The sequence below is a fragment of a genome, unplaced genomic scaffold, assembly GCF_019419815.1.
Source record: "Pyrus x bretschneideri cultivar Hongxiangsu unplaced genomic scaffold, Pyrus_bretschneideri_v1 Contig5, whole genome shotgun sequence".
Taxonomy (NCBI): Eukaryota; Viridiplantae; Streptophyta; class Magnoliopsida; order Rosales; family Rosaceae; genus Pyrus; species Pyrus x bretschneideri.
The window spans coordinates 8,579,057-8,721,009 of NW_025999787.1; the positions used below are offsets into that span (position 1 = coordinate 8,579,057).

General features: G+C 36.9%; 13 protein-coding genes, 1 long non-coding RNA gene and 2 other non-coding genes across 17 annotated transcripts; 11 read left to right on the top strand and 5 right to left on the bottom strand.

The window, feature by feature from the left end:
* Window positions 1–13,890: 13,890 nt before the first annotated feature.
* On the top strand, window positions 13,891–21,451 carry LOC103945107. Its single transcript, XM_048568832.1, has 5 exons — window positions 13,891–14,022; window positions 14,570–14,665; window positions 15,483–15,555; window positions 19,052–19,124; window positions 21,151–21,451. The coding sequence occupies exons 2-5, from the start codon at window positions 14,581–14,583 to the stop codon at window positions 21,205–21,207; spliced, it is 288 nt and encodes a 95-aa protein (XP_048424789.1). The 5' UTR covers window positions 13,891–14,022; window positions 14,570–14,580; the 3' UTR covers window positions 21,208–21,451.
* A 4,280-nt stretch (window positions 21,452–25,731) lies between these two features.
* LOC103945120 (probable protein phosphatase 2C 25) lies at window positions 25,732–27,906 on the top strand. Its single transcript, XM_009355648.3, has 4 exons — window positions 25,732–26,307; window positions 26,773–27,111; window positions 27,223–27,402; window positions 27,518–27,906. Exons 1-4 carry the CDS (start codon window positions 25,849–25,851, stop codon window positions 27,686–27,688), a joined length of 1,149 nt encoding a protein of 382 aa, XP_009353923.1. The 5' UTR covers window positions 25,732–25,848; the 3' UTR covers window positions 27,689–27,906.
* Window positions 27,907–47,531: 19,625 nt separating this feature from the next.
* Window positions 47,532–49,092, top strand: LOC103948844 (mitogen-activated protein kinase kinase kinase 18). The gene has a single exon (XM_009359922.3). The coding sequence runs from the start codon at window positions 47,547–47,549 to the stop codon at window positions 49,056–49,058; it is 1,512 nt and encodes a 503-aa protein (XP_009358197.2). The 5' UTR covers window positions 47,532–47,546; the 3' UTR covers window positions 49,059–49,092.
* A 1,965-nt stretch (window positions 49,093–51,057) lies between these two features.
* Window positions 51,058–61,068, top strand: LOC103945130 (clathrin heavy chain 2). The gene is made up of 30 exons (XM_048569302.1): window positions 51,058–51,214; window positions 51,471–51,675; window positions 51,967–52,055; window positions 52,195–52,273; window positions 52,404–52,531; window positions 52,968–53,066; window positions 53,167–53,275; window positions 53,476–53,555; window positions 53,648–53,875; window positions 53,961–54,026; window positions 54,298–54,414; window positions 54,605–54,802; window positions 54,965–55,081; window positions 55,269–55,328; window positions 55,461–55,547; window positions 55,678–55,761; window positions 55,913–56,047; window positions 56,130–56,192; window positions 56,266–56,370; window positions 56,465–56,577; window positions 56,691–56,943; window positions 57,081–57,217; window positions 57,299–57,577; window positions 57,668–58,670; window positions 58,894–59,379; window positions 59,495–59,665; window positions 59,746–59,931; window positions 60,145–60,267; window positions 60,351–60,461; window positions 60,571–61,068. Exons 1-30 carry the CDS (start codon window positions 51,170–51,172, stop codon window positions 60,712–60,714), a joined length of 5,100 nt encoding a protein of 1,699 aa, XP_048425259.1. The 5' UTR covers window positions 51,058–51,169; the 3' UTR covers window positions 60,715–61,068.
* A 1,478-nt stretch (window positions 61,069–62,546) lies between these two features.
* LOC103945140 (ran-binding protein 1 homolog b-like) lies at window positions 62,547–64,931 on the top strand. Its single transcript, XM_009355668.3, has 4 exons — window positions 62,547–62,814; window positions 62,972–63,123; window positions 63,238–63,363; window positions 64,349–64,931. The coding sequence occupies exons 1-4, from the start codon at window positions 62,660–62,662 to the stop codon at window positions 64,585–64,587; spliced, it is 672 nt and encodes a 223-aa protein (XP_009353943.2). The 5' UTR covers window positions 62,547–62,659; the 3' UTR covers window positions 64,588–64,931.
* A 1,250-nt stretch (window positions 64,932–66,181) lies between these two features.
* Window positions 66,182–69,369, top strand: LOC103948850 (pyruvate decarboxylase 1-like). Its single transcript, XM_048569463.1, has 6 exons — window positions 66,182–66,848; window positions 67,356–67,519; window positions 67,710–68,360; window positions 68,445–68,562; window positions 68,656–68,844; window positions 69,025–69,369. Exons 1-6 carry the CDS (start codon window positions 66,321–66,323, stop codon window positions 69,193–69,195), a joined length of 1,821 nt encoding a protein of 606 aa, XP_048425420.1. The 5' UTR covers window positions 66,182–66,320; the 3' UTR covers window positions 69,196–69,369.
* A 2,621-nt stretch (window positions 69,370–71,990) lies between these two features.
* Window positions 71,991–74,884, top strand: LOC103945149 (protein CHUP1, chloroplastic). Of its 2 annotated transcripts, none has more exons than XM_009355689.2 (5): window positions 71,991–72,802; window positions 72,959–73,275; window positions 73,400–73,511; window positions 74,417–74,548; window positions 74,644–74,884. In XM_009355689.2, the coding sequence occupies exons 1-5, from the start codon at window positions 72,212–72,214 to the stop codon at window positions 74,683–74,685; spliced, it is 1,194 nt and encodes a 397-aa protein (XP_009353964.2). In that variant the 5' UTR covers window positions 71,991–72,211; the 3' UTR covers window positions 74,686–74,884. The 2 variants fall into 2 exon arrangements, with proteins under 2 accessions (XP_009353964.2, XP_009353956.2); XM_009355681.3 differs by having other exon boundaries at window positions 71,999–72,802; window positions 74,637–74,884.
* Window positions 74,885–77,105: 2,221 nt separating this feature from the next.
* On the bottom strand, window positions 77,106–77,674 carry LOC103945162. Its single transcript, XR_666931.3, has 2 exons — window positions 77,487–77,674; window positions 77,106–77,336 (listed from the first exon to the last, which is right to left on the bottom strand). It is a non-coding gene; the product is annotated as an uncharacterized LOC103945162 (long non-coding RNA).
* A 4,210-nt stretch (window positions 77,675–81,884) lies between these two features.
* On the top strand, window positions 81,885–88,875 carry LOC103945169 (6-phosphofructo-2-kinase/fructose-2,6-bisphosphatase). Its single transcript, XM_009355707.3, has 23 exons — window positions 81,885–82,093; window positions 82,206–82,269; window positions 82,445–82,746; window positions 82,934–83,152; window positions 83,375–83,581; window positions 83,687–83,782; window positions 83,994–84,092; window positions 84,194–84,223; window positions 84,558–84,611; window positions 85,030–85,083; window positions 85,166–85,243; window positions 85,355–85,446; window positions 85,521–85,578; window positions 85,680–85,754; window positions 86,055–86,102; window positions 86,366–86,463; window positions 86,815–86,890; window positions 87,557–87,619; window positions 87,752–87,837; window positions 87,907–87,975; window positions 88,059–88,122; window positions 88,235–88,300; window positions 88,632–88,875. Exons 1-23 carry the CDS (start codon window positions 81,890–81,892, stop codon window positions 88,707–88,709), a joined length of 2,280 nt encoding a protein of 759 aa, XP_009353982.2. The 5' UTR covers window positions 81,885–81,889; the 3' UTR covers window positions 88,710–88,875.
* A 7,269-nt stretch (window positions 88,876–96,144) lies between these two features.
* On the top strand, window positions 96,145–97,362 carry LOC103945177 (RING-H2 finger protein ATL63). The gene has a single exon (XM_009355719.2). It carries the CDS (start codon window positions 96,349–96,351, stop codon window positions 97,165–97,167), a length of 819 nt encoding a protein of 272 aa, XP_009353994.2. The 5' UTR covers window positions 96,145–96,348; the 3' UTR covers window positions 97,168–97,362.
* Window positions 97,363–100,000: 2,638 nt separating this feature from the next.
* On the bottom strand, window positions 100,001–100,492 carry LOC103945187 (RING-H2 finger protein ATL66-like). Its single transcript, XM_009355729.2, has one exon. It carries the CDS (start codon window positions 100,490–100,492, stop codon window positions 100,001–100,003), a length of 492 nt encoding a protein of 163 aa, XP_009354004.2.
* Window positions 100,493–102,321: 1,829 nt separating this feature from the next.
* Window positions 102,322–102,395, bottom strand: TRNAI-UAU. Its single transcript has one exon. It is a non-coding gene; the product is annotated as a tRNA-Ile (tRNA).
* A 544-nt stretch (window positions 102,396–102,939) lies between these two features.
* LOC103945198 (zinc transporter 6, chloroplastic) lies at window positions 102,940–105,000 on the bottom strand. Its single transcript, XM_009355740.3, has 2 exons — window positions 104,091–105,000; window positions 102,940–103,362 (listed from the first exon to the last, which is right to left on the bottom strand). The coding sequence occupies exons 1-2, from the start codon at window positions 104,826–104,828 to the stop codon at window positions 103,048–103,050; spliced, it is 1,053 nt and encodes a 350-aa protein (XP_009354015.2). The 5' UTR covers window positions 104,829–105,000; the 3' UTR covers window positions 102,940–103,047.
* A 7,481-nt stretch (window positions 105,001–112,481) lies between these two features.
* Window positions 112,482–114,583, bottom strand: LOC103945208 (probable N-acetyltransferase HLS1). The gene is made up of 2 exons (XM_048569143.1): window positions 114,059–114,583; window positions 112,482–113,961 (listed from the first exon to the last, which is right to left on the bottom strand). The coding sequence occupies exons 1-2, from the start codon at window positions 114,230–114,232 to the stop codon at window positions 112,963–112,965; spliced, it is 1,173 nt and encodes a 390-aa protein (XP_048425100.1). The 5' UTR covers window positions 114,233–114,583; the 3' UTR covers window positions 112,482–112,962.
* A 6,484-nt stretch (window positions 114,584–121,067) lies between these two features.
* Window positions 121,068–123,433, top strand: LOC103945217 (BAG family molecular chaperone regulator 4). Its single transcript, XM_009355762.3, has 4 exons — window positions 121,068–121,425; window positions 121,974–122,230; window positions 122,311–122,457; window positions 123,007–123,433. Exons 1-4 carry the CDS (start codon window positions 121,233–121,235, stop codon window positions 123,205–123,207), a joined length of 798 nt encoding a protein of 265 aa, XP_009354037.2. The 5' UTR covers window positions 121,068–121,232; the 3' UTR covers window positions 123,208–123,433.
* A 534-nt stretch (window positions 123,434–123,967) lies between these two features.
* TRNAE-CUC lies at window positions 123,968–124,040 on the top strand. Its single transcript has one exon. It is a non-coding gene; the product is annotated as a tRNA-Glu (tRNA).
* Window positions 124,041–141,953: the final 17,913 nt, after the last annotated feature.

Consider the following 141,953-nt stretch of genomic DNA (forward strand, 5'->3'; position numbering starts at 1 on the left):
AGAATCATCCTTGCTATAGTTGCTCACTACAATCTAGAACTCCACCAAATGGACGTGAAAACTGCGTTCCTAAATGGAGTGTTAGATGAGGAGATTTACATGGTCCAGCCACCTGGTTTTGTTGAAATGGGGCAAGAACAAATGGTGTGCAAACTGAGAAAGTCGATTTATGGGCTGAAACAAGCTTCCAGGCAGTGGTTCTTAAAGTTTGATGAGAAAATAACCAGTTTTGGTTTTGTTGAAAACAAAATTGATGATTGTTTGTATCTCAAGGTATGTGGCTCGAGGTTTATCTTTCTAATTCTGTATGTTGACGACATTTTATTAGCAAGTAATGATCTTAATCTCTTGCTGGAAACAAAGAAACTGCTGTCACGAACGTTTGAAATGAAAGATATGGGTGAGGCTTCTTTCGTTTTGGGTATAGAAATTATTCGTGATAGAAGCAGATGCCTTTTGGGTCTTTCACAGAAGACCTATATTGAGAAAATGCTCAAGAGGTACAACATGCAAGATTGTTCAAAGGGTGAAGCACCAGTGAGCAAAGGAGATAAATTAAACAAATCTCAATGCCCCAGTAATGAGATTGAAATGCGAGGGATGGCTAACAGGCCATATGCGTCTATCGTAGGCAGTCTAATGTATGCTCAAGTGTGCACTAGACCGGATTTAGCCTTTGCCATAAGTATGCTTGGAAGATTTCAAGCAAATCCAGGAGAAAAGCATTGGACAGCAGCTAAAAAGGTTATGAGATACCTGAAAAGGACAAAAGATTACATGTTGGTGTATGGGAAATCTGAGAAATTAGAATTGGTTGGCTACTGTGATTCTGATTTCGCAGGTTGTGAGGATGACAGGAGGTTCACGAGTGGGTTTATTTTCCTGTTGGCTGGTGGTGCAATATCTTGGAGAAGTGCAAAACAAAAAACCTTGGCCACTTCAACAATGCAAGCTGAGTATATTTCATGTTTTGAAGCCTCACAACAAGCTAGCTTCTTGAGGAATCTCATCACTGGAATGCAGGTTGTTGAATGCATAAGAAGACCAATTGTGATTTTCTGTGACAATAAGGCAGCCGTGTTCTTCTCCAAAAACAATAAAAAATCTTATGCAGCTAGGTTGATGGACGTGAAATATCAGTCAGTGAAAGAAAAGGTGAAGGCTGGGATAGTTTCCATTGAGCACATTAATACAACGGAAATGCTGGCAGATTCTCTCACAAAACCTCTTGGAGTTGGAGTGTTTAAAGATCATGTTACGTGCATGGGTGTTGTGGAATCTTTTGATGCTTATGTGATGCGTGAATGAAGGTTAACTTCTCTCATCATTTTCTGTTTTTCATGAAAGCTTAATAAGCATGAGTTATTGTATTCATATGTTGGTTTATTTTATGACAATGAATTCAATATGATTGTTTCAACTACTGTGTATATGTACAAATATATATGTGCAGTTTTATGAAATGATGAATTACTGATCAAACCAAGATTTAATGAGTTGGTCGTTGTAAAAGGCTTATCGTTGGAGCTAAATAAAAGCTTGACAATGATGTTTGGCTTGATCAGTGGGAGTGTGAATGAATGACATGATGAATATGTCTGCTTGCTCTGTGAATATCATGCATGAGCAGTTTTGGGGGATGTGATCTCAGAGTGTTAGTACAAATTATAACGTACGAATTTTCTGGGGTTCAACTCTTTGAAACTCTTCATGGCAGATATGAATTGTTGTATGGTTGAAATGATTCAAGTGATCACTAAAGGGATTGATTTAATGCGTTTGGACAAGGAACATGATAAGTGGAAATTCAAAAGTGGGAGAATGTTGGGTTTTGAACTTCCGTATCATGATAAGGATACCTAAAAACGTGGATTAAATCAATTAGAAGTCATGACCATGTCAACAACATGTCTCCTTAATTTGAGGGATGTGGGAGACTAATCTCCTTAATTTGAGGGATGTGGGAGACCAATCTCCTTGAATTAAGGGATTGTGGGAGTATTAAATATTATCCCATTTGGATGTAAAATATAATAGGTACTAACTGATCCCATGATAGCTGGGATCATGTTAGGAATATAGCCTATAAATGTGAACGTCCCTGCTCACCAGAAGAAGTCCACTTGATCACTAGACTATCACTAGTATTGGACATAAGGGCTGTGTGAGTAGAAGACTTTCTGCTAACTTCTTCTGCAGTGTGATCGCACTATTCTTATGGCTTCTGCAGGCATGTATATATATATATATACACTGATTCATTCATTCAAATCATCTTATTGTTTATTGTAATCTTAGCTTGGGACTAAATGCTGACTAAATGCTTATTCTAACAAAAGCATGATCTTGACACAGCATATACGGGTTTATAAAATTCAGTTCACGTGAATCCCGTGATGACAAGACGTGAAAATCAAACGTCGATAGGCATAGAAATTTCTACAGGTACTTGGAATAAAAGCTATTATTCCACGTTATTTCATATGAGGTAATAAGAAGGACGATATGGTTTATATGTTTTATTTTTAGGTTATTAATAAAAAGATAAATTCCAATGTTATTTGAATAGAATAATACCACCGACCGAATTTGAGATAGAGAAAGGATCCTCGCCGGATCCTTTTTGTGAGGATCACAGGGATCCTCCAATCACATTCACTCATCGTGCATTGTGCGGTTAGTTTTCATCAAGTATTGTGTATATTCAAATTTAAATAAAAAAATTTACAATGATTTTTTACCACATGATGTACGATAAGCGAATGTGATTTGACGATTCCCAGGATCCTCACAAAGAGGATCAGGCGAGAATCCTCACTCTTTGAGATTTGCTTAGTAGACCTATATATATGCCTAAACATAAAAACAAACCTGGAAAAGGCGAGAAAATAAGAAGAGGAGAGAAGCAGATTGAAGAAAGTTGAGGTTCAACCATATATAAACCCAATTGGGATGGAGTAGCTCAAATACTTAATTATAAGCACATGCAAATGTTCTCTTTTCTCCGATGTGGAATTGATACTCTCAACACGTCCCTTCATGTGTGACAAGTTTTCAAGTCGGGTGACATGCACGTGACCGTTGAGCTTCACACGAGAGACAACATGCTCTGATACCATAAAAAAAGTTGAAATTCCATCATAAGATCAATTAGTAATATGAGGAGCAATCTAATTATTTATAAGCATATGTAAAATTCTTTTTTTTTTTATTGAACTTGAAATTTATACTCTGAACACAAATAAATGCAGACAAAGAGGATCACAATCATCTACTAGATAGAGTACATATAATAGGCCTTATCCTGTTCCTAGTGGAAGACAAAGAGGAAAAAGACATATATGGCACTTGTTAATTCGACGAACCAAATGGATAATAATGTAAATGTATGTATCTCATTGATTTCTTCCTTTGAACAAATTATTGTGTATTTGATATGTGATGTCTTGCATCGAATTTACTCAAATTATAACATGTTTGTTATCATTATTATTAATATATAAACCCCTAAATCTAGAAATGGTGTCACGGTCTCTCTCTCACTTCCTATCTCTCAACAGGCAGGCTCTTAAACTTTAAATGGAGATATCAATACTCTCGTGTTATACTAATTTGAATGAATTCGATACACATAATCAATATGTTACTTGATGATATGATACACCCGAAAATTTTCTTATTGTGAGCCATGTCATGAAGGCTGAGTAAGCTGTAAATTAATAATTTATATACCGATGGGCAAGAACCACTGGTACTTGTAGAGTTGTCCCGTTTTGTCTGGAAATGCCAGGGTGGGAAAAAATAGGCCATGTCGTAAGATCAGGACTATCCATCTGTGATCATGTGATAGAAGTTCCAATTATTCACACTTATCCTTCTGAAATCTGCAGGCAGTTGATGAGTAGATTTTATATTATATATTTTACCCTATTTTTAGTATATTTTGGTTATTATTTTGGAAGAATTTTATATTTTGAATTGTATTTTCAATATAGGACTTTCGACTTCCTCTAAAGCAAAATAGGACCAAATTGACAAATTTTGGAGTAATTCCAGTTAGAGGACGTTCGTGAGTCACTTGGCTCAAAATTTGGACTTTTTCAACTTAGCAATGATTTTCTGGAGATAAAATAACAGAGCAGTTTGCGATGCTGAAATAGTGACGTTTTGGGCTTGAATTGTGTTTTTGGAGCCCAATATGACCTCGGATGGATTCGTGGCCTTCTGGAGATATGTTCAGAACATCTTGATCTTCAAAACAAGCTATTATGGGCCGGATTTGGAGAATATATTAGGCTAAAATATGGCTGGACAAGTACTTGGCAGATTCTCCTAGTTTAATTAGGATTTTAATTTCTAAGATATTTTATTATTTTTCTTAGTTTCCTAGTTGGAATAAGAGACCTATGTTTTAGGGGTTTTGTGGGGGCATAGCAGAGATATTGCTTTGCCATTCTCACTTTTTGGCTACGCTTATTATTATTAAACTTCGGAGACAAAGAACTTTGCTAGGGTTCTTGGAGATTTTCTACTTTAAGGTGTTTTCATTCCTTTTATTCTTAATAATATTTTCTATGATTTTAATTATGAACATGCGTAACTAATTCCTTTTGCTAGGGTGAGGCCATGAGCCTTAGCAAGAATATGTAGTTTCTGTTCGATTTGCTTATGATTATATGCATGCAGGTTTTCGAGTTATTAATCACTAGTTTAAACTATCTAATTGTCTTGATGCTTGATCACCATTAGAATGTTTAGAAAAGTAATTTGATGCGATTTTGGTCGGAGGTCGGTCCCTAAAATTGACGAATGCTTCTTGTGATTGATATGTGCAAGTTCACTTAGGATGAATACCACGCCTTAAGGGTTGCACGAATTTTCAAAAGGTTTCACAAAACTTAATGAGTCATGCATGTTTAGATTTGATCTGAGTACCATAGACAGATTGCATGTTTGATATACGCTCTATGTTGGGGGTCCAAGTAGACATATATTAGGAAAACCTAACCTTCGAAATATGCATGTATAAGTCATAAGTAATTGATAGAACTATATACGGTTGTTATGGTGACGGCGGATCTCTAGTGCTTTCTTTATAATTTGATTTCTACAAAACAATTTCCTTTTTCTTCATCCTTAATATTGCATATTAGTTTCTTTTATTAACTAAATTCGTTTTATTAAATTAGGTCATAAAAATCAATCATCTCAACCTTTTGCTTTACAATAATTAATTGAAATTTGATTTGCTTCGATTTATTTAATAATCCATGTGGAGAACGACTTTACAAGAACCTTGTATACTACAATAACCTTGTCATTCTTGCAAGTAATATAAGAGTTTTTAACCCTTTTGCGTGTGTAGTAAAATCCCTATCAGCAGTTATATGTAATAAGATAAGACTTACTCCAATTATTAGAGTAAAACTCAAGTTTTAGGTTCCAAACTTATCCCAACTTGTTCTAACTCTTGAGCCAAATATAAGTTTTACCCAAAAAAAAGGCAAATTTAGGCCTGAATTCCCCATGGTTAGTGTGGTGACCCACTATATAAAGAAAAACTTGTGTATGGCTTTGCTTGCCATTGAACTTTGCTGAGTGACACTATAATTCAATTAAAACTCGTCACATGGAAAGTCTTAAATATATTGTTTTACCAAATTTTTATTTAAAAAATTTTATAAATATTTTTCCAACAATAAATATACACCATGGGATTAATCTAATGATTTTTTTTCCTCTTTTCCTCTCCCTCTATTTTTCTTCCAAATCTTCTCTATCGTCTTCTTCCCCATCTATATCCTTCTTTTCTTCATAAAAATATGCAGAAGAAACAATTAAGCCATCTTTTCCAACTATCATGAAATGAAAAAAAAAAAGAAAAATCCAACACACTTATTTTTTACAAAAATTGTTTGTTCATTCTTTTTCCAGTTATGAGCGACATTTTATTGCCCACCACATCACTTGTATACAATCTCATTTAACTAAAAATAAATAAATTTGATGTACATTTTATAGAGATTCTTTGCTGAGTGCTTGCGGCATTGAACCGTAAGAAGAAACCCTAACAGCACTGTTAAACTTTCATTTAGTTTAATATGGATTTTTTTATATTATAATTAGAGGAATTGGGGTTTTTATTTTAGAGGGGAAAATCTTATAGATATAAATTTTAATGGAGATGGCGTGCACATGAGAAAAGTCAAGCATATCTGGCAGAGAAAATCAGTTAACACCACTTGTGAAGCCACAAATTGGGACGAAGACGGTGGACAGAAATTGTCACATCCCAGTTTCGGTTTCGTCGTAGCACGATATTGTTCACTTTGGGCCCTAGCCACGCCCTCACGGTTTTATTTCTGGAAACTCACACGAGAACTTCCCAGGGGGTCACTCATCCTGGGAATGCTCTCACCCGAACTCGCTTAACTTCGGAGTTCCAATGAAATCCAAAGCCAGTAAGTCCCCAAAATGCCTCATGCTATATGGAGGTGGGCATGTACATATAAGGCACATCATCCCCTTTCCGTTGGTCGATGTGGGATGTTACAGAAATTGGAGAAAATTTTAATGGCTTTCATTTATTTTTCTCGTATTCTTATGAAGAAAGGAAAGATAGAGAGTGGGGAAGAAGACCGAAGAGAATAGTCAAGAAAAAGGAGAGAAAGGAGAAGAGAAAAAAAAAATGCACCAGTCGATTAATCTTATGTTGTATATTAATTAGTAGGAAAAATAATTAGGAGAGTTTTAAATGTAAAAATGAAAAAAAAAAAATAATATTCAAGACTTGCAATGTGGCTAGTTTTGATTGGTTTGTTGTGCCACTCAACAAAGTCTAGTGGTAAGCAACGCCCCACACAAGTTTTTCTCCACTATATAGGTGTATTTTTTTTTTAGTTTTATATTTATAAATTCAATGAATATAACAGTTAAGATCTAATATGATCAAATCCAACAGTAAGAAAAAGACCTAATTGTCCAAGTTTAAATCTAATAAATAAAATAATTAAAAAGAAAAATTATTTCTTGTGTTTCATATTCTTTCATAGTGTTCCATGTGTAACATCCCACATCGCCCCAGGGGAGTGATCCTTATATGTATATTCCCATCTTTACCTAGCACGAGGCCTTTTGGGAGCTCACTGACTTCGGGTTCCATCGGAACTCAGAAGTTAAGCGAGTAGCGCACGAGAGCACTCCCATGATGGGTGACCCACTCGGAAGTTCTTGTGTAAGTTCCCAGAAACAAAACCGTGAGAGAATGGTAAGCCCAAAGCGGACAATATCGTGCTACGGTGGTAGAGCGGGCCCGGGAAGTGGTCCTGCCCGGGTCGGGATGTGACAATTTGGTATCAGAGTCTAACCCTGCCCGCGAGTGTGCCGACGAGGAGGTCGGGCCCCTAAGGGGGTGGATTGTAACATCCCACATCGTCCAGGGAAGTGATCCTTATATGTATATTTCCATCTCTACCTAACACGAGGTCTTTTGGGAGCTCATTGGCTTCGGGTTCTATCGGAACTCCGAAGTTAAGTGAGTAGAGCGCAAGAGCACTCCCATGATGGGTGACCCACTGGGAAGTTCTCGTCTGAGTTCCCAGAAACAAAACCGTGAGGGAATGGTAAGCCCAAAGCGGACAATATCTTGCTACCATGATGGAGCGGGCCCGGAAAGTGGTCCCGCCCTAGCCGGGATGTGACACCATGAGTTTCATAATGTCGGTTTAGTGATTTTTTCAATATTTATCGGAATATAAATATGTTTAAGTTAAAATGTTCATAAAATTAAATTAAGATAGTCTACATAATTGTGTTTAAAAAAAAGTTACTTTAAGAAAAAAAAATTATCCTAAATTTATTCTTTAATAATTTCAAGCTAAAAATTTAACCCAAAAGGTTTGAAACAGAAAAATTGTTTCTAAGTTAAAACATAAAAATTTTAATTTTTTACCCAAGAATGAGAGATGATCTAAAAATCAAGTGTAACTGCGTTCAATTCCAGGTTCCTGAAGATATTGTTGTCGTAAATGCAAGTAAAGGAAGAAATGACAAGCAAGTGTAAATACATACATATATATATGTATGTACTATTTTCGAAGAAATTAAATAATCTGAGACGTCAAATTAGAGAGAAGTTTTCTTCGTGCCCATCTTAACATATGTTACAGATATATGTGTTATAACTAACATGTGTCATAATACGGTGAATTTCCTTGAAAACCATATATGTATGTATAGATCCAATCTAATCAACTTGGTTATCTTGGTAATTAGTCTACTGTCACCTGCTTGATTTTCAATGCCAAAATCTTTTACTCAAAGGCTGTTTCCAAATAAAAAAATTAAAAAAAAATAATAATCTCTACTCAAGATGTTATCGAATTTTTAAAAAGGCATGTGCTATTGCTTTGATTAGACGGGTTTTTACTTTAAACTCTTAGTTTTATGGTAGGGATCTACGGAATTTGATTTGCTCCGGATCTTAGTGTTCAGAGCCTAATGATCAATCCATTTGGATCGTTGATTGGTGTGTAAAAAAAAAATAAAAATAAAAAGAAGATATTAGTATGTGTGTGGTGGGCAAGAAAAATGAGTTATGAAAAATGTTTGATTCAATTTATGTGATCCAGAGTAGTTGATCCTTAGGCTCCGAACACTAAAGTCCGGAGCAGATCCAATCCAGGATCTACACCTATAATTGGTTCCACTCAAACGTTCAGATTCTGCTAGGTTATCTTTTGTAAGCAAAGAATAATATAATCTTAACTACTTCAATGGATTCTTTATATAATTAAGAAATCGCAGCAAAGAATGCAACAGAAAGGTTTGAATAATATGAACAAAAGGTGAGAAGAAGTGTGATCTCTCGTGTTAATCATGTCCCAAATTAGTGCAAATATTCCTAAATCTTTACCCAATTTTCATGCTCAATTATGGCAGACAAGGAAGATTTTTCTTAATTGACTCCTAACTGCAAAGAATCATGTGTTTAAACACAATGCTGATCACTTTTTATAATACAGATGCAGATTCTCTTGTTTATAGTCATGGTTCATCTTAATTATTATTAACTCAAGGAAAAAAAAAACCATGCCCTTGAGTTGAAAAAAAAAAAAAAAAGTGCCGTTATTAATTTGTTTTCATGTGATTTACGGAAAGAAAATTGAACACAGTTCTGATTCATGAGCACAAATAAATATTTAACTAGTTAAACGACAAATTTATTGGACAAAAGAGTTTAATTTCGCACCGTCTTTGTTGATCCATTAGAAACTGCTCCATTCCAAGTAAGGCCAAATACACTTATGGGACCATTATTATCAAACAACTACTTTGTTACATACCAAGCTACGGAAATTTTTTTGGTCAAATCACGTATGCATGTACTGCTTAACGCTCAATAATGTTCCTATATACTATAGCTAGTTGATAGTAAACAATGATTCGTGTACAAGATATGTAGCGTGAGGAATCCGCTGCTGTAGTTTGACAATTTAGCAATAGTAGTATAATCTCACCAAGAGACTCTCAAAAATGAGAGTTTTCATGAACTCTCTATCATCCATAGTTTAAAGTTCAAATAATATTTGGTTACTCAAATGATGAATAGGAGTTCTTACTCAAAACTCTTCATTTCTAATTCATAAACCCTTGTGTTTATTACTGGAACCATTCATATTATAAAGATCATGCAAACAATCAATTAAAACTAAGGTTGTTTAGCCATTGAATTGTATTAGAACAAATGGACATAAATGGTAAAAGCATTATGAACCGTCTATCTATTTGCTATAGTTGATCGACTTAATGACCTTAATTTTCCTTAATTTTAATTCTTTTTTTTTCTTTTCTAGAGATGATCTTTACAGAGTAATGTATAATATGAACAGTTTCGATTATAAGCATAAAGTTTTGTAAATCAGGCACAAAGAGTTTTTGGTAGGAGCTCATACTCATCTTTGAGTAGCCAAACAGTACTCTTAAAGTTAATTCTCATGCCAACATTATAAAACATTATGCAAAAAATATGAGGTAACAGTGAATCCATGGAGTCTCACTTCATTTTTCTCTCACTGGTATGTATGGGGACCAATTTGTTGAAAACGAAACCCTAATTCTCAATTATTTCAACACTTTGTGAGTGAAAACGATTGATAATGTAACCACCGGTTGCTGATCACCGTCTAGAAAGTGGAGTCTGATTTAGCTTTTGTTTAATAGCTAGGTAAGCTCGAAGAAAGTCATCACAATGCATAAAGATTAAAATATCTTATATTAATTGGAGCAATAGCTAGCTAACTTGCTAGGCTTAATTTCCAATTCCATCTATAAGATATACTCACAACTTGCCATGGCGTGCGGCAACACGATTAAGTTGCGTGTTTTACTGATGACCAGTGACATATGGCGCAGTTGGAATTATATGTGACAAGAGTTTTGTCTCATCTCGAACGAGAACTCAGACGTAATGTTAAACAATGACTGATCCTCTAAACGAGCTTAAACAGTTAAACAAGTAAGTCAATAATGTATATCACCCTAACGTAACCCCCAATCAGCTGATAACGAATGAAAGCTTTGACACAGTTTTATTTAAGAATAATGCTAGAGATACCAAATTTTAAAACCGAATTTTCAAACCAAATTATGTGTAATCAATAGGAAATAAGTACGTTAATCTATACTTAAGTAATAATACAATCATCAACCATCAAATCATTTAGTTTACTATTTTAATTTAAAAATCTAGTCTCCCTAGCATCACTCTTTATTTCATGACTGAACTGAGTGTAAACTGTTAAAGCATCTCCAAGAGACTCTATAAAACCAAAAGCTAGTTTAAAGAGCCAAATTCATAAAAATCATCTCCAAAGGACTCTATATAATAGCAAAGTGAAAAATTGTTCTTTAAGTTTATATTCACTGTTTAAATGTTAATTGTTAAAAATATAACAAAATTCCAAGACGGACCGTGAGCCGAGGAGAAAAGAAAGAGTAAGAAGATGGTTCCAAAAAATAAGTAGATTGAGTTTTTTCTTTTGAAATGATTAATAATAAAATATTTAAATTTTGTTAAAATAGAGAGTCTTTTGGAGATAAAAAATTAAAAAGACTAGCTAAAGTAATTTTTCTATACTGTTCACTCGCTAAACTAACAAAAATTTAACAAATCGTTGGAGATCGATGCTCTAAGAAATAAGTCAACAGCGTAACCCTAAACCCTAATCAAACACTGAATATGAGTTTGCAGTTTGTCTGTATGCAAGAGAGTCTGAGGGAAAAAGTAAGATTCGTAGGCATTTATTTAATTAAAAAAATCTGCCAAATTTCTATCTAATTAAGCTTTGAAAATGTCGTAAGAGATCCTTAAAATATATTGGCAATTGAATCACAGTGTATGATGAGGACTAATTGAACGATTCATCACTTGATTAAACATATTCTTATCGTATGTTTTGAGTCTTAATTATAAGAAAAAGTGTAAAAAGGGTTTCACATTTTTGTGTTTGGCTTCTATTTCCACAAGGATACAAGCGATGACTAAATTCATAAAATATAACACCTTAATTAGGATCTCTCAATTTTTTAATGTTAGCGTGGCGCACGACTTGTTTAGCAATTTGCTATCATGGAATCCCAGTCGAAAAGCAGAGGGGAATGGAAGGTGTGAAGGAGATGAGTGTTGAGTATTAATTATTAATCAAAGGAGAGAAAAATAATATAAGATACGACAAGTAGTTCATGACCAATTTAGCATCTTTTTGGTCTACTAACTTCTTCAATAGGAAAACAGAAGTGCTAAGGAGGTTCTCTAAAAGTGATATTTTTCGTTGATTTTTTATTATTTCACAGTTTAACGTCTATTCCCGTGCTAACATTATAAAATATTATGTCAAAAACATAACGTGACGGGAAGTTCATAGAAAGTCTTACTTTTAAGAGTCTCCTTAACATTTCTCACACGAAAAAGTTATGACAATAATGGTAATGATGATAATATTGACATTTTTTTTCTTGCTAATGAATAAATTATCTGTTTTGTCTTTTTTAAATGACAATTATTAGTATAATTATTTCCTCTCGGGGATGTTTTTGTTTTGATATTAGCAATGCTACTTGTATTTTACATAATCCCAATTTATATTTTACACTTTGTTTTGTCTCATTGACATGAGAAGGTGAAGAACACATCTAAGATGTCAAAATGTCATTTAGGATGTCAAATTTAAATTTTATGTTCAAATTTGACACTTCATTTGGAGATGCTCTTAGATATCCTATTTCATCGATTAGGTTGAATGATGTGTTAGTATCATTGACCTGAGGAGGTGAAGAACGCATGTGGTAGTATCATTGACATGAGGAGGTGAAGAGTGCATCTGTTCAACCTTTAGATTTTAGTTTTTTAAAGCTGAGTTTGTTTTAATCCATTTATTTAAGTTTTCTTATTGGTTTAAATCACTTTTGACTATAGTTTTAAATTATATTTCAACATGACACCATTTTATTGATTTGCTAACCCCATATGTGTGTCACGTGAATAAATTAACAAAATCTTAACGGAATGATCAAAATGATGTACGATAATCAATTTCAAGGACGACATTAATCAATTTTAAAATTGAGGGACCAAAATAAAAAGTTATGTCAATTTTAAAGACTGTTTGTGATAAAAATCCAAAAAGCAAAACGTTTGAAAGAGAAATTGCTACTATGGTTTTTTGCAAAAGGTTGATGTGCCGTTGATGTGTGGAAGAAAAGGCCCTAGGGAAATAAGAGAAGAGACTTAGAGAGACCCTTTACAACGAGGGAGAAAGAAATCGAGGATATGTTTGAGGGAATTTCAGGCCACAAGACATTGAAAATGGTTTAGTGGGATCCATCTCTTACCTTGGCAAGATTGGGCGGTTGGGAATGGGTTTTGGGGTAGATTTTGTTTCTAGTTCATTTTGGCTGCCGAAGGGGAGTGCTAGCAACGCACAACCATTTGTATTTGGACTTTATCACCACTTACACAAAAATTAAGACTCTTAACGTTTTTGGCTAGAAATCAAAGATGGAAAATATAAAATACAATTCCAAAAGCATCAAACGTCTTGGTTTTTGTGTGAACAAATGACGCATGACATCTTTTAAATTGAGAATGTCCAATTGCGAAGGTTAGTGCAAATGTTACTAGCATTTCTCTAACAAAAATGGCTTGGTGAAAGTGCTCTAATACATAATTCATTTTTTCTGTTGTTGGAAACTACGCGTACAAAGGACAGGCAAACCATCCAAAACTCAACTCGAATATCAAGAACTAAAGCCACATCTTAAATTAATACTCTACCAAAACAAGAGGCATAAAACAAAATTATAGAGAGACTCTTAAAAATGAGATTCGCTAGACTCTCTACCACCTCATATTTTTTTGCATAATGTTTTATAATGTTAGCACGAGAATTGAAGTTAAACTGTGAGGTGACAGAATGTTCATGGAGAATCACACTTTAAGAGAGTTTCCTTAACATTTGTCAAAGTATAAATTCTTCCAAACAAGCATCGAAATAGCAAACTAGACATTATACACCAATCACTTCAAAAAAATAAAAAGACATTATACACCAATAATTTGGGGCTCGGTGAAAAATCTTTCCCACAGAAAACCAAGTGGGACCTTAATTCAATTACTCATCAATCTATTTGGCACGTAATACGTGAGATTGTCGATAAACTACTCTAAACGGGCTAAAAGGCCCAAGCCCAAGGGAAAATCTAGAAGGCTTTACCCTATTTGACAAATACAACCCAAGTATGAATTAAATAATAATGGGCCTCAAAAGCCTCATTGTCTAAGGACGATGTGGGCTTTAAATTGAGCCGAAAAGTTTTTCTTTTGTTTTGGTCAGAGTCAAACCAACTCGGTCTTACTTGTTGCCGTCTAAAAAATCTCTCTCTCTCTCTTTCTCTCTCTCTCTCTCTCTCTCTCTCATCGTCTCCGGCGTGCTCCTCCGAACATTCTTTCGTTCTCTGAAAACGGTAAGTCATTCCTTTGTTTGGTTGGTGAGAAAATTTTGGAATAAGATAGAAAATTTGTAGGATTTGATACGTTTAGTTAGTGTTCTTTTAAAGAACAAATGTTGAAAATACAAATTTGAAACTTGCACTGAACTGAATCTGCCAATCCCTTCACACTGATTTTTTTTAGGGTCCTTTCTTTAGCTTAGAATAAATCTTGTGCAGAATCCCAATTTTCTTACATACCCATTTGTGGGTTTCTCAATAAAGTTCTGTAGGAATCCAATCAAATATAAACACACACACACACACACACATATACACACACACATGTATATGTATGTATGTATGTATATAGATGGGCAAGATAACAGCCAAGCTCTAAGCTTTACAGTCCAATCCCTCCTACTAGATTATTTAGTGCTGGAATTTCTGTGAATTGATATTTTTTTTCTTGTGCTTATTTACTCTTTTTTTTTTTTTTTAAATCTTTGGATGTGGTTTTGTTGACTTGTTTTTTGTCTGGGATATCTTAATCTGGCACTAATCTTGTGCTTATTGTTTGTAGATTCTGGAGTTATGAATTGGGTTCAACGAAAGATCTATCTTTACAATGTGACATTTGGGCTCTATATGTTGGATTGGTGGGAGCGTTATCTCTTCAGTATCCTGTGTTTTACCTTATCTTTGCTTCCTTATGTCGGATATTTGTCTCGTTTTAGTTTAGAGAGCACATGAGTTTGCATACTTTCATGAGTGAACTTATTTCCTCGATCGGGTACATTTAGAGTATACAATTTGGAACGTTTGGTGACTATTTTGTTTTCAGTTTCTAGTTTTCGTTTTTGTGTTAGATATAGAGGGAAATACGTGGGAGAAATGAGGGATATAGAAGAGTGTAGGGAAGATGGTGGGAGAGATGTTGTACACGGGAAGACACAAAATGAAAACGGAAAACAAAAAACCATTTCAAGTTGGGTGTACTTTCTAGATTTGGTTTTCATTGTATTCTTCTTTATATCTTCACCTCTCTCTCATCCTGCTTCTTCATCCCTTTTTTCCCTCATATCTCAAGCACCAAAAGTGAAAACTAAAATGAAACGGTAATCAAATGGGCCCTTAGCATTTTTCTAGCTTATATGAAATTCTTCTTGCTGTTATGGTCTGGGAAAGTGCCTCTTCGTTGGCAGTTTCTTAGATCACCGTATGTTAAGAATCGACTCAAACTTTTAGATTGTTTGATTGTTTCTTTCATACTGTCATATATAGGTACCATACAAATTTGTGTTTATGGTCATCAGCGTCTGGTGCAGTGTTATGAATCTTGATAATAGCAGCAAAATGCTTGTTGAGGAAGCAATCCTACGAGGATTCAATATTTTTTACCATATATCCCACCATTCTTTTTCAAATTTAATTTGGATTTCTCTGCCTTCATTTCTGCTGTTATATTGCTTTTGTCAGTTCCTTAATCTTGACAGATACTTTGGTCGTTGTGTTGCTGTGGTTCCTGTGTTACAATGGGTCACGATATTTAATGGAGTTTGGGAAGAGGTAATATTTTAACATTTGTCTCTTGTCGGATATCATTAGGTGGTAGCATCTTATCATTATTTTCTATTAGACTTTGGACTGTGTACCTTGCTATGATGTCATTGGATGTGATGGTATCATGATCCAATAGATACATGTGGGATTTGAATGCCATCTCAAACAGTTCTTGGTTCAACCTCCTTTGTGACATTGAACTTCTCGAGTTTACGTGTCTATTTTGGATAGAAGAACTCTACCCTAGGGAATAATCGGCAGCTTCAAAAATTCTTGAATTAGTTGTTCTAGTTGTGTTTTACTTTGAATAGATTTTAGACTTCTTTGTGAATTTTCACTATGAATTTTACACATGATGAGATGCTTGAAGGTTTCTTTTGCTACAAATTCAGAGCACCATAAACAAAACATCCGAACATTTTGAAGGGTTTCTATCACTCTCCATTACTGTCCAGGAATTGTCGCAATGTTATGCTAAAACAGTTCGGAGGTTTACTCGAGTATTTTTAGACTTATTCACATGCGCTTTTCTGGCAATTAAGAAACATACACACAAAACTATGGAAGGTGAAGTCGCTTATGAAATTCCTCAACGACAGACTAATTTTGCAGGGTTGTCTTTTTAGTTAGTAGAAAATACCCAAGTATTTGTCTGAGGCATCGACTGAAGGTCCAAGATTATACTCTAAACCTTTAGGACGGAGTTTAGACTTCCAAAAATACGAAAACAAATTTTCATTAACCAATTGTTTGTCTAGTTTTAGAAGTTCCCTAATGGACATCTCCATACAAGTTAATCTTCTTTCAGCTTATCAGATGTTTTACGGACTGATTTCAGTTGAACTGAAGGATTGTAAACTAGCTTTTAACTTGTCATTCTGATATAGTGTCAGGCGTCTATGGTGAGGTCTGGAGATAGCGTCGACCTGGGGTGTTCAGATTGATGACTGAGCGATGATTTGAATGCAGCTGCACCACCGTGTGTGTGTTGCACTCCGTATTTAGATTTGACTTGTGAAGTGTTGATTTTGTGAGTCATTGTGCATGTCCTACACCATTTTCTTGTGTTTTAGACTTGAATTTCTGTTAATATAGCAGATAGTTTTACAGTTGATTTACCGGTAGATGATGTGATTTGTTTTGCTTTCCACTCCTCGAAAGCTTTGTTATTTATTTGTTTTCCCCATCTCTTTGTTCTCCATATCAGTTTGGCCGAGAGCTAGCTTAATGTTTGTGTTATTGCACGTTCAAGGTTGAAACTGGCAGAAACTTTTCAACCACTGTGTGTTGTATTTTTTCATTTTGGGACACCTTTAAATGCAAGAAGGCGTCCTTAATGATAAAGAAAGTTGTCAAAGCCTTTCCAAAAATTGTAAGGTGATTCGGAGAATAAGATACTCTAAGCTTTTTAATTGTTAGATCTTGACTTTTTAGTATTTTTAAATAAAGATCTAACAATTAAAGTTTAATATTTTGGGACACCGTTGGAATTTCAGTTTGTGTTTTTATCAAAACATTCCAAACCGTCTTATTTTTTCGTTTTTCAGCATAAATCCCTACAACTAGACATAAGCAGGTTATCGAAATGCTCTTGAACAAATAATCGTGTGCAATTTTTTGTCAACTTTTGTAACCAAAATCACTTTTTGTCCTTATTAAACACACAACCATAAGTTGGTGGCCCAGTGATAAAGGGCAGAATACGAGGCTTCTTCAAAACTAGAAATTGGAGGTCTCGGTTCGAAAATCATTGTTGGTTTGGAAGCCAAACTTGTGGCCAAGGGGGTTGCAATGCCTCTATGAGTCTTCCCGGTCCTGAGACTAGGCAAAATGCTGAAAGACCAAAGTAAGAGGAACCCAAAGTTTTGTGGGGAAATATGAAATCACATACTTGCCAACCTTGGCCTAGCACGAGTAAACTAGGGCAAGGTAAAAGGGATGAAAAGAATCTGAACCGTTGATCCATAAACTCCCCCCGAGCTCTTCTCCCATGGCACCCTATATATTCAGGCAACAGAGCACCCGCTTCCTCTATTCCCAAATTTCAAACCTTCCTTCCTTGGCTCTTAACATTTTCTGTATTTTTTTCATAATTTTGATTGAAATTGTGCTTCACTATCTGGTCGTTCTGGATCAATTCAATTCCCAAATGGACTCGTTCCCTCAAAACTGCGAATTTGGGGAGATTCAGAACGCTGGAGCACCCATATTTCCAACAACCCGTTCATAAATTTTCAATCTTTTTCTTCTTCTTCGTCTTTTTAATGCAAAAAAGGCTTTGAATTTCGTATTCAACATGCACTTAACATTCGAATTGGGTGCGTGTTATGCCGCAATTTCGTATTCATAAATTTTAGTGTAGATAGTAAAAAAAAACAAAAAAAAAATCAAGAACATGCCGGGAATGTGAAGTAACATGAAATATTTCAAAGATCTATCTTCCATCTATAATGAAGAATGTGAACGGTTTGCTTAGTTTGAATTAGTTTGAAAGAAAATTGTCAACGAGTTGTAACTGAGTGTCTTAGTCCAGCGAGAAAGAGTGTATCTAGAACAATACGTGTAGCAATTTGATTGGGTTATGCTACAAATCAAGATTTTCAAACTACGCGGTGGCCCCGTGGCGAATAAAATGCAAAACCGGAACTTCAAGGTTTTACTTTACATGTTGACCGTTAGTAATCACGCCCAGTTTCCCAACGGTCGTGTCTCAATCACATCCCAGTCAGCTCCTCCCCACGTCGACGACAACATTATACGTACAATTTTTCAAGTCCGAAGATTCCCAAAAGAATAAAAAAGAATGAAAATTTTAAATTTTTTCTTACCTTGGTGTGGAACGGAGAAGAAGAAGAACGAGAGACGACTTTTTGCAAAGGCAAAAGAAGAAGAAAGCTAGGGAAGGGGGAACAAATTTCCTCTGGCTTCTCTCTTCCTTGTTAGAGTTATGATGTTCTCCAATTTTATTTAATCCTTGCTTAAGGCAAAATTAAATAGGTATTGAGGCAATTGATTTCTTTTTCCTAGAAGAAGTCTATCTCCAAATCAAGAAATAAGATCTAATTCAAATTAGAAAACAACTCTACAAGCCCATGTACACCTACTACTCTTTTCATACGAGACGGTAATCAAATGCGCCCTTCGCATTTTTCTAGCTTATACGAAATTCTTCTTGCCGTTATGGTTTGGAAAAGTGCCTCTTCGTTGGCAGTTTCTTAGATCACCATATGCTAAGAACCGACTCAAACTTTTAGATTGTTTGATTGTTTATACCATACTGTCATATATAAGTACGGTAGAAATTTGTGTTTTTGGTCATCAGCGTCTGGTGCATTGCTATGAATCTTGATAATAGCTGCAAAATGCTTGTTGTGGAAGTAATAGTATGAAGATTCAATATTTTTACCACATATCCCACCATTCTTTTCTCAAATTTAATTTGGAGTTCTCTACCTTCCTTTCTGCCGTTATATTGCATTTGTCAGTTCCTTAATCTTGACAGATACTTTGATCATTGTGTTGCTGTGGTTCCTGTGTTACAATGGGTCACGATATTTAATGGAGTTTGGGAAGAGGTAACATTCTAACCTTTGTCTTGTGTCAGATATCATTAGGTAGTAGCATCTTATCATTATGTTGTATTAGACTTCCGCCTGTGTACTTTGCTATGATATCATTGGACGTGATGGTATCACGATCCAATAGATACATGTGGGATTCGAATGCCATCTGAAAGTGAATCGGTTTATGGCTCTTGGTTCAACCTCCTTTATGACATTGAACTTCTCGAGTTTACGTGTCTATTTTTGATAGAAGAACTCTACCCTAGGGAATAATCGGCAGCTTCAAAAATTCTTGAATTAGTTGTTCTAGTTGTGTTTTACTTTGAATAGATTATTGGACTTCTTTGTGAATTTTCACTATGAATTTTACACATGATGAGATGCTTGAAGTTTTCTTTTGCTACGAATTTGGAGCACCATAAACAAAACATCCGAACATTTTGATGGGTTTCTATCACTTTCCATTACTGTCCAGGAATTGTCGCAATGTTATGCTAAAACAGTTCTGAGGTTTACTCGAGTATTTTTAGACTTATTCACATGCGCTTTTCTGGCAATTAAGAAACTGTTTGGGCCCAAAATATTATTGTTGGGCTGAGCAGCAGGATGTGCTCGGCCCAAGGTGATGACAAATACTATGGGCCGAATAATAAATCCCGGGCCAGTTGGTAGGGTTGGCCAAATCCTATCCTAAGTAGTCCGGATAAACAGAAAAGGTCAAGGAAGTCCTGGTGCGACCAGGATTCCCGACCGGCTAAGAATAAAGCCTCGAAAGGAAGGAAAATTCAGAATCCCAGTAGGAGTAGGTTTGTTCGAGTTAGAGTTGAAATGGGACAAGGACTCCCAATCCGAATCAGAATGCGAATTGGTCTCAAGGAATGAGGTGCTATAAATACAAGAAATCATGCAATAGAAAAGGCCCTTCGATCCAGCATACAATTGCCCTGCGCAAAACCTCTCAAACACCTTGAGATTTTTCCTTTTCTTTTCTGCCGACATACCTTCAGTTTGGATAAACAGCACTGTGGAGGCACCCGGCGAGCATCTTCAGTTTGGATAAACAGCACTGCCGCCGCAGAATCAGCCGACCGAGAAGCACCTTCAGTTTGGATAAACAGCACTGCCTCGAAGCCGACCGATTACCTATCTAAGTCTCAGCCGAGAAGGGTTTTTCAAACCCTTGTTGGTAGAGGTCATCTTACTAGCCTTTTCGGCATAGTTGGGTGTTACGAATTGCATTGCTCGGCGCATTGGACGCCAAGTGATTTTATGATTGGATACTCGCAAGTAAGTTTCAGGGTTCGGCATTCTGACGGCCGAACTACGTTTACCATCAAGACATATATCACATTTGAGTACCTGTGCCCATATAGTTTGGTCTCGATTCGGCATGCTTATACTCTTACGAATATAATCACAGTGACCGAATCAAGCTCCGACGATTTGTGAACTCCGTAGAATTAGTAGCCTTGTCTTCAGGCTATAGAACCCAGAGACCGAGAGCGTTCCTTCCTCGATCGCAATCGCAAGATACAGAAGTCAACAGCGCGCTCAACGCGACATCAACAAATTTTACTCCTCGGCCGAGCTCGGCCGACGAGTTGGCACGCCCCGCATTCAACCAAAGGACGTAGTTAGCTTATTAGTTACTCGGCCTGCGCGCCACGTAGGTTTTGTAATTTTTAGAGTCAACAGAAACATACACACAAAACTATGGAAGGTGAAGTCGCTTATGAAATTCCTAAACGACAGACTAATTTTGCAGGGCTGTCTTTTTAGTTAGTAGAAAATACCCAAGTATTTGTCTGAGGCATCGATTGAAGGTCCAAGATTATACTCTAAACCTTTAGGACGGAGTTTAGACTTCCAAAAATATGAAAACAAAGTTTCATTGACCAATTGTTGTCTATCTTTAGAAGTTCCCTAATGGACATCTCCATACAAGTTAATCTTCTTTCAGCTTATCAGATGTTTACGGACTGATTTCAATTGAACTGGAAGATTGTAAACTAGCTTTTAACTTGTCATTCTGATGTAGTGTCAGGCGTCTATGGTGAGGTCTGGAGATAGCGTCGACCTGGGGTGTTCGGATTGATGACTGAGCGATGATTTGAATGCAGCTGCACCACCGTGTGTGTGTTACACTCCGTATTTAGATTTGACTTGTGAAGTGTTGATTTTGTGAGAGTAATTGTGCATGTCCTACACCATTTTCTTGTGTTTTAGACTTGAATTTCTGTTAATATAGCAGATAGTTTTACAGTTGATTTACCGGTAGATGATGTGATTTGTTTTGCTTTCCACTCCTCGAAAGCTTTGTTATTTATTTGTTTTCCCCATCTCTTTGTTCTCCATATCAGTTTGGCCGAGAGCTAGCTTAATGTTTGTGTTATTGCACGTTCAAGGTTGAAACTGGCAGAAACTTTTCAACTACTTTGTGTTATATTTTTTCATTTTGGGACGCCTTTAAATGCAAGAAGGCGTCCTTAATGATAAAGAAAGTTGTCAAAGCCTTTCCAAAAATCGTAAGGTGATTCGGAGAATAAAATATTCTAAGTTTTTTAATTGTTAGATCTTGACTTTTTAGTATTTTTAAATAAAGATCTAACAATTAAAGTTTCATATTTTAGGACACCGTTGGAATTTCAGTTTGTGTTTTTATCAAAACATTCCAAACCGTCTTATTTTTTCGTTTTTCAGCATAAATCCCTACAACTAGACATAAGTAGGTTATCGAAATGCTCTTGAACAAATAATCGTGTGCAATTTTTTGTCAACTTTTGTAACCAAAATCACCTTTTGTCCTTATTAAACACACAATGAAAAGTAACCACGAGCTATGGTCTAGTGATAAAAGGCAGAGTGCAAGGCTTCCTTAAAACTAAAAATTGGATGTCTCGGGTTCGAAATTCACTGTTGGTTTGAAAGCTAGACTTGTGGCCAGGGGGCTGAAATGCCTCTATGAGTCTTCCGAGCCCTTGAAAGGAGTGGATAACCGTGATTTGCCACCAGTTGTTCCCGTTAAAAAAAAAAAAAAAATCAAGAACAACTAAGAATGTTCTCCTAGCTATCTAATGCCGCAATTTTGTATTCATAAATTTAAGTGTAGATAATAATTAATAAAAAATCAAGAACATGCCGGGAATGTGAAGTAACATGAAAAATTTCAAAGATCTAACTTCCATCTATAATGAAGAATGTGAACGGTTTGCTTAGTTTGAAAGAGAAAATTGTCAACGAGTTGTACTTGAGTGTTTTAGTCCAGCGAGAAAGGGTGTATTTAGAACAATACGTGTAGCAATTTGATTGGGTTATGCCACAAATCAAGATTTTCAAACTACGCGGTGGCCCCGTGGCGAATAAAAATCACACCCGAAACAAGTGCAAAACCGGAATTTCAAGGTTTTACCTGTTGACCGTTAGTAATCACGCCCAGTTTCCCAACGGTTGTGTCCCACTCACGTCCCGGTCAGCTCCTCCCCACGTCGACGACAACATTATACATAAGACAATTTTTCAAGTTCCAAGATTCCTAAAAGAATGAAAAAGGAATGAAAATTTTAAATTTTTTCTTACCTTGGTGTGGAACCGAGAAGAAGGACAACAATGAGAGACGATTTTTTGCAAAGACAAGAGAAGAAGAAAGCTAGGGGAGGGGAAACAAATTTCCTCTGGCTTCTCTCTTCCTTGTGTGGAGTTATGATTGTTTTCCAATTTTATTTAATCCCTGCTTAAGGTAGAATTAAATAGGTATTGGAGCAATTGGTTTCTTTTTCTTAGAAGAAATCTATTTGCAAATCAAGAAAAGAGTTCTAGTTCAAATTGGGAAACAACTCTACAAGCCCATGCAGCTTAGGATTTCTACACCTACTGCCTTTTTTCCTATGAGCAACCCAGCAAGTGTGGGCCATTTGTGGAGTCTAAAATAATCCCAAATATTCTGGAGACGACATGTAGACTTTTGCCCAAGAAAGACAAGAGTGCCCTCATTCAATGGGCATGCTTCTCAGATACTCCCATGTGCAGCTCACACGCTCACACCCCTGAAGGTCCCTGCAGATGAATACGACTACCCACAGCTCACCCGTTCTTGGCAAGAAAAAGTCAAAACATTAAAGATAAGGATTAATTACCCAAATCATATATTTAATTCATTTCCAAATAAATATTAACTCCATTCAAATAAATAATCCATATTTGAATCAATTAAAGATAATTACTCCATTATCTTAAGATATTATTTCCTATTTAATATTTTGAGAATATTTCTCCATAAAACCTTGCCCAATAGGATGCCGCAATGTGTAGGGTAAAACCCTAACTCCATGGCTGGCCACTCCCCTATATATACATCATATTCTACCAAATTTCGGTAAGGTTTTGCTACCCCAAAAAGCCCTAAACACTTTACTCTTCTCAGAGAAACTAACTTAGGCATCAAAGATCCATTGGCTTAACCCCTACCTCGTGGGCGCTTGAGGCTTAGGTCCTTGATCAAAGGTGTTGATTGTTTTACAGGTGCATTTTCGTCAAAACTAGAGACGGTGAAAATTTGCATCGACAACTGCTACACTAATTTAAGTTCAATATATTAGTATTATACTCATGAGTTGAATATATTGAACTTATGAGTTCAACCAAAATTTTTAGCCACATACAAGAGTGTGATTCCTATATAAATTCAATATATTGATATTTCATAAACTTTTTCCGTCCTACCGTGCAAAATTTTAGTGTAGATAAGAAAAAGAAAAAAAAAATCAAGACCATGCCGGGAATGTGAAGTAACATGAAAAATTTCAAAGATCTATCTTCTATAATGAAGAATGTGAACGGTGTGCTTAGTTTGAAAGAGAAAATTGTCGACGAGTTGTAATTGAGTGTTTAGTCCAGCAAGAAAGAGCGTATTTAGAACAATACGTGTAGCAATTCCATTGGGGTTACGTGGAGCAATTCAATTGGGTTACGTGGAGCAATTCCATTGGGGTTACGTGGAGCAATTCAATTGGGTTACGTGGAGCAATTCAATTGGGTTACGTGGAACAATTCAATTGGGTTATGCAACAAATTAAGATTTTCAAACAACGCGGTGGCATCGTTTCTGAATAAAATCACACCTGAAACAAGGGCAGAATCGGAATTTCGAAGTTTTACATGTTGGCCGTTTGTAATCGCGCCCAGTTTCCCAACGGTCGTGTCTCATTCACATCCCTATCAGCTCCTCCCCACTGAGGATCTTCTCCTTATTCTTTTTGGAGGGATTCTAGAAATTTTTAAATCGTGTCCATTCATCATATATCGTGCGTTAAAAAATTATTTTAAATATTTTTATTTAAAATTAAATATGAATAGTATCTGATAAAAACTGATCGCACGATATACAATAAATGTACACAATCTAAGAATTCTTAAAATCCTCACAAAAATAATTGAAATAACGACGACAGCATTGTATTTAAGAGAATGCGTTCACAACGGTAACTTCGCAGAAGCTCATAAAACCAGCAATAAGGGGAGAGAGGGAGAGCGTGGGGGCCCACAGTGACAGCATTAGCTTAGCTTAGTTAGTAAGAAGTCAAACACCGTATTGAAATTAAATAACGTGTATGACCACTTAAATATTTCCTTTTTTTATCTTTTTCACACTCGCACGCCGGTCCTCATCCGATTTGGGGCGGGGCACCCGGTTCTGATCGGACGGTTTTGCCCCTGCAGGTTTAAACTCCACTGAACGGTAAAATGCTTGTAAAATTCGACAAACATAGCCAACTATAACAATTTCTATAAACAAATTGTTTTGAATATATATTCAAATTGGTTAGGTTTGGAGATTGTTATATCCAAAAATCTAGAACCATAATTTACTTAGATAATATTAATTTAATTTGATTTTCAAAACGTATAGAGTTCGTTTGGAAGTACTTTCAAAATAATTGAAAACACTTTTGGAACCAATTCTTAGTAAAGTGCAAATAAATTTGGAAGAAGCATATAATGGATGTTTCTTGCAAAAAGCATTTCAAGTGCATTTGAAACTAAAAACCATCTTTTTTAAAACTCTTTCAGTCATTTTAATAGTACTTTCAAAAGAGCTCATAGTCTTGTTAAGATAAAATGAAATGAATTGTTTTAACATTAAAAATGAACTATTGTCACCAAAAGAACGAGATAGAAAATTAGTGGTATAACTCATAGAGTGGAGCTAACAAACTATAAACTTTAATTAAGTATCCATCGTTACTGTAAAATAATAATGAAAAAAAATGTACATAATAACTAGTTGGTTGTATTCATTTGTTTAATAAATGTAAATTCTAATACTAATAAAAATAAATTAAATTAAAATAATATGTTAACAAACCTTGAACGTAATTAATAACAAATCCGAACTTCTCACTAAATTTTAGAAGGAAATTACTTGGAGTTCGTCGACGTCCAATCTCAAGTAATGACTAAAAGTCAAAGAAAATCCGATGAAGGGTAAAACCGACATTCAAAAATAGTGCCCCAAATCACTGGTCAAAACAATGTTTAAAAATAGCCATGGAGGGCCCCACAAACACGGAAAATGACTAAGCCCCCACTCGGAGGCGCCACCTATATATTCCAGAATTCTCTCCATTTTTCTCTTCATCCAAACAAAACGCAGAAAAATCGTTAAAGGAAGAAGAAGAAAAAGAAGAACAAACGGCACAATTTTTGAACTGGAAAAACAAAGCCGAAAGGGAGAAACGATATGTCGTGCTCTGTCGCAGTGGCCAGTTCGCCGGTGTTTTCCCCGCCGTCGTCTCTGTTCTGCAACAAATCCTCCATGATCACTTCGGCCCCAGAAACCCTGACTTTAGCTCCGCCACCGTCGGTGTCATCACCGGCGGGATTGGCTTCGTGTTCGTCTCCATCTTCACCGTCTTCGCCGTTTCGGATTCGGATCCCAAAGCCGCCGAGCGGGTTGTCGTGCTCGGGTCCGGGGTCTCCGGTGACGCAGCTGAAGAGGAAGAGGCCGGCGAAGCTTTGTATTCCAGTGGTGTCCTCGGGATATGGGACTGCTCCGCCGACGCCGTCGACGGCGGGGAGGAGAGAGGTGGTGGAGTCAGATAGAGAAGGGCACTACTACGTGTGTTGCAAGAGAGGGAGGAGAGAGGCTTTGGAGGATCGCTACTCAGCTAATCTTAATCTTGAAGGTGATTCTAAACAGGTAATTCTAAAGTTGCTCTCTTGTTTTTCTTAATTTTTTTTTATTGTGATAAATTTGTTTTAGCTATTGAGCTGAATTTTGAGAAATTTGAATGCTTTGGGTAGAATTTTGAGAAATTTGAGAAATTTGAATGCTTTATGTAGGATTTTGGGAAATTTGAAAGCTTTATGTAGAACTGTGAGAAATCAAAGTGGGGTTTTTATATGAACCATAACCAATTTAGTTAATTTTTAATTTATGTTGTATGTTTTAGTTGTTCTAGGGTCTAAATTGATGGCAAATTTAAAACCCTTTTTCTGAGATGTTGGAATTTATATTCTAGGTTAGGAATTTGAGGAAAATATAGAATATTTTGATCTATTACAGCACAATCGTGCTTCAGGTTTCAGGACTTTATTGATTTTAGTTAGACGAATTAGCGGCCTGAGAATTGGAATTCGATATGCTGAAGCTTTGTTTCTGCAGGCGATTTTCGGTATATTTGATGGGCATGGAGGTGCAAAAGCTGCTGAGTTTGCAGCAGAGAACTTGTCAAAGAACATTTTAGATGAAGTTGCGAGGAGGGGTGGTGATGAAATTGAGGAAGCAGTCAAGCATGGTTATCTGAATACGGACTCTGATTTTCTCAAAGAGGATTTCCGTGGTGGATCATGCTGTGTGACTGCTTTGATCAGGAACGGTAACCTTGTTGTGTCCAATGCTGGCGATTGCCGTGCTGTCTTGAGCAGTGGAGGCGCTGCTGAAGCCCTCACATCTGATCATCGGCCATCAAGGGAAGACGAGAAAGCCAGAATTGATAACTTGGTAAGCACTATGTTTCTTTTGTCCAAATTGTTATACATTGAGATTACTTCAGATTCAAGTTAAACCTGATTCGAATTGTGATTGATGATTGTAATGAATTTCTTTCTTTAGGGTGGATATGTCGATTTATGCCATGGTGTTTGGAGAATTCAGGGATCTCTAGCTGTATCGAGAGGAATTGGCGATAGGCACCTTAAACAATATGTAACTCCAGAGCCAGAGACCAAAGTGCTCAGAATCAAACCCGAACACGAGTTCCTAATTATGGCCTCAGACGGATTATGGGATAAGGTATTTAGCAATCCTGTTATCATTATTTTGCATTTAAATCAATAGAGTTCCATACATACTATTAAGATCAATTAGTTCCATATCAACTAAATTGGATTTTATTCCTTTGTTCCAGGTTAGCAACCAAGAAGCAGTGGATATCGTACGTCCTTCATGCTTAGGCACTGACGGGCAGCCGTTGGTGGCTTGCAAAAAGCTGATAGAACTGTCTACATCACGAGGCTCTTTCGATGATATTAGCGTGATGGTAGTCCAATTGAGACCCTACTTATGGTTTTCAGCTTAACAAGAGTTGGTACGTTAGAATGATCAAAGTGTTTGGACTTCAGAGTAGCCATATCTATGCTAAATTATTTAACCATTTTATCTGCAATTTGTTTAACACCAATAGAAGATGGATGGCACGTAGTCATTGATTTGTATAATTGTTGCAGCCTTATTCTTTAATTCTTTGTATAACTTGACTTAGTTCAAGATGTTGATTAATTCATTCTTTTAGAATAATATGACTTGCGCATTAGAATGTTACAAACTTTTGTTGCTCTCTGACCTCCTCTCCCCATTGATTCGGTACAACGGTTAAAATCAAATTTTGATGTACAATTTTGAACCGTTGTGCTTAAGATTTTGTCTGTGTTTAGATTTTGTCTTGTGGAAGATTTCGGATGTGTTTAGATTTTGTTTTGTGTTTAGAATTTTTTTTGGTGGTTGTTTTGTCAAAGCATGTGGTAACCCACACCTCGAAGGGTTGGACTAAGCTCTAGTTGGCCCGGAAAGGTTAAGGGCATTTCAGTTCATCCATAACTACAGCCAAATGGCACACGTCGTCTCAAAGCTTTTAACTAGAGAATCACCTGTATCGTCAATAGTTGATTTGAAATTTCTAAATGATCGTCTTAGTAAATTTTCTAGAGTGTACCTATATTTAGGAAAAACCAAATCCGACTCTTTAACACTTTCCTACTCAAGCCCCTACACAGTCTTCTCCCTAAGAGCATCTCCAGCGTTGGAGCTCTCCCCCTGGCAATACACTATTTAATCCACCTAATGAACGGTAATTGCCCTTAATGAACAGTAAGTAGCCCTGGCAATAGAATTTGCATCTCCACCGTTACACTTCAATAGCCCTGGCAATAGGCAATAAAATATTAGTATTTTTTTTATTTATAAAATTAATACAAAATAATTTTAATTGTAATATCGGATAAGATTTTTAATCGTTCTCGTTGCGCCACGTGTCATTATCCGAAGTATTATTAAATAATACAAAATAATACAATTATTGGTGATGGATTTCTGATAAGATTATTAACAAATCACGTCGCGCCACGTGTCATAATCGGTTCACAATCTTTGAGGATAGATTTCCATCAGATTTTTAACGAATGACGGCATGCCACGTGTCATAATCTGTTCACAATATTTGAGGATAGATTTCCATCAGATTTGTAACGAATGACGGCATGCCACGTGGCATTATGCACAACCTAATCCTTTTTTAATCCTCTATATAATCCACCATCCATCCTCACAAATCTCACACCAAAATTCTCAAGATCTCTATCATTATTCATAGTTTCTGCTTCCTTATTCACAAAAATCTGTATCATTATTCATAGTTTCTGTTTCTTTCTTTCAATGTCTTCTTCTTCTTCCTCAAGGATGATGTGGGAATTAAATCAGGAAGAGGAAGAATTATTTAACGAATCAGAAGCAATGTTCAATCACCAGAGGGTAAGAAATGAGAGGGAAGAGGATGAGGAGCGTCAAATGAGAGATGACGAAGTAAGAAGGGGCAGAGCCTCACATTCCCGTCGAGTCATCTAAGCTGCGGCTCAGATCTGCAGGCCCAGCCGTTCCGGAAACCTTGATAGAAGCAGGCAACGACGAGGTATGGAACTCTTGGATGATTATTTTGTTCCTAATAGTGCATTCCCTGATACGTACTTTAGATGTCGTTTTAGAATGGAACGACATTTGTTCAACAAAATCATGATTGCTGTTTGCAACCATGATGATTATTTTGTGCAAAAAAAAGATGATTTTGGTGCTATGGGTCTACTGCCTGAGCAAAAAATTAATGCTGCCTTGCGGATGCTTGCATATGGAGCATTTGCAGACCAAGTGGATGAGATAACGAGGATGGGGCAATCAACCATGATCGGGTGTAGAGTGTAGAGGGGTGCTGTTCATGTGCACTTCTGGACCGACTGGCACAACTCTAAATTTAGGACAATTTTTGACAATATTCCAACATTCCCACCGGTTGAATGATTTATTTTTGCTTTTGGTTTTAGCAGCGTACCAAGCTTGTGCTTGAAGTTCCTACATAATAAAAATAAGTAACAAATAAATAATACAAATAAATAATTATAATGAAAATAAGTAACTAGCAAATATATACATATATATATATATATATATATAAGTAACAAAGATAATGAAAATAAGTAAGAAGGCTTCAAGTTTAGTAAATAATGAAAATAAGTAACAAATAAATAATTATAATGAAAATAAGTAACTAGCAAATATATACATATATATATATATATATATAAGTAACAAAGATAATGAAAATAAGTAAGAAGGCTTCAAGTTTAGTAAATAATGAAAATAAGTAACAAATAAATAATTATAATGAAAATAAGTAACTAACAAATATAATGAAAATAAGTAAGAAGGCTTCAAGTTTAGTAAATAATGAAAATAAGTAACAAATAAATAATTATAATGAAAATAAGTAACAAATAAATAATACAAATAAATAATTATAATGTAAATTTGGGTATCAAATAAATAATATCTTGTTACCATATCCGAGTAATTTTCCCCACTTCGAATATTACTACTAGCTTGTGCCAAAGCGTCTCTCCACGTACTAAACGATTGGCTAAGTAATTTCCAAGGACTGGACATCGATTCTTTGGTTCTTTTCCCACCAATTTTCTCAAGATAATTGGTATGAATAAGACTCCACATTTCTCGCAACTGCATCTCATTACCCGTAAGCGAACTATGAGTAACTTCAACCCAGCTAGTACACAATGCAACATCTTCAATAAGCGACCAATTCGTACCTGCACCAGTGGTCATTTTGTTGAAAAAAAATGGATTCAAACTTTGAGACAAAGAAAGGAATGTGATTGAAAGTAGTTGAGAAAATATGAAATTGTTGTGTAAGGTAGATGATAATGAGAAGGTATTTATAGAAAAGTAAAAACAATTTTTTTTACAATTTTTTTCAGATTTTTCAGATATTTTTTTGAATTTTTTACAATTTTTTTTAAATTTTTATTCAATTAATTAATCTCTGCCGTTGGATATAAAAAATTTTGAATTCCAACGCTCCAGATTGTGCCACGTGTCACAACGGTAACTTTTCAGATTTTTAAAACTATTTTTTCATTTATTTTTTAATTTATAAAGCATTTTAATATCCACCGTTGATCTCAGATCGAACGGTGGATATTAAATCTGACTTTTTTTTTTTTTACCGTTTAGATCTAACGGTCCACATTAAGTGACCGTTAAGATCTAACGCACCGTGGGAAGCCACGTGGCTTCCCAACGGTAACTGACACAACCCTTTTTTTTCTGATTTTTGTGTCGGGACGCGCCCCCACGCGCGGGTGGGGTGCACGCGCCTGACACAAAAAAAATTAAATAATGCGCTGACGCCACCCTGGCGTCAGCCTTGCGTCACTCCCACCTCGGGCTCAAGGGCTGGCAATCCCTCACAGGCCCTTTGCTCGGGCCTCCCCCTTCCACCGGGCTACCTCACGCTGGAGGCCTCCCACCGGCCCTCGGGCCATTGTTTTGGACACTGTCCCCCGAGCTGTTTGCAACGGTGGGAATGCTCTAATGGACCTAAACTACACTTACCACTCCAACCACTCCAAGTCCACTCAACCCGCCACCTCCAACCACTACCCTCCCCTCTTGTTTCTTCCCCTTCCCCACCTTCCTAATCTTTCTAATCTCTTAGTAGCATCTTCTACCGTAGCACCCTCTTAAACGAGGAGTCAACTTAGACAAACTTAAAATAAATAAATAAAAAACGAGGGCAGTTTATATGGAATACGCTCATTGTCATAGTAGCGTTGTGGTCCAATCGTGCATTTATCATGTGAAGAAAAACTTACATATAATAATGCATTATTTTAAATGGCGATGAATCCGTTTTATGTAAGTCCTTCTTCACTTAGGACACCACCTCAACCAAACATGCCCAATCCCAAACACCTTGTCCGACTCCGTGAGCAACACCTTTCCATGCCCCTTGTCTAATTATTATTATTTTTAAAAATTTTCATTATTTACTTCAAATCTTCATTGTATGGTATTACATTTGAATAATATTATTTGTACCACATTTTGTCATTATTTTTCTAATGGATGTGGACTCCGTCTATAAATGTCTATTCATTTATAAATTTGGGACTTGCGATCCAAAGTAAGATAGGTTCAAGATCATGGAATCATTTTCTATCATATAGGTAGGACTGTTGCACTAATGTACTTATAAGAAATCGCATCATAGATTTTAGGGAACTTTAACGAAAAACTCCTGGTACTGTTCACTTTAACGAAAAACCATATTTTGACACTAAAAAGTCAATCATGATACTATTCACTTGTGTTAGAGAACGGGCATCAAGATGAAACGCTTCCAATCAGTCGGACGTTGCCATTTTATTTGAACAAACAGTACACAGGTATGTCACGCAATAAAATTTAACCACTAAAAATAAATTCATCTGCCAACTCTTTCATAAAAACATAAGATGAGATGTACATGACGATCCACCTTCCTGCCTACTACTCTGCCCCCATGTTAAATTTTGTGGTTGGCATTCGAAGATTTGGCACGCTGCATAATATCTTTGCATACTTATCTTAATCAGATAACTAACAACCAAATAAACCAATGAGATAACACGAGGAACACACAAACAAACATGATCCGTTGTCAATAGGACCCCCTTTGCCGTAAAACTGACCTAAAAAATAAGAATTTTGAACCTCCCCGAACTTTACTGTCTGGAGCCTAAGGACCATGAAATCTAGGCATTTGGTTTGTGTGAAAAAGAGATAGGAGCCCTTGATTTGTATGAGATGGACCAGCATAATGAGTTAATGAGGACTATCATATTCAATTTAAGTAGTCCGGATTATCAAATCTTTGTACTCTGGACACTAAGACTCTGGAGTGGATCTTTGTGATAACAACAGCACATGAATCCGACCAAATGGCTTTGAGTCCACCCACATCGCATGTTCTCAATCATTTATGGTGTACCCTCTCCTAGAAAAATCCCAGGTTGGCTGCCCTTGGACTTTTCAGTACTACTGTCACTGGTACTTATCACCATGTTACGTTGTTGTACCAAACATCATGTCTAATTTACCAATCAAATTCGACCAACAACGCCTAATTACATGAGTTGTATACGACTCTTGTGCAGCCAGATCATGTCATGTACTTACTTCAGATCTAGAAGGGAAACTAATGCATGAACTCTAAGTACTCGCCACTCACATAATCTCGCATATTTAAGGCTTGATTATATTTCGATGATATCTGAACTATAACCCGTCTCTCACTTTTTCAACTGAGTTTGAAATTGACTTACTTTGGTTCATTAATTGGTTCATACTATCTATGTTGTGGTAATGAAGAAAATACCCTTCGTGAATGTGTCACATCATCAATTCTAATGAAATAAGTTTTATAATTAACAAAATGTCTCGTCTTACGAACCACACACAAACTAAGTTTATTTGAATTTTGAATAATAAAATCAAACACGAGATATAGTTAAAGGGGCATAAGTATAATTAAGCCTATAATATTTAGTTCATGTCTATAAAACGTTTATTTGGATCTTTGAGGAATGTTGTGACAACTCTAGCAGCATTCGGTTTCTATTTAGTTGTAGAGGGTGTCAAGTTCAGTCCACACAAATGTAAAGACGACATTATCAAATGACCAAAGAAGAGGAAGAGTCGAGGATTGCCTGTCAGCCGCAAAAGATGGAATCGTTTTTGGGTCCATCCATGTTGGATTGTCGGCCCTCCGATCAACGTTTGTTCTTTTGTCATCTTCTACGACATAGGTTCGAACTAGACCTGACATTCGTGTCGTGTTTCTCGTGTTCGTGTCGTTTTCGTGTCATACCCGATAGCTTAATGGGTCGTGTCGTGTAATACCTGTTAAAGTAAACAGGTAATATGACCCGACCCGAAATCAACCCGTTAATATTATCAGGTAATATGACCCGACCCGTTACCCGTTAAGAAAATTATATTTTAAATCAATAAAAATGAAAAGAAAAACATAATTTGACCCAAAAAAATGTAAAACATAATACTAAATTAGTATATACATAGTAAATTTCGGAGTTGACCCCTTAATGAATGTTGTAAAGTTTTTCATTACGTGTGATTACATTTTTCACACTTATTATTATTAATTTTTCACTCAAATAAATAACATTGTTCATGAGATTTTTAAAAATCTACACTTATTTATACTTTCATCAAGTATAACATAAGATTTTATGGTATCTACTAGTGTAAATATTTTAAATTGAAGATCGAATTCATTCATTGTATTCATATAGGGTCAATGAGTGTAGCTGTAAAAAATCATCAAAATCGGAGTTAAAATAACCGTTAAATCGTAATTTTTCGTTTATAACCGTCGAAAAGTTTTGTCTCATTACTTGATCTCTGAATGTTTTTTTTTTTTGCAATTTTTTGCGTATGCGATCTCGAAGCATATATAAACAAGTTTGACGGTTGGATCGTTGAAATTAGTTTCGTAGGATGCGTATCCCATCAAAACGATAGATTCACTAACACTTAAGAGTTTATTTATACTTTCATCAAGTATAACATAAGATTTTGTGGTATCCATTAGTGTAAATATTTTTAAATTGAAGATCGAATTCATTCATTGTATTCATTTAGGGTCAAGGAGTGTAGTTGTAAAAAATCATCAAAATCGGAGTTACAATAACCGTTAAATCGTGATTTTTCGTTTATAACCATCGAAAAGTTTTGTCTCATTACTTGAACTCTGAATGTTTGTTTTTTGCAATTTTTGGCCTATGCGATCTCGAAGCATATATAAATAAGTTTGACGGTTGGATCGTTGAAATTAGTTTCGTAGGATGCATATCACATCAAAACGATAGATTCACTAACACTTATGAGTTTATTTATACTTTCATCAAGTATAACATAAGATTTTGTGGTATCCACTAGTGTAAATATTTTAAATTAAAGATCGAATTCATTCATTGTATTTTTTTAGGATCAAGGAGTGTAGCTGTAAAAAATCATCAAAATCGGAGTTAAAATAACCGTTAAATCGTGATTTTTCGTTGATAACCATCGAAAAGTTTTGTCTCATTACTTGATCTCTGAATGTTTGTTTTTTGCAATTTTTGGCGTATGCGATCTCGAAGCATATATAAACAAGTTTGATGGTTGGATCATTGAAATTAGTTTCGTAGGATGCATATCACATCAAAACGATAGATTCACTAACACTTAAGAGTTTATTTATACTTTCATCAAGTATAACATAAGATTTTGTGGTATCCACTAGTGTAAATATTTTAAATTGAAGATCGAATCCATTCATTGTATTTGTTTAGGTTCAAGGAGTATAGTTGTAAAAACTCATCAAAATCAGAGTTAAAATAACCGTTAAATCGTGATTTTTTGTTTATAACCGTCGAAAAGTTTTGTCTTATTACTTGATCTCTGAATGTTTGTTTTTTGCAATTTTTCGCGTATGCGATCTTGAAGCATATATAAACAAGTTTGACGGTTGGATCATTGAAATTAGTTTCTAAGATGTGTATCCCATCAAAACAATAGATTCACTAACACTTAAGAGTTTATTTATACTTTCATCAAGTATAACATAAGATTTTGTGGTATCCACTAGTGTAAATATTTTAAATTGAAGATCGAATTCATTCATTGTATTTATATAAGGTCAAGGAGTGTACCTGTAAAATATCATCAAAATCGGAGTTATAATAGCCGTTAAATCGTGATTTTTCGTTTATAACCGTCGAAAAGTTTTGTCCCGTTACTTGATCTCTGAATGTTTTTTTTTTTGCAATTTTTGGTGTATGTGATCTCGAATCATGTATAAACAAATTTGACGGTTGGATCATTGAAATTAGTTTCATAGGATGCGTATCCCATCAAAACGATACATTAACTAACACTTAAGAGTTTATTTATACTTTCATTAAGTATAACATAAGATTTGTGGTATACACTAGTGTAAATATTTTAAATTGAAGATCGAATTCATTCATTGTATTCATATAAGGTCAAGGAGTGTAGCTGTAAAAAGTCATCAAAATTAGAGTTAAAATAACGGTTAAATCGTGATTTTTCGTTTACAACCGTTGAAAAGTTTTGTCTCATTACTTCATCTCTGAATGTCTGTTTTTTGCAATTTTTGAAGTATGCGATCTCGAAGCATGTATAAACAAGTTTGACGGTTGGATTGTTGAAATTAGTTTTGTAGGATACTTATCCCGTCAAAACGATAAATTCACTAACACTTAAGAGTTTATTCATACTTTCATCATTTTGATGGGATACGCATTGATGTTATACTTAATGAAAGTATAAATAAACTTTAAGCGTTAGTGAATCTTATCGTTTTGATGACTTGGAATAAATATATTAATTATTTATATATTTTAAGTGTTAATTAGACTATGTTTCAATTAGTATGTGATGATATTTAATAATAAAATTACATTTATGTTTTTTTATTACGTATTTTATTTTTATTCAAGTTAAAATGTTATAAGAGATAAAAAATAAAAAAAAAGCTGGTTACTTTTTTTCTTTGGGTTAAACATTAGGCGGGGAATGGATGGATATAGGTTGCAAAATTTCCCAAACATTAGGTGGGAAATGGATGAAACTCTTGAAATATTAGGCGGGAAATTAATTATTATAATTTTTTTTATGTTTTTGGTATTTTTAAATTACTTGATATTTTTATTTTTAATGTGTTTTATGATTTTTAATCTCAATCTTTGCCTATAATATATTATAAAAATAAATAAATAAATAAAACTTAAATTTTAAAATTTATATAAAATAATAATAGAATAATAATTAATAAACAATATATACATATTCATTATATCTATTGCATTTTATAGTAAGTTTTTTTTAGTAGTTTAAAAAATTAAAATCATCAAAATAACATTTTTCTTATCGTGTCGAAACAGGTTACCCGCGTGTCACTTTCGTGTAAACCTGTTAAGGACCCGTTATTAACGGGTTATTATCGTGTGACCCGATAATGACCCGATTAGTTATCGTGTTGACCCGAAATCCGTTATTTTCGTGTCGTTTACGTGTTGTGTTAACGGGTCGTGTAATAAATTGCCAGGTCTAGTTCGAACCGTCGGAACAAACTTAAACTAAACCTAGTATATCAACTAATAAACCAATCAACAATTTAAAAAACAAACCCACGTTTTTCTGATTACAATTATATAATTAATCATAGGCTATAATTAATATTTAACACTTCCAGCTACAATAGCTAGACTGTATAATCTTAAACAATATAGTTTAAAATTCTAAATAATACCTACAAGGGTCTGGGCCGTTCACATGGGTGCTTTCCTTTAGACGGAACGAAGGGGGCACCTTCTATACGAAACCTATCTAACTCTGAATCATTCTCTTGAAGTCTATCATCTTCATCATAAATGATCCGCTTGGAATTCATGATTCGCATAAGTGGGTACATAAAGAAAATGAATTTATTTTGCATCCAAGGTTTTAACCTATGGGCGAATACACAAGCATACATTTCATTTTTGTTTGAGTAATAGCGAGGGTTAACACGTAGATACCGTTCTACTGGAGCAGGTTTCTTTGAATAAGATTCGTCGCATACCAAATAGATATGAGCATTCAAAATTACTGACTTTTTTTTTTTTGTTCGAAAAATTGTAAAATCGAAATGTCGTGTAGTTATAAGAAAAAAAATGTGTTCGAGTTGTAGAATACTTAAGTTTAACAAACTATGGTTTCAAAGGTAACTGGAGTTTTTAAGCTTTTTGACAATTAATTTTATTAAATAAGTTCTATAATTCTACAATGACGGAGCCACACTACTGAAGGATAACGAGGGTGTAGAAAACACTTATTATCTTACAGTTCCCCCCTATTTTTTTCTTGTAAAACATTACTTAGGTGCACTTCTGAGGTGTATCTCCTCATGTACCATGTCATAATTAACGAATTTTTACCGTACACATGCCGCAATCAAAATTATTCCTTCTTTGCTAGGTATCAATGAAGATCATATGTGGAAAAAAAAAACAATAAATCAAATCGAAAATTGTTTGGTATTCAATGTACGGTCTATCATGCTAATCTTAATTATTATCAAAACTGTTGTTTTTTCAACACATGAATTACTAACGATCGTCAATTTGATTTTTTTTTTTTTTCTTTAGAGAATGTCCTTTAATTAATAACTAAGCAAATAAAGGATTTCGTTTAAAACATTTATGTAAATGAAAACCATAGGTTAATATTCCAACTCAATGTACAAGGAGGTGCATACATGGTTTTGGTTGGACACTTTTGAGAAATTTTACACATAGGCATATATATCATTAAGCGAAAAGGACAACGTTATTGACTCATGCATGTTTATCTTGCCCTTTAAGCTATCGCCCAAAAATTGAAGTTTATCTACTCACCTTTACGTTCTTACCCAATCTTTTGGTGTTTGCTTTGCCTTTTTAAAGCGTCTATAGTGTTATAGGCAGTTCAGTAGACAAATCAATTTCGCAGATAAAAATTAACTCTGGTGGTATAGCCAATTGAGTTTGGAAATTTTATCTACTTTTTTAAAATAGACAAATGTTATCTATAGTTCATGAACAGTCAAATCGGGCTTCACTTCTTTTTATTAGTACAATATTCCATGTGGACGAAAATGATAAAACTAGTGAAGATTCTAATAAAACCAAATTTTTATACAATCTTTCGTAAATCACATGAAGTGACGGTTGATGTTTTGGATTATTTTTTAATCATCTAAAGAAGAAGTCTAACTATCAATCGTCATATTATGTAGTCTACAATAAATGAACTAAAAATATAGTCTATTTAGCATCACGTCAAAATTAAATGTTAAAACCTTGAAAGTGGATGTTATAAATGAAAAATAATAAAATTTAATTTTGCTAATCCGAGCGACAAACTTTTATACGAGATAATTAAGTAGATACCATACACGCTAGCCTTTCTAATCCAATTTTGCCTGCTTTTAATTATCCTTAGAATTAGGGACACCTCCTTCTCCTTTGCTCAAAAGCTTGTCCCAACTTTTACATTGAACCAAACTTTGGTCTAGAACACGTGGCCGAAAACCCATAAACCTAAATGTAAGAGGAGATTAACTTAATGATATTAGCTTTTGACATGTCACATGTGACACAAAAAAAATGGCTCTCGAAACTTCTTGCTCCTTGCTGCATCTCTTCATCATTAAGTTAATCTAAATTCCCAAAGAAAAGTTAACACCCAACTCCGTACGCAGACTTCTTCGTTGTTCCATTACTTGGTTTTTGAAGCTTCCCTATACCTGTCAATTGCTAAGTTCTTTATTCTTGCCTACTATTTTGGCCCTCATGCTCTCCTTATACAGTGGGAGAGAGAATCTTGCATATAGTCAGAGATATAAATCATCGTTAACTAACGATATTTTTCATGCCGAGGATGAATGACGATGTGTCGGTTAAAACAAAACACGTGTTGCAAAATTTGAATCGCGAATAAATTTGAAAACCGATAATGAAAGAAAAAGAGATGATCTAACTTATTTACATGAGAAAAATGTTGTTAATCAATTGAATTGCAAACTTTCAACTTATAAAACTCTTTGAAGAGAGAAAAGTAACATTGTTATGATGGATCGATCCTACTTACACAGAAAGAAGCGAAACTGATTGCTGCAATCTTAGTTTCGTTCGATACGAACTTTAATGTCAACAAGCCATTTTTCTTTAATTTTTAATAGATATAATAGTCCCAAACTGCTTTTGCCAACTAGTTAGGAAGAGAAAACATGTGAAAGTGCCAGAACCCAGAAGCCACAAAATTTGTTTGATATTTCATGTTATGGGTTCCCTTCTCCTCATCCTCTTCACAAGATCCGATTTGATACGGATAGCTGGTTTTGATGCCAATTTGTCACTCACCACAATCAATTTCACATTATTTTAATCCAAAATATTTTATTTTACATGGATTGCAACAACGACACGTCGTCGCTAGACTCCTCACTCACCTTCTTTTCTCACTTGCCAAAAAAACTAGCCACCCACAAGCATCTCCCTCCCTTGGCGCCGTCCAAAGCTCTCCCGCCAACGTGGACCTACCCTTTCCCGCCACGTCACCACAAGCAGGCCCACCAACTAAAAGTTGTTGTGCCTCTACATGGAAAAGGATAAGATCATTTTTCTAGGAATCCCGTGATCTCATTCATTCATTATATATTATGCGGTCAGTTTTCGTTAAGTACTATTTATATTTAATTTTAAAATAATTTATGACCGCACGATGTACGATAAACGGATGAGATCACGAGAACACTATGATTCCTATCTTTTTCCCCTCATATAGGCCTTTATGGCCCTGGCCTGTAAATGTATCTTTATGAGCCTCTAAAATCTCTTTTATAACATGACCAATGCCTAGTTGGTCCTATACATGTGACCCACTATCAGGAAAAGAATTGCAATAGCTAAATGATGGTGTGCAATATCAGTTAGTCATAGACCCTCAGTTACTGGATCTAATCCTCCACAAAATGTAAGAAATTCCGCATATTTTGACCAATTAAAGGTTAAAAATGGGGTTGTTTCCTCAGCAAAACTGGGATAAAGTTGAGCCAAGAGATCCTGATTTAAGATAAATTCACGAGGAAGTGGGATCTCTTTAAGATCTACTACAGCATTTAGAAATTGGTTAATAGGTAAAGATACATGTACTTGATGACCCGCCCACCCTCACCAAAAATGAAGTATTAGTAGTTTAATATTTAAAATCCAATGGAGGAGCAACAGCAAGACCGTGAGAAGATAGTTTAAGTCAACGAATCAAAGGGTCCAGATCTTGTTGCCCACCCAACCACAATGCCTTCTACCACCCCATCATCCTGCACTCTATTTTTCTATTTTCTTTTTCCTTCACAAAAACGAGAATTAGTTGGCGGAAGGCGTGGTAAGTAGTAACCCATGACAGCCACATGTCGAAATTGAATATTGGTGTCATAGCACACGTCATCTTTTGGTCATATGGATGTCTTAAGAATGATACACTTCCTTACGTTGTCAACCAATAATTTGTAACTCCACGAAAACGTTAAAATGCATAACATCAATTTTTATAAGCATATCTATCACTAATTTTAATTAAAATGAAATTTTTGACAAGGTTAAGTTCCAAGATTGCACATAATGTTCCGATCGATTATGAAATATTTCATTTCATCTACTTATGTTGTTCATGTTTATGAGTATTATGTACAATTTTAACCAGAATCAAATTTCTGACAAAATTTCGCTCCAAAGTTTAAACAGAATATTCTGATACTTGATAAAATATATCATTTTAAACGCTCAACTTTTAAACGAAAGTCAAGCAAAATTTACAACTTTAAATATGTTGGGTTACCGACACCACTTCATGATCAAATTTCACCACATGAATTAGCTTTGAGACATCCACATACGACCTATACAATTGGACCTTAATCACTTGGACTACCGAAAAGGTGCCAAAACGACGGTCCAAGATCTGAACACAAATTCGGTCATTTGGATAAGGATAAACCTCCCAACCCAAGTATCTTTGCCCACGGAAAAGGATTCCCGTCGGATCTTTTTTTTAGAGATACTGCAATCGTATCCATTCATCGTAAATTGTTAGGTACTATTTATATTTGAATTTTAAATGATTTTTGACTGCACGATATATGATGAACGGACACAATTACATAATCCCTAAGATCCTAAGAAAAAAATCGGGCGAAGATCATTTTCCTTCTCCCACCCCCGCCAGATCCTTTTCCTTCCTCCACCCCACTATCCGTTCCCTATGCAAACACAAACCGAAGGGGGCAAAGATGCCTCACTGACGTCATCACACACGCGCCTTTGCCCTTTATCCATTTGCAAATTCCATGTCACCCTCACAAAAAAATTGTGCTTTTATCTTTTCCCACAAATTAAAAAATAAAAAAGGTCTATACGAACTTTCGTTTGGATCTCCCTCGCATGTAAATACCCGATTGGACCCAAATCGAAAACACAAGAAAACACGCAAAGAAATTCCGACATGGGAAAAATGAACTCAAACTCTCAACATTCTCACGACACGGTTTCTTCGGTACGAGGAAAATGCATAGGAAGAGGGTCGTTCGGCACCGTCAACATCGGGGTCAGCAAATCGGGCGGTCATGTCTTCGCCGTCAAGTCAGTCGATCAAGCCGTGTGTCTTCCCAGCCAGCTGGAGGCGCTGGAGAACGAAATGTGAATTCTCTGGTCGCTCTCCTCGCCACACGTTGTGACTTACCTTCGGTATGTTGCATAATAGCTGTGCCCAAGGATCATGAAATCCAAGCCCTTGGTTTGTTTGAAAAAGAGATCGGAGCCTTTGGTTTGTTTGAAAAACAGATTGGAGCCTTTGGTTTGTATGAGGTGGGCTAGCATAATGAGTTAATGAGGACCGTCGGATTCAATTTAAGTAATCTGAATTGTCAAATCTTTGAACTCCAGACACTAAGACTCGAAGTGGATCTCTGTGATAACAACAGCACATGAATCCGACCAAATGGCTTTGAGTCCACCCACATCGCATGTTCTCAATCATTTATGGTGTACCCTCTCCTAGAAAAATCCCAGGTTGGTTGCCCTTGGACTTTTCAGTACTACTGTCACTGGTACTAATCACCATGTTATGTTGTTGTATCAAACATCATGTCTAATTTATCAATCAAATTCCACCAACAACGCCTAATTACATGAGTTGTATATGGCTCTTGTACAGCCAGATCTTGTCATGTACTTACTTCAGATCTAGAAAGGAAACTAATGCATGAACACTAAGCAATCGCCACTCACATAATCTCACCTAATTAAGGCTTTGTTATATTTCGATGATATCTGAACTATAATCCGTCTCTTATTTTTTCAATTGAAAGTCTGAAACTAACTTACTTTGGTTTCTTGATCTACGTGGGAATCATTCATTGGTTCATCTATGTTGTGGTAATGAAGAAAATACACTTCGTATATGTGTCACATCATCAATTGTAATAAAAAAGTTTTATGGTTAACAAAATGTCTTGCTTTACGAACCACCCAAACTGAGTTCATTTGAATTTTGAATAATAAAATGAGACACAAGATATAGTTAAGGGGGCACAAGTATAATTAATCCTATAATATTTAGTTCATGTCTTTAAAACGTTTATTTGGATCTTTGAGGAATGTTATGACATAACTCTAGCAACACTCGGTCTCTATTTAGTTGTGGAGGGTGTCAAGTTCAGTCCACACAAATGTAAAGACGACATTATCAAATGACCAAAGAAGAGGAAGAGTTGAGGATTGCCTGTCAGCCGCAAAAGATGGAATCGTTTTTGGGTTCATGCATGTTGGATTGTCGGCCCTCCGATCAACATTTGTTCTTTTGTCTTCATCTTCTACGACGTAGTTTAGAACCGTCGGCACAAACTAAAACTAAACCTAGTATATCAACTTATAAACCACTCAATCAACAATTTAAAAAACAAACCCACGTTTTTCTTTATATAATTAATCATAGGTTATAATTAATATGTAACACTTCCAGCTACAATATAATAGCTAGACTGTATAATCTTAAATAATAAAGTTTAAAATTCTAAATAATACCTATGAGGGTCTCAGCCGCTCGCTTGGGTACTTTCTTTTAGGCGGAACAAAAGGGGCATCTTCTATGCTAAACCTATCTAACTCTGAATCATTCTCTTGAAGTCTATCATCTTCATCATAAATTAATGATCCGCTTGGAATTCATGATTCTCATAAGTGGGTACATAAAGAAAATGAATTTGTTTTGCGATTGAGGTTTTGACCTATGGGCGAATACACAAGCATACGTTTCATTTTTGTTTGAGTAATAGCGAGGGAAAACTAACACCTAGATACCGTTCTACCGGAGAAGGTTTCTTTCAATAAGATTTGTCACAGACAAGAGATATATGAGCATTCAAAATTACTGACTTTTTTTTGTTCTAGAAATTGTAAAATCAAAATGTCGTGTAGTTATAAGAAAAAAAAAGGTGTTTGAGTTGTAGAATACTTAAGTTTAACAAACTATGGTTTCAAAGGTAATTGGAGTTTTTTAGCTTTTCGATAGTTAATTTTATTAAATACGTTTTATAATTCTACAATGATGGAGCCACACTACTAAAGAAGGGTGTAGAAAACACTTATTATCTTATAGTTCCCCCTATTTTTTTTCTTGTAAAACATTACTTAGGTGCACTTTTGAGGTGTATCTCCTCATGTGCCATGTCATAATTAACGAATTTTTACCATACACACGCCACAATCAAAATTATTCCTTCTTTGCTAGGTATCAATGAAGATCATATGTTAAAAAAACAATCAATCAAATCAAAAAGTGTTTGGTATTCAATGTACGGTCTATCATGCTAATTTTAATTGTTATCAAAACTGTTGTTTTTTTCAACATATGAATTACTAACGATCACCAATTTGATATTTTGTTTTCCAGAGAATGACCTTTAATTAATAACTAAGCAAATAAGGGGTTTCGTTTAAAACATTTATATAAATGAAAACCATAGGTTAATATTCCAATTCAATGTACAAGGAGGTGCATGTATGGCTTTGGTTGGACACTTTTGAGAAATTTTACACAGAGGTATATATAATTAAGCGAAAAGGACAATGGTTTTGACTCATGCATGTTTATCTTTCCCTTTAAGGTATCTCCCAAAAATTGAAGTTTATCTACTTACCTTTACATTCTTACCCAATCTTTTGGTGTTTGCTTTGCCTTTTTAAATCATCTATAGTGTTAAGGCATTTCGGTAGGCAAATCTATTTCGCAGACAAAAATTAACTTAGTGGTATAGTTAATTGAGTTTGTAAATTTTGTCTACTCTCTTAAAATAGACAAATATTATCTATAGTTCCATGAATAGTCAGATCGGGTTTCACATCTTTTTATTAGTACAATATTTCATGTGGACAAAAATGATAAAACTAGTGAAAATTTTAAGGAAACCAAATTTTTAGATAATCTTTTGTAAATCACATAAAATGACGGTTGATGTTTTGGATCTTTTTTTAATCATCGAAAAAAGAAGTTTAACTATCAACTTCCACACCATGTAGTCTACAAAAAATGATCTCTCTAACAACACACCAAAATTCAATGTTAAAACCGTGAAATTGGATATTATAAATGAAAAATAATAAAATTTAATTTTACCTACTTAATTTGCTAATCCTGAGTGACAAACTTTTTTACGTGACAATTAAGTAGATATCATGCACATTAGCCTATGTAATCCAATTTAGGGACACCTCCTTCTCTTTGCTTAAAAGCTTCTACCAACCTTTACATTGAAGCAAACTTTGGTCTATTTTTCCACAAAAAAAAAAACTTTGATCTAGTACACGTGGCCGAAAACCCATAACCGAAACTTAAGAGGAGATTAAAGATATTAGCTTTTGACATGTCACGTGTGGCACAAAAAAGATGGCTCTCGAAACTTCTTGCTACTTCATCATTAAGTTAAATCTAAATTCCCAAAGAAAAGTTAACATCCAACTCCGTACGGAGACATCTTCGTTGTTCCATTACTCGGTTTTTGAAGCTTCACTATACCTGTCAATTGCTTTTTCCTTTATTCTTGCCCACCATTTTGGTACTCATGCTCCCCTTACATATACAGCGGCGGAAAGAGAATAGATCGTTGTTAATTAATAATATTTTTTATGCTGAAGATTAATGACGACGTGTCAGGTAAAACAAAACACATGTTGCAAAATTTGAATCGTGAATAAATCTCAAAACCGATAATGAAAGAAAAAGAGATGATATAACTTATTTACATGAGAAAAATGTTGTTAATCAATTGAACTGCAAACTTTCAACTAATAAAACTCTTTGAAGAGAGAAAAGTAACCTTGTTATGATAGGTTGATTCTACTTACATATAAAGAAGCGAAATTGATTACTGCAATCTTAGTCTCGTTCGATATAAACTTTAATGTCAACAAGCCATTTTTCTTCAATTTTTAATAGATATAGTAGTCCCCGAACTGCTTTTGCCAACTAGTTAGGAAGAGAAAACATGTGAAAGTGCCAGAAGCCACAAAATGTGTTTGATATTTCATGTTATGGGTTCCCTTCCCCTCATCCGTTTCACAAGATACGATTTGATATGGATAGCTGGTTTTGATTCCAATTTGTCACTCACCTCAACCAATTTCACATTATTTTAATCCAAAATATTTTATTTTACATGGAGTGCAACAACGACACGTCGTCGCCAGACTCCTCGCTCACCTTCTTTTCTCACTTGCCAAAAAAAACAGCCACCCACAAGCATCTCCCTCCCTTGGCGCCATCCAAAGCTCTCCCGCCAACATGGACCTACCTTTCCCGCCATGTCACCACAAGGCGGGCCCACCAACTAAAAGCTGTTGTGCCTCTACATGGAAAATGATCATTGCCGGATCATTTTTCTAAGAATCCTAGGGATTACGTGATCTCACCCGTTTATTATATATCGTGCGGTCGGTTTTCGTTAAGTACTATTTATATTTAATTTTAAAATAATTTTTGACCGCGCGATATACGATGAACGGATAAGATCTCGGGGTCTCTATGATCCCTATCTTTTTCCCCTCTAATATTCACAAAATAACGAATTATTTAATTAATCGTAATACAGAGTGTTACGTCCGCATCAGCATTCATGCAGACTCACCAAAAATAAAGTATTAGTAGTTAAATATTTAATATCCAACGGAGGAGCGACAGCAAGACCGTGAGAATATAGTTTAAGTCAACGAATCAAAGGGTCCAGATCTTGTTGCCCACCCAACCACAATGCCTTCTACCACCCCATCATCCTGCACTCTATTTTTCTATTTTCTTTTTCCTTCACAAAAACAAAAGCAAGTTGGCGGCAAAGATTGGTAACTAGTAACCCATGACAACCACATGCCGAAATTAAATACTGGTGTCATAGCACATGTCATCTTTTGGTCAAATGGATGTCTTAGGAATGATACACTTCCTTACGTTGTCAATCAATAATTTGCAACTACACAAGAATGTTGAAACGCATAACATCAATTTTTCCAAGCAGATCAATCAGTAATTTTAATCAAAATGAAATTTTTGACAAGGTTAAGCTTCAAGATTGCACATAATGTTCTGACAGATTATAAAATATATCATTTCATCTGCTTACGTTGCTCATGTTTACGAGTGTTATGTACGATTTTAACCAAAATTAAATTTCTGACAAAAATTTCGCTTTAAAATTTTGAACATGATAAAATATATCATTTCACTTACTTATATTGCTCGTGTATGTGAACCTCACTTGCAACTTTTAAACGAAAGTCAAACAGAATTACAATATTAACTATGATTGGTAACCGACAAAACTTCATGATCAAATTTCACCACATGAATTAGCTTCGAGACATCCACATACGACCTATACAATTGGACCTTAAACACTTGGACAAGTGAAGAGGTGCCAAATCGACGGTCCAAGATCGAAACACAAGTTCGGTTACTTGGATAAGTATAGACCTCCCAAACCAAGTATCTTCCCCACCCCACCATCCATTCCCTACGTAAGCACAAACCGAGGGGCAAAGATGCCTCACCGACGTCATCACACACGCGCCCTTTCCCCTGTTTATCCATTTGCAATTTCCATGTCACCCTCACAAAAAAAAAAACTCCTTTTATCTTTTCCCACAAATTAAAAAATAAAAAATAAAAAATAAAAAAGGTATATGCGAACTTTCGTTTGGATCTCCCGCACATATAAATACCCGGTTGGACCCAAATCGAAAACACGCAAAAAAAATTCCAGCTTGGGAAAAATGAACTCAAACACTCAACATTCTCACGACACGGTTTCTTGGGTACGAGGAAAATGCATAGGAAGAGGGTCGTTCGGCACCGTCAGCATCGGGGTCAGCAAATCGGACGGTCATGTCTTCGCCGTCAAGTCGGTCGATCAAGCCGCGTGTCTTCCCGGCCAGCTGGAGGCGCTGGAGAACGAAATTCGAATTCTCCGGTCGCTCTCCTCGCCGCACGTCGTGAGTTACCTCCGCGACGACGTTTCGTGCGAATCTGCGACGTCGTTTCGTAATCTCCACTTGGAGTACTTGCCAGGTGGCACCGCGGTGGACGCCGACGTGGACGAAACGACGCTGCGGTCCCGCGTTTGGTGCGTCGTTTCGGCGCTGAAGCACGTTCACTCCAAGGGCATTGTCCACTGCGACGTCAAGGGGAGAAATGTCCTGGTGGGCCCCGCGATTAACCAAGCCAAGCTCGCCGATTTCGGGTCGGCGATTGTCTCATCGGATGACATGTGCACGAGTAGGATCACGCCGCGAGGAAGTCCGCTTTGGATGGCGCCGGAGGTCATTAACGGGGAATATCAGGGGCCGGAGTCCGACCTATGGTCGTTGGGCTGCACGATTATCGAGATGGTGACCGGAAAGCCCGCGTGGGAGGATCGCGGGATGGAGACGCTGGCTCGGATCGGGTTGTCGGGTGAATTACCCCGGTTCCCGACCCAGTTGTCGGAAACGGGCCGCGATTTTCTCAGCAAGTGTCTGAGTAGGGACCCGAAGGAGCGGTGGAGCTGCGATCAGCTGCTGCAGCACCCATTTTTGGCTTCCGCGTCGCTTAATGCAGTCGCCGATTCGTCGCCACGGTCCGTGCTCGACTGGGTTAACTCCGAGTTCGGTGATCAAAACGACGACGTCTATGACGAGGACGAGCAGGAGTATGAGCTTTCTGCCAGGAACCGGATTAGTAAATTGGCGACGGAGGCAGGGGCGAATTGGGAATCGGACGGATGGACGGTGGTGAGGGACTATTCAGGTGGCGCGAACTCTTGTGTGGAAGAAGGGACGAGTGAGGAATATTGTAATTGTGTAGGGGTAGAATTGGAATTAGATAACTTAAGTGGCGGTGGTTCAGTGGAGCGAGGTGTTAACTACAGTGGGTGGTGGTGCACGGTTGGCGCCAGCGGTTCGAAAAGGGAATATTTGGCGGTGGAAAGGGTAGGAGTTGGAAAAAGGTCACGTCAAAGCTTGTGTAATTTGTGCGGAAGCAAATTATTATTATTATTTTTATATTTTATTCGGATATTCATGAATAAATTACGAATTCTATTTATTTGTTATATTGTTTATGTTTCATTATCTTGGCATGGAGATATGCATGTGATGATTGAACAAAGTCTAATCGTTGTTAAACGAATCAAAAGTTTGATGCATTTCATTAAATGAATCAGAAATATAAAATACTGTGTTAAATATATCATCTTTATGGGTAAATAAGAGATATCAATTTGCATTCGTAACTAATTCGTTGTTATGACCTAAAAAAATGTCATATTTCATCGTAATTTATTTCTTGTGGACTAGTGCGAGTGCAGTTGGTTTTGCTAAAATATCGAAATTATGGATGGAAGTAGGCCTGGCGAAGAAGAAACAAGTGGGGAAATGAGAAGATTATGCACTGCAATTTGCAAACAAACCACGTGGTTTCTTAAACAATTCGATAGGGACTATAACTGTTTGTTGACATATGAGATATTTGGTGGGTTATGGAGGTTGATCGTTTAATTGGTCATGAAAAAGTTTCTCATGAATGTTCCTTGACTCTCTACCAAACACTAAACTAATGCAACAAATTGAGTATAATTGCATTTGATAATTCACCAACAAACAAACACTACAATCTAATGGAAACGATCTTGACACTTTCTTTTGTCCTTAATTCAGCGTTGATATATGCCAGGGGAATCCACATTAGGGCAATGTGGATTAGCTAACTCCTAAACTCAAAAATTCTCCATGTAAGAGCTGGATGTTGTCTTTTGAAAATCTGAGATGCCCTTGAAAACTACCCTCCAAACGCTTGAGACACAATGGATATAAAGCTTAGAGTTCGTTTCAAGTTTTGATCTCTATGGTGGACTGATGTGACAATTATGTTTGTTTCTTTTGAAGATGAAATATAGTTTTTTTTTTTTTATTATTTATTTTTTTATTTTTTTAAGAAGCGATTACGTTTGTGGGTTAAAGTGTTGAATGTTAAGGAGAGGAGGAGGATCAATTGGGATCAAACTTGCATTAAAATACATAGACATTGTCACTTTCTGTCAATATAGTAAAGTGTCATCTGCAAATGAAACATAGTTGAAGGGCGATGGAAAAGTAGGAAAAGAACAACTAGCCCAATGAGGTAGTAGAAGGCCACCCCGAGCTTAAACTAATAAGGGTGCCCACATATCGGTCAAGTTATTTTACCAGCCAAGCCCATACAACAAACCAATCGGCATGTAAAATAAGCCCAACTCCCCATTAATATTTTTCTTTTTTCAAAAAAAAAAGAAAAAAAAAAAAAAAACAAACAAACAAGTTTGCAACATTTTAAACTACTCTTTGGGAAACGCTACTCTAATTTGAGCTGAAAAAGTGAACTGGTTACTCAGATTAACGAGTCTAACTTACATGATTGTTTTTACTTTATGGCTACGTTTTTTTTTTCAAAACATCAATTAACTGATAAATAAGACATCACTTTCAATTTATTGTGTCTCGAGTTTAAACTTTCCTTTCTCGCTTCGTTAGTAATTAAAACAGTAATATCCCTTACAACTTTTTTTGGTTTGACAAAATTACTCAAGGAAAAGAAAAAAAAAAAAAAAAAAACTTTTTTTGGGGTTTCTTAGCTATGAAGTGTTTAAGATTTCTAAACTATTATGCATAAAACAAACATACAACGAGATAAAATTGTTACACAATGTGATAAGTACACATTATTCTACAGATTATGTATATATTATATCCGGATCTCACTGTTTGGAGTTCATGAAACAGAAAATCTGTATCACTCAAATTGGATTCAATGGTTTTCATGAACTCATTATGCTGACCATCTCACACAATCAAGGATCCGAATCTCTCTTTCTCTCAATTGTACGGTTCAAATTTCCTAGTTCTTAAACTCTAGACGGTAGTGTCGCGGGAGGATCCAAATTCATAAAAAACGCATGGTGACTTCTAAAATTAGAAATATTTCTGCTCTTTTATCAAAATGCTTCAACTTACGTGCAATCCTTGTACGTTGACAAGTGCATTCGACTAAAACCATGACGTTCAGAACGTACAACCCCACTCAGCAATCGATTCACAAATTTTACGCGACAAAAAACACAAACTATAGCTCCTCCTCTTCTGTAAACATTCCCATACTACAAGATCCACACAGACTCTCTCTCTCTCTCCCCCCCCCCCCCCTCCCCCCTGCAAATCCACAAACAGAAGCTTCTGCTGTGCCACATTCTTCTCTGCTTATCGGGTCCTCCTATCGAAGCCCCGACCCAGGCACCATGGCCGCCGCTAACGCCCCCATGACCATGAAAGAGGCCCTCACGGTAATGCCACCTTCATCTCGATCCTAATTTCATCGAACCGTTTCTGGGGTTTCCTCATTTGATCCAATGCTTCATCGGATCGATCCAGATCCTTTAGAAAACTGCATTTTCACTCTGTTTCCCAGTGACCCATTTGCGAATTATGTATTATTTGTGCAATTTTCTGTATTTTTTTGTTGTTGGATTTTTGGCATTGTGTTTGAGTGATCGAGTGCGATAATGTGATTGTTGATTTGTATTTTGTGTGGTTTTTCAGTTGCCTAGTATTGGGATCAATCCCCAATTCATTACGTTTACGCATGTGACAATGGAATCGGATAAGTACATTTGTGTGAGGGAGACATCACCGCAGAATAGCGTCGTTATCATCGATATGAACATGCCCATGCAGCCGTTGCGTCGACCCATTACCGCCGACTCGGCTTTGATGAATCCCAATTCCAGAATTCTTGCTCTAAAAGGTAAAATTTGAATACTTGAAATCAATGTATCGATGCAATTCCAATGTGTAGTAATGCAATTTCAGCTTGAGTTACCACTGTGAACGTATATCGCAACCGTGTCATTGCTATTCACGTGCACCATTTGTTGATTGTCAGAAATGATTGGTTGCTGCATATATGAAGGATTATGTGAAATTTATTTCTGTGGAATTCAAACTGACACTTTTTGTGTTGAGTTGTTTAATTTATTTGCTTAATTATTTGTTGTGGTGATTGCCTTGCTGATCGACGGCTGAATTTAATGTGTAGCTCAAGTCCAAGGAACGACTCAGGACCATTTACAAATATTTAACATTGAAATGAAAGCAAAGATGAAATCACATCAAATGCCTGAGCAGGTGATGATCTTGCCCTTTTTTGGCATTCACAACGTTGAATGTGATCTTGTGAACGTTTAAAATCTTTTATTATGGATTTGATTTGGTAACTGGTTTTAATCCTAATGTTTCTGTTTGCTCATTGTTTTGTTCTTTGTAGGTTGTCTTTTGGAAGTGGATCACTCCAAAGATGCTAGGTCTGGTCACTCAAACCTCAGTATATCATTGGTTAATTGAAGGCAAGTCGTCTTTACATATCCTTGAATCTGGTTTCTTTTATTTTGTTTTCTTCTCATCATCTCATCTCTCCACATGAGCTTTTTTATTCTTATATTTTTTGCACATGTTTTATATATATTTTACTTTTAGGTGATTCCGAGCCTACAAAGGTCTTTGAGCGGACAGCTAATTTGGCAAACAATCAAATAATCAACTACCGTTGTGATCCTTCGGAAAAGTGGTTGGTCTTAATTGGAATTGCTCCTGGTTCAGCAGAGGTAAGTGATTATCTTGTTTCCCTTTTTTGCCTTTGTACTGCTTTTGTCTCTGTAATCCCGTCGACGAATTCTCAAAATTTGAAGTGTGTGAACTGGCGCCTCTATAATTGTAGATAACCGTATGAAAATAATTTTTTCATTAGATGGTTAATATGTTTGGAAGAGTGTTCAAAATGTTGTGCTGTTTTCAATTCATCGGAACCGGGATTAGATAAGATGTTCTTGTTGCACTCATTATACTTCAGCATTTTATCCTTTTTATTTTTACTAATACTTGGGGTATGTGATTATTTTATGGAAACGAAGATTTTTATCATTTCATTTATTTACTTTTATTTCATTAATTATAATTTAACGACTGGAACTAATTATGGTTTACCAGATTTAATGACATCTTTAACAGTTAAACATATTTCTTCTGCCAAAATGATTGCAGAGGCCACAACTTGTCAAAGGAAATATGCAACTTTTTTCTGTGGAACAGAAACGTAGTCAGGCTCTTGAAGCACATGCTGCATCGTTTGCCACATTTAAAGTGCGGTGCCATACTTCTTTCTCAGTTTCTCTTGGCTTAAAGATATGCAGTTTACTACTGTGCTATATTTAATCTTTACTAACTTTTCTGTTACATGCAGGTTCCAGGGAATGAGCATCCTTCAATTCTTATTTGTTTTGCCTCAAAGTCCTCCAATGCTGGACAGGTTACATCAAAGATGCATGTAATTGAGCTTGGTGCCCAGCCAGGTACACTGCTTCTTCACCGGATTCCTTTTAAAATATATGAGAATATATCACTGCACATCACACAGATCTAACATTTATTGTTGGCTAACTTTTCTATATATTCTGTGTCATAATCCTTTTGTAGTCTTATGCATCTGTGACATGCTTTACTCTGATTTAGGATTCATTTCTGGAACTAATTTACTGTGAATTGTCATCAGGAAAACCATCATATACTAAGAAGCAAGCAGATTTATTCTTTCCTCCAGATTTTGCTGACGACTTTCCAGTATCAATGCAGGTCTTACTTTTGGCTGTTATTACTTTGATTTATCCCATATATTTTACCTATCAATCAAACTACATTCTTTTTTTTTCTCTTCTTGATTTCAGATATCGGAAAAGTATGGGTTGATATATGTTATCACAAAGCTTGGACTTTTATTTGTATATGACCTAGAGACAGCAACTGCAGTTTATAGAAATCGAATCAGTCCAGATCCTATATTTTTGACAGCTGAAGCTTCAACTGTTGGGGGTTTTTATGCAATCAATAGGCGAGGCCAGGTCTTACTTGCCACTATAAATGAACAAACAATTGTACCATTTGTTAGTGGTCAGGTATGCTTTTGAATCGTTTTGTGCTTGTGACTACTGGAGAAAAGTAAGTGTTGGGTCTTTAATTTATTGTTTGGGGATTTTGCAGTTAAACAATTTGGGGCTTGCAGTGAGTCTTGCGAAAAGAGGAAACCTTCCTGGTGCTGAGGACCTGGTAATGATTGCAGTTGGTTTTTGTCATAACTTTCTGAAATTGGCACGTTTATCTTAGTTGTTGTCAATACTTCTTGCGGTGTTGAAGAAGGAAATCAGTATATAATGATAGTGTGGGTGTTTTTTTTTTATGGTGCGTGTCTTTCCCTCTTATGCTGAGTATGTAGTGATATGTAGAAACTGGATCGTCCTTATATTCACACTGGCACAATTGTTTTCTGTTTGTACTTTGGTGACGTCTTGAAACTACAATATATGGTTGTCGTGTTCAGGTTGTCCAGCGGTTCCAAGAATTGTTTTCTCAGACAAAGTATAAGGAGGCTGCAGAGCTTGCCGCGGAATCTCCAATGGGAATACTGCGTACTCCTGATACTGTTGCTAAATTTCAGGTATAGCATTCTGATATTTTATTCATGTGTCAGTTTATAAACTTTATATACATATATATTCTTCATAGTTTTGTGCTTCTCAGTGTCAACTTTAGATGACCTTGGATACATTGTGCTTCCTTTACAAGACTATATAGTATGTAATCTTTGTATCAGGATCTAACTTACACACGTTATTTATTCTTTGCAGAGTGTTCCTGTGCAAGCTGGGCAAACCCCACCTCTATTGCAGTATTTTGGAACTCTTTTAACTAAAGGAAAACTCAATGCTTATGAATCATTAGAACTGTCACGTTTAGTTGTAAATCAGAACAAAAAGAATCTTTTGGAGAATTGGCTAGCAGAGGACAAGCTAGAATGTAGTGAAGAGCTTGGAGATCTTGTGAAGGTCTGAAACAAATCTTAGCTAACCTAAAAAGATAAAGGAGAGAATCATGTTAGACAGCTCTTCAACTTTTACTCAACAATGGCGTTGTTGAGTTTGCTGCCGTTTGATTTTCTTCCGAGTTATACTGTCATACTAATATTATGAAACATATATACAATGCAGACAGTGGATAATGACCTTGCTTTGAAAATATACATCAAAGCTCGAGCAACGCCCAAAGTTGTTGCAGCATTTGCTGAGAGAAGGGAATTTGACAAGATTTTGATATACTCAAAGCAGGTTACACAACTTTACTTTTCTTTGAACTATCTTAATGACATACAATTGTTCAAATTCTCTCATTTTGAACAGCAATATTATCTTTGCTGAAAACTGTTATTGTGTCAGTTTTGGTATTATGATTATAAATAACATGGGCCCTGGCTCTTACTGGATTTTTATCTTATTATGATTTTTAAATTGTCAGGTTGGATATACACCTGATTATTTGTTCCTTCTCCAAACAATTTTGCGGGCAGATCCCCAGGTACATGCATTTATCTTGAAAGTTTGAGGCACTTTTCTCTTTACAACGGTTTTGTAACTATATACTTTGCTCTTCTTACAAGTTGAGCTAAATTGTCTGACATTGAAACAACTTCAACCATCTTGATGGCAGGGGGCTGTTAATTTTGCTCTAATGATGTCTCAAATGGAGGGAGGTTGCCCCATTGACTACAATACCATCACCGATCTGTTCCTTCAGGTTTGAATTGAATATATGCTTTTATGTTGTGTCAACAATTTTTGGTTGGAATATGTTCTTCATTTTGTTGTTTTTCTGAAGAGTATGAGTTTTGGGACTTCTTATCTGTGTATTTTCTCTTATTTTTCAGAGGAACTTGATCCGTGAAGCAACAGCCTTTTTGTTGGATGTGCTGAAGCCGAATCTACCTGAGCATGGATTCCTTCAGACAAAGGTTCATAATCCCTTTCTCTAAATTTTGGTTTCTTTTCCCCTACCTTGTCTTCTTTTTTTTTTTTTTCTCTCTCTCTCTCTCAAAAACAAAACTAAAAGTACAACTAGAGTTGGTATCTTCACATATCTACTCCATATTATGTTTCGTTTAGGTTTTGGAAATCAATCTTGTGACTTTTCCAAATGTTGCGGATGCTATATTGGCCAATGGTATGTTCAGCCATTATGATCGCCCACGCATTGGTCAACTTTGTGAAAAAGCTGGTTTGTATTTGCGTGCCCTACAGGTACAGTACTACTTGGATTCTGATAAATATTCATTTAAAAATGATAATTTGTTTCCTGACTAATAGTATGTCTAATGTGCAGCACTACACTGAGTTGCCTGATATCAAACGTGTCATTGTGAACACACATGCAATTGACCCTCAGGTTGGCACTTAGATGTCCTTATAACTTGATCATATGTGGAATAGTATATATCTAACTACAATGTGTATTTTAGGCTCTTGTTGAGTTCTTTGGAACTCTTTCTGTAGAATGGGCTCTTGAGTGCATGAAAGATCTTCTGCTGGTCAATCTTAGGGGCAATCTTCAGATTATTGTACAGGTAAAGTGCTTTTACATATATATATATAAATTTTACCAGTTATTGCTCTTTCATCGTTTATAAAGTTGGGGCTTACCTGATCATTATTGTACAGACTGCCAAAGAGTATTGCGAGCAATTAGGTGTAGATAAGTGTATAAAATTGTTTGAGCAGTTCAAGTCCTATGAGGGGCTGTACTTCTTCCTAGGCGCATATTTGAGCTCCAGGTATCAGTTTCTTTAAGTGGAAGAGAAGTTTATAGATGACATTCATTTGCTCCGCAAGTTTTGTGGGATTCTTTTTCCTTTGTCCCTTTCATTTATTCATCATTTCTGAACAGCGAGGATCCTGATATTCATTTCAAGTACATTGAAGCAGCTGCAAAAACTGGACAGATTAAGGAGGTGGAGCGTGTGACACGGGAATCAAATTTTTATGACCCTGAAAAGGCTAAGAACTTTTTAATGGAAGCAAAGCTTCCAGATGCACGTCCTCTAATTAATGTCTGTGATCGTTTTGGCTTTGTTCCAGATCTCACCCATTATCTGTATATGAACAATATGCTTCGTTACATTGAAGGTTATGTCCAAAAGGTATTTGTACTTGGAGGCTTTATATCAACTTTTTTCTTTCTTTCCAATTGCGGGTTTCCTGTTAAATTGCTTATGCTTTGTCAATGTTATTATTCAAATTGAGAATCGACCGTTATAGATCTTATTTGACTTGATAGGTCAATCCAGGAAATGCTCCTTTAGTTGTAGGGCAGCTACTGGATGATGAATGTCCTGAAGATTTCATTAAAGGTCTTATTCTATCAGTTCGTTCTCTTCTACCGGTTGAGCCCCTTGTCGAGGAATGTGAAAAGAGGTGTAGTGATCTCTTTATGACCCCGTTTTCCCTTCATCACTCACATTAGTTGCTTATTGTTTCTGTGATTACTATTTGCAGGAATCGTCTTCGCTTGCTCACTCAATTTTTGGAGCATCTTGTGAGTGAGGGAAGCCAAGACGTACATGTCCACAATGCTCTGGGTAAAATCATCATAGATAGCGGCAACAATCCTGAGCATTTTCTCACAACTAACCCATACTATGATTCTCGCGTTGTGGGTAAATATTGTGAGAAAAGGGATCCTACCCTTGCTGTTGTTGCATACCGTAGAGGGCAATGTGACGATGAGCTCATTAATGTTACAAATAAAAATTCCTTGTTCAAACTCCAGGCCAGGTTTGTGTGTTTCTGTTTGGCAGTTAGATGTTATTGGATCATGATTGTATGTAGCTCTCTTATGCTATTTACTTGATATATGTATGTCAGATACGTCGTGGAAAGAATGGATGATGACCTCTGGGCTAAGGTCCTTGATCCTGAAAATGAATATAAAAGGCAACTAATTGATCAAGTTGTATCTACTGCCTTGCCTGAAAGCAAGAGTCCTGAGCAAGTTTCGGCAACTGTTAAAGCATTTATGACTGCAGACCTTCCACACGAGTTGATTGAACTTCTTGAAAAGATAGTGCTGCAAAATTCTGCTTTTAGTGGGAACTTCAATCTGCAGAATCTGTTGATTCTGACTGCCATCAAAGCTGATCCATCCAGAGTCATGGACTATATCAATAGATTAGACAACTTTGATGGACCTGCAGTTGGAGTAATGGCTGTAGAAGCTCAATTGTATGAAGAAGCATTTGCAATCTTCAAGAAGTTCAATTTGAATGTTGATGCTGTGAATGTCCTGTTGGATAACATTCAGAGCATTGACCGAGCTGTAGAGTTTGCATTCCGGGTTGAAGAAGATGCTGTTTGGAGCCAGGTGGCCAAGGCTCAATTGCGAGAGGGATTAGTGAGTGATGCCATTGAATCATTCATCCGTGCAGATGATGCCACCCACTTTTTGGATGTCATACGTGCTTCTGAGGATGCAGATGTATATCATGACTTGGTAAGGTACCTTCTGATGGTTAGGCAGAAGACCAAGGAGCCGAAGGTTGACAGTGAACTTATTTATGCATATGCTAAGATTGATCGGCTTGGTGATATTGAAGAATTCATTCTTATGCCAAATGTTGCCAATCTCCAAAATGTTGGGGATCGCTTGTTTGATGAGGCCCTATACGAAGCAGCCAAGATCATATTTGCATTCATTTCTAACTGGGGTAAACTAGCATGCACTCTTGTGAAGCTAAATCAGTTTCAAGGTGCCGTTGATGCAGCTCGGAAAGCTAACAGCTCAAAAACTTGGAAGTTTGTTTGCTTTGCATGCGTTGATGCTGAGGAATTCCGCTTAGCTCAGATTTGTGGACTTAACATCATCATTCAGGTAGCATTTACTATTTTCTATGTATGTTAATTTTGCATGTCTTCCCGAAGTTTCATCTGCTGCTTTTGTTTATTAACATGTTTCCCCAAATGGGAGGTGTATTCTTTGAATAAGTTTTTGTTAAGTTGTAAGCACTGCAGATTGTAAGCACCATAGGGCACAATTAATTGGTTGGTCAATTATATTTTTGATTATTCCTTACTCGTGCATGTTTTATTTTTAGGTGGATGATTTGGAAGAGGTCTGTGAGTATTACCAGAACAGGGGATGCTTTAATGAGCTCATTAGTCTCATGGAGAGCGGGCTAGGGTTGGAGCGTGCACATATGGGCATCTTTACGGAATTAGGAGTTTTATATGCAAGATACCGTCCTGAGAAGCTTATGGAACACATTAAACTGTTCTCTACCCGTCTCAACATTCCCAAGCTTATACGAGCTTGCGATGAACAGCAGCACTGGAAAGAATTAACATACTTATATATCCAATATGATGAGTTTGATAATGCTGCAACTACCATAATGAACCACTCCCCAGAAGCGTGGGACCACATGCAATTCAAGGATGTTATTGTCAAAGTTGCAAGTGTTGAACTCTACTATAGGGCTGTGCACTTCTACTTAGAAGAACATGCTGATGTTATTAATGATGTTCTTAATGTGATTGCACTTCGTGTCGACCACACCAGAGTGGTGGATATAATGAGAAAGGTTTGCTTCTCTCTCATGATGTTATTTATACTGGTCTCTGCTGCCAAATTTCTCTTCTGGCAGGGTTTGGAAAGAGTTATTTTGTGCTTACATTTTCAATCCCTTTGAGTTTCAGGCTGGTCACATCCGTCTCATAAAGCCGTACATGATTGCAGTTCAGAGCAACAATGTAACTGCTGTAAATGAAGCTCTAAATGAAATATACATAGAGGAGGAAGACTATGATAGGCTTCGTGAATCAATAGATTTGCACGACAGCTTTGATCAGATCGGCCTTGCTCAAAAGGTGAGGTTGAAGTTTCTCATACATGGGAAGTCTTTGATTGAGGCTTGTACTTATTATTTGTCATTGATGCAAATGAGCAGCTTGAGAAACATGAGCTTCTGGAGATGAGACGTGTTGCTGCATACATTTACAAGAAAGCGGGTAGATGGAAGCAATCCATTGCACTGTCAAAGAAAGACAACCATTACAAAGATTGCATGGAGACATGCTCGCAGTCTGGTGATCATGAACTTTCGGAGGAACTGCTTATCTATTTCATTAAGCAGGTCTGTGTTCTGTCTATGCACTAGTTAAGGAGTGCTCATGTATACCAAATAAAGCAAGGATTTATCTGCTTAAACATACACATTTATTCTTTCCCTCTTCCCACCTCATGAACTAAAGAAGGCGGTTCAGTCCATGCTTCTTTCCCTTTCTCTTTGTGAAGTATTGTTTTTTATGTGGTTTTGTAATCATATTCTTCTGTAATGTATATGCAGGGAAAGAAAGAGTGTTTTGCTGCATGCCTATTTGTTTGTTATGATATGATCCGGCCAGATGTTGCTCTCGAGCTTGCGTGGATGAACAATATAATTGATTTTGCCTTACCATACCTTCTGCAGGTAATGCTTTTATTGGTGTTGTCCTTTGTCCATTAGTTACCTTTAATTGTTCCTCACTTACCCAACCTTCTCTTTCTCTCTAGTTTATTCGAGAGTACACAGGAAAGGTTGATGAACTTATTAAAGACAAAATCGAAGCTCAAAATGAGGTGAAAGCCAAAGAGAAAGAGGAGAAGGAATTGGTTGCTCAGCAGGTATTTCTGTTTTGCTTTATCCTTGTGTCATTAAGAGCCTTTCTTTTAAATTTTCTGTCGTCAAGAAATGTATAATTCTTGAAAGATGATTGTTTTTTTGGATCTGCAGAATATGTATGCTCAGTTGCTGCCTGCCTTGCCTGCACCACCGGGAATGGGAGGTTATGCTCCACCACCAATGCCGCCAATGGGAGGGATGGGGATGCCGCCAATGCCACCATTTGGAATGCCGCAAATGGGCCCCTCTTACTAAATTTTGACGTGGATTGAGGTTTTATGAGCGCTCTAACAACTCCTACTGGTTGAAACTAGTATGTCGGGAACTTCTGTCTGGCTGAAGGCAATTCGTTTTCAATGAAGGGTTGAGCCAGTACAACATCTTTGTTTGCTGCGGGTTTATGGTGACGTTTATAGAAATTCTTTTTAATTTACAGTATCAAATTCTTTTTTGCTTGGCTGTTTGAGAGATGTAGGATGGAAACACTCTTACTACCTGTATAGGAAATTTTGTTGAACTTGTTCTTGTTAGTGTCAAGAAACTTTTCATTGGTCTATTTTTTGTACTAACATTTCCCACTTGGTGAGTAAGACGTTTCTTTCCATTGCTCTTCAAGATTGTCCTCCCGACCCCCGGGGCCCCTTAAATCTTAAGGGCACAAGCAAAAGTATTTAGTATATAGATATGTAGGGAAGGATTCGTGACACTACTTTTTTTTTTAAATATTTTTTATACACCTTTTTGCGGGGCCTTTGTAATATATTTCAATGATCCGAAAAATCTATCTTTTAGGTCTTGCCTCAAACAAGGACGGATCCACATAGGGACCAGGGAGGTCCTAGGACCCGTCGGCAATCCTAAATCGTTGCTATAAATTTTCCGAGGACCCCTCGTACTCAATCATGAGGTCTGTGTAGGTTGCAGTGGCTGTCTTCTTCTTGGAGAAGATGACCGCGCACGGGGAAGAAAGAAATAGGGACCCTTCCTGCCTCTCTCCTCCTTGCTTCTGCCATGGTCTCATTCATCGGTGCCACCCACTTCTCCTCCAACCTTTCTGTGTCGTCTGGTGAGGGCAGTACATAAGCCCAAACTTTCCCAAATTATTTCAACCATCTTAGTAATTTTTCTTATGGGTGAAGTTTCTTTCATAAGGTTAGTAAGATGGATATGATCTGTCATGGGTTGGTGAAATTTGGTGGTGGAGCTACCATGGCTTCGGGAGAATGGGGAGGGAGGCGGTTAGTGGAGGTATGGCAGCTTTATTTTTAGTGAGAGAGAAGGTGAATGTTTGGAAACTAGTAAAAGAGAAAAATGGTGTGTTTGGTTAGAAAGATAGTGGGAGTTTGGGGAGAGTTTTATTTGACCGGTGTTTTAATTTGCTATCCACACACCCCTTTTTACTTCATACACACCCTCTTAATTTGCGGCCGTCAGATCAACTGAATTAAAAAAGATCAAATGACAGAAATAAATAAAGGGTGTGTGAGACGCAAAAAGGGGTGTGTGAATAGCACACCCCTTTAAATTTAGTGGTTCATATTAGATAATCAATAACTTAGGTACTCCCTAGTAACTTATGAAACCTCGTAATGGACGCTTGAATTATGATTTTATAATTTGTAATATTGTTTTGCATATGTTTTTTAAATGAAATGTATTATATTAAAATTTTCAATGTTATTTTTGTCTATAAATTTTTTGACCTTTATAATTGGGACCCTCCGAGTTTAAAATCCTGGATCCGCCACTGGCCTCAAAGATCATGGGTATGTTTTTGGGTTCCAAAAGCACCCTAAGTGCTTTTCTAAGATTCACTTGCATTTTTACTGATGATGGGTTCCAAAAATATTTTCACAAAAAACACTTTCGGCTATTCTAAAAACACTCCCAAACGAGCCTTTAGTTCACATTAAACTTGAGAAGTTTGATGTTTCGATTCTGAGAGTTCGATCTTTAATTATAACTAGCTCATTGTGTGACTAAAAACGTTTTGGGCTTTGTGATTTGGGCCTTTTTGTTGTTATTTTGAATCGCCGTCTTTGAGAGTGTTACTGCTCACTCTCCTACTGGTATAAAAACCCCAATAACCCTCAACCCTCATCCCGTTCCCTTTCTCTCTCTACACGCTCCTATCCGATCTCTCTCTTTCTCTCTCTACAATCTTCTACCACTCCTACTTCCTGCTTTCTTTCTCTACAAGATGTCGAGTGCCGCCGATCCCGAGCACAGAGAAGACGAGGAAGCCCCACTCGCCGGCGACGACGAGGACACCGGAGCTCAGGTCGCTCCGATCGTCCGGCTCGAGGAGGTCGCCGTCACCACCGGCGAAGAAGAGGAGGACGCCATCCTCGATCTGTAAGTATCTCTCCCCCGATTTATTTTTCGTCCGATTCTAGGGTTTTTCGCTTTTTTCACCGATCTGCAAGAACATAGCTAGGGTTTGATTGGTTCGATTAGCGTACTCAACACTGTTAAATCCTTATTAATCTCTCTGCTGTGTTTGTGTAATTAGGAAGGCGAAGCTTTACCGATTTGATAAAGACGGTAACCAGTGGAAAGAGCGAGGTGCTGGCACTGTCAAGTTTCTCAAGCACAAAAAGACGGGCAAGGTCCGCCTTGTCATGCGCCAGTCCAAAACCCTAAAGATCTGCGCCAATCATCTCGGTTAGTCTCCCACAGTCCATGTGTTCCTGAACGTACAATTTTTATTATTTGTTAAGATTTTGTGGGTTTAGGGTTTTGAATTTATTTTGCTTGTGCTCTATGGTATTTTTAAAGTTCTACCGAAGATGACGGTCCAGGAGCACGCCGGCAATGAGAAGTCTTGTGTTTGGCACGCGACTGATTTTGCTGACGGGAAATTGAAGGAGGAGCTTTTCTGCATTAGATTCGCCTCAATTGAAAGTGAGTTTATTAGTTTGATCGACTTGATTTTTTCGTAAATAATTTTATTGAGCTTGCTTGCTGATAGATGCTAGTTTACCCGATAGATTCTGTTACTTTTATGCATGTGTGTATATATATATATATGTTATGTATTTGTATATATCTAAGTCTGTTCTATGCTTTCATATGCAATCTAAGTCTGTTTCTGTGCTAGTATATTTGACATTTTGAACCCATGAAGTACCCAAATTTAATAACTTTTCATTCTATACCTTTGTTGGAGTTTAATAAGTATATTGTTTAAAGAGAGTTGTAATTGACATTACAATTTAATTTAAACTTGTTTGTGATGACTGGTGTGAATAAAATCAACCACATATCTGTGTGTCTTCGTGATATATGTTATTTGATGATGTACGTTGTGTTGTTTATTTTATGCATAAGCTGTTCCTAGAGAGTGTGATTCCCTCCAGTAAGTAACTGGTCTGCAACCAACATTTTAACTTTGAAAAGATGTACTAGGTGGACATCTGTATATGTTACAACATGTCTTGTTCTTTTTATTGGAGGTTAAAAATTTATGCCTAACCCTTTGTAGTTTGTATGGAATTTGTTTGTTTTGTTTTTCTCTTAGGTGAGTAATTTTCTGATTGGGTTAATCATGTTTGTGCTATGGTCACGTTGCTGAAGTCAACATGTTCGAAATCTGTTCTGCTTTTTCTGTTGAAAGTAAAGGGAATGGTAGCACTTACTAAGATTAAAACCTATAGAGACATGGTGTATTAAGAATTTATTACCCCTTTGCTTATAGAGCGTAAATTTTGACCTTTTCCAATCTTTACCTGCATGTTGGAACTTTTCTAAGAATTTATACCTTTTTATCTTCTTGGCATTAATGTTGCCTGCAAGTGCTAAATGTGTTTATAGCATATCTTGGTACAAGATCCCGAGCATCATCATGAAAGTTGCTTATTGATGTTTGGTTGTTTGTTGGCTGTATCAGATAACAAATTGTTCATGGAGAAGTTTCAAGAAGTTGCCGAATCCCAGAGTCCAGAAGAAGAAAGCAAAGAAGCTACTGAAGCTGCTGGGCTCCTCGATAAATTGAGTGTTGGGGAGAAGTCTGAGGCAGAGGCACCTGCTGCAACCAAGAGTGACAGAGTAAAAGAAGCAGAAGCACCTGCTGAGGAGAAAGCAGAAGAAAAGGCACCAGATGTCAAGGGGAAGAAGAAAGATGATTAAGAGTGAAGGTTGATGGTATTTTGCAATGGGTCTGGTTTGGTCTACCTGGTGTCGTTGTCGTCGTCAAAAGTCGGGTTAGAAACTTAGACTTTCAGGACATGTTTGAAGGTTGAAGGGTTGTGTGTTATTCTCAGTACCGTTTTGTTGTAACAGAGTTTCCCCCATCCTATTTGATTACTTGGGAGTAAGTTACAGGTCCGTGAAAATTACTTGATATAAGCCGAGGACCGTTTGTTTGGATATAATTCCTTGATTTGGTTTTAGGGTCTTTTGAGTTTTATTTATGGGCAAGTATGTGTGGGGCTCCATTGGAATCACATTGTGAGTCAGAAGCATTTCAGGCAGTCTCTTTTGGTACACGGTTGCTCGTTTGAATTTAGTTTCTTTTGCGTGGGAGTAAAGGAGCGTGCGAAAATCACTCCGCAATCTTGTTTAAGTTAAAGGTAAAAGATGTACAACTACTAATTACGATGAAAACTTATCCAGTCCAATTGTTTGGTGGATTAGTTGGAGTTTGGTAAGTCTTGTTACGAGATTTGAAAGTGGAACTGCAGGGTGGCTCCTAAGTTCCTCAGTTTGAGGACCCGTGGGGCAATTTTTTAGATGAACTCTAAGATTATTCTTACGTCAGTTAAGCTATCAATTTAAATAATTCATGTCGTACAGAAATAAAATACTAATTGATAAACAAAAGGATAGAAATATAAGAAGAGGGAAGAAGGTTTCACATCACGTCATATGGATATATAATAAAATAATAAATGCCTCATCTATTTTACCTCATTTTTTGGGAAGAGTACACGTTTTAACAAGGCAAATGGCCACATCAACTATGAAAGTACAAATTTGTTTCAAGAAATCGGCTAATCCTTTGGAGATGATCTAATAATGCTGCAACTTCAATTTCATAAGTGCAGTTTCCAAATCCCTTGCTTCCTGCAGTTTCATAAGTGCAATTTTATATGGTAAAAGGGCTACGAAATTTCAAATGTGAATGGTAAGTGCAAAACTAGTAGGCATAGCCTTAGAAGTTAAAGTTTCACTAATCTCATGAGAAAAGCTTGCAATTTTTGTTACAGTCCTTACGAATTTAAGCAATTTCACAGCTCTTAAATTATTAATTGTAACTGCATATCCTTTCTTTTTTAATTTTTTTTCCTTCTAATGGCAATAAATTTTCAGATATTTCAAAGATTAGGGAATTAAAGGATGTCCCGTGTATTAATGGACGTTTAGGAAATGACTTGGGGATTAATCCAAAAGAATAAAAATGAAATGGCTTGGGAACCAAGGTATATTACGAAAATATTTACTGTCAATTACAATTAATTTATAACGGTCAAGAAAAAACAAATAAATACGATTCAATTTAACAATCTTATTACGTTATACATTAAGTATTGATACATATACAAATTATTTCTTTCTACCATACCAAAAATCATATTAATATTTAAAATAACAAAATTATTTTCTTCTCCTTTAGTTTAGCACTCACTGAATTACCATACATAACCCCAAATGAGTCTCTTCCCCCTTCCCCAAGAAACCCACCAACTTATTTCACCTCCAAAACAAACCTGTCTATAAATCCTTCTTACTCTTCTTCCTCCTCCCAACAGCCACAAAGATCCAATCCTTTCTCCCATTTTTGTACGATCAACACTTTATTTGATCAACAAAACACAGAACCTGAATCCCAAACCCCACTTTCGAGCTCTCCAATTTCCGCCATGGCCACCAGCATTGACTCCCTAGACTCTTCAAAACCTGCCAACAACTGCATCGGTTGCCCTCCCCAAAACAGTGCTGCCACCATCCACGACTCCTCCCACCCTCCCTCCGCCATCGCCTCAGCTGACTCCACTCTCGGCCGCCACTTAGCACGCCGCCTGGTGGAGATCGGGGTGGGGGACGTGTTCTCTGTCCCCGGGGATTTTAACCTAACCCTACTAGACCATCTCATTGCTGAACCGGGGCTCACCAACATCGGCTGCTGCAATGAACTCAATGCCGGTTACGCCGCTGATGGGTACGCCCGGGCCCGTGGCGTCGGGGCGTGCGTTGTCACGTTTACTGTGGGTGGGCTTAGTGTTCTCAATGCCATTGCTGGAGCGTACAGTGAGAACCTTCCTGTTATTTGTGTTGTTGGAGGGCCTAACACAAATGATTATGGCACGAACAGAATTCTTCACCACACCATTGGCTTGCCGGATTTCAGCCAAGAACTCAGATGCTTCCAGACTGTCACTTGCTATCAAGTAAACCCGCAACTGTTTGATTTGCCCATTTTCGTTTTAAACGATGTGATATTTTAAACTACTCTAATTTATGAGGAAGACATTCAAACTTTTCGGTGTGACGAGAGGGCATATACTGCCTCGAGTCTTGACCAACTGATCCAACCCACATCTATATTTGGCTTGCATATTTATTTCTTGAATCTAACGAAATTGATTTTTCACGGGGATTTTTTTCCTTATTTAACGAAAATTTTTATAGAATGACCAAATTAATTGATGGTGGACAAACTCAGAACCAATTCTAGCGATTTTAAATCTCATTAAGCAAATGAAGAGTTATGACAATTTCACATACTATTTTTAGGCTAAGCCTATAAAATATTTGTGCTTTGAACTATTTTGGAATTGGATTTATTATAGTATAATATTGTTGTGTTATTTTATTTTTTTGGGAAAATTTGGACTTGGGTTATTTTTCTAATGGTATTAAGTATTAATTCTTGTTTATTTTATTTGCTGTGGCAGGCTGTGGTGAACAACTTGGACGATGCACATGAACAGATTGACACAGCCATTTCTACCGCTCTCAAAGAAAGCAAGCCTGTATACATTAGCATCAACTGCAACTTGCCTGCCATTCCACATCCAACTTTTAGCAGAGAGCCCATTAAATTTTGCATCTCACCTAGGTAACTTATTTGTTTATTGAGCTTCATGGTTTTTATGAGTTCGGTTGCCGTATATCAAACATGTTATGCTGTAGACTGTCAATTATGTATATCAGACATGTTTGATTGACAGTCTGACAACATAAATTTTTTCTCTTTCTTTATACTTTGAGATGTAGTTTTATGACAATTTGATTATTTCATGGTACAGAATGACCAACAAGATGGGGCTAGACGCCGCTGTGGAGGCAGCAGCTGCCTTCTTGAAGAAGGCAGTGAAGCCAGTTGTGGTTGGCGGACCCAAGCTCCGAGTGGCAAAGGCTCATGAAGCCTTTGTTGAATTTGCAGATGCCAGTGGCTATGCTGTTTCTATGATGCCATCAGCCAAAGGGCATTTCCCTGAAACACATCCTCGCTACATCGGGACATACTGGGGAGCAGTCGGCACTGCCTACTGCGGTGAGATTGTGGAGTCTGCTGATGCATACGTGTTCGCCGGTCCAATCTTCAATGACTACAGCTCGGTTGGCTACTCTCTCCTTCTCAAAAAGGAGAAGGCAATCATTGTGAAGCCCGATAGCGTGGTGGTTGGCAATGGCCCTTCTTTCGGTTGTGTCCTAATGAAGGACTTTCTTCAGGCACTTGCGAAGAGGGTCACCAAAAACACAACCGCTTACGAAAACTACGCCAGAATCTACGTCTCAAATGGCCAGCCTCCCAAATGTCAGCCTAATGAGCCTCTAAGAGTGAACATTCTGTTCCAGCACATTCAGAAAATGCTTTCAGCTGACACCGCAGTTATTGCTGAGACCGGTGATTCTTGGTTCAACTGCCTGAAACTGAAACTGCCGGAAGGATGTGGGTGAGCATGCAACAAAAACCCTATATATGTGATTTGAGGATTTTTATTTTCTGTCTCATTAGAGAGAAAAAGTTGGTGTTGTAGGTATGAGTTCCAGATGCAGTATGGCTCAATCGGGTGGTCTGTTGGTGCAACTCTTGGCTATGCAGAGTCTGTTCCAAAGAAGCGCATCATTGCTTGCATCGGTGATGGGAGCTTCCAGGTTCAAATGCTTCAACCGGCGTTGATTAAACTTGATATTTTAGAGAAAAGTTGTTGATTCGTCTCAATATGTAAAAATTTTCCTGGATGGCAGGTGACTGCACAAGATGTGTCAACGATGATCCGATGCAATCAAAAAAGCATCATCTTCCTCATAAACAATGGAGGATACACCATAGAAGTTGAAATCCATGATGGGCCTTACAATGTGATCAAGAACTGGAACTACACCGGTTTGGTGGATGCAATCCATAACGGTGAAGGAAAATGCTGGACAACAAAGGTTTGTGATCGATATAAAAGCACGGGTGAATAAGGCAGCTGCTATTCTCACTCTCAGATTAGGAGTGGATGACAAACTGAGAGCGCGAATAGCATTGGACTTGCTTTGTTAGACTATGTTGAGCTGGAGAAGTAATTCTGACCTAATGTATGTGTTTTTTCCTTTCTTTTTCGGTCTCAGGTTCGTACCGAGGAGGAGCTAACGGAAGCGATTGCAACAGCAACTGGGGAAAAGAAAGACTGCTTGTGCTTCGTTGAAGTGATTGTTCACAAGGATGACACAAGCAAAGAGCTGCTTGAATGGGGATCCAGGGTCTCTTCTGCCAATAGCCGCCTGCCAAATCCTCAATAAAAAAGCCATTCTTTAGAATGATCACAAAAAATCCAAATTAGAATAAGATCTTAGTACTTTAGTAGATTGAATTATTTTATTTAAATTAGACTAAGAGCAAAATTATATCCTAGAATTGTGTTTCTAGATTAGTTTCTACTCGTGAAGGAATATCAAAATTTATGAATTTTCTCATTTACTTGGAATTATTTCTGCTTCACTCAAATCATTTCCTGTGTTTTGGAACCTTTATTTAATAAACGAGCTCAATTAGAGGGTGAACCTTGGCGCAACGAAAAAATTGTTCTTTTGTGACAGAAAGGTCATGCTTCGAGTCGTGGAAACAACCTATTTGCAAAGTAAGAGTAAGACTACGTTGGCTTGGGGTCGTCCTTTTTAATAAACGAGATCAATTGCCATGGACCAAAGGGGAAAAAATTAAGTTCCATATTATTATCAAACACAAATATTGGTGTGCTAAACATTTGTAGGGCACAATTCCAAGTTTGTACACAGTGCCAAGTTTTTTTAGTAGTGTTAATTATGTTTATAAATTGCAGGATACATAGCTAGATTTAAGCCGTGAGTTTGTTGTACACCTTGAAATGTGTTGCTTTCGTGACACCAAAAGCTTGTTGTAATGTGGTCAACCCAATTAACATACCAATCCATTAACCGACCTGGATATTATTAATATGCCTAAAAAACAGCCTGTATGATTGATCTGTTCTTATTTTTGTTTATTTTATGTGGGCAGTCATAGCAGGGTAAAAGACTTAGGTGTCATCGAGTATATACGAGTCGCACTAATGGAACATGTGATGAGTGCTATAAGATAATGAAGAAAACTTGAATTAGACTTCCTAATTAGGTGATTATTTGCTCAGTTGATTTCAACAAGCGTATTTACATGTTATTGATTATCGACATATCGTTCATATTATTGATAGTATCAATACTTCGGTTACATAGTCATCATATATGCTCATGTCGACAAGTTTGTAACCCTAAATTTTTCTCCACTAGTTGCATGCAAGGATCTCCTCGTTGAGGGAAGACTGAGCTATGACTCTGTACAAGCTATTGCTAGAACTGTTTAAGTAGGGGAGTCAAATTTGATTTTTCTGTTTCCCTTAATTTGGGGCATGTATGTCCGCCAAATAAATTCTCCACCTACTGACTACTACCTAGTTTCTCAGTCTCCTCTACCATCTTTGACCAATAAAAATCTCCTCTACCTTCGCTCTTCTGCTTAAAAGCATTTTACATGGCATGAATTCATCGTCATCGTATTGCTTGTACTAATAATACAATATAATGTCATGTAGATAGAAACTTACACCTATCATTGTGTTATTGAAAAAGAACGCCATGTAAAGTCATTCTCCACATCAATACACTTGTTCGGATTTGAGCCTTGAACAAGTTGTTTATCTATGACCCCCCTAATAAGGTTCCCTTACCTGTAGGGTACTTTGATCAAGGGCAATATAGGGTATGGGGTCCCCTAGAAATTAAAGTTGTATTTGAAATGGACATGCGCTAAGATCAGTGAGAAGAAGAATATATTATAAACCCTTTTAAAAGATTTAAAGATTATGCCCATGCCAAGTAATTACACCTCAAGTCTCTAGTAGGTGTCAACCTTAGTGATTTACTGTTCATCACCATGATAATACAGTTGTGGCAATGAACAAAATTTGCCACCTAAGTTAGACGCGAATTGTGCTAGTTGGTTAGAACAATATGTTCGTTTTTTATATTATAAATTAGAATAATTTAAACTATGGTCTTGTCATAAACCATGATGTCCAAATAAATATTATTATATTACTATAATATAAATGCGAGGTGTTCTCATGTGGCGAATGTATTACCAGATAATTGCATGATGTAAATAGCCTCTCAATAGGAATGATACAGCCAGTCACCACTCATATACCACAACTATCCTGCAAGATTTGTCATGCCACGAAGAATTTCCTGATAAATGTGACCCTCAAACAGAAATATGACACCCCCACTCCATTTTATTTTTACCTCTTTTTTTTTTTTTTTTTTCCTCTTCAGGAAGGACATGAAAAATAAAGCAAGAAATAGGGGAAGATCTGAACCTGGTAGGCTGTAAATATCAAGGCTTTTACTTTTTCTTTAATTTTCGACTGTCAGCATATATCCTTCTCTGTTGCTCTCACTTCTCCTTCATTTTTTTTTTTTTTTGGCTTTCGGTTTGCTTCACAAGCAAAGAATAGACAATTGGCATTCAAATTTGTAATAATCTCACGAAGGATTATTATATCAATCGGCATGTCAACCGACCTATATATATGCTAGTTAAGATTTACCTAATGATTTCAACATCCCAGCCTGAGGCTACCTGGACAACAAACACTTGTCCGAGAAGTTGGTTAATGAGCATTAAGTTGTTAGTTAGCAATCAATCATGTACCGTTCGCTATTCGGGCTGAAGCTTCACAAATCTACAGGTAAAATATGATGGAAATGACATTTTTCATGTAAACCATAAGACAGAATATCTCACGTATCCAATACATTGTTTTAGTGACGTCTCTTCCATTTATGATAAGCAGAAACTAAGAGGAGAGAGAATAAAAGAAAAATAATCATAACACTCACTTGTCATTGATAGGAGCCCTAACCATATTACTTATCGGGCACTATGGTATCCTAGTCTTAAGAGCAGTTAATCGAGGCCATATGCATTCGATTCTTCTCACTCTTATATCGATTATATATATATATATATAAATGAAAATAAAAATTACTCTGTATTCGAGGTTATGTGCCGAATATCGCTTGTATGAAAAAAGAAAAGAAAAACAAAACTAATGTTAATGTACAATTGTTGCCCTAATAAACTAGTCACTAGAGTCTAGAGCATCAGGCGTCAGGTTTACGTGAACCCACCAAACCTTACGTCAAAAGTAATACCAGATAACATAAAAAGGAACGAGCCAGCAACTCATTTGCCACATCTTCCTATCTCCTTCCACTGAAAGCACAGCAGACTAGGAGGATGCCAGAAGAAGCTGAAAGCTCCGAGATCGTCGTCTTTCTCACGAAAGAACTCGAAGCCTCTCTCGAAAAGAACGGCTCGTTGGAGAGAGAAAACCATGAGTTGAGGCAAGAAGTTGGTCGTCTCAAAGCTCAAATAACTTCCCTCAAAGCACACAACAATGAGAGGAAATCTGTGCTCTGGAAGAAGTTTCAAAGCACATTGGAGCAGACTCCAGCGACAGAGAAACCGAATCCGAAAGTAGACTTCACAGAGTCAGAAGCCACAAAGGAAAGATCGGCAGCAAGATTGTTACCAACCAATGCACCACCACCAACGCCAAGGCCTCCCCCTCCTCCTACTTTGTTCAAGGAGGTAAAGGAAAACAAAGGGCCGTCAGCACCAGCACCGCCGCCTCCTCCTCCGCCCTCAAAAGCATTAATCGGGTCAAGAGGAGTGCGACGTGTTCCGGAAGTGATTGAGCTGTACCGTTCACTTACAAGGAAAGATGCACAAATGGAGAACAAGGCCAACCCTGCAGGAGTTCATGTTTTTGCACTTACTAAGAACATGATCGGAGAAATCGAAAACCGTTCATCTTATGTTTTAGCTGTAAGTTAATATTGCAAATGATTTCCGCACGCCTTTTTGCAAAAGGAGAAAACGTGTTTGCGGGAATCATTTCCCTATAGCAAACCCTATTCTTGTTATTCCATCACTCATACAGACAGAAATTTTTCTGATGCTATTTTCTACATTCATGGACAGATAAAGTCGGAGGTCGAAACGCAAGGAGAGTTCGTAAACTTTTTGATCAGTGAGGTCGAGTTTGCAAAATTTTCAAACATTGCAGATGTGGAAGCATTTGTGAACTGGCTGGATCGGCAGCTATCTTCTTTAGTCGATGAGAGAGCAGTGCTGAAGCACTTCCCGCAGTGGCCGGAACGAAAGGCGGACACGCTGCGAGAAGCCGCTTTCAGCTACAGAGACCTGAGGAATCTGAAAAACGAAGCCTCATCATTTGAGGACAACCTGAAGGAGCCATCAATCCTTGCTCTGAGAAGAATGGAAGCATTACAAGACAGGTAAGCATAGAGTACAATAGCTTATTACTATTCCATTGATATCGGAAAGTGCGGGTTAGTTGAGTTGATTGGAGCAGTAATTTAGAATAACACCTTGTTTAACGTCACAAATCCGGTTTTGCAGGTTGGAAAGAAGCGTGAGCAGCACAGAAAGAACAAGGGAGAGTGCCAGCAAGAGATACAGGGATTTTCAGATCCCATGGGAGTGGATGCTGGACACAGGGCTGATGGGTCAGGTAGGTAGAAAGCAATCACCAAATTAATTACTGTTTTACTGTTTACCATTATGGCCTCTGATAACTATGGCTTACCAATAGCTTTAATTTGGCAATCATTCGGATAATAATTTAGAGAAATATTAACAGGACACTGTCATAAGCGGGACTCTTCATGTGCTCTCCATCACCTCATGTTTTGGTACAATGTTTTATAATGTTGGTATAGAAATTGCTGTTAAATTGTGAGGTGACAAATAATCCCTAAAAAACCCACTTTAAAAGGGAAAAGGATCTGTGCCGTGATCGTGATCGTGATCATTCATCGTACATCGTGTGGTCAGAAATCATTTCAAAATTTTAAAATTTAAAATTAAATATAAATAGTATCTAACGAAAACTAATTGCACGATGTACGATGAATGATCATCATCGTGAGATCTCTAGAATCCCTAGGAAAAGGATCCGGCGGGGATCCTTTTCCCTTTAAAAGAGTCCCTAGCATTTTTCAATAATTTATGAAAGAGTGAATCATATGTTTACTGTTGACTTCCATTAACATGGTACTAAATTCGGATTAATTAGAGCTTAAGTGACTAAATATCTACCTTGTAGCTAAGCAATCCACATCTAGTTTCAACTTTCAATTGATTAAATATTGATGTACAAGCTAGAAGGTCATAATACAAAGAACACGAATTGACAACACTTCTCACTATGCATCACAAGTTGCAAGAAATGTTATTAGCACTCTAAAACAATCTATTTGTACTTTGAAACTGTTTCGAAGTGCTAACGACAATGGCTGAGGAGTGGATTTGAAGCTAGGGGATGGATTCACACACATTCTTTCGAAAGCCTCTTCATTTCACCAAAAACCATCGATTGATGTTAACTGCATATCTTGTACGCATAACTACTTGCAGATGAAACTGAGCTCACAAAGGCTAGCCAAGGAATACATGAAGAGGATTATTAGAGATGTGGAGTCCAGCGAATGTCCAAGAGAAGAAAGTCTCCTGCTTCAAGGAGTCCGTTTCGCTTTCCGGGTACACCAGGTAGTGAAGCTCTTCACAAACGCGGTTCCAAATTTCTAGCCCTACTTGTTAATTTGTTGAACCAGGTGCTCACACACCCAAAATTCAGTTTGCAGGTGGTTTTGATTCGGAGACGGTTCTCGAGTTCGAGGAACTAAAGAAGATACGCACGAATAGTAGACGAAATGGCACGATTTAGCTCGCTCTATATAGACTTGGACCCGGAAATTGATCGATGGGGTGTAAGCAGATTAGTAGTAGCAAAAAAATGTGTCTGTAAAATGGCCAACATTTTATTATACTGGTAAACTCCTAGATTGGTTTAATTTGAATATGGATTCGAAAGGTCTTCACTCAGGAAAATTCTCCGATTTGGAGGATGACGGAAGCGGAGGACGTCTTCCGTCGAACCACCACAGTCCTTAATCACATTGATGCATAATGAAACCGGTGGGTAAACAAGATCTGATTGATGCTACTTAATTCAACATGACTACAGATAATCAGAAAGAATATCACTAGACACACCAACTCTTTTACCAACTATTATCTCAACTCTCTCACATGACGCGAGTCCCATGAGAATTCGGAACCACATAGGATCCGCATCAAGTAAGATTGCTGAAATAAAAAATGAGAAAAAAAGGTGGTGCGTCTAGCATCATTTGATGAAAAGGAAGACATGAAGCGTAGAATTGCTCATTCATTACATACAGAATGTGGAAGAGAAGGAACAAGGCATTTGATACACCGCCTAGATCTGTATCAAATTCCTCTCCAGCAAGATTATACCAATTCTCTTGAGACTAAGAGTTCTGGGATCCAACAGGTGAACCCAATCACTCCTCCAATGACTCACGAGAATAGGACTCCCTGTATTTGAAGTCCCATACGCTCCTACTTGTGGAACCCTAATGCAGGGAGTTCAGCTCTCGTGAGTGGCCAATATTTATCATGAATCCTTCTACATAACACCCATAGGCCAATATTTATCGTCAACCCTCTTCATTAAATCAAAATCCAATACGTCTACTCAAAATTCGAAGTATCAGAGTCTCTCCAAATCCTAAGAAAATACTAGATTAAGCTAGTGGACCACGTCACTCATCTGACCATACTCATAAAAAGCAACGCTCCATATTTAGGTCTCAAAACATAGAAATTTTAGTGTAGAAAACCAAAACCCTACGTCCCAGACCAAAAAACCACCCTACCCATCCCCCTGATTGTCAGGCTAATACCTACTCCACTCTTTGATGCTACCCTCTCTCTTTGGCCTAGTCTGATTTTCGAACAAAAGAGAGTGGGACCAAAAATAGGGTAGATGTGAACGTGAAAAATCAAGGAGGTGGGATAAAGTGGTTTTTTTTCTCTGAACCATAGGGTTGAGAATTTCTGCCTCTACACCATATGCATGTCCCACAGATGTCTCCGATCTTTATGAGTATGGTTGGACTAGTTACGTTGTACACCAACCAAACACAAGAGTTTCTGCATACAACCACAAGCAAGCATGACAATTCTTCAAGATGCAAATATAAGACTTGAGATTTAAAAACTCATTCATTTAGATTTTTATACCAACCAAGCACTGATGAAGGATTCATGGTCACAACCTTTAGATTTTTATACCAAGAGTTGAGATTTAAAAACTCATTCATTTAATCTCCACCAATGGTCAAATCTAATGATGGATGACCACACATTCCTTGGTCACCAAACATTTCCTTAAAACATAATTGGACAATCAACAATCCTCCTAAACAAATCTGAATGAATGTTCCATGCACAACCACCTTATATAAATCTGTATTTCTTAAAAATGAGAAGAGTTAAACAAAGGGTTGGATGATTTTTTTTTTCACTCAAATTTAAGTTTGGAGAAGAATGTAGGAAGGATCAATGATTGCTTTCACCCAACCCTAACCCTTCCCTAAAACTTCCCCATCTTTGAGAATAAAAAAAAAACCAACCCTTCAATATTCCATTAAACTTCCCAAATTTTGAAAACTACTCAATCTCTCCGCCAAATTTAGGGGGTGTATTCAAGTGGAAATTTGAGAGATTTTAATGGATTTATAAATCTATGGATTTTTGTGTGAGTTTAACTAATTTGTAGAGATTCCATGTAAAATTTTGATTCAATTCCCTCGAAATCTCATAGGGAGAGATGAGATTTGTGGATGCTTAAAATACACTACAAAATCTCTCAAATTCCCTCTAATCCCTCAACTTTTCCAAATTCTTTAAATTCAAATTCTAATTGAATACACCTGAAATGTTATAAACTTCTTTAAAATTCTAATTGAATAAACCCGGATTTCTAAGTATTTTAATAAACTATCATAAAATCTTGATTAAATACACATTGAATTTCAAAGAATCACTTAAAATCCTGATTGAATACCTCTAGATTCATTAAAAGAATTAAATCCCTCAAAATCCTAATTGAATACACACCCTTAACTAAACAATTTGAAATTCAACCCCAAAATTTAACATTCTACTCAGATAAACCACAATGCAAAATATAAACAACTCAAACAAGTAAAACCACAATTTCATCAAACCAAAGCAATCATAAAAAGCAGTCAAATTTCATTTAATTATTAAGAAATGCAGCAAAGATAAACAGATAAGAACGCCAAAGGTTTCACATTAATTCTAAACAAACCGCTAAGTCTGACAAAATCCAAAAGGACACGAGAACCGCCATGCGAACAGCTACACGCACCTGCTGCTCTCACTTGGATCTCTGCCTCATCTTTCGGCGCTTCCTCTTCAACCTCCTCATCCTCTTCTTCTTCCACTGCAATAACACGACACAAATTATATCAGTTTCATAATTCAAGGATCGGAAACTAAGGCATTGTTTGGAAAAGCTTCTCTCTTATCAGAAGCACTTTTGGGAAAAGCTAAAAACTGAGGATGCAGAAATGTAACAGCTACGAGTTGTTACCTTGGCTCTCATGGCAGCTAAGCGAGACTGGAAAACCTTGCGCTATTTGTTGGAGGTCCTCCGATGAGAACCGGCGGACGAGAAATGGGAGACGTGCTGTGGGAGTGGGGTGGTTAGAGTTTATAAGCAAAACCCTAGCTGTGTTTTGGGACGTTGGATGTAATTGACGGACATGGGCTCGAGCTAGGTGACAATTATAGGGCATTATTGGGCCGCCATCTAAATCAGTAGTTCTTTGTTATTACTTGGGCTTTGGCCCGTAATTATTATTACCGATTACATTGGAGGAAATCCAAACGTTGCTAATGTATTGAATTCCTTTCTCCGTAATTTAGATGAATGTAGTTTAAATTAGGGATGGGCACGGTTCGATTCGGTGTGGTTCCACTTAAAGTTATTACTAAAATCGTATGGTTTGGTTCATGCCAGTTTACGGTTTTAACCAAAATTATATATATGTTTTTTCTACTTCTAATACCAAACACATATTTCAACTACAAATTCAAGTAAATTTGAGTTTCCACTACTAGATTTACAAGATTTGTGACCAGAAGATAGAAAGTGTGCATATAAATGTAAATCAAAAGATAGAAAGGCTCATATCAAGACTCTGAAATCCCGTTTCTAGATTTTATTGTTATAATCTACGTATCTGTATTATTAAGATTTTATATTATTTTTCGAGAATTTATATTGATTTATTTGAAATTAAATTTCAATTAAACTAGTTACGAAGAGTAAAGTTTGGAAAATTATTATTAACTTGACCTTTCGAGGTCACAAGTAACGTTTTCAAATAGGTCTCGAAGCCGCGAGCGCATAGGCGAAAGCCGTTTGCGAGTCTGGGTTATAACGGAATAGTTACAAACGTTTGAAGTTCTGAAACTTTAGGTTGTGAAAATTATTTAACTTCCACTAGAGGGTAAAAGGCCCAAATATATAATGGGGTTAAGGGAACCGGCTATCGGGGGAAAAAGAAGAAAGGAAAAGAGGGATTTTTTTTCCCTTCCATTTCGTCAACCCGTGCACCCACAAACCCGACTTCAACCTGGCCAAATTCCAGCCAATCTCCACCATTTTTTCAGGCCATTCTCACCCTCCTCCACCTGCAACTTATTCCACAACCTCTCATCTACCATATTTGCTCAAATTCAAGGGTTTTTTAGGCCAATTTCGAGAAGAACCATACCGGAGAACTCGGAGGTTCTCGACGGCGATTCGCTGTTCCGGTGAGTATCACCATGCACCATCATCCTTAATCAACTTCCCTTGTATCCAAGAACAAGACCCAATCAATTATAGGGGCGTTGGAACATCGAGGAAGTCGAATTGAAGAACACCCACCTTAGGGTTTCGGTGGTTCGTGGCCAGTTTGGGGTGTTTTCCGGCCAAATTGGCCTTGGCCGCAGGTATAAAGTTTACTCTACTTGTTGAGATCTTCATTCTTGTGAAATTTGAGAATTTTGGAAAAAGTCAAATTTTCCGATATGTAACATTTGATTTATGAAATGCTGTTTGTTGAGTATATTTTCGATAAGGTCCGTCACTTGAATATTCTAACAATTGACGATCTTACCATTGAATTGACACCAAATGTTAGTGTGCTATTGTAGATATTGTTTACAGACCTTAGGGAATTACTAGTGAAAATCTAGTGGGCATATTGTTAGCGACTTGAATATATGAAATATGATTATTATCTTAAATTCCTATATTAGTATTTGTGAATATGAATTGGTCTTATAATTATGATTTCTATTGAAATGTGAATTTTATATATTTAGCCATAAACCTATGCTAATTAACTATGATTTAGCTTATGTATTGTTGATGTTTGTGATATATATGTGTTTGATTATCTTTTTAATAATGTGAGCGATAATTATGATGAATGTTGTGACGATTATGGGAGCTAATTATTGTTTGATAATTATTTGGATATGCTTGCCAACTGGATACCTATTTGAACTTGGCACTATTACCTAGCATGAGATGGAGATGGAAGTTAGGAGATGAGTTAGGTACTTTATTGAATTTTAGTAGAAATAGTAATTAAGGGAATTCCTTGTGTTGTGCTCCATCTGACTTGATGCTGTTTGATATATGAAATCGATAGCATGTATGCGTATAATTATGTTTAATGTGTGATGATGAGATTGCACCACGTAGTTGTGGTATATGGATGGTTCTGCTTGGTATATCCGCGATGGGGGGGACCATATGTATTCAGGGGTGATCATACTTGGTATATCCGCGATGGATGATCACTGCCTGCACGATGAGTTTATGCCTATGGTCCTGGTTGGTATATCCGCGATTGGGTACCATACGCATTTTAGAGGTGATGATGATTAGTTGTACATGGTGCATTTTTGGGCGAGCATATTGGTTTGGTTCTGTTGAGTGGTCCGGAACCCGAGGTGTTGAATTTCATGGAGTGGCCTAAAATCCCATTGTTTGGAGAAGTAGACTTGGCCTAGCTGTGTCAATATAGCCTTAGTGTTATATATATATGTTTGCGTCAATGGTTTCGAGAGTCTTGTGAATTGAGTTAGAAAAGATGTTGGACGTCTAAGTGACTTCTTTGGGATTTTCTATGATTCGATTATGATTTCATAAAGTATGAATTTAGAAGATATGAGAATGATTGTTATTACTTTGATCAAATTAATTAATAATTGCGGCTAGAGAATGGTTTTGTGTTTTGTCGGCTCTTAAATATGATGTCTGTGTTGTGAATTGCGATATCATGATGAGACATAATGTGACATCCCACCTCGCCCAGGGGAGTGATCCTTAAATGTATATTCTCATCCCTACCTAGCATGAGGCCTTTTGGGAGCTCACTGGCTTCGGGTTCCGTAGGAACTTCTAAGTTAAGCGAGAAGGGGGCTAGAGCAATCCCATGATGGGTGATCCACTGGGAAGTTGCTCGAGAGTTCCCAAAAACAAAATCGTGAGGGTGTGCTGGGAGCCCAAAGCGGACAATATCGTGCTATGGTGGTGGAGCGGGCCCAGGAAGTGATCTGCCCCAGGCTGGGATGTAACACATAATGATTTATATGTTGGATGGAAGAGAAATCATGTTTTCATGGGGATTGGTTATGTAGCCCGAGTCGAAGAATTACATGTTGTCAGGTTATAATAAATGATTGAGGAATGCTATGCTTTTCTGCTTGAACTTAGTGGAATAAACATTTGATTTTGTGATAAGTGAACTATGAATGGCTTGATCCATATTTAGGGTACGTAGGCAGTCTAACAAGGAGGTTAGATGCAGCCATAAGGTAAACGAAAAATTTCTTTGCAATTTGATTCTCGAATTGCGATTTGCCATATTCCTAAGACGGGGTATGTAAGAAATACGAGTAATTGGGTGACGTCACGTGTCGATCCTGGACGTATGTCAGGATCGGGGCGTGACAAAGACCAAAGTGTAGATCTTAAACTAAAGCTAAAACTAAAATGTACATAGTGCATAATATACTGGAAAAGAATGGAGAAAAATAATGTAGGGAGAGAAAAGTGATAAAATAACAAAGGAGGGGGAGAGAAGTGAAGAAAAATATTGGGCTTATGCACATGGTATTCTTGGAAAAATATATTATTTATATAAAAATAATAATAAAACAATAATTTATATTAAAAGCGGTTCGGTTCGGTTTCTCTGGTTCTTAATATTTCCAAACCAGAATCAGAACCGTCTGAAATGGTTCGGTTATGTTTTTGTTCCAGTTTTGACTTTTTTGGTCTACGCAGTTTTTTACGGTTTTTTTTGTCATAGTTAGATTCGGTTTTCCGATTTGACGATTTTTATGCCCACCCCTAATTTAAATTATTTTAATATTTGTAAAAACAATAACTGTTTTTGAAATTTAAACTTAAAAATGATTCTACATTTTTCGACATTCGAAAAAAGAAAACTTCTTACTTTGGTCCCTAAGATGAAAAAAATACCTTTAATTTAATAAACAATGACCAAAATGATTTGACAAAAATGAGGGTATTATTGTCGTTTTATATTTATTTAATCAAGATTTTTCATGAAATGATCAAAATTGATGATGAACAAATTCAATGACTACTTTTATCAATTTCAAATTTTAGAGTTAGGAATTAAGAAGAGGAGTTAGGCTAATCTGACAGTGGGCCCCATCATCTAACTAGCAAAACACGTGTCAAGCACTAGAAGCGAGTATTCCTAAAAAACTGTGCAGCGAGCCATGGCAGTGGGCCCCATCGTCTAACTTGGAAGCTAATCCAATCCAAAGCCAGGCCGGTAACATATAAATTCAATCCAATCCAAAATTTTCCAATCCCACTCATTCTCCGTCCACTCCCATTCTATCCAGTCCCCAAAACTCGCACCACCAACCACGCTCAACGCCATTTCTGAGCGGAGAATGGGGACTGGTGCGTCCAAGAGGACGGATGATGGCTCCCACGGCGGCGAGGAGCCGGAGGAGGAGGAGCATTTGGACCAGGGAGGAGGACAGCTCTACGTGTCGTTGAAGATGGAGAACAATTACAAGCTCAAGAAAGGCGAGCTTCTTCCTCACGTCTTCGGCTCCGTCCCGCTCGTCGGCTCTTGGGATGCTTCCAAAGCTGTAATCTTTCTACAAAATTAATCCAATTAGTTCACTTTCTTTCGGTTGGTTAATCCCGTTTTTTGTTTTCTGATTGCTGATTGATTAAATTGGTTGTATGAATGATTACTAGCTTTCAATGGAGCGGGAATCGACTTCCATGTGGGAATTGAGCTTTGTTGTTCCTCCGAATCATGGTAATTTATCATTCCGCTTTCAATTTTCGAATTTCATTTCCACGAATTGTAATTATAAGCTTTGAATTACTGTACTAGTATTTGCTTAGTTCAATTCTGTTGCCACTGTGGAGTCGAAAGGTCTTGGTTTTCGATTTTTGATTGGATATGATTGTGTTTTTTGTGCCGGAACTAGAAACTTTGGACTTCAAGTTTCTTTTGAAGCCAAGGAACAACAACGCACCTGCACCTTGGGTTGTGGAGGAGGGTCCGAACCGCCAACTCATTGGAGGGGCCTTGCAAGGGGATCAAAGGCTGGCCATATTTAGGCTTAACAGTGATGAGGTTCTTGAGTACCGGGTGTTCATTAAGGCAGATAGGGTATCGCCATTTGATCTTGCAGCCAGTTGGAGAGCTTATCAGGATAACCTTAGGTCTTCTGCTGTTCGCGGAATTCCTGATGTCAGTTTAGATACAGTGCCAGAGATAGGTGCTGAGGTACGTTTCAAGTCAGTAGATTTGCATCTCTTTATTGCTCGTTTATTTTATTGACATTTTATCGGTTGTAATTGCGGTCCTGGTTGGCTCAAATCAAAGTGAGGTGGTTAGATTGTTTCTATACCTGTTCGAGAAGCTTTTGACCATTTTCGTTGGTTGGCTCAAAGTGGGGTTGTTATATATGCAGAATGGCTCTTCAGCTAGTTTGGAGCTTGACCTTGAACATTACGTTGTTCCAGCTCCTTCAACTTCTGCCAATTCAGGTCATGTGTATGCAGCTAACATGACAGAGACTCCAAGGTCATTAAATCTTTCTGGAATTTTTACCAAAGCAGATGGCTCTACCGGTGCTTCATATACCTTCAAGGATAGTGGTGTTTTATCCGATCGACATGCAACTACAAAGGTTAATAAATATATAAACTACTCTCTCTCTCTCTCTCTCTCTCTATTCTTACTTTTGCATTGTTTTGTTGCAACTTTGATCAGAATAACTTTGGTGCATCTGAATGTTAACTTCTACAGTAAGAAGCTCTAAGCATATTCTGGGACAATATTTGACTGTGGAGAATTTTAATCCATTGTACCGTATTACATATAGCATACCTCTAATTCAAAGTTTATGCAGGAGATGGAGGTTGATATCCCAGATTCATCCAAGCTCTATTCTCCCTCTGGGATGGTTGAATCAAAGTCAGTGGGAACGTTTTCACCTTTCCAAAAGCAAGATAATCACAAGGGTCTCTTTGTGGATAGGGGTGTTGGATCTCCTAGGCTAGTTAAATCTTCTAGTACTAGTACTTTCTCCGAGTCCAGATTTGATACAGAAAAAAAGGTCTGTAGGGACGAGCATCTGGCCTTGAAGATTATCAAAATTTAACTCATCTCTACCTGCAGTGGGTGTTGTTCTGAAACTCTATCTTTCTATCCTTTTTATCAGAATTCGATGCCAGAAGCTGCTGGAGCGGTTGCGGCTGCAGCTGTAGCTGATCAAATGCTTGGACCAAAGGAAGATAAGCATTTGGCAATTGTCCTGGTATTGTCTTGCTTGAGTGGTTGGCCACACAGCTTAGAACTTTATAAATATAGTTTTAGTGTTGTTTATTAGTTTGTTTTTTCTTTAGTTGTAAAATTTAAACGTATTACTTAGTAGCCTGAAACGTGGAAGGTTTCATTTTGGTTGATTCATAATTTGTTCATGAGTATATTTTAGAGCAGACAGTTCTAACAAGTTTTACGTACTTCAGGTTGGTTTGCCTGCTCGTGGAAAAACTTTTACAGCAGCTAAGCTTACAAGGTATCTCCGCTGGTTGGGTCATGATACCAAGCACTTCAATATTGGAAAGGTTGCTAGCTATTTTTATAATTGACAACTGTTTGTTCTATTCAATGTTTGAAATATATGAAAGTGGACACCAACATGACTTTTTTGTATTTTTTGTTGCAGTACCGCCGTCTTAAGCATGGAGCTAATCAGGTAAAATTATAGGAAGTTGAAGTTTGGTTTGGTTGATTAATTGGCAGAGTTTTTAGAAGTCCTTAGTGGTTAACTGGTTATCTGTTGACTGATGAGTGATCCTACACAATGCAATCCATTCGGCTCTCTGCCTAACTTTTTCATCACTAGAATCTTAGTTTAAACTTTTGCAAACATGTCACGTGGTATTCCTGTGTCAAAAGAAAATTGACATGGTTCTACAATAGTGAAGATGTGGGTATGGACTATGGATATAAATTTAAACACTGTTTAGATTATTTAATCTAATAGTTCTTGGTGCCCTACGAAATTTCACCATATTTTATTCATGCAGACTGCTGATTTTTTCCGACCTGACAACCCTGAAGGCATGGAGGCACGTAATGAGGTGAATGTCCTTTGATTTACTTTCTTTTAGACTAGGTAAATCATGATAGATTCTCCAGTTTAGAAAAGACCCATCTTGAACGGATGTTTCTCAAGTGAAATAGATGAGGTATTCTCCTGTTTAGAAAAGACTCATCTTGAACGGATGTTTCTCAAGTGAAAGAGATGAGGTCTTATAAGAAACACGAAAGAGAAAACGAACCTAATGAAGTGAAAACACTTTGAGGGTGAGCACTTTTGGCTTATGTCAGTCAGGCATTAGTGTATGACAGTCTATAGGTACTTATAACTCTGCAGAATATTTGTGCTTGAGAGTAGTACTATTTATAGTAAATTGGATTTCATGAGGCAAATGGCTAAGTTAACACAATGTTGACCTTTTTCTTTGTACATAGTTTTAATATATCACGTGCTACTAGGTAGCAGCCCTGGCATTCGATGACATGGTTTCTTGGATGCAAGAGGGTGGCCAGGTAAGTCCTTCTACGTGAGTGATTTGATCTCTAGTGGCTTCTGATTAATCCTTTCTTTTTAACATATCCAATTGGATTATAGGTAGGAATATTTGATGCCACAAACAGTTCAAGGAAACGGAGAAATATGCTCATGAAATTGGCTGAAGGAAAGTGCAAGGTACTATGAGTATTGAACGGAGTGACAGTTCCCAACAGACATTGTAAAAACTTGGTCTTAAGCCTTTATCGTACTTGTTTTGTCTATTCATGTTTATGTAATTCTTTGCAGATTATTTTTCTGGAAACATTATGCAACGATGAACGCATTATAGAAAGAAATATACGTCTTAAAATTCAGCAAAGTCCCGATTATGCAGAACAGTATGTTTAGACCTGGACCATTAGTTCCATATCTTGATTGATTATGCGGTACATTAACTGTTGTCCCTCTGCAGGACAGATTTTGAGGCTGGGTTACAGGACTTCAAAAGTCGACTGGCTTATTATGAAAAAGTACTCCCCTAAGACATATACTATTAATTGTTTGGTGAAGTTTGGTCTTCAACTGTTCTTGTTAATCATATTTAGATTTACTTTTATGCTGCCACTGCTAGGTTTATGAGCCAGTAGAGGAAGGGTCGTACATCAAAATGATTGATATGGTCAGTGGTTATGGAGGCCAAATACAAGTAAGATCAAATCATTTTTGTATCATTCTCTTTGGAGAGTAGTGAACTGTAGTAACTATATCAGAAACGTCACTTTCATGTGTTTTATTTGTTCCAGAGGTAGATATAACTAACGGATTTCGATCTTTCTACATCTTCTGAAATTATTAAGCGTGTTATTGTTGAACCTCCTACATATATGTAAATTCAATTTAATGCCACTAAGTTCTTCCCCCCTTTAACATCCTTGGCCTAGATTTTATGCGCGTGTAGCTTTGACTTTTGATTCATATCCACTCAGAAGCTTTCTGTTTGGTTCAGGTGAACAACATCAGTGGCTATCTTCCTGGACGAATTGTTTTCTTCCTGGTATGTTATTACTTGAAGAATATAGCTTAGTAAAAGGTTCCTCTTTTAAATTGTCTTGGTAAAAGGTTTCTCTTTTAAATTGCACTTGTGAATACCATACCAAAATCTTACAGTAGAATGTCCACATAAAGAACCGAGATTAGTTGATTATCCCCAAGCCCCAAACCCGCTCCCCACCCCCACTGCCTGTTTTGTGCTCCTTTGTCACTTTGTCTCTTCATACTTTGGTAAGGTATTCATATATTTCTGGTACACCGTTGTAGGTGAATACACACCTCACGCCCCGCCCAATATTACTTACTAGGCATGGAGAGAGTATGGATAATGTTAGAGGCAGAATTGGAGGAGACAATCCTTTGAGGTTTGCCTTTGCTGTTGATTATCTTGATATAATAATACTGGTTTACTCATGTTAAAATATGCATTTCGTATAGTAACCGCTCAAACTTATCTGATCCTCAATTCTATTAATCTCGTTTTATAACTCGTAAGTATGATTCATGTTTCTCTATGCTAACATATGATGGCATTGCTCCCACCATGGTTTCTTTCAGTCTATTATACAATTTTGGTTTTACCTCATTATAAGACCTGTTCCTTAAGATTTTTTTCAACCTTCTTCATAAAGCTTTTTAAATTCCGCATAAATTTTGATTTTTGATGGTAGTGCTGGGTTGTGCCTTACCAAATGATATTCCACTTGTTTCAACAGTGATACAGGAGAAATTTATGCAAAGAAACTTGCTAACTTTGTTGAAAAGCGACTGAAATCAGAACGTGCTGCTTCTGTAAGCTTCAGCAATATCTAATATTCAGTTTTAATTTTGTAGCTTTCCATATGAAGTAAATGCTAGCTGTTGGTTGATCCTTAGTTCTCATGTAGTCTGCATATATCTCTGTTGATCAGGAAAAAAGTCTTCATCTATCTCTTACTAAAATCATATGCTTTGACCATGGGTGGTGTGACGGATAAAGCTAAATGTAAACTTGAGGATATATAATATCAGCTGTTTAACGTTGGAAAACTATATAATATGCTTTGAATGTACAGTTGCCAACTATTGTTTTAAGAATCTAGAAAGAAAATACTTCTGAATCGTACCAACGTAATTGAGGATTGAGTGTTGCATTTTTCATGGATAGGGTTTTCATTGTTGAATAGATGAACAAAAGTGGAAATGCAACCAGGATTTAAATGCAAAACAAATATGTTATGTGTCCTAATTATCTTACTAGTCGAACATATGTTAATGTCTGGGTTCTTTTCGTCATGGTATGTAGCGTTTGTAAGGGGTGCAGCCGTGTCCCTGACATCATTCTTAATTTTTGTTATTTGAAGTTTAGCATTACAATTTTTTGTTCGCTTGTTTTCGAATTTTTCTTTCACTGTCCCTTGACTGAATGTTATAATACGTGTGTAGAATGAATAATATTACTTTTCTTCATGTGTTCAGATTTGGACTAGCACGCTGCAGCGAACAATTTTGACAGCAAGTCCCATTGTAGGATTTCCCAAGGTTAGTGTGCATCTTTTAGAATGTCATGAACTTCTTTAGCCTCTCAAGTTCTATACATTTAATATAACTGAGTCCCAGAAATTTAAACATTATTAAGCATGCTTGGTTTATGGTTCTTTACAATTTTGCTAGATACAATGGCGTGCACTGGATGAGATAAATGCTGGAGCCTGTGATGGAATGACGTATGAAGAGATACAGAAAAACATGCCGAACGAGTATGAGCATGTTACAGTATTCTCTAAGTTAGAAGTCTTTGTTGTTTGCTAATATATGTTTGACTGCAGGGCACGTAATAAAGACAAACTGAGGTATCGGTATCCTCGTGGAGAATCTTATTTAGATGTTATCCAAAGGTTTGTAGTTTACAGTTGCAATATACGATGAGTTCTTGTAAGCCAACCTGTTCAGTAGAATTTAACTTCCACCGCAAATGCAGGCTAGAGCCAGTAATCATTGAACTCGAACGACAACGTGCACCTGTTGTGGTTATATCTCACCAGGTAGATGATACACGTCGCATTAATATATGCTTAATCATCGCCTTCTTCCCTTTCTTCTTTCGTTGTTGTGGTCGTAATAATTAAATGCTTGTTTATTGCTTTATTTTTGTAGGCTGTTTTGAGAGCGTTATATGCTTACTTTGCTGATAGGCCTCTGAAAGAGGTTCCACACATTGAGGTAATTGATGAAAATTACTAATTGATTCTGTTTCGTGCATTTCTTGCATTCAAGTGCCTGCTTCTCTGACATTCGTTTGGGGTTGAAAAGAAAAGGCCGAATACCCTTTACCCTTTTATGCTCAAGTTACGCTTTGATAAGTTTCTTTCATGTCTAATCCCTTTCTAATCCTCTCGAAATAAAAATCAGTCACTTCTACCTTCGACCTACCTTGAATTTTATGAATTATCTGATACATCATACGAGCCCCAGAAGTAGGTCTTCCTGGTTCATCACTTTAGCTGCTCGATCTCATGAAGCTCATTCCGACGGCCATTTTTTTCGATTTCAGATGCCACTTCACACCATCATAGAGATTCAAATGGGAGTTACAGGCGTACAGGAGAAAAGATACAAGCTCATGGATTGAACATTTGCTACCCGAAACTTTTCTTGGTAACTTAAAAGGTTCCGGAATGTTTCTGTTATCGTTAAATTATTTTTGCCGTCTCCATTCGTGAACACAACGAAGTATTAGCAGAAATGTCTCAACTGTATCCATCTACAATAATAAGTATCCTTGCAGTTTAAGCGAAGTTTCACTTTTCGTTAAATTATTTTTGCCAAGGCTCCAACCGAGGGTTAGGCTAGAGGGTTCATGAGCCCCACGAAATCTGAAAGGATCAAAGGACTAACCGGCTAGTCTAGTCCAGCCAGTCTCGGGCTGGGCTAAAATTTTGATTAATCCTGTTGGATATAACCGACAGTAATAGTATTTATTCCTGTCGGATATAACCGACATAAATGGTTGCAAAAATTTGAAATTCAACAGCTAGTTATCGTTGGATTCAAATGTTTTATTTTTGTTTTTTTTTTTTTGGGCCAAATTTTTGTTTATGAAATTTAAAAATTCTCTTTTTTTTTTCCCTAAGCCATTCATAAACACCTAAGTCATTCCTACGTCATTTAAAATTTTAAATTATGCCTTGGTTTATGAAATTTAAAAATTCTCTTTTTTTTTTTTTCAAGCAATACCTAAGCCATACTATCTTACTTCATTCTATTTCAGTTCTTCACATTATATTTTCTTACCTCTTTCAATAATCTTTACTTTAATTTTTTCAATAACATTAAATAACATTAAACAATATTAAACAATATTAAACAATATTAAATAATATTAAACAACATTAAAAAAAATATTTAACAACATGAAAATTAAACAACATTTTGAAAAATATTTAACAACATAAAACTTAAACTCCTTTTCTATGCTATTTTTGGCCCAAAGATGCGCAACAAGATCTTGTTGTAGGTACTTGTTTATGGCACGGAACGTATCATTCTATAACACCTCATGTACTCATTTATAGAGATACTACCAATTCTTGAGTTGAAAGGCAAATTAGGCTCATCATATATTTTTGCACGAGCCCTTCTTGACCTATTTCGATCTTCTTGGTCGTCATCGGACTCTCCATCAATATACCATCTCGGTCATCCTCCACAATAATATGATGTAAGACATCATGATGGAGTCCAAATTTTCTCGACTCCACCCTCTTGTCGGTTCGCTGATAATCTTCCACCGTGCGTGTAGAATACCGAAAGCTCCCTCAACATCTTTTCGTTATGCCTCTTGGTGTAAGGTAAACAACTTTTTAGTGTCATTCCTAGGGGTTGGAATTGCTTGGACAAGTGTTGCCCACTTTGGGTAGATTTAATTTGCCAAGTAATACCCCATATTGTACTGACGATCGTTGATGTGGTAGTCAAGTTGAGGTGTTTTACCTTCCGTCAGGGTATTGAAGAGAGGTGAACGCCTAAGAACTGTAATGCCATTTTGGGATCCAGGGACTCCAAAGAAAGCATGCCAGATCCATATGTTATACGAGGCAACCGCTTCTAACACAATAGTTGCCTTTCTCGACCTTCCGCAGAAGCCTCATTGCCATATGGTGGGACAGTTCTTCCAATTCCAATACATGCATTCTAATACCCTATCATGCCCGGAAACCCATGGTTTTCAGCTTTGCGAAGGAGCCGATCTACATCTTCTTGATTTGGCTCGCAAAGGTACTCGTCTTTGTAAACCTGAACAATTGTGACACAAAATTGTTGAAGAGTTTCAAGGCATGTAAACTCAGACATACCATGGGTTTCATCCATCGAATCAGCTGGGAAGCCATAGGCTATCATTCAGAGTGAAACAATAACCTTTTAATGAGGTGAGAAACCAAGGTGGCATGCTCTGTCCCGTTTCTGTCAAAAGTATGGATTGACCTGCTGGACATCACGAAGTACACGTGTGAAGACATGACACCTCATCCGGAAGCGAAGTATGAAATCCTCTTTTGTGTACACCAAGTTGGGGTTGAAGTAGTTGTTCATCAAATTGGCATGCGTCATTGCTCTGTTTCCTGGTTTGTAAGAGAGATCAGCAACATAGCCACCCCATTCAAGTTGTTGCGCAGTTGGCTGACACACCATGGCCACAGCCATGGCTGTTGCTATGTTTTGTGCATTGCGCCATACTTCATCTTCTTCATCAGACTCTTCATCTTCTCGTCTCATATGCGCCCATTTTTCTTCCAATTTGGAATTGGATGAGGACCCCTAGTTGGAATCCGAAGAGAATCCAAAGTTGGAATTCATTGCAAATTTGAATTGAAAGATATTGAATTGAAATAGATTGAATTCAAAGTTGTGTGAATTATAACCCAATATCCACCCTATTTATAGCCCAAAAAAATTCAAATCCAACGGCTAGCTGACGTCACTTAGCCGTTGGATTTGAATTTAAGTTGTAGTTTTTAAATAACAAATTATGTTTGGCCCTAGGTTGGAGATGGAGGCAAATATGATCATGTACTGTTCATTAAAATATTAAGATCTTGGAGGGCCAGAGGGTTAAAACGAGCCATCTGGCCAACCCTCGGTTAGAGATGGCCTTCGCTTTTTCTAATAGCTCTAGGCAGGAATGAAGTAGCTTACTTTGTAGTTGATGGGTAATCTCTGAGTCTTGGTTCTCGGGGTCTTGTTTCTAACCGGCTTGTGCAGGTTTAGAGAGTAAAGTTACTATTGTAGTCCGACGATTAAGCTTTATGTGTATTTTGGTTCACCTAATTTGTTACCATCCTTTCATTAAAAATAAGTGCATAAATCTATGGTATCCAGAGTATAAAATATTGTGGGTTTATTAATCTTACTAATGGTATTTTTTACTAAAAATTAACGGTTAAGAAAATTTAAAATGATTAAAGTCTCATTAAGTAGTCACTTAGTGCTACGGTCTAGTGATATTTATTTTTACTTTCAAGTAGGAGGTCTTATGTTTGATTATCACTAAAGGCGAATTTGAACCATATTATTGCTAGTCCATTGTGAGCTAAGCCCACCTTCTGCTTTAATGTAGATAATACTGTTTGTTAAGGAAATAACCAAAAAAAAAAGTCTCATTTAAGTAGTGCAAACATGTATAGTAGTCTTAGTAGAAGTGCTATTGGGTGCAGTTTCCCTTTATTTTCTTTTCTCTAGGCTCGCTAGTCCAGTAGCAAAAAGTCCATTGGTTCTGCAATCGCCCTGTCTTTGATTCCTGGAAAGATCTTGACCTTTCAGGCAGCTTATTTGACTCCCAGAATTTTGCAAAGTGGGGGGTCCTGCTCTATGCGAACAATACGATGATGAAACAAGGCCAAGTGTGCGTGTAAATTATTTTTGCCAAATCTCCATTCGTTAACACAACGAAGTATTAGCAGAAGTGTCTCAACTGTATCTATCTACAATAATAAGTAATCCAAACTATTTAAGCGAAGTTTAGTTACCCAAAAAATCTTTGCAGTTTAAGCGAAGTTTCACTTTAGTTCGTATAGTTTGAATTGTTGTGGTTTAACAGTCGTAGCTTACTGATTGTTGCAATTCAAGAGCAATGATTTAATTCTAAATACGCTGAAAAGAGACAAAACAACAGGGGTTAAATGACAACAATTTACGGGAACCAAAGTGGAACATCATCTACAAGGACCAAAAACATACGTTAACCTTGTATTTTGGAGAATGATATCAAATAGCACGTCCACAAATCAAATTGCAGAAATAATAGTTACACGGTATCAAATGTAGGGGACGGGGAACGTTTGATCGAGGAGTTAGCCTTTTCTAATCATTATGAGCGGGAAGAAAGTAGCCTACTTTGTAGTTGATAGGTAATCTCATAATTTTGGTTCTTTTTAACCGCCTTATGCAGGTTTAAAGAGTAAGGTTACTATTTTATCCGATGATTAAGTCTTATGTGACATTATCATCCTTTCATTAAAAAAAAGTGCACAAATCTATAGTATTCGGAGTATAAGATTAGATATTGTGGGTTTATCAGTCATGGTATTTGTGTTTTTCAATAAAAATTAACGGTGAAAAAAATTTAAAGTATCTGATCTTCTTAGCATCGTAGTGTCTCATTTAAGTAGTGAAAACATGAAGTGTGGAAGTGCTATTTGGTGCAATTTCCCTATTGTCTATAGGCTCCCTAGTCCAGTAGCAAAAAGAACATTGGTTCTGCAATCGCCGTCTGTCTTGATTCCTGGAAAGATCTTGACCTTTCAGGCAGCTTATTTGTCTCCCAGAATTTTGCAATGTTGGGGGGGGGGGGGGGGGTGGGTCCTGCCCTATGCGAACAATATGATGATGAAACAAGGCCGAGTGTGCGTGTATGGGTCGAAGACTCAAAAGGGGTCACCATCCACAGAGCCTACACCTACATCTGAAGGGTGAAACCGTAAAATTCACCAGCCAACCCTAAAACATATGCAGCAAGAAAAGGAAGAAGAAGGTATTAAAGATCCACCAGTACTTGCTGGAAGCGAACAGAAGGTCTGGTTGGTGTCACATGGGAACCCTGAATTGTGAATTGACCCCTGAGAAAGATTCTTCCCACAATTGGGTCCCTGCTCTTCAGTCCTCCTCAGTCTTCTGCCATGAACAAAAACACCCCAAGAAAAATTTCCTGGGAAGAGATTATCCTTCCCAGTAAAATTCTTTCCGTTAGGTTTCCAAGAAATACGAAAGAAGAAGAAAAGGAGGGAATCTGTGTTGAGTTTGGATGTTGAATCTGTTAATGGCACGATGAAAGTTATGAACTTAGTAACCTACTTTGATGGGAAATTGAGTTACAAGTCAAAAGTTGTATTTAATAACCTGGAAATGGAGAAATTCATGGATTAGAAGGGAAAAGAAGGAATGTGTATGTAGTTAATTTGATTCCTAATTTTTTAAGTATTAGATTATGAAACTCAATGTAGAATTTGCACTTTTTTGTATTTCATATTATATGTAAATAAACATGTCATAATTTTCTTATTATTAGGTATTAATTATATTATGGATTGTTGTGTGTTATCCATATACTTCTTTATCTTGTATGTGTTAATAAACGCAAAAAAAATTCATGAATAAATTTTTTTACAATAACTTGTGTTAATATGAACAAGCAAATAAACATGATATAAATTATGAAAGTAATGTTATTTTACTAATATATATTTGTTAAATTGTCGATCCAATGTAACCATGTACGAAATTCAAGTAACAGTCAAGTTTATCAAACAACATAATTAAGCATCTTATGTTGAAATAGCAAGACAACATTTCGATAGAGTAAAAACAGAATTTTTTTGTAAGTTAACGTATGTGAAAGCGTTCTAATGACAGTACTACAATAGTAAAACTGCCTGCATATAGTAACCATGAACAATGTCTGCATGCAGCATACATTAACAACTGTAAACACTTATTAATCGTACGTACGTAAATTTCACATACATTAACCATTGAAAACAGCCGGCATGCACAGCACGAGAGTAAGGGCTGATTTGATATTGTTGTGCTTTGAAAAAAAACAGTTTCCGTTGTGCTGTGAGAATAAGCTTATTTTTGTTGCTTCACGTTTTCAGTTTTTTGTTTCATCCAAAAGGACCAAAACTGTGAAAATAAACTATTTTTAAATGTATACCAAACACCTTTTTAATGTCACATCCTGGCCCGGGCCCCCACCACAACCCGGGCCTGATCCACCACCGTAGCACGATATTGTCCGCTTTGGGCTTACCATTCCCTCACGGTTTTGTTTCTGGGAACTCACACGAGAACTTCCCGATGGGTCACCCATCCTGGGAATGCTCTCGCGCGCTACTCGCTTAACTTCGGAGTTCCTACGGAACCCGAAGCCAGTGAGCTCCCAAAAGGCCTCGTGCTAGGTAAGGATGAGAATATACATTTAAGGATCACCCCTGGGCGATGTGGGATGTCACAATCCACCCCCCTTAGGGGCCCGACGTCCTCGTCGGCACACACGCGGCCAGGGTTAGGCTCTGATACCAAATTGTCACATCTCGGCCCGGACCCCCACCACAACCCGGGCCCGATCCACCACCGTAGCACGATATTGTCCACTTTGGGCTTACCATTCCCTCACGGTTTTGTTTCTGGGAACTCACACGAGAACTTCCCGATGGGTCACCCATCCTGGGAATGCTCTCGCGCGCTACTCGCTTTACTTCGGAGTTCCTACGGAACCCGAAGCCAGTGAGCTCCCAAAAGGCCTCGTGCTAGGTAGGGATGAGAATATACATTTAAGGATCATCCCTGGGCGATGTGGAATGTCACATTTAAGCTCAAATTTTTTTATACCCATTTTTTTATAAAATCATCTTACTACCAAATCACTACTAAGAGACTCTTATAGAGCAGTCCTCTTAGTGCAATTATTGTACGAAGAATAAAACATGAAACCCCAAAATCAAATGAAACAAATGAAAGAAATGTGGTTGATTGATTCGATAAATCTCAAGGGCCTCGGGATTCCACCACCTCCATTAAAGAAATAGCACATGAAACTAATAACCCACCACCAATCCTCTCTCCCAACTCCGCTGCCGTCGCCTTCACGAGTCTACCGTGCATCGAGTCCAACTTCCCATTGAGAGATTTTTTTATGTCTTCAAAACACAGACACATACATCATATATCATTGTACAAGTAGAAGAAATTTTTATTTTAAATGTTCTTCACTTATACTATAATATATAAAGTATGTGTCCGTATTTCGATCACACTGAAAAATCTTTCAGTCCGTTTCCTTTCCCATTTCCCTTGGCCTTGGATATAGGGAATAGGGATCTTCCTTTGACTTCAAACCACAATTTGATATTAGGCATTAATCTACTTGAAAACTCTGAGACTTTTGCCAACCATTACACGCAAATGTAGGAGTAGGGTAACCGAGTGTCCCCAAACCCACCATTTTAATCCCATTAAAACAATGGAGACCCCTTTTTCTTCGTCTTCACGTCAACTCCTTCTCACTCGTCTTCACGGAAATATAGAAACAAAAGGACAACCAAAATCAAGTCATTTGGGTGTATTTTATAAGTTTTGTTTCATTATTAGCCTTGTTAAATTTATTCGCTTAAACTTGCTCATTTGGATGTAACTGATAGGGATTTCACAACGAGCTTAGATTGTACTGACGACGATATCATTCACATGTGCTCGTGAGCGAATGTCAGTCGTTGATACATTATGAGACTTACGTATATCAACTATAATATTATTAAGTCAAATATCAACACATAAAATTTGGCAAGTATAGCATTACTCGTCAAAAATTTGCTAACCCAATAATGCACAAGACTTATATTAGCATCCTATCTATTGACTACGGGCATGGTTAATAGTGAGCTCAAATTTGAATAAATCGAAAAGTTGGGGTAGCAACTAATATTTTTACACACTAATAACTATATTGATTCTTGTAACGCTCACTTACATGCATCAACAACTGACACTTTTTCATAAATACACAGATAATTGTACTTGATATTAAACACCTTTCACGATTAAAATCTAGCAGTTTAGCATTACTGATATTTTGTGGTTGGTTAGTAGTACTTTCATTCATTTCTTCACTGACTCAATCATATGACCCACTATATCTACCTTTTCCGTTTTCCCTTCTCACCCATCAGTCCCTTCAGATACTTGCACTCTCTCAGCATAATCTCCAATCCAAAATCATGTTCAGTCCCAATAACTCCACCACCAACCCCCTCAAACAACTCGTCGACACCATCTTCTCCTACGACGGCACTGTCATGCTCGCCGCCGTGGTCTCTCTTCTTCTCGTCATTCTCTTCGTCCTCATCCTCCACATCTACGCCAAGTGGTTCTTAGCTCAAGCCCACCGCCGCCGCCGGGGCAGCTCCGTCACCGTTTCTCATGTCCTCGGCCCGAACCGCTTCCAGAACTTCCACGCCTTCTCCTTGGACGCGAACTCGGTCACCATTAGCAATCTTTCGAGCTCTGCTTCATCCAAAGGCCTAGACTCGAAAACCATCTCCGCCATTCCTCTATTCGTGTACAAAACAGAGGAGCTGGAGGAGATGGTGGAGAAGGAAAATTACAAAAATGGGGTTTTGGAGATGGAGTGTGTAATTTGTCTGAGCCTGTTTGAGGACAACGACATGGGGAGGAGTTTGCCGAAATGTGGTCACTGTTTCCATGTCGAGTGTATCGATATGTGGCTGGGATCTCACGCGAACTGCCCAATTTGCAGAGCTCCGATAGTGGTTGATACGATGGCGGAACGGGTTGCCGGTGAAGAGGAATCGGTTGTGATTGATGTTTTGGATTCTGGGTATGTTTCAAATTGTGATATTGTTCATGTTGGAGCGATGGGTCCTGAAACCGAATCGACACCTTCATCGTCTTCGTCTTCCTCGTCATCATCGCCATTAATGGTGGGGTATTCATTGAAGAGAATGCTGAGCAGAAATAGGCCGGAAAGTGGCAAGGTTTTCCCAACTACAAATGGGAGTGATCAAACAGATGCCTGAGAAACTGTCTAGTGTTTTAACTTTATCACGTGACAGCGCGTGATTGGCTTCAGATAATATTACAATGTCATTCCCGTCGCGTGAAAGTTCTCATCGAGAATCAGAGATTAGAGAGAACTGGGGTTCTGGGGTTTGGTTGTAAACCAAATTTGTATAGATTTCTTGCAAGTAATACATCGAATCTTTTGTGTTGTATTTTTGGTGCGTATCAGAAATGCCTTTTGTTGACGTGAGTTGTTGAGTGAGTTGTTCATACCTCTCTGGTTGTTATTGTTTTTCTGATGCGACTTTTGCTAAAAAATTTGGGTCGGTTTTGATATGAAAAGGCATGGATCAGAGATTTTGGATGTGACATGTACAAATAGTGTGTAGTTGAGTGGGGTAACAAAACAAGGGTGCCAATTTGCAGTTTTCGGGCACAATTCTGCAGTGAAAAGGAGACCATTGGAAAACTTTAAGCTTAGATTAGTCTCATGTTCGTAATCCATACCGTATTTGTAAGGAGTCATGAATTAGCACACAAAAAAATAAAAAGAGTAACGTGGTAAAACTTCGTACTAGTTTGATGCCGTTAGCGGTTAAACTAGGAGAAAATTTTTAGAACAGACGTCCAAACTACGTGTTATTTCTGCTTGTCCGGACATCTTTGGTGTTTGGGTGCACAAATACGCAATAGAACTCACATCGGCTTCTACACAATCAGTGGTATTACAGCCTACACTATACTCAAAGATTTGGAGTATTTTGATGATTTGCTAAAGCAGTAGGATGTTAAAATGTATTGGTAGGAGTGTGTTCCCCCTAGAGGTAAGCACCAGCGAGCAGCGGTAAACTTAGTAGAAGATGTCAGCTTAAGTAATGTAAATAGTGGTGAGATTCCAATTTCCCAAAACCCAAATACATCTCTGTGATGTTCCGCCACAGAGGGTGAGTCAAGGCTTCAGATCAAGCCGAAAGACATTGTCCACGAACAACATGTGAAAATTCTAGCTGACCTTAAGCTTGTTCATGGTACGAAAGAGGCTATGTTAGCCCAAAGGCAGTTATTGGTAAGTTAATGAGTTTATATTAAATCACAATAACGTTAAGAAAATAAGTTAGAATTAGAATAGGTTCAGAGTTCGATTCTCTTCATCGTAATAAAGAAAAAAAAATCTAAACATTGGAATCAAGAGATGATGTTAACTTTTTGACAAAAAAGAGATGATGTTAAACTAGAGTCATGGAGTTGTGAGCTTGAACAAAGTCATAAACGTAATTTGACTTTGTTCAAACTCATAGTGTTTCAACATAGATTTTTGGATGATTCGGAGTATTGAATATCCAAATGTTTTAACTGATTTTAATTTTTTTTTTTTTTAAAGTTAAAACAACCGAAGTATTGGATACTTAATAACACACAAAAAAAGTACCGTGTTTCAAACATCTAATCCAAATTAAACAAAATTTGGATTGAAGCCCTAAGATATGGAACTAGTTTGTAGGCATCACCGATAATAGATGGGCAATGTAGAGGGACTCATGTCTTTGACTGGAGACTGGAGAGGCCCTGTGCATGACGAGGACAAGAGGGGTGCTGTCATGTCGTTTGTCCATGATTTCTGGTCAATGTTTTGGACCATTGTTTTCGCATATATGCGTGAAGGAAGAATAGTCAAGAGCAAACTCTTGTGAAATTGTGATGGTGGCTCACTGTATGCTCTATGCTCTTACATTTAATACATAACTTTGCCTGGATTTCGGGTATAGCTGCATTAATTTTTGTACATTGTCCTTGTTTTTTGGATCAATCATGATTTTTATGCCACATTTTTTAACGTTGCAAAAAGAGATATCGCTAAATTAACAACTGAACCAATGAAACGTTTTTTAAATTTTATGAAAGGATGATAATAAATTAGGTGAGTCGAACTAAACATAAAACTTGGTCGTTAGGCTACAATAGTAGTGGCCTTCCTCTCTAAACCCACACAAGGCGGATAGAAAGAACAAGACCCCAAGTTTAGCCATCAATATTACAGTAAGCTACTTTTTTCCGGCTTAGAACGATAAAGTGGTTAAGTTAGGACAATATAAATATTGTTGGTGGTTGACCAAATGGACCTAAAAGTTCTCATTTTTGTGTATATGCCACTGCCAACGGATTTGTTTATAACTTCATGTATAATCAAAGACTCTTTTCTGACAAAGATTACAAACTCAATTAAGCTTTTTCTTCCTTCCTTATAAACGACAAGACAATTAGTACTAAGTTTATCTAAATTACGAAAAGAACAATTTGAATAAGATTTATACATACTTTAAAGCGTAAAGATGAGTGATAAAATCACATCTTGGAAAATCTGAATAGACAAGAGCCGAGAGGCATGGTAAGGCCTTGGATTCTCAGAAGTATGGCCTTTTTTTAGTAGCCAAATTGGGCCTTGGGCAAGTGAACCTCTATTTTGGCTCCTTTTCAAATTTTAAAGGGATACTCAAAGAAAATTACTTTTATCATTTTCTTCGAAGTAGTCATTTCTACTTTTATATTTACGTAACCTAAACATACAAGTTTATATTTGTGTGTCAAACTGTGTATAATAAGCTAATATATATAAAATGCATACATAAAGTATTGACTTTGAGAAGCCATTGACGTGATCAAAGTTGAAAGACGAACTTTCAACGATCTTTCCCTTTTCTACACGCCTTATGCATTTCTAGTATGGGGTAGGGATTTGTGCTACAGTTTGTATGAGAGGAGGAGGGGGAGAAATTAGCCTTGTTGGCTTGAGATCGCCCCTTTTATAGGTGAAAATTTATGAAATAAAATTCGATAAGGAGGTCATATTAACTAAAGAGAGTTGATGACTCGGAGGGACAATCTACAAAGCGGGCAGCTTGACTGAACGGTCAGCCACTTATCCACACACTCAGAATGATATGTATGTTGGCACTTTGGCAACACCTTAACCATCTCTTCTCCTTCAAAAACTCCAAGACAAATGCAACACTCGATGCCAATGGCTTCAACGTCAAGAACAGTACTAGGGTTAGCTATTACCACCGATCGATGCAAGACAACCGGCAAGCTATCAATGGCAGCAGCCTCGAGCCCCAGTGACTGATGCACTTGTGGCAAAGATGCAATATTTGTAGCCCTAGCGGTGGTTGTTGAGAGGCGACCTTTGATACAAGCCCAATGAGCATAGAAGAATAGGGTGGCGATGATGAAGATCAGAGAGAAGAAGAGGACTAGTAAGTGGCCTTGGCTGTAGGTGTGGAAGTCGGAGTGGTTGAGATCACTGAAATGCCGCTCAAAGAGTTGTGATTTTTCGGATGCCATTAAAATTGTAAAGGAGGTTTTGACGGGCTTTTGGTGGGTTCTCTTGGGTTTAAATGGTGGTATTGGTGTGGGTTGTGACGGCGGGCCGTGTGTTTTAGTACTCTTCGGGCATGTTCGAGAGTACTTTTGTAGCAGAATTCAGGGTGATAAGCACTTTTGATGGAAGCACTTTTATCAGTTATCTAAAAATTATTGCCAAATATAAGAAAAACTTGCATGAAATAGAATGACATGTCACGTATCCAGTTCTGGCAATAGAGGCTAGTTTAATTATAAATATGGGCTGTCAGTTCGGGCGTTAGGTAGTTGTGAGCATTTGTGTTAGTGCAACTTCTCAATATTGAACTACTTGCATGTCCTACTTATGTGTTACGTGAGTCATAGATGAGTGGATATATTGGCAACTTTTGTGTGCTTTCACCTCAAGCTCCTTTTGTTTTTCTTCTTATGTGTTGAATAATGATATTTAGGCACAAAAAATTGACCGTCTTCGTGATACATGATACAATTTTCATGCTTTGAGCTTCGTTTTGAATCGATTTTTACTTTAGTAAAAAATGAGAAAGAGGATTTGCAGTGGCAGAGGCACACCATCGCAAGGAGGTGCGATCGCACCTCCGGTCATCAGAATCCTGATGAAGAATGAAGAATCCGCCACTGTGAACCAGAGGCGGCGTTGAGGGGGAGCGAAAGGTGCAATTGAACAGGGCCCCCAAATTTGAAGAGCCCCCTAAAAAATTTTGTATCTTATATTTATATGTAATAATGTTATATATTAAAAAAAATATTTTTATTAGCACTTTAAAATCTTATAGGGCACTTTTATAAGTGTAAAAATTTTTTCTTTCTAAATATAAAAATTTGGAATGCACAATGAGATATTAGGAGTACCGATAACAACACCTTTAAAAAACAATTTTCTTTTCAATATTATTATATAATAATGCTATATATTCAAGTGAAACTCTAAAGTTAGAGTTTTTGAAGCTTTTTTTCTTTCTTTATCTAGTTGCTTAAGATTGAACTGTTTTTATTATTATTTAGTGAATGTTATGTTTGTAACTTTTTTTACTTATTTAATGACACTTGTAAACTTACAATCAGTGAGTCCTAAATGTTGTTTTGATTTAAGTTATTATTTTCTAGTACCAATATATTGTCCTATTTAATATATATATCTTAAAAGGGGGTCCTTTTATAAATTTCGCACAAGGCTCCCAAAATCTCAGAGACGGCCCTGCTGTGAACATGCATAGAAGGTGTTCGACGAAATGCCTAAATGAACGGAGACGGCGAGTTCAGTGTCGGGGAGCCCAAAAAGGCGAGCTTCTCCCCGCCGTGAATGGTGGTAAAACGAGATGAGGGTTGAGTGGTTCTTGTTCATGAGATTGAGACGAGTTGAGTCGACTAGGGGTGGTGGCTTTGCTCTTGTCTTTGCTCGCTTATCTCCTTCGTTATAACTCTATTTCATGAACGGCTTTCGCCTACGCGTTCGTGGGATCAATCTCCATTGGAATATATTAAGAGTGACCGCAAAAGATCTACGATTTTTATGACTAATTACGAACAATCAAACTTTGTAACTAGTCAACTAAAATTCTAAAATTATCGAAAATAATAATAATTTCTCGAAAATATGAAATATGAAAAATTGAATACCAAAATTCGAACGGAATTTCACATTTATCCTTTAAAAAACGGTTTGAATCATTGAATTTCGATGTGAAGTGGAACTCACACCTAATCCCAATTTTTTTTTGATAAAAATGAAGATTCATTTGCATAAAAGGCTTGTTCTAACAGAAATAACCAAAATCATAAAGTACAATTGGTCCCGGCGGGGCTCGAACCCGCGACCTTCGGCTCATAAGACCAACGCTCTAACCAACTGAGCTACGGGACCAATTTGTTATTTGTTTCTCAAAATTTTATAATATATATTGTATAAGAGGCCATGTACTTTTAATTTAGTTGCATTCCACGTCCTTCTACTTTACTATGTATAGTTAGAGATGACATAGAAGGCAGAAACTAGATATATGGTAAAGATAAAGAACGTGGGCCAACGTTTGTTGGCTATTTCTTATTTCTTTTGTCCAAGCAAAATGGAAAGCGAAAAGTTGAGCTCAACATAAAAATAAATGACTTAATTCACTGAGCTAGAAGTCTTATTGTAAACTAAATAAGTAAGGAGCTTCTTTCGCATCACGTTAGTCTAATCTATTTTTGGTAGTGATAGTGCTATCCAGTCTTCATTTTGTTCAAAAACGTTTTGCTTCTAATTAGAAGAAAAACAAAATGTATTTGGAACTAACAAATCCAAATTCAAATTCTCATTTTCGTTGCTAAATAAAAGTTACTTTTTATTCAATTTGATGCAAGAACGATATATATTGTTAGTGTTTGGAACCTCTAGGGTAGAATTCATCTTATATAACTCATAGAGGTAGAACCCAATCGCCTAATTGATGTTAACATTTTCGATTTCGTTCCTCTACTTCTTAAAAAATCCAAATGGAGCATGTGATTACAACAATGTGCCACTAGAGCAAATTCTATGCCCAAAGGGCAAGGATGGACATAGAGGTAGAGCCAAGAACAAGAGCGATGAACGACGTTTTCCGCAGCCATGAGTTAGAGCTCATCATCTTGTTGTGGAAGAAATCGAGAGCAATGAGATCGACCAGAGCCATGTAGATAAGTATGCCCGAGGAGAAGGAGCCCAACAAACCCTCCAAGATTAGGGCATTAGGGTTACTATCGTCATAACCTGTCGCAGAGAATAAGATCATCCCCAATACTATCCCCATTGGAGTTGTCACTGCAAACATGAAGCACATGTAGGCTGTTGTCCCAAACTTAAATCCTGCCTGCAATTTTCCCAACTCATATATGTTAGAAGCTAGGTACATGCAAAAGCACTTTCTTTATTTGTCACAGCATATAGATAATAGTATTCTATTTTAAACTACTCTACGATCTTTACTTAGAAAGATTTATATGGTACATGCATACCCCCACGGTTGTGTTCCGTGTCAATGAAATAAAAATACATATACGTTATGAACCATGCCTTTATTCTTGTTTCAGAACAATCTGAATTTTAGGCTCGTTTAGAAGTATCATTGAGATGACTGAAATCGTTTTTTGTGAAAATGTTCTAGAAATCAATTCGTAATACAAATCCAAATAGATATTGAAAAATTACTTTAATTGTTTCCCGCAAGAAGCACACATCTGGTGCTTTTCCTAAAAACCACTAAATATACTTTTAGAATTCAAAATAAATTTTACAAAAAATGTTTTCAATTATTTTAAAAACACTCCTTAACGAAATTTAATCGTACCGGAATATACTAGAAATTTTAGACAATAAAGTCCCAGAGTAGTAGAAGTCAGTCATCGGTCAATAACTCAAATGTAAATCATAGGCCCGCAGGCCGCAAACATAGAAAAATGTAATAAACCATAAAATCTATGTAGTCATTATTTATCTCCTAAATTCATTTCATTTTTCTGATTAGAAAGGATAGAACCATGCATCAACTAATTAAGTAAAAAATCTAATTATTAAGATATTTAAATTAATTAAATTTACCTGAGCAATGCATCCTCCGAGTCCCATCCCTTCGAAAATCTGGTGAAACGACAGCGCAGCGACCAACGGCCGGATGGTGCACTGGTTCTGCGACATCCCCATCGTCACCCCAATTATCACCGAGTGGAAAATAATCCCGATTTCCAACACCTGCGAAACCAGCCGCTGCTTCATCCGGATCAACATTTCCTCACTACCCCCACCACTGTTGCTCTCCACACCCACCGCCACCTCCACATCCACCGACAGCTTGCTATTCTTACCCTTCAAATTGCTATTCTTCCCCACCAATTCCTCCCGCGCCCCCACAGGCACCAGCTCGTATCCGCCGTGACCGTGGCCGCCGACGGCGGAGTGGGACTCCATGTGGGAGGTGGCGGTGAGGTCGACGAGGAGGGCGATTAAAGCGCCGATCATGGTGACGAGCCCCGAGAAGGGGTAGTCCTTCCAGGGGTGGTGGGATGACACGCGGCAGTCGGAAAGGGCGAGGAAGGCGTCGGGGAGGACGTGGACGAGGGAGGTGGAGAGGATGACGCCGGCGGCGAAGCACTTGATGACGAGCGTGGCTTTGTCGTACGCGGGCTTGCCTTGGAAGTAGCGGGAGAGGAGGACGGGGGACGATATGCCGACGACGCTGGTGACGAATATGGCGGCGATTGAGATTAGCTTGAGGTGCGCGGCGGCGCGTCCGTCTCGGCAGGAGAGGGACCGAGCCGTGTCCGATACGCAAGACGCCATTTTCCGATATAATCCGAAACGCAAAATTCAACTGACTCTGCGGTGCAGTTTTTTACTCTGCCCTCCTCCACCCCAAAAACCCAAAAGTTCAACTGTCTCTGAGCCCGATATAATTTGTGGACTTCTTGTCTTGTTGGGAAGAAGGAGAGAGAGTGAGAAGGAGAGAGAAGGGGAGAGAGAGAGAGAGAGAGAGGAGAGAGCGATGCTTGTGGGATTAAACTGTGTGGGTCCGGGTTGTGGGGCCCAGTGACTGTACGGTCTCGCAGCCATTTGACACGGAGGATGGTGGCATGCTGCGGTGGTGGATATCCGTGAGTTTTCATTCTTAAGTGTGGAATCGGATCCGTCAGGAGCTTTGGATAAAAAAAGTTTGGACATTCTATTTATCTGGAAAAGAAATTAGAGTTGTTGGTTTCTATGAAATAGCTAACAGAAGAAGTTAGTGAGAATCGTTTGATTTAATTTGGATGATCCAGATTTGATGATTCCTAGGTTTCGAACACTAAGGTTCGGAATGAATCCACTTCTATCAAGTGTGATATGTGTGTGTTTCCACTTCCAAATTTTTTTTAAGTAATGAAGTTAATTGCTTTTGTATACTAAAGAGAAAAAGGAAAAAGTTTTTTTTTTTTTTGAACAATGAAGAAGAAGAAAAAGTTGGCTACTTTTGTTCTTATATGGATCGGTCGATGGTGAATTGAAATGTGAGTTAAATGTTAACTTTGCTTCGAAAATTTGTACATTAAGTTATGAGCTATATGGTTGCTTTTAGACTGTTAGAAGGTAAATCAACGCAAACAAATTGGCAGTTGATGGAGAGGTCTAAGATCTTCTAAGCACTTTGTGCAAGATTTTTCACATCGAATTTAGGGCACGCTCTTTTGAAATTTGTGGTTCTACGATGAAACTAATACAATATTCTCGACACGGCCTTTCATGTTTTGTGTAAATGACATATTCAAGACTTTTAATTTCATTACCCAATTTGTTTTTAATATTTCCATTGATGCATTTAGTCGAGCACTTGGTGAGTATGTTGTTATCTTCCTAGTTCTATCGATAACTTTCAAGGCTTGATGTCGAGCATCACTTGTCAAGGCCTGCCGAATTCTGTGTAAGAGGCATTTTATTGAACAATTTGTGAGCATTCTAAAATCTCATAGTGAATGGATATAGAATCCTCCGACCTTATACCAATTAATTTCTCAACTTCTTTAGATCCTGGAACCCATAGGATAAGATCCCTGAATCTGTCACTGCTTATGTTTACTTGTGAATAATCTGCTCATGATAGTATTACGTCATTAGCGTCCATCTAACCCGATGTAACTAACACGAATTTCACAGTGAATGCATCTAAATTAGTAACTTTTATTTTCAGTTCAAATTTTTAATTTGGAAACCTTTTTCTTCCCGAAGGAGATGCATCATTTTCAACAAGATGGCTGAGTATGAATTCCATTAATTTGTTGAATGAAGTCACCTTCCCAACCAAAAATAATACAACAATTTAAAGTGGTGGGGTTCTAATATTGCTTTCACTAATGCAAGCCAATCAGCTGATGACTCCTCAGCTATGAAAATTGATCAACCATAGCACTTCCTAAATCACTTTAATTTCTTTGTTCAATATAGTAGACGATTTAAAGATAAAGATCTATTTTTTATTGTGTTACGGATTTATAAGTGTCTACCACTAAGTTCAATCATGCGGTTTATAATTTTAACAATCTAGGCTCAATAGTTGAGGTAGGTAATGGGTCATTGAGCCTTTTAAGTGTATTTTTGTGGAGAGTATGAATCTCTTACCAGAGAAATAAGGGATTTTGTATGTATTTATAAGTAATTGAGTTATTTCTCATATTGTCAATTAGTTTTGGGAATTGTTATTAGCATTTCAAAAATCTTATTCTACACTCCTCACAAGTGTATTTTTTTTTCTAATTATAGAAAGTTTGGAGTTCCAAATGAGATTTTTGGAGTGCTAATAACAATTCTCTTAGTTTTATGGTGGAACCTTAACTTTTTTTTTTTAATAGTGGAACCTCAACTTTCTTTATGGTATCATGGCAGATTGTTTCATATGTGGAGTCCAATGACCACATGTGTTCTATGTCACACGATTTGTTTTGTACATGTTCTAAGCTTGAAAATTCGGTATGCGTAAAGAGGCGTGTTGTCACATGGAAAAAAGAGGGACCTACGTACTTATCAACTTTAAGTGATTGTATTTATCTTATGTCAATCTATTCATCATATAAAAATTCTCTGATACTCTGAAATATAAGCCTACTCTTAACTTTTTAGCTGTTCTTGATTTTGTATTTTTAACCAAATATCTAACAATTATAAAAGCTGGAGTATCCAATACTCCAAAATATGATGGAAAAAACCATCATCCTATGCTACTTGAGCTTGAGTACACTTTTTCTTGCATTTGAGTTGACGAAATTGAAAGATATAATATTGTTATTTCTGAAAGAGAATTGTTTGAAGATTTTGGTTGTGTTTTAGGCTTGAAGAAACAAGAGGGTACATTGCAGGAGTCCAGCAAATACTAGTCAAATGCCCAGCAATTCCAGCTTAGGAGGATTTCCCTCTCAAAGGCCCAACAACTCAGTTGTTTGGACTACGTAGCAGGTTCTCTCCCAAAGACCTTTGAGACTGGTCTGGTAAAAGTTTGGATCAAATCCTGGCCTTTCCAATGCTGGGTCAGTTAGTGTTTCTCTCATTTGGACGAAATATGCGAACGTACAATCTAAGTTGACGAAGATCCAACGGCTGTGATCAGCCGAGTTCATTAGCAGAATTGAATTCGAAAGACCCGTATAATTCACGAGTAAACCGGTTTGATTTTACAAATTTTAAAAGTAGATCTACGCACGCCTCCCAGTGAAGATAAAGACACTTGTCCAGAAATTATGGTGCTACACGATATTAGACCACATGCGAACTTAAGTTATGTTTGTGTAACTTTGAAGTAATAAGTTATTGATTTGGATTTCGATGGGGGATAACAGAGAAGTAGACAAAAATATAGAATAAACCGAGGATGTAGATGCACAATATGAAATTGGTGCAGACAAAGCTGAATTTGTGCTACCAAATATGGAAGAAGAGTTAAAACCAAAAGTTAACACATAACAGTATATGCATTCATAAATTTCAGCAAGTTTTCATCAACACAACTGATCAACCCAAGTCAATAATATTACTCCAACTCAAACTCAATTTAAAAATATAAACACTGAACACATTATGTCAATAAGTATTCATAAACCTACACTAATCCTAAACAAAGCTTCATGAACTTAGAAAAATTTAGTTCATTCAGAAATTTCAACAAGTTTTCATCAACACAAGTCAACCAAGTGAGAAATATAACTTCAACTCAACCCAGTCAACAATATAAACCCTAAACACAACTTGTCAATAAGTATTCATAAACTCACATCAACCCTAAATTTCCACAAATTTAGAAAATTTCATTAATGCGTACTTATCCCCTTCTAATCTCTCTCTCATTCCCTCCCCTCCTATTTGAACGGTTACGATTAAGTTATATCAACATCTTATATAAATTTTTTTATAGAGACAAAAATACAAAAAGCAAAATATGAGAGAAGGGGATGAGAATAGGAACGGAAAGAATCTTAATCTCTTAAAAAAAAAAGTGCACTTTTGAGAAGCTTGGTCTCACTTGCTTTTACTTTTAGACCAACTCCAATGGTGAGCTAAAAGCCAAATTACTCCCCAAAATTTCCCCCCAAACGCCCTCCAACCCAAGGGGAAATTTTGAGCTAAATGCTAAATGCTAAACCAATGCCAAATTCCCCCCGAAATTTAGCCCAGAAATCGGGGTGAACTCTACCTAATATTTATCGGAATTTAAATTTTTTTAGATTAAAATGTTCATAAAATTAATTTACGATAGTCTACATATTTATTTATTTTTTTAAATTAATTTAACAAAAAAAAAAGCCTAAATTCATTCTTTAATAATCCGGGGCTAAAATTTTAAGGTAGAATGATTGGAGTAGAAAAGCTGTTTTTGGGCTAAAAGCTAAATTTTTCGGGCTAAAAATTTTGACTTTTAGCCCAACCATTGGAGATGGTCTTATGAGGTTTTTAACCTATGATTTTATTAGAAAAAAAAAACACTTTTTCTTTCATTTACCAAATGAAATTAATTTTTCAACTTTTTTTAAATGTTGGTTTTTAAAAATTTTAAGCAACCTTAAACGAGCTCTAAATTTGAAAATGAAAGTTGTTAGTTGTTAATAGTGGACTTTTTCTCCTCTATTTTTTTTTTATTTTTTTTTATCAATGTTACTTAATGGATTTGCATCAATTGTTATTTTTAAGTATAAATATGTAATTATTTATATGTTACATTATAATTTTAATTAAAAAAACAAAATCTCCTAACCCCTCGCCCAGACCCCTCCTCGCCATCTAGCAATTTTTGGAACATTGGTTTAATTAGTGAAATCCTTATGTTTATCTCTACTAATTAAGGAAGTTCTCTTTGTCAACCAAAAAAGGATGAAAAGACAACTTAGTTTTCAATCACACAAAAAACATGATGGGCAATAATGTATTTTCACAGGTCTAAATTTTACTGTTTTTTATTAAAACTTCACCTACAAGTGATGTTAAAATACCTCTAATATTAAAAAAAATAAAAATATAAAAAACTAAAGACAAAAACCTCCTACTCCCCCCACGTTCTCTCTCTCCTTCTCATTTTCTAAAAGAATGTGTTCATACACACAAAGTATGTAGACAAATGCTAGTCTCATTTAACAGTCTACGAAAAATGAAAGTTACTTCTTCCAAACGTACGTGGTGACTAAACTTTCAAACTCTTGATGTTAAAACCTTTGTCTTCTATGTGAATCTTACAAGAAATGATTTACATGGTAGCGACATAGCAGCGACATGGCAACTCAATTAAACCATAAACTCAACACTTTATATTAACATCCCAGGAGGATCCTGGAGATCCTCAAATCATGACCGTTCATTGTATATCGTACGACTAGTGTTCGTCACGTACTATTCATATTTAATTTAAAATAAAAGTATTTAAAATGATTTCTGACCGTACGATATACAATGAACGGACATGATTTGAGGATCTCCAAGATCCTCACAAAGAGGATCCTCATTCATTAACATCGACCGCAGTACAGCTGACTTCAGGGCGGCGGAATGATTAGTCTTCGGTCCAATTAAAGGTGTTTTGGTCATCAATCATATATTCCTCAGAAATTTCCTTCCAAGGCAGTGGCAAGCTTTTCAAAGAACAATACATGCATTGCTCGTATGAGCAAAGTTTTGTACTTATCTTAAGCAATTCAGATCATAAATTGGCTTTATGTTCAAATTCATGAGTCACGATTCAATGTGGTCCAAGAGGCTGTTTTTCTCAACTACTGTGAATAAAACGTTTGCTCAATCCTTTTGTTCTTATTGACTAGAGAGCTAGATTCAGAAGAAAAAGGTTGAAAACTGGAGATAGAGAATCTTGGGATTTCTCTGCATATTGTTAAAAAGTCTCTCTTGACATATTAGGAACTTGGGATTTTTTAACCAGATGGTTCCGTTAAGTAGTGATTTTGACCTCAAAAGGAACACTCTCGGCATTGAGTTCTAAATTGCATTGGACCTACAGATAAGATTATGCCTTTTGTTACGATGTTCAATCTTTTGCACTAGATTCAGCAACTTCAACTATATTTGTGAAAACACAGGTGCACCAAATAGGCAACAGTATGTAGGGATAAAGATATTGAAAAGAAATGAGCGTCTTTATGGTGAAAGTGGTTTGGCCGTTTGAATGCCAAATTCAGAAATGCACTTGTGAATAAACGAATTATAGAACACCTTACTTCACTGGGAAAGCTGATGAAGTGACCTCTTTCGGTGAAAGAATCGAAAGACTCTTTGCTGACTTAGATTTGGATAGAAAACCAACCGAACTAAAAGAAGTTTTGTTTAACCAAACGTACTCCTAGACTGACCGTTTCTACAACAACAATGATGTTTAACCAAACTGAATATGGCGCCGGTTTGTCAACTCAGTGATGTTTAACCAAAATGAATATATATGTGTTGACAGAAGGATAGGTGAAGCAGTTAGTATTTTTCTCGAAGTTTGATAGGGTTTCGCGTAGAGAATATATTTGCTTGGCGCGGCTTGGCACCTGATAGAGTTCAATTGCAATTCTAACTTTATGGAACATCATCCTGTAGACTCAAACTCTGCTAAAATGACTGGGTGCGACCAATCACTTTGCGTGCAATATCCTTCGGCCATTCACCCAAGATATTTTCAAAGATAAGACATGCCTATATTTGAGCTTTCTTGGGCTTCATAGCTAAAACCGTCAGCACAATTTCAACCTATCTTCTACGTGCTAATTACTAACCCATTTTTATCTCATCATTGAGTGAAGAATCTAAAGCTAAGAGTGCTACATGCTGTTAATTTAATATTGGGTTTAGATAATGCACAAGTACATGCATATTTGAACTTCTTGCAGCCCACGACTTTTAATTGGATCAACACATGCATTGTTTTGATCCCATATCAGGGATATGATTTGCATCCCATTTATCTTGCATAAAAAAATGTCAAGAAAATTTTAATGAACTCAATAAATAATTATCGTGATTAAAAATTACAATATTATTTGTCAACGATAATTGAAAGTTATCTTAACAACCATCTAACAATCTAGAATTATTGTTCATTCAACGGTTTCAATTGCAAACAGTGAGAAAATTGAATTCCACTAAACATTATAGCTGAGCTGGCTCTCCCTGGTTTACTTTTCCATGCCAACGGGACAGCTTTTATACTCTCTCATTTTCCTACTAGTCCATGAGAAATTGATGAACGGGGACAATGAGCCTCTCGATCACAGTTAAACCCAACTGTCACCAGACATTATCCTCATATCTTAATTAACCACCATCATTAGTGCTAGTGCACATGCATGCCTCCTTATTAGTTGAAACTCTAATTTATTTAATTGCAGCTAGTAATGACCACCACCACACAAAAAAGGCAAAGAGGCTTCAATTAATTCCTTGTTTGGCAGGAGATAGAAGTACGCATAAGACGCTTAACTAACTCATGTTTTATCTAATCTTTGTCCTGACCATGACTAATGACTTATAACCTTAACCCTACTTTGGTCTTTTCCACGTACGATATGAGAGGGATGTGAATTTTGTAGCTCCTCACATTTGGCTAGCTAGTGACAATATATAATACCCAAACAATATGGAAAACGAACTTAAATTTCAGGTATTTATGTGGATCTATATTTCAGACGTTGCATTGCATCATAGTCTATAAATAATGCTCGAGATAATCATCCATGTATGAGTGATCGACATTTAATCGGCGGTGTATTATGAATCTCAATTATATATATGCATCTACGGTTGGGAATCCTCTGCTACTTCGATGACTATTCTAACTCAGGTCTTGTATTATTGTACTTTGTTTAATGTATACTGGTCATCATATGACGTGCATTAGTACTACAAAGCATGCTATTATGTATAGCTTTCAATTTAAATGGGGTTATACAATAGCACGTTGTGGTGTCTATCCAAGAATGTGACAGGACAGAAGCATTGGAGGGTCCAGCTAAAATCTTTACCTCATAACGAGATGGGTACAAAAATTTGGACCACCTTGGCCTAATTGATAAGTTTGAATCATGAAAACGCAAAATCAAAATCACAAACACACAAAGGACACCGATGGTGGCACCTAATTAAGTAAATCTATCGAGATTTTGTGTCACGACGTGAAAGGAACAAGAGAAAAGCTCCAAAAACAGTGGACATGGAATGAAGGGTAAGACTTATATCAAAGAAAACATTATGAGGTGGGGTTAAGTTTGGCTTCTCTCAACATTTTTCAATTTTTTTTTCCGCAACAAAGCAGCCTATGCTGCAAAAGGGCCAAAGAAGTTCAGTTCGTCATGACTCAGGAGATTTTGCATGGACGGAGAACATCTGCCACATGAACATTGTTTGAACCGTTAGATCAATATAATTAGCGGTTCAGACAAAGTTCAAATTTTGCATGCATGGCAGAAGTTCCGTTGTCTCATACCTCTCTTGGATCTACAAAGAGAGATTTTGTTGGGTGGGTTCTTGTGAATTCATGGACACTATTAGTTCTTCTATCTTCACTTTTCAAGGCCTTTATGCACCACAAATCTTCATAACATGAGAGCAATTTCCAATGTGGGATGTGATGTCTCACTGGATCACAGCCCCCAACTTCTGTCACTATAACCTTGCAATTCTCTGAAGTGGTAGCAGCCATGTTGTGCACAAACTGGCAGAGAGCCCTCACCAATTTTCCTGACAATGGTCCTTCATGGTGCAACCCATACATGAAGTAAAATCCAAAAGGGATAAAAAAATCAGGCATGGAAGGCAGTAATTTAAAGCAAGGAAAAACCCTAGCCATCCATTTCCAACTTTTTGCATACATTAAGCAAGATAAGGGTGCATTCCCTAGCCTCAGGTTAAAAAGCTCCCCACTATTCCACACACTAAGCATAGCCCAACTTTCAGGTAAATGACCATGTACCCCAAAATCTTTCAACTCTCCTCTAGGGTAAGCCACCCAAGTCCCCAAACTCAGCTTATTCCCAAGCACTTTATCTATATCATGAGGAAAAAACTCAGTATTTGCCATACACTTTCTGTAGAGATATTCAGCTTCTTCAACCTTCAACTTTGCAATCTCAACGTTGGAAGACACGTGGCGGGGCCTGTAACGAACCGGGTTCACCAGAATCGCTGGCGTCCGGAACCTGACGTAGCCAAACTTTGTTATGAAAAGTCTGACTGACGCAAGGTTATCTTTCTCCGTAGCCATGTATGCATAATCAGCATCATTGTCTATGAACCATTCTTCTAATTTGCTCACAAGGTTTGACCCAATTCCTTTTCTTCTATACAGCGGTGAAACCCTAAGGCCTAAGATGTAGCCAACTTTGGCCTGATCATTAGGTGGTGGCTTCTTGTGGTGAACTGTGACCACCTTTATAGAGCCTTGGATGACCCCAACCAACTGGTTGTCCAACTCAGCCACCTATATGAACAGATTAATCGATAAGATGTATAATTGATTGGAAACTAAAGAAGAATATTATCGAAAAATAAAGAATGAATAGATTGTTGTAACGTACCAGCATCTTGTGCATCGGACTGCTTCTGATCCTACATATGGGGTCACCCATCGTATCGGTGAAGAGAAACACACGTTCGGATGGCCCTACTTCACATCTTCGTTCGAGATCTTCCACTCTTCCTCTATCCACCAGCCCGTCATAGCTTCGAATTATAGCCTCCTGAAATCCCATGCCGGAATTTAACCTTGTCGTCCAAGATATGTACGATGATCAGTAATCTTGGAAGCGAAACAAGGGGGAGGTTTGTAGGTTTATAATTCTATAATAAAGAGGGGCTAAAGGCACAAAAAATGCAGGCTATTTTATCAAGCTTGTTTGGCCTGAATAATTTTCCGTAATGATAATCATGGAGGCATTTATATGGAGCTGGGGGCACTTGGAAATGTTCTCTATCCTCAACATCAACCTAGTCCAGATACAAGAATAATATTATATACTAGACAAAAGGGTGTTAAACAAACAAATAGATTGTGTTTTTTTGTCTTTAGCTTTGAATAAAAATAACGGAACAAGTTTCAAGTTCGAATTTTCCTCTTGAGAAAAGAAAATACCAATCAATGCGAAAGTGATATATAGTTGCATGCATGTGCTACTTTGAAACTTATTCTGTTTAACGAATTATAAAAAATTATCACATAATTTGGTAACCAAAACCAGATTTCTCTAAAATTATTGTACTTAGAGGGAAATTTTTACGTAAAAGATATTGATATGTCACACTTCTAATGTATATTTAACACAATCTGATAATGTTCCGAATTAAACATCTTTAGACTTACTAATTAAACCTATCAACGTTCTGATAACCTCAGGCTCACCCACTTTTGCACGCCTAAGAAATAAGAGTATTATGTCGTTGGCCGACCCCGATAGATTAACCTATTGAATTTACCAAAGTATTGGCTTATTGGGTATAAAATAGAGTACCACTCTTGCCTAATATCATGCAGGTAATAGTTACACTCCACTATGTCACCAACCTTATCGATGCACCGTACAGTCGGCAGGGGCCAATATTTATAGATATACTATAGATAATGTGGATTATATAATTAAATAATTGAAGATGAAATATCACCTAATTAATTAATTGAATTTGTGTCGGCGGGCTACGTGTACGCTTGTATAAAATTGTTGGTTTGCATGGTATACCATCAGATGATTAATTTAAGTTGTGCAAGGATTATTTTAATTAATTATCAGTTTGGAAAGGAGGAAATGAAATCCCTTTCCAACCACACTAACTTTTTCTCATTTTTGGACTATTTTATATGGTTTTTGTTGTACGTGTGCTTGTGGCGTTGTGTGGCTGATAACCTCCATTTTTAAAACACCTAGATTCGGAAGTGAAAGTGAAACCCCACTTAAGTCATGCTGAGCTCTCTGCTAATGAAGCAAATATTAATGATAATACTTGCCTAATGCGCCTTAAGTGCGGGGAAATTAAAGAGATTACAAGACAAAATGAGAGATGAAACTAAATTTCTTCGATGAAAGAAAGCTAGGAAATTGAGAACGCAGTGGAAACTGATTAAGAAAAGCACAATTAAGAACTGTGAATCAAATTCAATTATCTCACGACATAGATGATTGTCTATAAAAAAAGTATACGTATTAGACTTCTCTCTGAATTGCACGCTGAAGATGGTGGCTTGTGAGATTTGCAACAAATTGGGATGTGTATGAGGCCATTAAGCAGAATCCTTTTCACAATCTCATCAACAGAAACCCAAATAGAATGACAAAGTAATCATTAAAAATATGTATAACAGAAACCCTAATAGAAAATAGCACAATCACTTCATAATATTGCACCAAGCACTTACATTCACACAAAAAACAAAATAAAAATGGCACAATATGCCCTAACCATTGCTATTGTGCTCTTTTTCATGCTTCTTTTTTCATTATTTTGTGGCCCTTTAATCATGTACTTAGTTCCATCCCAACTTACTAATTAACCTTTCTTTCTTAATCATTAGACCTTCCATTAATTTAACTAGAAAAGACACGTTCACCAACAGCAATGTGTACACGTGTGTGTAAAGGCTATGCTTTCCCACCCCACCAGAAAATCACTCTTTGCCCCAACCCACTACCACCAAGGGGGTTGTGATCTTGCCACTACATGTTTTACATGAAAACTGAGGGTCCCTTCTCTAATGATTCAACACTCCACAACAAAGTGCATCTTCCAATTGAAGTCTGCAAATCTCTCTCTGCCTTGTGGTTTTTCTTTCCATGCATTATGTTGTCCCTCTACATATGCTTTTTTTCTCAATATAATTGGATGCTTTGAAGCTAGCTACAAGCATTCCTAATATGCCCAATGAGTAGGGAGGCGAATTTATGATTGGAGAGCGTGGGTTCCTTGATTCTTCTTTAGTATGGATCATGTTGTAAAGGAGATAGGCATGGAGATCAATTATTTCAGTAGTTTGCTAATTGACACTTTAGAGTAATGTTAGGTAGTCAAATTTTTAAAACCAAATTGTAAATCATGTGATGTGTTACTAATAAGAAATAAGCACGTTAATCAACATTTAAGTAGTAATCCAATTATCAACAACCACGTCATAAGGTTTACACAATTTGATGTAAATAGTTGGTCTCCTAGTATTGCCCAACACTTTATATCTCATACGTACCAAGATTTTCTACAAAAGTATAGATAGTGATTCTGTTGTCTCATGTTTTTACTTACATTTATTCAATTCAAATATTAGAATTAAATAGAAGAGTGTAGCAAAATAAAATTGAGAGCGAAACTTACTTTTCTATTGATATTCATATCAAATTAGATCGACAAGACTCATCTTCTCTAGTAAAGTGCTGAAGATTCACCCCATGTATTGGAAAAAAAAATTGTGATTCTCTTATGATCTATTTAATTGATACATTAATTGTACATCAGCTTAAATCATTCTCGTGCTAAAAGAAATGTGATTCTCTAAAACTGTTTGGATCAGATTAATATTAATTTTCAAGAAAATACTTTTGAATCCAACTTTTTTTAAAGTTCAATTCTCAAATGTGATTTTCTCACTAGTACCAAAAACAGTTTGCGCGATGCAGGTACCTTCGTCGCGTAAAGTCAAAAAACGTTGCCTGAAAATTAGCCCAAAGAAACCTGCGTCACACGCCAACCGTTACGCAAAGGCAGTGAAAGCGGGTTTGCGTGACAAAGGGAGCACTTGGGTCATGCAAAATGTCTTTGTGCAACGCAGGTTACTTTCGTCCCGCAAAGACACTTTGCTCGACGCAGGTGCTTTCGTCGCATAAAGACACTTTGCACGACGCAACGCAGGTGCTTTCGTTGCGCAAAGAGCTTTTGCGCGACGCATGTTACTTCTTCGTCACGCAAACCCTTGTTTTTTCATTCTCATGCTAGCTAAAAGAAATGTGATTCTCTAAAACTGTTTGGATCAGACTAATATTATTTATCAAGAAAAATACTTTTGAACCCAACTTTTTTTAAAGTTCAATTCTCTAAAACTGTTAGTGACCGCAACTAAATTGTCCCTAACATATATTATAGCATATACATGTAGAAGTTATTCCATACGAGGAGTGTTTGGGAAAAAAATATGTTGAGAACAACATTAGAATCTATATCTTCCCTTAAAGATTAAGGATGTTGTAGCATTTGCTTCTTAGTATGTTCTAAAAGGGTTGATAGCCCCCTTACTTATCATTATCCATATCTCCACATCCAAAACCCTAGATGCCATACTTATACAATTCGTTGCTCAGGGGCCAAGTTCCTAACTGTAATCAAGATATTGAAACGTGGATACATAATAATGTGACAGGTAACTGATGGCCAATTGTTTGCATGTTCATTGGACATGTCCACAGTTGGTGCACATACAGATGGAGTATGAGAATTCTTAGATGGGATCGATATTTTTGGCAGAAAGAAAATAGGATGGTGAAGCTTGATGTGTTAATAGGATTGGTACATGACTCATTAGGCAACATGATGACCTGCGTAATTACAACATTAAGTTAGTACGCAATCCCTACCGTAGATGACCACACAAAAAGAAAGAGACTCTTGATGTGTGACTGTAATAACGTTACACCAACTTGTAGTGTCATCTTATTTATTCATAATATAATAATTCAAAAAATACTGTATTTTGATATGAACTTGTCTTCTCGTCTAATTACATCACGTGACAATATTACTAATGCTAATTAAAAACTTTTCGTAAAAAAAATCACAATGAAGACTATTTTTTTTTTTTTTTTGAGTTTACAGCAAAAATGTTATTTGAAATTGTCATAACTTTTCACTTTAGTCTTTGAGATTTAAAATCGATAAAAGTAGTCTCTAAGATTATCCACCGTCAATGCTTTTGGTCCTTATGCGACAAATTTTTGTTAAATTGAAAAAATCACCAATTCAAGTGGAGGGATTGATTTGAAAAAAATACCCTCAATTTAAGGAAATTTTTCACAAACGAACCAAAATAATTGACAGTGGATAATCTCAGGGGCCACCTTTATTGTTTTTAAATCTCAAAGACTAAAGTAAGAAGTTATGCTACTCTTAGAGGTTATTTTGGCTAAAAAACCTTTGTTTTTCCCCTCTTTTTGGCTGATTATATGAACAGTATCTATTTTGTCTAATTCACCAAACAAACCTTTAGTGGTAGATATATAATCTCCTTTTGGTCATATAAAATAATGTGTCACTGTGGGTGTTCATAGTACAAGAGCACTGAGAGTTATGTGATATCCATCCCTTGATGCATTTGGTTTGTGGTTTTGTGGTCCTTATTCCTCAGCTTAAAGAACCTTGAAATTAACTATAAGGGGAGACAACATAAAGAGCTAGCTAGCATATAGATTATAGAGATGATATTTCTTGTAGTGAGAACAAATTGATTGCTAAGCTCAAGTGCAGATGCCGCATTGCAGTATAATTCGGAATTGGAGTCGGATTATTGTATCCGCATAGAGAATTATAAAGCTGTCAAAATTTTGACAAGAACAACATACTCATGCAATTCCGTCGAATAATGTATCAATTAGTTTTTTATTTACGTAGAGGAAATATATTGTCATACCTCAAAATGAAAACACAACAGATGGACAAACCTTAAGCATTCAAGTTCAAAAACTGAATAGAACTTGTTATGGTTCCCTCAGATACAAGGCTAATTAGGTTATAACTCGAAAATGGGGAAAATTGAAGATCTGGTTAAGCTTTATAATAGGCTAACAATAATGTGGTTTAAATTCGCATTTGACGAGAATTGAACTTTAGACCTCTTACTTCCAAGTGAAAATGAATGCCGTTAGACCGTAGTTCTAAGTGACAGCAAAAAATAAATATATTTAGCAATGTTTCTGAAGTTATAGGCCTTATTCCACTTTTCTTCCTAAATTTTCAATTTGATTTTGAGCCCGATAACCTTTCAATTTATGTAATTGTCCCATCAACCATTAGTTTTGTCCCAGAGGATCCTTGCCGGATTTTCTTTGTGAGGATGTTGGAGATCCTCCAATTATATCTGTTCATCGTACATCATGCGGTTAGAAATCATTATTAATTTTATTTTATTTAAAATTGAATATAAACAGTACCTGACAAAAATTGACTGTACGATATACGATGAACGGATATGATTGAAGAATCTCTAGAATCCTCACAAAGAGGATCCGGCAAGGATCCTTTCTCAGTTTTGTCAATTGCTTCATCAAATTGCGGATTATTTTTTTCATCCCATTCAATACAAATAGAAACCTCTAATTTGAAATTTTCATCCATATATGTACAAGTTATTAATTCTAAATTTTCTCAAAACCCAATTATCGAAATTTCAACAAATTTTTCTTTCGAATGTAGGGTTTTGTTGACGTATATGTCACTAAAAAAAATTCCTCACGTACTAAAGTTCTCCTTAAACGAAAGAAAATATATAGGTTCGTATTCCACACAATCCGTTTTGGGTTCAATTTTTTACGCTGGTGAATCAACGATGGTGGCCAGGAGGCTAAAATGTCTCTGTGAGTCTTCTCAGACCTCGAATGGTGGACTGCCGTGTCGAAACCACCAGCTAATTCCGTTTTAAAAAAAACGAAAAGAAAAAAGAAATATCCGATTCCCAGCAATATTCAAAGTTTGATCACCTGAGTTCAGCAATCAAGGTTGAGTCATAGGTTTGTGGTGTGGGTCCTTTGATGGGCCAACTGCACATTCTTTTGAATGATGATTGGTCCATCACTATCCGCTAGCTGCTATCTTAATTTGGGCCCATTGTCTACGTAGCTTGACCGGGTGGCCCATCGGTGGCAAAGATGTTTTTTTCTATGACATTTCCACCACCAATAATAATAATAAAAATTTGCCAAGAAAGAAACAATAATAAAAATGAAAAAGACTCACCGAAATGTGTCCAAAATTTCCTTTTTTTGGTCTTACATATTAAATTAATAGTAGTGATTTTAATTTATTCAATTTAAAGATAAAAATATAGTAATTAGAATAAATCTGACACGCCTTATTTATAATCATAAACCACTATTAAGAAGCGTATTTTGGGTTAGGCTACCCTATCCGACAATTCTCTAAAAAATGCAAGAAGAAGCCCTACAGTTGGGCCGCACTCGATCCCACCCTCCATGATTGAGTTGTCGGATAGAGCAGCCTCACCTAAGACTTTTTATTGTGTTGGACTCATTAGTGGCTGATGGTTTAGAATAAGCTAAATAAAATGATAAGAACCCAAGTTAGTTGTTTGGGTAGGGAGCCCATGCCTACTTAAGAAGACACAAAAATCCATGTCCTTAACACATTGAACAAAGTGGACACCAATCAAAGTGCATTGGTGACAAACACTTCTAAAATATCCATGAACTTCAAGCCCAAGTCCAAATTTTAACAAAAAGCCCATTACTAAGCCCACTTAATCTCCAGGAAAATTAACCACAGTCGCACGAGTGCAATTGTGAAGTGGTACTCTCCTTCTGCAATCTACATACCAACTTTTGAGTTGGAGAGGTCCCTGTCTTCAAGTGCATTTTCTTTGCTTACTCAACCCTCTAGGCCATCACACACTCACCTCTCTCTCTCTCTCTCTCTCTCTCTGTCTCGCTCTCTCTCAACAATTCCACCATTTCCATTTTTCCCATAATTTTATGATCCTCTCAGACAAATAGAATGAAAAAAAGATCAAGAGTTGGTGTGGGAAATGATGGGTTAAATAGGAAGATAGATTGGGAGCTGAGGCCTGGTGGAATGCTTGTTCAAAAGAGAGACACTGGGGATGCCAATTCTGGGGTTATGATCAAGATCAAGGTTTCTCATGGTTCATATTACCATGATCTCATTGTCCATGCTCAATCCACTTTTGGTAATTCTTCTCGTTAATCTGATTTAATTTACTTTCTGGGTTCTTCTTGTTTTCCTCATAATTTTTCTGACAGAATTTTAGGTAGCATTGCTCATTTACAAATTGGGTTCTTCATATTATATTTTTTGGAAAAATTGGTGATTGCCATTCAAGAAAATTTTGTTTATTTTATTATTAAAATCTGTAAAAAGAAAAGGAAGAAAAAAAAAAAAAAGGGACAATGCAAGGGTGAATTTAGAGTTGATAAATGATTTAGGTAATAATTTGTGAAATTGTATTTGTTTTAATGCTTCAATAGATGCAGTGGATTCTTAAAGTTTGCTTCTTGGGTTTTGTTTGTCTTGATTCACTTTTGCTTCTTTCTTCAGAAACATATATTCTGACAAAAATTTCTTATCGTTCAAGAGTAGTCTTTTGCTTCATCCTTTTGGTGTGTTGGACTTGGCATTTGGAATTTATGTGGAGGGATAGAATGTGAATCTTTTTGTTCATCACTCTACATTCTGTAACTGTTTTGGAACTTATTCGTAATCGCGGTTAAATGCAAGGTGATCTGAAAAGAGTTCTTGCCCATGACACTGGCTTGGAGCCAAAGGAGCAAAGATTGTTGTTCAGAGGGAAAGAGAAGGAAGATAATGAATGTCTGCACATTGCTGGCGTGAAAGATATGTCGAAGATTGTATTACTAGAGGACCCAGCTAGCAAAGAGAAGAAGCTTGAGGAGATGAAGAAAAATCAAGGCATATTGAAAGCCTATGAGCAGGTTGCCGAAGTTAGAGCACAGGTTGACAAGCTCTCTCAAAAGGTTTGTGTATTTTCTGTTTGATTAAGTCCTTTTTTCGTGCAGTGTTCTATAAGCTAATTGCGCTCTTAATCATTTGTTAGGTTGTTGATTTGGAGACAACTCTGCTAAGTGGCACCACGGTTTCAGATAAGGAGATTGTGGTCTTAACGGAGTTACTCATGGTGGAGTTATTTAAATTGGATTCGATTGTAGCTGATGGAGAAGCAAAAGTGCAGAGGCGGGTTGAGGTTGGTGATGCTTCTTTTCGAAACTTTATAACTAGTGTCATGGTTCATAAGGTTTTCCATGTTTATAGGGAACCTAAGCCTCATTATCCTGATCAATAGCGTTGCTACTTGAGTCATTACTTATGACAAATGATGCTTGTTACTCGTGCTCTATAAAGTTAAAAATGAGATGGAACTCGAGAAATTTGAAACCTAGTGCAAGTATAATTTGAAAACTGAGAGTGCGCAAGTCGAAGACATTTCTTGGATCCTAAATGTGGGGTTCAGATTTTTCCATTTGAACAAAAAGATGGGTTGGGGATTCTTTTGCTCCTGGAAGGACCACCAATGAATTTCACGTGTGCATATTTTGGATTGTGTCATAGAAAAGAATCCTAGGACCCCAACATAGAGAAATTTCAACTCCTAGCTGTGCAACATATTCTGTTCCAAATGATGCTTTTTACATCACTTTCGCTAAACAGTTGCTCGCCCATATGTTCCATAGAAGTGCCTGCATGAATATTTTGTGTCAATGGAGAGTGACAATAGTTATGTTCTTGCATACAGGTTCGTCGTGTGCAGAGCTTTGTTGACACACTTGACAATCTGAAGGCGAGAAACCCTAATCCATTCAGCAAGAAGAGTATCAACGCGGTCTCGGTCACTACAAAATGGGAGAGGTTTGAGTTGGGGGTTGGAAGCCTGCATGCCCCAACCCCATTGCCATCTTCTACCAAAATAACTCAGGATTGGGAACTGTTTGACTAAGCTTATTATGTTCATCATATTATACCGGTTGTGTATAAATTTGTAAGGACTTATATATACCTATACATATATGTATATCGTCATAGAACCCGAACCCATTTGGTACAATTTTGTACACTGATTTTGATTGGTGAAATGTTGTCTTGGGTAACGACTGAGGGAAGGGTTCCTCGGACAATTTATACATCTGTAAATATGGTTTTCCAAATGTATTGCTTAGTTGTGATGCCTCTGTCTACTCTATGTATCATGTCATATTGAATACATAAATTTACATAGAAGATTAAAAAAGTGAATACTTTAAATAGAAACTTTACCGGATAAATTGATAAATTAAGTGTTCCCGATCACTCCACTAAGAGAAATCGGTGGTTTTTGGGTCACGACAAGCCGAACCTAAAGTACTCAAGATAGACGCAATGGACACATACACCTGTGGTATTTGATGCTCATACTCCAAACCTTGGCTGTTGCTTTCCCAAGTGTAGTTGGATAAAGGTTTGTGCAGTTAAAAGAGCATGAGTTTCAACCATTTGACTAAAGTTGAGATCAATGATTGTGAGTTTGGTTAGGTTAATTAACAATTCTATCAATGATTGAGATTTGATCATATTGAATTGAAAGGTAATAGAATTTATTGAATTGTAGCCATGTGGACCCCAGACAGAAATGGGGATGGGATCCCATAATTGTAATGTTATGGGAAAATGAAATCTGTAATTCCTTTGTATAAACAATTGTCTAGTGCTATGCCAACAAATCCGTTGTAGTCTAGTTGGTCAGGATATTCGGCTCTCACCCGAAAGACCCGGGTTCAAGTCCCGGCAACGGAATTTTTTTGTTTCTTGTTACACTGATCTATACTAATCTATTTTAAAATCTTAATTTTTTTTTTCTTTTCGAACAAGCGATATTATGTATAATAAGGGTTTGTTTGGATGTGCTTTTAAAATAGTTGAAAGCGCTTTTAGAGAAAATATTTTTAGGTTTCAAAAGCACTTTAATTGCTTTTTGCAAAAAGCACCAGTTATGTGCTTCTTCTAGAAAGCACTTTAAGTGTTTTTCCAAGATTTACTTGTATTTTTACTATGGATTGGTTCCAAAAACATTTTCATCAAAATTGTTTTCAGTTATTTTAAAAGCACATCCAAATGAGGTCTAAGGGGGTGGGGAGTGGGCTAAGTCTCACAATAGGCGAGCCATAATAATATGGTTCAAATTCGCATCTGACGAGAATTGAACCTAAGACCTCTCACTTACAAGTGAAGAGAAATACCATTGGACCATAGAACTAACTAGCATTTCAAAATCTTAATCGACTGTTCCTGAATTTTAATGGACTCTTTTAAGGTCTTTTAACCCTAGTCTTTTAAAATTAATTCTTAATTTGACTACACTCCTAAGTCTTAATAAACAACCCCTGGCAAATGAACATACGCATCTTAATAAACAATCCCTTGCAAGTGAACATACCCATTTGGTATAGGATCTAAATTCAAGGCTAATTGAAGGTATATGAGAATTAAGGATGGACATACGGGTCTTTGGAATCCGGACTGTACTACCCATCTTGATGTAAAACAATCTTATTCTTTCTTTAATTTAAAAACGGGTCCGAGCTAGACCGACTTTGTGTAAAAACGAGTCCAAAATTGAGTTTATAAGTACTAAGCAACTTATATCATATATGTCCTAAATCTTTCATAGTTCGCTGGCCTAAATCATATTTTTGAGGTTTACCAAAAAAAAAAAAAAAAAAAAAAAAAAAAGAATCATATTTTTGAGTAATCACTATCTAAGACTCTAAGTTGTTCACAAATTTTCATTTGTGCCGTCAAAATACCTTAAAAATAATATCTTATACCTTAAAAATCTAATTACTTGTACGAAATGATGCCTAAGCGAAGAAGCATAGACTTAGTAAGCCAAATCTTACACCAAAAGGGCCAAAAGAAAAAAAAAAAAAAAAAAAATGGGGAGACTTGGAGAGGTAAAGTAGGAAACTATAACTTGCGTTGCAGGTAAACCCTTGAAATCTGATCAAAACAACATCGACGGAGTTCTCTCTTCTGGTTTCAACAATGAACGGCGATTCATTCTCTCTCTCCGCACTCGTATACCCAGAACTCACAACCACCCACCGACTCGACTTCACCACCTATTTCCGCCTCTGGAAACAAAGGCTCGACTTCGTCCTCGCCGACAACGATGTCGACTACGTCCTCACCGACCCAAAACCCCCAAACCCTACTCCCAACTCCCTGCCAGCCGACGTCGCCCGCCATGAAAAGTGGCTGCGCGATGACTTCAAGGCGCGCCACATCATCTTCGGCGCTCTGCAGGAGCACGTCCAGATGTGCCACGACGGCGACTGCCACAACACCGCCAAGTCGCTCATAGACGCGCTCACCGCCCTGTTCGAGAAACCCTCCATGTCGAAGCGGATGTCGAAGCTCAGGAAGTACGTGGATCACAAGATGGGCGAGGGCAAATCGGTAAACCAGCACATTCTGGAGATGGGCTGCATGGCTTTTGAGCTGGAGTGCGAAGGGGTGAAAGTGCCGGAGGAACTGCAGGCGGTGATGCTGATGAACAGCTTGCCGGACAGCTGGCGTGACACAATTGGCGGGTTAATTGTGAACATGGCGAGTGATGGTTCGGATGGGTTAGGGTTGGACAAGGTGAGCAGGAGGCTGAGGGACATGAGGCATGCGAAGAGGATAATGGGGAATACAATGTCTTATTCTTCGAAAGGGAGGGCGGCGAAGCGTTTCAGTCGAAATTGTTTTAACTGTGGAAGGGTTGGACATCGCAGTGCTGATTGCGAACAGGTAATCAAATTACTTTTCATCTAAACTTTTGTTCTTGCGCATGTTGAATGTGAGTTGAAAGATCATGTTGATTTATTGGAACCTTTTTGTGCATTCTGAAAACGCTTAATTGCTTTCGTGCCTCTGAAACTCCAGTGAGATTTCACATTGTCCTCGGAAGTCATGGCGGTCGCCTTGTCTACTTGAGCGATATGCCGTGTCTCACTTTGTTCCCCATTGTCAATATCTAAAGCAAGTCCTCTTCATGTTTTTTCTAGGATGATTGACTTTAATTACGAAGCGTTAGCGCGGAGCTGGGGACGATAAAAGATAAAGGTCATGTGGTTGCAGACTTGTTACTTTTCTTTTCTTTTTTCCTGGTTTTTTTATCAGCATATTTAGTTGCTTGTAATCTGGTTTTAGCTTTGTAGTTGACAGTTAGGTCATGTTTGGCATTGGCACCCTACACTTTACAATAACTTAAGATTTTTTTTGTAATTATGTTATTAATAAGTGATGACTGAAGACACGTGGCAATACTAATTGGTTAAAAGTTAGTTAGAATCTGTTGAATCAGTTGGATAGAATCTGTTGATGGATAAGGAAGGGTAGATTAGTCATTAAGAAATGTGTAGTCTATAAAAGCCTTGTAAACCCTTGGTTATCTTTCATTCAATACAATCAGTGCTTTCTCTATACTTTTGTGATTCATTTCTTTCAGTTCTTCTTCTTCTTGTTCTTCTTCGCATACTCTTATCTCATAGCTATGGATTGTTGGTTTGCATCAGTTATCATGGTATTTGGAGCTGTTGGTCCGATGTGGGTCTATGGAGGTGCTTGGACTCCGTGGGTTTGTTCTGCAATCTGAATTTCTGGGCGTTTTTGCTGTGGTTGCTTCTGTCAAGATTCAACCTTTAGGGCATTCATCTGTCAAGATCCAACCTTTGGGCATTATTGGGAATTTTTTTTTTCATCAACAAGTATGTCGATTTTCGTTGATATGTTTCACTTCGTAGTTGTGGTTTGCTTTTATCATGTTTCTTGAGGCATAAAGCCATTATTTGGTTAAATTTGTTGAGGCACGAAGCCATTCTCTTGATTTGATTGCTGAGGCACGAAGCCATTATTTTTTAGAATCTGTTGAGGCACGAAGCCATTCTTCAAATTTTTTCTTGGATTGTTTGTGTTTGTAGCTATTTCTGTGTAGTATTCTGATTGTGAAAATGACTGTTCTTGGTGTGAAAATTGAGGGAGTCTTGGGAATGTTGACAATAAAGCTTAATGATATGAATTTTTCGAAGTGGGCATTTCAATTCAAGTCAGTGTTAAAAGGGTATAAGCTGTTTGATCATTTGGATGGATCTACTGTCTGTCCTCCAAAGTATGTCATACATACAAATAATGGGGTTACTACGGAAATCACAGCAGCTTTCTTGGAATGGGAATCGGTTAATATGGCGTTGTTAAGCTTACTTCTGGCTACTTTGTCTGATGAAGCAATTGAGCATGTTCTTGGGTGCAGAACTGCACATGAAGCTTGGTGCAGTCTTCAAGATAGGTATGCTACAGTGTCCAAAGCTCGAGTTAATACCCTGAAAACTGAATTTCAGACGGTTCCAAAAGGTGGGGATTCAATAGATCAGTTCTTGACAAAACTCAAGAATATTTGTCTCAAATAATGATTTTATCTTGGCTGCTTTATCTGGTTTACCTAAGGAGTATTCTACTATTAGAACTGTGATTCTTACTAGAGATACACCACTCTCTTTGAGAAAATTTCGTGAATAGTTGTTGTGTGCTAAAAGGGAGACTGAATCTATTATGAATAGTTTATCTCACAACTTCTCGGGCCTATATATGCAAGAATCATCACAAAGTTCATCTCAGGGATCTACTAGCAACTCTGGAGGACTTTCCTTCATAACTGGTGGTGTTTTAACTCAAATGCCACCTTGAGCTTCATCTTTTGGAATGCATTCTTCTGGTTCATCACAGAACAATGTTTCTAATGGTTTATTGCCATTTCAGTCTTCTTCCATGCCAGTTCCTTCTAATATACCAATGATATATCCTCAGTTTCCTGGATCTTTGTTTACTGCTTCACAACCTGTATTCCCGGGATATTCTGAATTTCTAAGTGCATATGGATTTGTGGGAAATATTGGTGCTACAAGGCAGTTCTCAAATCATAATTCTGGTTTGAGGCCTTTCAGGTCCAACAATAATAATGGAAATAGAGGTTTCAGGTCTTCACAAGGTGGTAGCGGTTAATTTTCTGGTAACAAACAGATGCCTAATAGTTGGAATTCTTGGTCTGGTAGTACTGAAACAAAATCACACATTGTTCCAGAGTGCCAAATTTTCTCAAAAAGGTGTCACACAGCTCCAAATTGTTGGAAAAGATCCACAAATGCAAGTTCCAGTGGTCCAGTGGTTGAGTACCAGATTTGTGGGAAGAAGGGTCATAGTGCATTGGACTGTTATCACAAGAATAATTTTGCATATCAGGGCAATCCACCATCTGCATCCTTAACTACAATGCAAGCTCAAGTTCAGCCAACTTTCTTGCCAAATGACTCATGGATTGTTGATAGGGGTGCATCACATCACATGACTGCAGATGTGAATGCTCTTCAACAAGCTACTCTTTATGAAGGTACTGATCAAATTACAATTGGCAATGGGGAAGGTTTGCTAATTCAGCACATTGGATCTGCCAAATTACACACATTAACTCATTCTTTAATTTTGCGAAATGTGTTACATGTTCCCATTATTGCAGTTAGCTTGCTATATGTTACACAATTATGTAAAGATAACTTCTGCTGGTTCATATGTGATGAACATAATGTTTTTGTGCAAGACAAGGTAACCAAGGTTGTGATTTACCAAGGAAGGAGCAATGATGAAGAGTTGTTTAAGATTCCTACCAAGTTGATTACAAATGCTGCAGTGAAGTCTAAGAGTAAGCCTACTGGATTAATCGGTTAGAAAGTGAAGCATGAGATTTGGCATCAGAGATGTGGACATCCAAGCAATGAAGTTTTGTCTGCAATGATAAAACAATCCCAAATAACTAGTACTGATGATAGTATACAGCATATGTGTTCACATTGTATTCCAGGAAAAATGAGTAGATTACCTTTTCTAGATAAGAAAAACAAATGTACATTTCATTTTCAAAAGATTCATTCTGATCTTTGGGGACCTTCACCCACTAAGTCTGTTGAAGGATTAAGATATTATATTAGCTTTGTGGATGAGTTCTCTAGATATGTCTGGATATTTTCATTGATTAATAAATCAGAAGTCTTTGCTGTCTTTCTCAAGTTCTACAATTTTGTGTATACTCAATTCAATGTTGGTGTTAAAAGCATTCAAATAGATGGAGGAGGAGAATACATGAGTAAGAGATTTTAGGATTTTCTAGCACATAAAGGGTTTCTTCATAGAGTTTCATGTCCTTATACCCCTCAGCGAAATGGAATTGCTAAGAGAAAACATAGGCATATTATAAAGACTGCTATAACCTTCATGACTGCTGCTGGTTTATCTCAAGAGTTATGGTTCCATGCATGTACTCATTCTATGTTTCTAATTAATTAATAGAATGCCTTATAAGATTTTGAATTGGCAGTCTCCTTATCAAATGATGTTTGGTGTTACTCCTTCACTGCAAGATTTAAAGGTGTTTGGTAGTGCAGTGTATCCATATGTCAGACCATACAATCATAATAAGCTACAATCAAGAGTTGTGTTATGTATTTTTCTTGGATATGCAACTGGATATAAATGTGTAATTTGTTTTCATCCTCAAACTCGAAAATTCATTATTTCTAAGGAAAACTAATGAAAAAGGCTTGAAAACTTTGAGTTTTAACGATAAGGACAAAATAAAGGGTAAAGTGAATTGTACCAGGATTGACTTTTTAGGATAAAAATGTGGTTTTTCGTTAAAGTGAACAGTACCGCGGGCTTTTCGTTAAAACTCCCTTATTTCTAGGTATGTTATACACAATGAAGATATGTTTCCATGCAAGTCAAGTTCTGGAGTTTCAAAAATTCAATCTCAGGATGTAATATGTCTAGAGGTCATAAACAACCACTCATCTGCAACATTTGTTCTTCTAGTAAATCCTAGAATTGATATCTCAGTACCAAACAATGTGCATCTGTCTCCAAGCAAGAAAGTGCAAGTTTTGAACTTTGAATCTGCAACTCAAGTGTTACAGTTACATCATCAAGACTCAAGGTCTGCAGTTGACAATACTTCTTCATCTCAACAATCTGAAACAACTTTCCCATCATCTCCAAATTCAGCCTCTATGTTACCTGTCCTTTCTCCTGCACAATTGGAGGTAATTCTTCACCTTGATACTTCTGACATTATTGATTCTTCACATGGTGATACACATACTTATAGGATACAAACCAAGTTACAAATTGGGATTATTTCTAGAAAGGATTATTCTGGTCATATTGCATCTATACCAAAACTATCTACTTTACAAGTTACAGAGATGGATAAGTGTCAAAATGGTTTCTCTTTTCTGGCTTCCATCCATGATATTGCTGAACCAATATCATTTCGAAGTGCTGCAACAAATTCAAACTGGCAGAATGCAGTGCAAGATGAATATGATGCCCTTCAAAGTCAAGGCACTTGGATCTTAGTTCCTCCACCTAGTCATCGAGTAGTTATTGGAAGTAAGTGGGTCTACAAACTGAAGAAGAACTCAAATGGTTCAATTTCAAGGTACAAAGCACGACTAGTTGCTCAAGGGTACTCTCAAGAACATGGTCTGGATTATTTTGAGACCTTCAGTCATGTTGTTAGGCATACTACTATAGGACTCATTATTTCACTTACAGCACAACACAAATGGGAATTGAGACAACTTGATGTTAAAAATGCATTCTTGCATGGTGATTTAGAGAAAGAGGTTTATATGAAACAACCACAAGGCTTTATTGATTCACAGCATCCAAATCATGTCTGCAAGTTGATAAAGTCTATTTATGGTTTAAAACAGGCACCTCGAGCCTGAAATGCTAAATTCATTGGTTATTTACCTCCAATGGGATTTATAATGTCTCAATCTGACACAAGTCTATTTGTGAAGTATGATGGAGTTGATGTGGTTATATTACTACTCTATGTGGATGACATAATCCTAACTGATTCTAATTCAAAGAAGGTGCAAGCAGTCATTACAGAGCTAAGGGATGTGTTACTGTCATATTTCTTGGGACTGCAGGCTAAATACAAAGCAAATGGGGATATATTCCTCAGCCAATCTAAATATGCTAAAGACTTGTTGCACAAAGCAAGTATGGATAGTTGCAAGCCGATGAATACACCTTGTCGACCACACACTCAGTTTCTTGATTAAGAAGGAACACCTATATTTGATCCTACTTTATATCGGAGTTTGGTAGGAGCGCTGCAATATCTAACATTTACAAGACCCGATTTAGCATATGCTGTCAATGCTGCTTGTCAATATATGAACAATCCCACTAATGTACACTCTGATTTGCTCAAAAGGATTTTGTGCTATGTGCAAGGCACTATTAGCTATGGTTTGACTTATTCAGCTGCAGCAAATAACTCACTTGTAGCTTTCTCAGACTTAAATTGGGCAGCTGATCCTAATACTTGAAGATCAGTCACTGGATTTGTTGTTTATTTGGGACATAATCCAATCTCGTGGCAATCTAAGAAACAATCTTCATTTTCAAAAAGCTCAATTAAAGCTGGGTGTAAATGCCTTACTCATTGTGCTGCTGATATTACTTGGATTCATAATCTGTTGTGGGACGTACATCAGTTTGTGTCTGAACCTCCTCTTATCCATTGTGATAACTTGTCAGCACTCGCTTTGTGTTCTAATCTTGTGTTTCATACCAGAATTAAACATCTTGACACTGATTTCCATTTTGTTCAAGAAAAGGTTCAAAAGAAGGACTCACTGGTTCAGTATATCCCAACTGAGGAGCAAACGGCTGATATTCTAATCGAAGGATTACACAGTCCAATATTTTTCAAACATTGTTGCAATCTTCGACTTGGTTCTCTAGCCGAGATTGAGGGGGGATGATGACTGAAGACACATGGAAAAACTACAATGGTTGTTGCCATGTTAGCTCATATGGTTAGGAATGGTTGTAATTGGTTAAAAGTTAGTTAGAATCTGTTGAATCAGTTGGATAGAATTTGTTAATGGATAAGGAAGGGTAGATTAGTCATTAAGAAATGTGTAGTCTATAAAAGCCTTGTAAACCCTTGGTTATCTTTCATTCAATACAATCAGTGCTTTCTCTATACTTTTCTAATTCATTTCTTTTAGTTCCTCTTCTTCTTCTTCTTCTTCTTCGCACACTCTTATCTCATAGCTATGGATTGCTGGTTTACATCAGTTATCAATAAGGCTCTTGCAAAATTTTAAATTTGGATACAAATTCTTTCATCTTTCATTTAGCGTGTGCGTGTTTTTAAAATAATTCAACCCATCAGTGGGGGTTTTGTTTCAAAGGATTTTCGTTAATGAGCCTTTCAGTTCTTCGGATCAAGAAAGTCATATGATCTATGTTACGATTGTATGTTTATTTAATTTTTTTTTCAAACGAAATTTTTTGTTAGATTAGATGTTAGATTAGCCACCGATGGAGTTTAAACCCACTTTGTTATGTAAGGCTCAACACTTTTCCACCACTATCGTAAAAGGCCACTTGCTGTTTATTTAAAATTTTGGGTTAGCTGTTTAGTTAGCGTTAGCTTCCTATTTTTGTGGAAAAATCTTTCTTAAACTGAAAGGCTTTTTTTTGGTTGAAGAGACCTATTCTTTCTCAACTAAGTGGTTTTGAGCCCTTGTATTATGGTATGGATTCAAATTCCGTCGGTAACTAATCTAACAAAATATATCGTGTGGTTTTGATCCTTGATTTTGTGAGCATTCTCTCCTCAACTACTCCAACGTTAAAGTCCTTCAAAAGTCTATATATACTAGGGTTCTTGCTAGGTAAAAAATACACTTGAAAAACCTAAGAAAAACTTGGATCTTCCTTAGTGCAAAGGAAGGTCTAAACAGAGGTGATTATGTGCTATTATATCCTCGGAACAGTGTGGTATTTGTGATTGCTTGCGCAACTTGGGCAAAGCCGTGAAAAATCTTAAAGAAAGCGACATTGTCCGCAACTCAACCCAAGAGAATTTTGCATTCTTTGTTATCCTGGTAATGTCGTTCTTTGTCTTTGAATTTGTGCAGTACCATCAACAATCTACAATATATTAACCTGTTTCTCTTAATTATTCGACCGATGAGAGAAGTCTGAGAAAGAGTGATTGTTCCATTGGGATAAGAAATCATTTGTTCCATTGGGATATGAAATCATTTGGGTGTAGTTTGATCCACTTTAGCAGTTTCTTTTTAATTTGTTGATCACTCTTGCGGATCTCTGCTGTCTCTAAATTCATGCCTTACTGTGTCTCCACATATGTGCCTCAACTTAACTCTATACCCAAAAATGTTAAACGTTTTCAAAAATTTAAAAAAAGCTAAAAGTTAAAAAGGAAAACAAGCATCAAACAGCCATCCAAACTCCACCGCCAACCAAACGATGTCGACAGCCACCCACCCCAACCACGCCATGCAGCTCCTTATTGCCAGAAAAAACCTTCTTTTCTCTCTCTCTCTCTCTCTCTCTCTCTCTCTCTCTCTCTCTCACGTTACGTTCTTCCTCTTCGTCTCTCTTTGAACACGCGCACTAGATCGTGATGGATCCAACCCGTCATAAAACAAAAATTTCTGTGAATTCTGGAATTTAGGGATGAGAGAGATATATGAATCGACACGCTATAGACAAACAGAGAGATCTGAATCGTCGTGAAGAAACAATTCAAACATCAGATAGATCGATGCGGCTTCTCTAGAGAAAGGAGAAAAGAGCTTAGTTGGCCGTGAGGAAAGGAGTCGCAGCCGACATGAGACGATCTCTCTTGTCGTTGTTTTTCTCTTCAATTTTTAATTTGGATTTTATCTTATAAAAAAGTTAAGTTAGGAGACGTATGTCAAAAAATTACAAAGGAGACAAAAAGGATATACAAATTCGGGAACAGCAGATCCGTGGCCTTTATTTAAGTGAGATGTTAATTATACTAATATCTTTTGAGGTTTTTTGAGTTTTCATAAAACTCTTTCAGATTTGAAACGTTGTACAAACACGTATTCACGTTTTAATTCACCTTTACAAATACCCCTTTGGTTAAAAATCTGCCTATGAAAAAGACAATCATACCCTTCTAATTAATTACTTTAAAAAAATAAAAAAACTTTTATAAATCAATTAAAACAGAAAATTAAATTAAGAATTAAACAAAACAATAAAAAAATAAAAAAATAAAACTAGCATGTGAACCACGATATGATCGAATTGAGCGATGGGTCCTCTACCAAATTGAAAGTCTTGAACAGAAACGGAGGAACCGGAATGCCCTACAGACATTCCAAAGGCTGCGGCGGAACAACCATGTTGGCATCGCCGCTGCCCATAGATGACGTTGGAATTGAAACCTTTTCAATGAAGTCAAAAGCACCCAATGGGTTTACAGAAGAGAAGGCTTTGAAATCTATTAGAGGAGAAGTGAACGAAGGAATCGGCTGAGAACACGGCAACGGTTCCGACATTTTCGGTCGAAATGCCGATAACCCAATTAGTTTCAGGTCAAATTTAGCCGAAGTTGGTGGAGACTTCGGGTGGCTCTTGTCTTTTGGTTCCATTGAACTAAACTCTCACTCTTTGTTGGTGGCAGAGAATTGGGTTAAGAGAGAGACAAGAGGGTTGAATTACACAAAACTTGTAATTTAATTTTTAATATTATGTGTAATTCTTAATTTGATATTCTTTTTTTATTGATTTATAAAAGTTTTTTATTTTGTTAAGTAATTAACGGGTATGGTTGTATTTTTATTGGCAGATTTTCGACCAAATGGGTATTTGTGCAAGTGAATTAAAACCTAAATGAATGTTTGTGTAATATTTCAAACCTGAAAGGGTTTTGTAAAAACTCAAAAAACCTCAAAAGGTATTAATGTAATTAACTCTTTTAAGTGAGTGACTGAAAGTTCAAGCCATAAAACCAGGCCATAAGTAAAAAAAAAAAAGAGTTAGTGAGCTATGGCAGCAAGACGATAGGAATATACATACATGGCTTACAGGATCCATGTGGGATGTCACAATCCAACCCCCTTAAGGGCCCAACGTCCTCGTCAGCACACACGCAACCAAGGTTAGGCTCTAATATCAAATTGTCGCATCCTAGCCCGAGCCCCCACCACATCTCGGGCTCGACTCCACCATAGCACGATATTGTCCGCTTTGGGCCCCGACCACACCCTCACGGTTTTGTTTCTGGGAACTCACACGAGAACTTCCCAGTGGGTCACCCATCATGGGATTGCTCTCGCGCGCTACTTGCTTAACTTCAAAGTTCTGATGGAATCCAAAGCCAGTGAGCTTTCAAAATGCCTCGTGCTAGGTAGAGATGGGAATATACATATAAGGCTTATAGGATCCACTCCCCTGGGCGATGTGGGATGTCACACTAAGGAAATCTTTATATCTCTAAAATAATATTATTTTCAATAGGAGAGTCCTGACTCCTTATGGTTTAATTCTTCAATTTGAGATTTTTGCGATTTTATGTGACAATTTGATTAGATACAATTTTTTGTTCATGTTTATTTTTTTTAATTAATTTCATATTATGTTGACTTAAAATATTTAGATACTAATTTTTTCCTTTACAAAAAAACATAACTAAAATGACTATATATTATTGAGGAGGGATGGTTTCTCCGATTCATATTCACTTTCCCCGTTTCAAATTTGCCAAGATCACCCCCCACCTCTTCATCACCGGCCATCATCCTCCTCCTCAACGGCAACAACATCCCTCACCTCTTCATCACTATCATCCGCTACGTCGTCCCCTCCGAGGACCACACCGTCCAGAAGCTCCTCTTCTTTTACCTCGAGATCATCTACAAGACTGACTCCAAGGGGAAGGTCCACGATCTCTTGCAGCCCCATGATCTGACGACTCACCTTTCTCATCTTTTTCCTCACCACGGGGTCTACCCCAAGCATCAAGTCCAACTTCAGCAATAACTACATTAGGGACTTGTTCATCCTTAGCTTTTTGCGCTCGCTTGTCTTCACTTGTAGTATTTATTCGTTCCTTTCTGAACATAATAACCCCTCACTATAAAACCTGTATAGTTTCCAGAAAATAATACTACGTATATACATTCGAATACCAATGCACAAGGCCCAAAACAAAGATCGAAGTATGCCATGTCATAACGTTTTCGCACTAAAAGATGTAAGCCAGGTGAAATCAATATAAAGTAGTATGCTAGTCGGAGTCACCTAATGTGACCTGTATGACTAGACCTGATGCAGGACAAAACCAAGGGTATCGAGGAGAGTGGAATAGATAACCTGGGATTTGGTCAACCAGGGGTAACAGAGCTTGCTCACGTCGCTAATCGTGGATTTACTCACACGACCAAGCCAAATGCTTGATTGGGGAAGGAGAAATCACTCACTTCAATTGCACAAAGCAAAATATATTTTAATTCATTCCAGTCTTCCATTCAAGACTTCCTAGTACAATATTTATAAGGGTTTACAAATTAATTGACCTTAGGTTTCTACAACATCTTTACAACTTCCAAAATAACTTAACAAATTCCCAATAATTAAAATACAAAACGTTTGTTATTCCAAACCATATTAATGGTTTCAAATTGTTTTCTTCAAGGCCTGCCTCCTGCATCAAGACCTATAGCTCATCAGTATATGCTAGCACACGAGTTGGAACCACCTATTGTGGTCTGTATGACAGGGCTGGGTGTAAATATGTACGTTCAAGTGCTACGATCACATGAAAGCTGTGCAAATAATTACGGGTAACCTATGAGTAGGAACCACCTATTGTGGTATGTACGACAAGGCTGGCACCAAACTTAGATCCAAGGTGAGTGTACAGTGCGGGAGGTGAACATCACGTGAAGGACTGTGCCTTAACCTCGGGCGGGAGCACTAACATCGGGGTGCAACAATGATGAGCTCTAAATGCATCTATGCAAAACAAAGTGTAATGCAACCAATACCATCACAATATACTCACCTGAAGCTTACCTGAGCCTCTGCAGCATCAAACAATATAATCCACGATTTATAATAACGCAATACTTAAAATGTAACTCATTTTCAACATGGCATTTAAAGCATAAATCATTTTAAAAATGTTCTGGAAACCATGATGTGTATATATACATACATATATACATATAAATACATACATACATATATATATATATATATATATAAAGCAAATGCCCACTCACTTATAAGTAGCAGGATCATAGCCCCCTCAATCTCGCTTGTCCACGCTCGTCCTCGAGGTACGTTTCACCTATATGCAAAATAACTAATTTTTCATTAATTTTAAAGCACATACATAAACCCAAGGAATAACTTCTCATACGTTGCTCAAATGGGGCGTTTGAATATACTAAAATGATCTACTCGACAACACGAACACCCCTATATTTTTAGAATAATTTTTGGACATCACACGCCCCTCAAGCGCAAGCACGTGCCTGGTACACTAATGGAATTCCTAACAGCGTTAGGGAATATTTCGTTAAAATAGTAGAATATTCCGTTAAACCCTAATGGAGTTACTTGACGCTGTTAGTATATGCCGTCAAAGTTGACGGAATATTCCTCTTCTTCTCCAGTGACTCGCCGGAATCCACCGCCGGCCGCCGTCTGTACTCGCTATTTTTGGAAAATTTTTAAAGTTTAATATCCTCTTCAATTCTCAATCAAAATCCATGAAACTTATATGGATTTGAAGGTCTTGAAGAGTAGAACACAACCATATCTATTAGAGCTCCAAAATCTAACGGAAAACGGTTAGAATTATCCTTGGAAAAACCGACCAAAATTAGAACTTCAAGAACTCGACTATTCCAACGTCCAAACCACTCCAAAATTGTTCCAATATGTTAGAGAAGTTGAGTGGGTGCCTTACTAAGCCTTAAAACCTTGAAATCATGTCAGGATCATGACAGAGCAAACTTCACCTCGCCGGAATTTATGGTTTCTCGAGTTCCCATAATCCGTTCTTCAAACTAAGGGTACGGTTGGGTTCCTAAGCTCGCAAGGAACACGAAGGTTGTCTTCAAAAGCTCGATCCGTGTAAATTGATGATGGTTGGGTGTATGGGTGCTATGGTGTACGGACGAGGAAAGTTTGAGCAGGTGAGGGAGAGAAGAATGAAGCGTACGTGTGTGGGTGTGTGTGTGTGCGCGCGCGCACAAAATTGGTCAGAAGAAAATGATCACAAGCCCTGATTGGGCTGCTGTGAGGAAGAGAGAGAAAGTTAGGTTCTAGTTGGCCCAAGGAAAACAAAACAACCCAAATCTGATTGGCTTAAGAATATAGGAACTAAAATGATTGGTGAATAAGTAATAGGCAACCCAAAACTATATTTCTACCCAATCTCGATCTTTAATCGTCGTAACATTTTCGTTAGAAATCCGATTTGACCCTAACTCGCGTCAACATGCTTGTGATGTCAAGTACGATTTAATAACAACGGCGAGGAAATAATTTAAAACTACATATGTGCATCCACATCACCAAGCCAACGAGGGCATATTTGTCACTTTACACACTCGGGGAGAAAAATTATATAATAATTTGGGACGGGTCATCACACACGTGGCACAAATGTGGCAGTCACGCTAGATCTTAACGGATCAATGGATGAAAAATGTAATGGATGTATTATATTGAAATAAAATAGTACTTGAGGTATGAAAGTGAAATGTTTTAAAGATGTTGTAAGGAATTGAATCGACCTTAAACCTGAGGTGGTAAAGTGTAATTTATCCATATATGTAATAAAAGTGAAGTGTTATTGACACTCTAAAAATTTCATTTTACACTTTTCATAAGTATATTTTTCTTTTCAAATATAAAAAGTTTAGTATGTAAAATAAGAATTTTACTAGAATCCGTGGCAGCTCAATCAGGGCTTGTTAGAGTACCAATAATAATTTCCATAATAAAATACCATCACCCCATCTTCCTTGAATCTGTGGAGAAAAAAAAAATCATTTTGCTGGGATTGTCTGGCGAATCCAGCAATAATCGTGTCAGGCAAATAGCCTTCCAACAGCACAGCAGCATTCAAGGTGGTGGGCCACATTTTCCACTTATTGTGTCCCTATGCAATTCCTATATATGAGTACATAGTACATACATTGTGTATTCGGTAAATTCTTATACTTTAGGAATTCATTTTCCGATTCATTAGAGATTCGTTTGGTCCCTATATTTGTTTTATACTTATTTATTATGATAATTGGCCTTATTTACATACTCCACTAAAGATGCTCTAATACATATCATAATCTCAATAATACAAATCGAAAAACAAAGCATTATGACATCAAATGGTTAACAAAAACTATGCTAATGTAAATTTCCCAAATTACTTCGACAAAAAATCCCCAAATTACAAATCGCAGAACAAAAGTTCTGCAACCAATTTCCTCCAACCCTTTAACAAAGCATTCTACAAACCGCAGAACAAAAGAGATGCGAACCTGTGCGAGTACCACGACGAGGAACTGAAGAGGAGGGCGAAGGCCGTGGAGTGAAAGAGGAAGAAGAAGATGACAGCATCTTGATTTTCTTTCGAACTCAGTATAAGTAATACGAGTACTATTTAGTACATAATTGGCACTAAACATCCAAAACCGTATTAACTATTATATCCGATCCCTTATACGGACCGACAAACAAGGCCGAAGATTAAACTGAACTCTTCTTGGTCTTGATTGATCTTCAAAGAATATTGTCATGTGCCTTTTTTTTTTTTTTTTTTTTTTTGGGAACCAAAAGAATTGCTAATTAATTGTGGGAATTTAATTATTTTGCAGTTGTCATTTTATCATAGTGATAAAAAAAAAAACAATAATGCATGTGTATTCTTTTGTGGATTCAATTCTCACTGACTTCTGTTTTTTTTAACAACTAATTATCCAACCCAATAACAATATAGCTCTACTAATATTTTATATATATCTGTAAAATACCCATAAGAGTAGACTGAGAGCTTAAAATCGTAGAATTTTCAAAGGTGTTAAAATCGTGGAATTTTCAAATTTAATCAATATACGTTGTTGGACTAAAACATGAAAAGTCACTAGCATATTTCCAAAAACTAATTCGGTATTATAAAGTTCTTAAAGAATTTTTATTTTCATATCTAACATAAGAGTGATGTTGTTTAGACATAGAAAATTAACATATTTGCTCTTATACTTCTAATATATAGGTGAATGCCACATATATTAGTGGGACTCATCTACATTAAAAATATATCATCAAGTGCGTTAGATTTTTGTGTTAAATAACGTTATTAAAAATGAGATTCAGAATTAACTTTAGAAGGTTCAAAACTTTCCACTCTGGCTTCTGTCCATTGGCATGGGAATGTAAATAGCAAGCACACAAAGTTGAGAAATTATTCGGTGTGCCCAGAATACAAGATAGTATACCACATGTGTTAATGTAAATGTAGAAATATAGAGAATATTCTGAATGATGACTTTGAGGTACGACTTGAATCGTTTCCTTAAAGTGTTTTTTGCCCTCACTCGAATGAGTTTGTTAAAGAGTTCTTGACAAATCACTTCTAGGATATAATAAAATATGGAATATTCGATTAGCAAAACCGAATTGTATTCCTTTAAAAATAACTAGAAAGAAATTGTATGAATGTTATGGAGATAGAAGAGAGAGCAAAGAAATTGTGTATACAACAAATTTCTGAATGAAATTCTCTTCTACCAATTTACCAATATATAGGAGAGATTGCGCCCATTAGACATATCCTTTGGATACATCCTTTGATTTTGGGTATGCCTTCTCGCCATGAGATACAACTGAATTAATATTACAGTAATATGCCCAATACGCACGTCTGATGCAAAACATCAATTACCAAAGGTTATGTCTGTTAGTAAACCATGCACTAGTCAGACATGTCTTTTAGCAAAGTTGAAAAGTCACATTGCTTTAATTTGATGAAGAGTAACCGTTGGGCAAATACCCAACTTCTTCCACACGAATATATTAATATTATTACAATATTCAACAGTCCTCCCATATTTTAAAAATATATAATAAATGACATATAAGAATTTTCTCCTTATAATTAATCGCAAGCATACCAATATAGTCATTCATACAATAAATGTGTCTTTCGAATTAAACCTTTAATTAGTATAAGTAATTTAAAGTTATAACGAATGTGATGGTGACCTAAGTTTAAACCAACTATTCTTATGTTAAAACCGGAATCACTACACACATGACTATGTCTTATTTCCTTAAAGAAATTTCTGAACTAATTAAGCACTATTATGGCCTTATGCTTCATCCTGGTTTCATGAACATTTACAAGAGAAAACATAACTCTTGGTTCATTCTCATGTCTCTGCTACTATAGACATAACACAAATAACCTCATTAAGAGATAAGACTCATCCTCCTAAACGTAGCAATCTTGCACTAATCATTTTGGAATAAGCTATATATTAATTTTCAATGCTTTCACAACCACTTATCAATAACTTGTTATTACCCATTAAACTTTTAAACTAGTGATGTTCTAGACAAAGTCAGGTTACCATTATTGGTGGCTAATTTTCAGTAAAAGGTTTTAGCCCCATTTCACTAGATGTACTAACTACCAAAGCTCTTAAAAGTGTTTTTGTTAATGGATCCGCCAAGTTATTACTTGATTTAACATAAATAATATTAATAACTTCATCAGTTATTAATTGC

Excerpts from the sequence above, each read along its gene's own strand:
- LOC103945107 (XM_048568832.1), top strand. The coding sequence starts at position 14,581 with ATGAATTGGGTTCAACGAAAGATCTATCTTTACAATGTGACATTTGGG. Across the intron at positions 14,666-15,482 it reads GTGGGAGCGTTATCTCTTCA|ATACTTTGGTCGTTGTGTTG; the intron begins GTATCCTGTGTT and ends TAATCTTGACAG. Across the intron at positions 15,556-19,051 it reads TTAATGGAGTTTGGGAAGAG|ATACTTTGATCATTGTGTTG; the intron begins GTAATATTTTAA and ends TAATCTTGACAG.
- LOC103945120 (XM_009355648.3), top strand. The coding sequence starts at position 25,849 with ATGTCGTGCTCTGTCGCAGTGGCCAGTTCGCCGGTGTTTTCCCCGCCG. Across the intron at positions 26,308-26,772 it reads TTGAAGGTGATTCTAAACAG|GCGATTTTCGGTATATTTGA; the intron begins GTAATTCTAAAG and ends TTGTTTCTGCAG. Across the intron at positions 27,112-27,222 it reads AAGCCAGAATTGATAACTTG|GGTGGATATGTCGATTTATG; the intron begins GTAAGCACTATG and ends TTCTTTCTTTAG.
- LOC103948844 (XM_009359922.3), top strand. The coding sequence starts at position 47,547 with ATGCGAACTTTCGTTTGGATCTCCCGCACATATAAATACCCGGTTGGA.
- LOC103945130 (XM_048569302.1), top strand. The coding sequence starts at position 51,170 with ATGGCCGCCGCTAACGCCCCCATGACCATGAAAGAGGCCCTCACG. Across the intron at positions 56,371-56,464 it reads ATCTTCAGATTATTGTACAG|ACTGCCAAAGAGTATTGCGA; the intron begins GTAAAGTGCTTT and ends ATTATTGTACAG. Across the intron at positions 56,944-57,080 it reads TTGAAGGTTATGTCCAAAAG|GTCAATCCAGGAAATGCTCC; the intron begins GTATTTGTACTT and ends TTGACTTGATAG.
- LOC103945140 (XM_009355668.3), top strand. The coding sequence starts at position 62,660 with ATGTCGAGTGCCGCCGATCCCGAGCACAGAGAAGACGAGGAAGCCCCA. Across the intron at positions 62,815-62,971 it reads GAGGACGCCATCCTCGATCT|GAAGGCGAAGCTTTACCGAT; the intron begins GTAAGTATCTCT and ends TTGTGTAATTAG. Across the intron at positions 63,124-63,237 it reads GATCTGCGCCAATCATCTCG|TTCTACCGAAGATGACGGTC; the intron begins GTTAGTCTCCCA and ends GTATTTTTAAAG.
- LOC103948850 (XM_048569463.1), top strand. The coding sequence starts at position 66,321 with ATGGCCACCAGCATTGACTCCCTAGACTCTTCAAAACCTGCCAACAAC. Across the intron at positions 66,849-67,355 it reads AGACTGTCACTTGCTATCAA|GCTGTGGTGAACAACTTGGA; the intron begins GTAAACCCGCAA and ends TTGCTGTGGCAG. Across the intron at positions 67,520-67,709 it reads AAATTTTGCATCTCACCTAG|AATGACCAACAAGATGGGGC; the intron begins GTAACTTATTTG and ends TTCATGGTACAG.
- LOC103945149 (XM_009355681.3), top strand. The coding sequence starts at position 72,212 with ATGCCAGAAGAAGCTGAAAGCTCCGAGATCGTCGTCTTTCTCACGAAA. Across the intron at positions 73,276-73,399 it reads ATGGAAGCATTACAAGACAG|GTTGGAAAGAAGCGTGAGCA; the intron begins GTAAGCATAGAG and ends CCGGTTTTGCAG. Across the intron at positions 73,512-74,416 it reads ACACAGGGCTGATGGGTCAG|ATGAAACTGAGCTCACAAAG; the intron begins GTAGGTAGAAAG and ends AACTACTTGCAG.
- LOC103945169 (XM_009355707.3), top strand. The coding sequence starts at position 81,890 with ATGGGGACTGGTGCGTCCAAGAGGACGGATGATGGCTCCCACGGCGGC. Across the intron at positions 82,747-82,933 it reads TGCCAGAGATAGGTGCTGAG|AATGGCTCTTCAGCTAGTTT; the intron begins GTACGTTTCAAG and ends TTATATATGCAG. Across the intron at positions 83,783-83,993 it reads AGCATTTGGCAATTGTCCTG|GTTGGTTTGCCTGCTCGTGG; the intron begins GTATTGTCTTGC and ends TACGTACTTCAG.
- LOC103945177 (XM_009355719.2), top strand. The coding sequence starts at position 96,349 with ATGTTCAGTCCCAATAACTCCACCACCAACCCCCTCAAACAACTCGTC.
- LOC103945187 (XM_009355729.2), bottom strand. The coding sequence starts at position 100,492 with ATGGCATCCGAAAAATCACAACTCTTTGAGCGGCATTTCAGTGATCTC.
- LOC103945198 (XM_009355740.3), bottom strand. The coding sequence starts at position 104,828 with ATGGCGTCTTGCGTATCGGACACGGCTCGGTCCCTCTCCTGCCGAGAC. Across the intron at positions 103,363-104,090 it reads TCGGAGGATGCATTGCTCAG|GCAGGATTTAAGTTTGGGAC; the intron begins GTAAATTTAATT and ends GGAAAATTGCAG.
- LOC103945208 (XM_048569143.1), bottom strand. The coding sequence starts at position 114,232 with ATGGGATTTCAGGAGGCTATAATTCGAAGCTATGACGGGCTGGTGGAT. Across the intron at positions 113,962-114,058 it reads GTCCGATGCACAAGATGCTG|GTGGCTGAGTTGGACAACCA; the intron begins GTACGTTACAAC and ends CTGTTCATATAG.
- LOC103945217 (XM_009355762.3), top strand. The coding sequence starts at position 121,233 with ATGAAAAAAAGATCAAGAGTTGGTGTGGGAAATGATGGGTTAAATAGG. Across the intron at positions 121,426-121,973 it reads CCATGCTCAATCCACTTTTG|GTGATCTGAAAAGAGTTCTT; the intron begins GTAATTCTTCTC and ends GTTAAATGCAAG. Across the intron at positions 122,458-123,006 it reads AAGTGCAGAGGCGGGTTGAG|GTTCGTCGTGTGCAGAGCTT; the intron begins GTTGGTGATGCT and ends TCTTGCATACAG.